Below are 128,542 nucleotides of genomic sequence, written 5' to 3'. Positions count from 1 at the left end.
TTATTTTTACATTCTTTTATTTGTTCATTTTTGTATATTTAGATGCCGATGTGCAGGACGTTGGGTTTGCATCTGACAACGGAAGAATATTCTTGATTTATTTTCTCTCATTAAATCTAGTTCCAGGTGCAACACGATACAACCTATGCTTTTATTGAAGATAGCATCATGGCAGCCGTCCAGACCTTTTACTCACTTTATAAATATTTCTAAGGATTGCGCTGTCAGTGGTATATAACCCTGTAATTTGTCACACACAACCCAGGACTGTAAAAAAACTTTTAGATCTAAGCGAACTCCTTCATTGTTACGTTTTGGCTGCACATCCAGATTTTTTTTCAAATTAGCTGCTTAACCAGATCTTCCCTGGGATTCGTCCTGGAATCAACCCAGTAAAACCCACGGAAATCCATGGAATTTTACAGTCTTCATTCTCATTGGAAATGTCTACGTGAGCTTAGAGGGGCTGTACAGATGACTCCTTCCTCCCTGTGCACCTGAATTTGATTATTATGTGCCCATCACACGTTTAAGCAGAACTATTCCTTCAAGAGTGGTTTGACATTTAATGTTGCTCTTCTTGCATTGCTTCATCAATTAACTCCAGTTAATCATTGTGAGCTAAAATATGTGTGCAAATCTGAGTGTGTGTTAGTTTGAAGCCCTCCACATGAGGCTTGCTGTTAATAAGTGCTTTGATGTTTAAATATTATTTTTTTTGTCTGGGAAGGAAGACATAGATGTTGTCTCTGACGAATAGTTTGGCACCAAGTGTCAAGAGTCTAAAGAGACTGCCGGGATTATTGTGATTTGTAAGAGCACAGTCTTTCCTCAAGGACAAAATTATGCCTGGCACCTCTGCTAAAAAAGTAATTATAATAATAACTACAGGAAACAGATTAAGAATACCTGTAATGTAGTTTTGGTCATGCCATATGAATCACCTTAATTTATTTATTTCTATTATTTCTATTATAACATAAGAACATGATAAAGGTGGACTGTGGATGACAAGTGGGATGAAGTTACAGCATCCATTTAAAAGCATTTTAAGGAGTTTCACCAGCACAACAGGAATCAAATATCTTAACATTCTGTGTATGCATGTCTGTGTGTGTGGGGGGGGGGGGGTATAGTTGTGTTTATGTGTGTGTATTTGCACTAAATATAACATTTAATAGCATACATTACCCAATATTATTTTTAGTCTCTGGTGTAACAGTTTAGGGGAATAACGTCATTGAGAATGAAATAATTGACCAAACATAGACAACACTTTGACGACTCATGGCTTCTGTTACAAATTACAGCAATGCAAGTCTGTTTTGTACTCTATTAATCACAGCCACTTTTTTCATTTGTTCGTCTTCCTAATGCCAAGTCATCAGTCATAATTTCTTTGCCAGTCAAATACTGTTAAATGTTGTAGATATTCATGTAAACATTAATATATAATGTAATACGACGGTTGGAAAGTCTTTACTAACAGGACAGATGAGACAGGCCACCGTTTGGTTACGTGTGGCTCATGATGCAGAGTTAATCATCCAGAGTGGGAGGATCTGACTGCGCAATGTTTTGCTCTGTGTCACTGAAATTACTCATCTACCATCACTGTGATTCAGTTTCTCGCACGAACACAAAAAGCTATTCTAATGCAGTAACAAGTACAATGAGAAGAACAATTACACAGTACACAGAGTACATAGCAAAATGCACTGGTCATGGACCAATGTTCTTAAAAATGAAGGCCTTGAAAGCTTTTGACGCACATAAATAGAAATGATGTAAATGTATATTTACACCAATCAGTGTCATAAATTAGCTCTCATGAAAGGATGAGTGTGATAATTAATCATCAACAATGTGCAGTCAGTGTTTCTGGTAGGTAAATCAGAGGTAATGCTAACCAGATGTTGCTTTTAAAGCACCAGGTGTCTGCTGGTACACAGAAGGATATGAAATATAAGGGTTTTATTCTTGCATGTTGGAGGAACGTCAAAGTAAAATGCACTGAAAGTAAAACAGAAAGTGTTGAGCAAAATATCCTGGTGCAACTTAAATAAAGTAAATAAATATATGCAAATAAAACAAGACCAGTCGTGAACATTTAAAGACAAAATCTTAACTGCAGGACAAAACATGTGTATAAGGCATTCGGAAAATCTGTGGTTTTTTCTCTGAAGCCAACGGCACCTGCATGATGTAAAAAAAAAACTTTAAAAAAACAGTGTATTTATAGACACTGTGACATGTGGTAAGATGTTATCCACATTCCAAATGCTCCACCTACTCACATATTTTTATGATCCTGCTTAATATCATTCCATCCCAGCAGTGAGCTCTAATAACACATAGTGCCTGACTGTCCCATTCACTTTAATAGCTACATTTTACTTTTGCTTTTTGACATGCATATGTCTTCATCCCACAACTGGACATTAAATCAAGGACACGGCAGTTCTGTTCCCTTCGTAATAGGAGTGACTGGAGGTCTCGGAGCATCCTGTGTCTCTGCAGCTTCACCTTGACATCAGATCCTCTGGTGGACTAGATGTCAGCTATTCACTTATGTTTGAACTCCTTGTCCCACTGAGACACTCCAATCCATGAATTACAATTAGCCTGACTCCCTTTTATCTCACTTCCTGTTAGAGTTAGTAGTAAATAACATCATCTGACCACCACATCTCAAAACAAAGGCTAATTAATAATTCTAAACTAATTCTAAAATCAAAAGTTCAGCTCTGTTGCTGTAGTCTACTGAGCCCAAGTAGTAGATGACCTGGCGAGGGTTAAAATGAGCAGCGCTGTGTTCCCTCCTCCTGACATTGACTGAACACACACGCACACACACACACACACACTGTCTTAGCTGAGGCCAACACACAGCCAGAGAGGAGGGACTGCTTGCAGTTCCAAGCCCTCGCTGTCGTTTGTGCAGAGCTGGATCTTTTCTCTCCCTGACTCTGCTTCCTCCACTGGCCCAAACGCTCCATGGGACTCCAGACCTGGAGGCCAAGCTCATCACGACTGTCCTCTATGGCCTGCCTCGATGTGGAAACCCCGGCCATCTGCATGGGTAAATTCAAATCAGGTGCTTTTTCTGTTTCATGTCTAATCTACATGAAATCCATTGTTTGGCTTGAATAGCTGTGTGAATTAAACACTATTTTACCTCTGTCAATATAAATGTTTCTGGCAGCAGTCAATAGCCTTCAGCAGGATATTGTAGTAACAGGAAACGGCAGCTGCAAAGACAATTGATATTCATCATTCTTATAGGAGAGGATATTGTATTCTTATGGCTGATTAATCAAACGCCTAGAAAAGGTCACAGAATCTGTGGATGATTTAGGACACAATACTCATCAACTCTAACCTCCTGTGTTTACATGGGCACTCTCACACTATTGTAGTTTGTGTGATATACAAATAAGTTGCTCGTCAAAACTGTAGTCACTGTTTGTATATTCAGATTTTGGTTGTTTGCGGTCCTCAGAAGCTGTGGGCTCCTTTCTTACATACATAGAGGTTTGCCGGTTTTTAAGACAATTGTATTAAGGTTATGCAATCATATATGGGTAACTTAGGGTCATGTTTGTGAAGTCAACTTTATGCAAATAATTTACACGCCACTTCACAGTTCATGAGGCAACAATGTTGCATGTCGAGATAAATATTTGCATTTGAAAAAAATGGTAGAAGTGATGCTTTTAAAATGCTACATAACTCATGAATAATACGTACCTTAAATACTTTAAATACCGTTAAATACCTATTTCATGAAACTTGGCAAACACATCAAACATACATGAGAGAGGTACTTCATGATTTCTAACATACACAGTATTCATCTAGAGCATATCTTTAAAACTATTTCAATTTTCAAATATACCGGTACAGTATATCAAAATGCTGGATGAGAACATTTTCCTATTAAAAACAGTTGTCGTTTTATTTGATTTCATGGCAACACCTGACTCCTATTCTTTGAAGCATACCTATACACATCACATTAATCTTTGGCTTTTCTTTCCCATGGCAACAGTTTGGTGTTGAACTTTGCTTAAAAGGAACTGGTTGTATTTGTCATCATGACACAGAAGAGTGCAAAGAGGAAGTGAAGTGAAGATCCTACCTTCTTCATAAAGTCCCTTCCTTTAAACAGAACTATGCTCCTTTAAATGCAGACAGTACTTTTGTACTTGTAAATTAAGTTTTCTTTCTATAATAATTTTTACATGTACTTTTAACTTTCTTCAACAAAATGTTGATCCTTTATTTATTTTATTATGTGTGTATCCATGCAGATATGCTCAGTCGGGTTTGCAGGGGCCGGTGAGGAATATGTCATCCACTGACAGCTCTTGTTTTTATAATTCAATGTATCGGTAATCTGAATATTTGTGGTTTAGTCTACCTCTGGATATAGATGGCTCGATTTTAAAGCTAGCAGAAAATGAGACTCTGTTTAGACTCTGAGGTATTTATAACCATAAAGACAACATGACCCAGCATGTCTGTTTCTGAATTGAATTCAACTTTGTCTGAACTAGAAGTATCTGAAGAAATACAAAACATTTTTTTGTAGGTTAAGGGAAAGTCATATAAAATGGGATACCTCCAGGGACGATTTGTTGAGAACAACAAGGGTCTGATTAGAGATGTCATAAGTAGGCAGGGATTTCAGCAAAGCCGTTCCTCTATGTCCCTAAAAACCTCTGTTTATGCTCTGTTGGCGAGCGAGCGAGTGGAGCCAGTTCACATCGCCAAGAGGTTATCCAGGGTTCAGGTTAAACACGAGATGACACAAAGTGAGGAGCACCCCAGGCATGAGCCGCTGACCCACACTGATGGTCAGATTAAACCCTGCATTCCCTTGTGGAACAGGACGACAACTTTTTGTGTTATTGATATGCAGTTTTAGTCATAAATCATTCTTGGCTGTGGCAATTCACAGCGGACATGATTATTGAGACAAATCACTGAGGCAATTTTTTTACAATCTCTTGGTATGATCTGTCTTGGAATTACCATTACACCCTTTGTCTGGGTTTGTAATAGGAAACAAAGCAGGCGAGGCAGGCGCACACTGTGTCCTCTGCTCCAGAGTTTATGGGCTGTTCTGAGAGTAGGATCAACCTCCCACCCTTTGCCTCGGTACTTGCCATTCTGCGTCCCTCTGCCTACCAACGGAAGCCCATGAGCATCCACTCTGCTCTGCATGCAAGTGGACATCCCACCCCCTTAACTACCCCGACATTTCTTGGTTCCCAGGCCTTGTTCTCACAGCTGCCCGGTTTATTTTTGCTACAGTGAGTCACAGAGGCCTGTACAGACGCAGCATGTCCCAGGAGAGTTGAACAGGTCTGTGTGTGTGTGTGTGTGTGTGTGTGTGTTTATATCTGAGTGGGAGTAGCTGTTTTCCCTATGTCACTGAGTAGTTCTAGCTAAACTAACTTCACTTCTCTACAGTGGTGCCAACAACAGCCTCATGCTCTTCACGCCGGCGCCTCGTTCGTCCTCATCACCTATTTACCTCCTCTTCAAACAGTTTTTTCTGCATGAGGCAGTGTTATTCTCCTGAAAAAGCATGACCATGCTCACATGTTTGTAAATGTTTAAACTGGGATCTTACTTCAGTTTACACTGATGTGATAGTAACACTAATGATCATTCAAGTACTGTATATGGGGCCTGCTTGCAGGACTCATTGATTTCTGCTTGAAGCTAGTCGTGTCTTTTAAATGCCACAGTGGCGTAATGGACGTCTGCTCATCTACCCAGTGCGACATTACATTTTAAAAACAATTCACCCAGTTGAAACGGCTCACTTGGCCTTCACTCATGGCATCAACCATCTCCAGTTTTGCGCAATATCAACGTTGCATCCCTCAATAAGCCCTCATTTATCTGTCATCTGCACAGCATTTGTTTGACTTTTATGCATTTGCATCCCACACAGCCATATTGAGTCTTCTTGGGAAGGCTCTTGGCCAATCGCATCGTCCTGTTGGAATATGATGTTGTAAAACTTGTGGTACTCGTAAAAAGCCATACAGGAAGCAAATAGGATGTCTGTGGTTGTAGAGCGGGTTTACTCTGAGTTTTTGGAGCTGCATATTGATTGGGAAATAATAAGTATGTACTTTATTTTATTTGAAATCTAACAGGTTTCACAATTAAAGCCGGAGTGAACTTGGCTCAACTCTGACCTCAGTGTCTGCTCTTTCACAGTCCTGCAGCTCCGTCTGCAGCAGAGGAGAACTCGGGAGCAGCTCATAGAGCAAGGCATCATGCCACGTGAGTATTCATTCCACCGTCCATTCTTGTAACCAATATATCCTGAGTTACATGTTTCTCTCTAACTTCTACTTTCTACCTTCTGTGGTTCTTAATCCTTATTGGATTTATTGCATTTATAAGTATAAGTTTCATGCACAAGACCGAGTACAGCAGTTCTTAATGATGTTGGGGATCATCAAAGTTAATGTTTTAAACTATATTAGTACATAAAGGCATAAATTACAATGTAAGCTTCCACATAAATCATTACTTTAGTCCAGAAAGTGTGAAGGATGTCATCCTATATATGGTTGCTGCCTTAAAGCAGCACACCAGAATTAACTTCTACTCTAGACCATTCCTCCTGCGATGGGACAAAAGCAGAGTGCCCCATAAAAGATGAGCTGAATCTGAAGCGAAGCCCTGCTGGTAGCTCAGATTGTTGAAAAAGAAAAAGACAGAGATCTACATCCTTGTAGTCAGCCTTGTAGTCAGGCTTCAGCTCCACACGGGAACATCAGTCAGCGGCTGAGCCCTAACTGGAGGCCAGTCATCCCTTGATCAGCAGACAAGCCTCTCCGCTTTAGCATTTCTGCTGCTCCTACACTTGCAGGCTTACGGTAGGTATGCAGTGAGTTTCTGGTGATGAGCAGGAATGTATTTCTTTGTTCTCTGACACACTCCTCGGACTGCCCCCTTAGCCGATGGGTCTTTAAATCAAACAGAGCTCGTCATAGCCCAGTCAGTGAAGCAGGACGATTTTATTCAATGAGATCAAAGAGTAATTCTCTGCATGGAACATTCTCTCTGCTTGGGTCAGTAAAGCCGGCAGTTCCTGTTTGACTCCCATGACACTCACCCTAATAATGTCAGACACCTGCACAACAACAAAAGTGTGAAAATATCTTTAACTCTGAGCACTTCTGTGTCTCTGAAGGATGTCATAAATGTCATAAATAAAGTCCATTACAGAGAGTGCACAGAGGAAACCTGATGTCTAGTTAAAAGTGTTCTACATTGCTCCTATTATTTTGGACATGCCTCTTATAATACATAATTTGCTAGTTAAATAAATGTTTATTCATCTTGAAATGTAAGGAATAGTTTACTTATGTGTGGAAATATGATATATTCACCAAGGAAAGTTATGAATTGTGTTTATTCACCTTTTGCCAGCTCTGAAAACACCTGTTGCGTTTCATGAGCAGATTCGCAACCTAGAGAGAGCCAGGGTAAGTCTTCATCTAATAACAACACCGTGCAGCTCATGATTTTAATCAGTCCTTAATCAATTGTGATTTTTTTTTTTTTAGACTGGGAACTTCTTAAAGCACAAACTCTGCAGCAGACCACATCGCTCTGAGCTTGTCCGTATGCACATATTAGAAGGTAATTATCTTCCTGTGTGTTCTTGCTGGGCAACGACATCTAGATAACAGAGATGAATAAGGTGCTTATTCGTTTAATCGCACTCTCTGCCTGTTTAAATTTGTTTTACAAAGTCATAGGGAGATAATACAACATGCCTTTGAGGTAGACACGAGTTTGTGAGGTTTGGCTTTGAAGTGAGTCACCAAACAAAATGATTAAGAGGCTGACTGATGCCGGCTGAGTTCACCTCTCATGAACCGCAGTGTATTTATCAGAGACGCAGGCTGAACAGTCCCTGCAGGCCACGCAGATGAAGCTGAAGCGAGCTCGACTGACCGATGACCTCAATGAGAAGATCGCCCAGCGGCCTGGACCCATGGAGCTGGTGGAGAAAAACATCCTGCCTGTTGATGAGGCCGTCCATGGTAGATACTTAAAATACTGTCATACCATTGCTGTCAGAAGACCTGAGTTAATCTTATTTTTGTTTTAACCCACCATCACCATCACCGTCACACACTTTGATAGCCAGAAAGTTAACCAACTTATCATTTAAAAATAAATGAATCCATATTTTTCTTATGTGTGTTGCCCCACAGGTGATAAGGTAATCTACTCTAAGCCACCAGATATGTACAGCTTTGAGGAGGACAGCAGCGATGCCTTATCACCAGAACAGCCTCCCAGCTCTACGTCTGTCTCACCGAGTGAGTCTGGAGGGACCGAGGCCGTCGTGACTTCCTCCAACTCAAACACTCCCATGCAGGTACACTAATAGTAATACATTACAATTCACAAAACATGAGCTGCCATTGTGAATCAGAAAGAGTTTCACAATTACAACATTATTTTACGAAAAATAATTTATGAACAAATGGACATCGAATTCCTCACAGCCAGAAGGTTCTGGTTTCAGATCCGTATCTGGCAGATTTCTGTCAGCATTTATGTGTATTCTGAATTCTAATATGTGAATAGCTGAGTATAAATTATCCATAAGCGTGACTGTGGGTCTGAATGTTTATCTCGTTGTGTGTCTGTTTTTAACTTTTTTACTTGCGTATTTGTAATTTTTTTAAATATGTAGTACTCGTGCTATTATTCTCTGACTCTTTATCAAACTGTTTTTGATTTTATTTTTCCATTTCCAAGGCCTTTTTTTCCCTGTGAGAAATGATGATTAACAGATGAAGCGACTTGAATGTTCTTACCAAAGCATCATGTGCTTTCTCTCTGTCTCTTCTTTTCTTAGCAGGCCCCGCCACCTAACTCTCAGTCCGCCCCTGATTCCATAAGCCTTAGCGTCACCAGTGAGCAACTAAGCAATCAACAAGCATCTCAACCTCAGGCAATCACTTACGTTGCTCCCAAAATTGCACCGATTCTTGTGAAGGTGAGCTTTATATATTTTTATCTGTTTTGCGTTTCATCAAACTGTTCTTAGACGCACCGTCATCGTTGTTGTTGTTTTTTTTTTTATCTCAGTCTTGACCTCTCTCACTCGCTCAGTGTCTGTGATTTATTAACTGTCCTTTCTACTTGTTGTTTCCTTTGGAAAAATGCTGCTGTGGTGATGTGATGTCAGAAGACATATAGGCTGTGTTTTGTCATAGTGAATGTCACATCAGTTTGGGGGGGTGAACTGAATGTCAGCATTCTGCCAAGTCAAACATAGTTCAAAGAACTACGGAGCTTAAAGTCGTTTCACCAATCCTCGATCTTAAATCTCTGCCAGCCACAGTTTGTCTTCAATTAGGGTCAAATGACAGGCCCTCCTCAGTCAAGCTGTGTAAAATGTAAGCCAAAAACCAAGGGATGGGAGTGAAGCAGTAACTTGTTGTCCAACAAACTCTCCCTCATTTGAGATATGATAAGGGAATGATCTTATCATATTGGAGGGTGAGTGCCTGCTTAGCCCATCTTTAATTTCTGGTTTCATAGCTACCCTGCTGCTCTTATGCCAAACCTTTCACGTTTTTATCCTGTAACTGTAGGTGGTAAAACAATGAGGTTTTCCCTTTCCTGCTGTTTTCATCGAGTGTCAGAACAATGTTCCACCTTAACACTTCCATCTATAAAAATACAGTCTCAGTTCAAAGTCTTGTGGTGTTGGTACTGGCAATGCGAACTGCATTCCCAGATAAACTGGACTGAGATCAGTCAGCGGGATCATTTATCCTCCAGATGGTCCACTCTGGTTGTACATGCTCCTTCTCTGTGTTGTGCTTTGCAGCAAAGCCTGCCCAAGCTGTCCAGCGATAAAAGCCGCAGCAAAAGGAGCAAAGAGCCCAAACCACGGGTGAAAAAGTTAAAGTACCATCAGTACATCCCCCCGGACCAGAAGCTGGAGCTCAATGAAGTGCAGATGGACTCGGCTTATGCTCGCCTCTTGCAGCAGCAGCAGCAATTCCTGCAGCTCCAAATCTTAAGTCAGCAGCAGTACAACTACCAGGCTGTGGTGCCTTCCACAATCAAGTATGACTGTATTTAGCAACACAAACGCTCCTTTTATTCAGTTAAATGTGATTTTGGTTGAGCCCACTTTTGCTCTCATGTGATCAGACTGATATTTTTGTGCTTTGTTCATTAGAACTTCAATCATCTAAAAGTTCAAGGCTGGATTTACGGATCATATTAGCCATTTAGCCACAGCTGTTGTTTGTCTCCAGTGCATCACATTTGCTGTCTACATCCTACACAGAAGCTGTTGATCATAGAAAATGAACAACAGTTTTAAATTCCCTCTATGTCTATCCTCCCTTTTATCTTCTCATCTTAATAAAACAGACCGACAACTGAGGTGCAAACCAGCTGTTCCAGTGCTGTGAAAAGTGAAAACTCTGCATCTAACCCTGTGCACCCCCGGCGCAGTCAGACAAACCGCAAGCCGGATCATCTACCAGCTAAACTGGATGAGATGAAGGTGACACATGGACATAATTTGATTCTATGCACCTCGTGCTATAGAGAAGGGAAAAGTTGAATTTTGAGTTTTAACAATACCTGTTGTCTTTACAGGTTGCTGAGCTAAAAATGGAACTAAAACTCAGATCTTTGCCAGTTTCTGGAACGAAGACAGACCTAATCGAGAGGCTAAAGTTGTATCTGGAGAGCTCTAATACCCTGACTTCCATTGGGACAACAGTTGTCACAGCAGCTCTGCAGTCAGAAAGCAAAAAAATAACCCCGCCTGCGTCCCCTATCGCGTCAAAGGTGTCTACTCTGGGCTTAGCGGACAGCATTATGGCAGACGGCACCGCCAAGCTTTCAAATACTGTGTTTCTGCCTGTGAACGCCACACAAAGAGTGGAGGATTGTTCAGAAACGAGGTCCAACGAGAAGAACTCTGAGAAGGACAAGCGCCTCCACGAGAAGGAGCGTCAGATTGAGGAGCTGATCAGGAAACTGGAGCAGGAGCAGAGGTTGGTGGAGGAGCTGAAGATCCAGCTGGAAGTTGAGAAGATGAGTCAGCAGGGCAATTCACCACCTCACCTCAGCCCTCTTCCTCCTGTCCAGGTCAAAGAAGAAAACAGAACCCCTTCAAACTGCTCAGCATCCTGTAGTTCTCCTGATGTTAGAGCGATGGTCAAACAGGAGAAGGTTGAGGATCAGTGCCACCTACTTCCTAACAATGAGTTCACCAAAAGCCTCCAGACTGTGAAGATGTCTGAAACTCTGCAGCCTGTCCAGGCTGGAGCTCAGATCCTCCTTCAAGCATCCCCTCCAGCTGCAGCAGCAACTATTCCACTCCCTGCCAGTGGCATTAAATTACACACTGCTGCTAGCAGCGCAGACGAAAGCCTCGTCCAGACTGCTGGACAGGTGCCACAGACAATAGAGTCCACCGCAGCACTGCAATGCAGCAGTCAGCCACTGACAAGGGTACAGTAAGAACGCATACTAATGGGTGCCTTAGTTAGTGTCATCAATCATCCTTATTATCTGTGACTGTGTTTTCTGTGCTGTAAATTTAGACTATGTTCCACACCACTCATCTGGTGGTGGGTTCAATGCCACTGCCACACATCAGATGTTTTTGGGGGGGGTTTCATAAAATGGGTAGTGTATCTTCCTTGTTGCCACAGTAATAGCAGGCCTCATCTGGATGCTGAAATGGTTCCCTACTCAGGCCTGTGGAAACTTGGGTTGCTGGAGCAGGTGCTGAGTGAGGGCTGACAGTGGTAACCCGACTGCCCTCTGTTGTCCCTCTGCTCCGAGCCAAACACCAATCCAGAATTAGCAGCTAAAAAAACAACTTGATACTACAGAGGAGAGCCCTCGCGCGATGTGCATAACAGGGCAAACGGCATCGTCATGTCTTCATTTAGGTTCTGCAATTCCCTCCATTATTATTTAATAAATGTGTTTATTGCTCTCATAAAGAGGGTAGAAACAACCAGGCTTGATAGCATTAAGGCTGTTCATTCATGCTTCTGCCCTGATTTCTCTGCAGATGTGGAGGATGGAGAGCACAGCGCAAAGTTTGCTCGGCACAGTTACAGCAGGTGAATGTCATGTGGGAGCCTCCTCTGACCAAGCCGGCCCTAAAACGCCTACAAATGAGGTAGAGGATGATGCTTTCCTCTATTAGGGTGTGCTTGCTGATTTACTAGATTTAAACCGTTTATCATTTTGTGTAAGGGAAATTTGTCTTCCTGTTCAATAGTCTCTCCATACCACCCAGCAAACGTTCTCGGAGCAGCCAAAATTTACAAGCCACGTGCCAAAGTGTAAAGACCCACCCCGCTATGAGGATGCAATCAAAGAGACACGCAGCATGCCAGTAGCTGTTCAGGTGACCATTAAATAAACTACAGTGCAGTATAACCTTTAAATCAGGGGTCCCCAAACTTTTTCCTGTGAGGGCCACATCACCTTTTCCTTCTCTGATGGAGGGCCGGGGTCAGTTTGTAGGAAAAGTGTGATGATGGCTGGGGTGCCTAAACATTTAGGGGCCGAATGCGGAGGCAGGCTGTAGTTTAGGCTTCATCTCACCATCACAACTACACACAGTGACATGAATCGAGTGTCACACACGCAATGCCTCTCGCACCCAAACTCAGTCTCTCTCCAGCATCATCACGAAGTGCAGCAGCGGTGAAGAACGACTGGATCAATCAGCTGATCCAATGCAGCTGCAGAGGAGCAAACAACAAACCTCAAATTCCACTCCATTCGCCTTACCTGGGCGAATGGAGTGGCCCACTGGTCCACTCCATTGCGCCCAGGTGTGCCCCGGGCCCGCCCTGTTGCCCCTGCTCCACCTCATTCCCGTAGTGGGATTCGATACCAGGGCCATTTCGCCCCCCCCTGCCAACTATGCCAGGAAACTTGCCCTTTTATCATAACAGTTGATTTTTCTTTAAACATACAAAGGGCGCCGGCATGATCTGTGCGCAAAATAAAGCAGGAGCAAAACCGAGTTTGGTACTCACATCTTTAATCGTCATACAAACGAGTGCGCGTTTTCAAAAACAGAGCCGGAGCAAACCAGTTTGGTGCACAGAATTTTTAATTGAACAGCTGCGCTAGATCTCCGTCAAACATGCCGGGCTCCCTTTCTTCATCGCCAGTCTCTTTCCGTGCGGCGGCGGCTTCTGCGAAGGCTCGTACAACAATGCTAGCAAACAGTTAGCCGAAGCAGCTACACTCCATTCACAAACGGTGACGCTGCGCTGCCTTCCACTCCGAGTGGAACTGTGTTCTCCCGTTATCCGGCGCTCCCACGCAGCCCGCAGTTTAACGTTGCGCGGTCTTTGGTTAATCCACCGGGGACGATGCTAGTCAGCCCGTTAGCGCGTTAGCTTGCTTCACTCCGGCTTAGACCGTATCGGTGAGACCAGCGCGCACGGCGTCGCCGATCGCAGGAGCCGAGTTGCCGTAGGTCTTCTCCTTGCTTCCTCCTCTTCCTCCATGGATTCATTAATGCTGGATCCTCTCTCCGCTGCTCTATTCCCGTGTTCTGCTGCGGGGCCGACAGCCTCCTCCGCTTCGTTAGCACGCCATGATACTATGGCGCCTGACTATAATACTATGCTGAAGGACAGCATCGGTACATATCACTCCGCGAGGCGCCTGACGGAGTCCGCCTTACAACAAAACATAGGACGCGCGGACGATAGGACGTTCGGCAAATTTAGAAGATAATTTAAGACATTTACGTGCATCTTACCGTGAAAATACGGTAAGTTGATATTACAGAACATCGGAACATTAACTTTCTGGCCGTATGTCATTAAAAATAAAAGGGGGGCTACTCATGTTGTATGGAAAGGAAAATAAGTAAATTTTATTTTGGGTCTCTGGTATTGTTCAGGGGGCCAGGCCAAATGTGGAAATGGGCCGGATCCGGCCCGCGGGCCGTAGTTTGGGGACCCCTGCTTTAAATAGTTAATACACATTTAAACCTTGTTTCTATTTATTTGCAGACTCCAACTGCAGCTAGCCAGCAGATGGACGACCTTTTTGACGTGTTAATCGAGAGCGGTGGTGGGAAATGCTGAAAATTAAAGAACAAAATATGAAGTTGAAATAATTATAGATTTCTAATTTTTATGTTCTGTTGATGCTTTCCAGAGATCTCCCCGTTGATCCGTCAGAATCCTCCCAGCCAGGACAAGGCTCTCTCAGTGACGGCCAGCGTAACCATCCTTCCCATCAGCATGGTCTTATCTCACCCTCCACCTTTGGTCCAAGTGGCCCAGCTGCCTCCCGCCCAAATCAACCCGTCTGCCAGCTTGGCAGCCCTGACCTCTGATACGCGACTTAAAACCCTCCTGGATGGCATCCTGAACACTCAGACTGAGCCACAGACGCTAAAGCTCATGGAAGAGCATTCGCCAATAGTTACCATGGAAGTGGACGCTGTTGAAAACACACCACCCTCATATTTGAACCTGCACAGTGCCAACATAGACAATATGGACTGGTTGGACCTCAACCTTTCTGTGCAAGCAGGGGGGGTCAATTCATTAGACATGTCAACGCCAGTGGGCGTCTTTTCTTCCGACTTCCTGGACTCCAGTGAACTACACTTGAACTGGGACTGAATGCTGTTCAGGTGAATGCCTACACCCATCAGACTATTTCAGATGAATTTGCTTTTCTATGCAAGAGAGTATACCTTATATTTCCTATGTGAAAATGTAGGACTTCCTGAGTTTTGGAGCAGCTCTGTTTTGCTCTCTGGGCCAATAAATCAGCTCGATTCTAAACCCATTTTGCAGTGTCAGTTTAGACATTGCTGCATTGCATCATTTATGGTCTTTGAACTCTTTGAGATTGTTTGGAGAGACTGATATAAACTGGAACTGGTACTGATTGATTGCAAAGACAATTAGCTTTTAACATTTCAATTTCAATTTATTCCACTTCATTCTGTATCTGTTTTTACACTTTCAACACAGTGTTGTTTTTGTTAATGTCGTAAAGAGTAGAAAAACTGTACAAACCCTGGTTAAAGAAGGTATGGATTAATACTGCATGTAGCTGGGGCCATGTGGGGTTACAATGATCACTATCAAAACAGATTATAAACACACAACTGAAACTGTTGCAGCTGTGTATGTCTAATTTCTGCTGCATTTACCAGATGTGCAACTGATTTGGGAGCATAAATATGACAAGAATATAGTGCTAACTATTTGTTTGATGAAACCATGGTCTCATCAAACAAATCTTAACTCCTGCATCCACAATATGCGTTTATCCACCGTCTAAATCTCTAAAACAATGTGTTTACTATTTGTAAACTCAGACAGGTTTAAAATGGAGAAATACTCTCTTCACCAAGCAAGACTGTGTTCAAATGGATAATGAAGATTTATGCTTGCAGCATCACTAACATTTCTAAAGAACGGCAGATCGATTCTTGAAGGAGTAAAAATTATTGAAAAGGGCTTTTTGGATTTTTTTGTAAGTACTTTATTGCACGGTAGAGGAAACCAAACCAACATCTCTGTGCACAGCATAGCAATGTTTCAACAGGCACGCAGAAACATGCAGTAATAACAATATTCATATGAACCACTGCTGATTTGTCTCATTCACTGCTTATTAAAAATAATATATGCTGATGCATTAAATTCAATTTGTATTGTAGTGACATCTGCTGGTCGCAATCTGAACCAAATCAGCTTTATCAAATCAAGTTTTTACTCATTTTATTTATAACAAGTTGCAAAGGCTGACTTTTGATATGAAGCAATAAAGATTTTGTGACAAGGAAATCATTATTGTCACATAATGTGTCACAGCAGAATAGTTTCTGGGGAATTAGGTGAGGTGTGAGCTAAAGATCACTGCACTGACTGTTGATCTGAGTTTAGGAACCGTTTCCAGTTCAACAGCCTTCAATATTTTAGATAAAAATCTACAAAACAGAATATAAACATAGCAGCAATTTTTCATTTCCTTGTAAACACAGTAGTGTCGTGTTTAGCAGTCGAAATGTCACCCTTTAAAATGGACTATGTGATAAAATGAGAAATATTTTGTCTTTTCTACAGCACGTATAACTCATCACCAAGATATGTTGTACTGTAAACTGGCTCTAAAGATCTCTGACCATTTATGGGACCCATGCTGAATACCACTGATTTATGACTGGCTCTGTCCTCACTGCATTTTAGATGCTTGTTGTTAAACCCCTGCTTAAGAAATCCTATACCTTGATCGAAAGCCAGCAGGTATAACAGCAATTTTTGTTGCCTTTTCTATGTGCTTTGTCTTTGTCCTCCATGAGCTACAACCTCTCATCTTGCCTCCCCATATGTGAATTTTTTCATTTGTCTCCCTCTCTCTGTGTTTGTCTATTTCTTGTTGCTCCTATCTGTGTGAATGATGTGTTTGAGCTTTGCCTCTGGAATATTTAGCTGTCATTTTCCATCCTGATTGTCCTTACTGTAGCTTTACTATATTGGCCTATTTCTTCTTTATCTGAGAAGAATCTTCCTCTTTTGCTCCCCCTCTGCTAATCTGAGTCAAGGGTCTCAGGATGACAGTCATACACTATACAGTCTGCAAGAAAACTGCCTCAATTTAGGTTGTTTTAAGCTTTATATAAACAAAGTTTGTAAATCTAGTTTGGATTTTCATAGCAGGTTTATGACCAATATGCCATTACAGTCCATCACTCCTCACTCAGCAAAAAATAGAAGAAAATACATCTATCCAGGTAGCATACTATAATAACCAGGATTACTCATAAATAGCAATAATAAATCATTATGCTTAATTGACAACTAATATGTTAACTTTTTCCTTTCATTTTATGGCCCAAATGTGTTTGTAACATGAGTTAACATCACAAAGTAATAGCAAAAAGATAATTTCATATATCTTTGGCAGGTAAAATTAAGGTTTTATGGTAATACTGGTATCGATTAACTGCTTGGTTTTTTAGCTGCCAAATGGACAATGTGTCAGAACTCAGCTGAGGGGCAAGCTCAATTAAAACACAACCACGTGATCACAATAAAATAATGTTGTTTATTTCAATGTTTCCAAACAATAAAACACACACACAAAATAGCAGTAAAATGTCGACTCATAGAGACGTACATTAGTTTGCCAAGTGAGTTTCTGCATAAATATTTTGAGCTTTATAAAGTGTATAAAGATATCCTGTCATGCAATCACTAAACAATTAAAATTATGCAAACAATGATCAAGCAGACAACATCAGTCACCATAGAACAAAACCATATCATCTGCCATGTTGGTGGTTATACTTCACTTTTTCCTGAGTCTCTTCATGAACGTGACTTCATCTCTGTTTCTGATGCCATAGCTAAACATAGAAAGGAATGCAGAGAGGAAAAAAATAGTGAACCAGTGCCGATAACAGCAGCGTTGAAAGAGGAGGTAAATATTTCTTACACTTACTCTTTAAGTCTCATCTTATCATCTTCAAGCCTTTCCCCTTGAAATACTAAATGATAAGTTCTCCAAACATACTTCCTGTAAATTATAGGAGATAAACAGTGTGTGTGAAAAAAGTTGAATGTAGTACTTCACATTAAATTTGTTTTTGAGAATGTGGCTTTGTGTTTACCAGCTGACATGTTTCACTCCACCTTCACGCTGTTGCTTCAGTTCCATGAATCTGCAAATGGCCTTTTTCAGGTCAAGGACAGTGGCATTTTGTACCACTACTATAGCTAAAGGATAAAAGAGTGTTCAAATAATGGATATTCAACATATTAAATTAACATCAGAATATAGAATGTACAGTATTATGTAATCAGAAAACATATACAGCACATTCATCTTTTTTCTTAGCTGCAAAACCAATATCTCAACACTTACGCATTACTTCTCCATCTGCCTTTAGAACTCTCACAGTCATTGCCTGGCCATACTCCAAAGCAATCTGAGAATTTACCTCCTCCAGAGTCACCTGCAGATAAACATTAAGATCAGGATTGAGGGAAATTTACAGGACTTCTTCAATCAATAGATATTTTATCAAACCCATTTTTAATAAACGCACATAACTAACTAGCAATTGTTAAAGTCTCAGAGGGGTCCATAAAACTATCTTAAGTTAGAGAAAGAGTAAAGTAAGCATGGTGGATTTAATGTAAAGAATCAAATAATTGTTACGGTGAGCACATACTGCTCACAATCAGAATATAGTGAATGTGTTAATTGCTATCTTATAACGTTACATATTCTTTTTCATTTCTTGGTTTATCATCTCATGACACTGCATTTGTTATATTAAGGGAAAATGAATCTAACCTGGATTGGTAGATCACAGAGCAAAGGGTCCTGGACAAGTCGAGCAAGTCCCTCTTCGAAAATGTCCAGGATCTCTGAGTGAGGAAGAGCCTCATCATCTTCCTCCTCTGCGTCTGGACCTGGTACCTCAGTTTTGTCTGTTTCGTTGTTGCTTTCAACCACTTCGACTTTTACAGATTGTCCTTCTCCCTCAATCCTATCCAGATTTTTCTCCTCCATTATCAGGTAATTAAGTCGTTCACAAATAATAATAAACAGCCACAGTTAGAAAATGTCAAAACTACTCGAATTATTTGTTATAGGATGTGAAAAACAGCATGTCAAAATGTTTGGATTACTTTATCTGACACATTTTAACGAGCATCGAATTGTGGAAAAATAAATGTCCCGTAGAAATATCTTCCGGAAGGAAACTGGAGCTGAGTATAAATGGTCCTGTAAGTGACCGCATATTTCTCGACATAAATTGACTCTAATTTTATATATGATCTAATATTTACTCATATATACAGCTAAAATGCTTGCTATTAATATAGTTGATTGACGTTTCTTGTATGTGTTGAATTTATAAATTAATTACGGCTTTTAGCTTTTGTTTGTCACCGACTGATAAACAAACGTCGGACCTGCTTACGTCATGTTCACTTCCGTTCTTCGCAGTAAACGAGCTGTTTAGCTAAAGCAGACAGTGTGACATTTGCTGTGTAAATTACTTCTCGGGATTTTTTTGTGTTAATTTGTAGCTGTTTGCTGTTTACCCGAGTAACATGCTTCTTTTTTGTCCAACCTGTGGGAATGTTCTAATCGTCGAAGAAGGACAAAAGTGCATGAGATTCGCCTGCAACACTTGCCCTTATGTTCACAACATCACAAGAAAAGTGAGTTATACTCCATCGAGATGAAAAACCACGGCATACTTTATGTTGCGTGAAGGTTTTTGGCTACAAAGATGCTAATTTTTTTCCATTCGTGACATTATTTCTTTTTCTACAGGTAAATAACAGAAAGTATCCGAAGATGAAGGAGGTCGATGATGTGCTTGGCGGTGCTGCTGCTTGGGAAAACGTGGACTCAACTCCCGGTAAGTGACTTGAGAATGTGGAAATGTGAAGAATTATTTTAAATTATTAAAATACTGTGATGGCAATTCATTGACATCTTTCAGTTAGTTGTAGTGGAAGTTTTTCAAAACTTAAAATATTTAATATGAAATAGTGTAATATTTCAAAACCCTGAATTCAAAACGGTGTATATTATTCTCCATGCACTATTTTAGTTTATAATAATTTATTTTAACACGTGCGCTTATTTTCAGTAGGATATAAGCTTTACCAAAACTCAAGGATGAACCTTAATTTTTCACAGCATTGTGAAAAGCCTTAACAGTGTAATAAAACTGCAAATTCCTTGAACTTCTTTTATAGTTGTCAAAGCTGCTCTGATTTGTGGAGTCTCACCCAGATATAGATTTGTAATCATAATTAACAGGGTATTAAAAGCATATTGTTGCATGCGTACCATCTTTTACATAGTATAATCCAGACATTGAAATTCCAGAATTTATAGTCCTTCCAAACTAACATATTGCATTTATGTCTGCAGAAACTTGCCCGAAGTGTGCGCACCTCCGGGCATATTTCATGCAGATTCAGACCAGATCAGCTGATGAACCAATGACAACTTTCTACAAATGCTGCAATGCCCAGTGTGGGCACAGATGGAAAGACTGAAAACTTTGCACAATTCAAAAATGTATTTAATGGTCATGAGGCATATATTAAATCATTCAGTCTATATTGAGTGATTTATTCTGTTTAAAGACTCAGCTGAATATTGTTTTCATTTCCTCGGTGTCTCTGCAGATTATTCCCTACTCAGGCATATTTCTTTCCAATAAAAAAGAAACATCTTGTTCTTATTTTTTATTGATAAAATAATACCTGTATACAACAGTCAAAAATGTGTTGACTTACATATTTAAACATATCACAGACATTTAGAGAGCAATGCAGCTCAGCATTATTCACAACACTGGCATACAGTACCTTGAATTAAAGTTCAAGCAATCCAATGCCAAATTCAGTTTTCCTTCACATATTAGCAAATCCCAAAGAGGGGAAAAAAATCACATTCACATAGCGTCAAGGATTGAGCAAGTGAGAAGTATTCATTTTGACGTTGCTGATGCAGACAAGCCACTTGGCAATTAGTGGCAGTTTGGGCATGCTTTGGTGGAACGATGGTTGTTTCACTGTCATTTTGCAAGATCTGTTACAATAATGTATTTGAAGCGTATTAAGAGGTCTTTATTGTACATTAGTCAAGATATCCTCGTAATCTAACATGCATTTGAGCAGTGCAGGTACTCTTCAAAGGCTCGTTGCAGTTGAAACTTAAATTGATGATGGTGTATCATGTCATATCTATTTTAAACTCGCTACTTGCTCATGGCATCAGTGAGAAGACCTGGTGCTGAGCCATTTACAGTCAGTCCGGCAGCTCCAGTTTGACTAATATAGTGTTACTATAATGTGCACGTATAATGAGTCACTGAGGAATAATCAAGATCAAATGCTGCTTTGGCTTGAGATTACAGTATAAATCACATTTTCCCATCAGAGCCATCCATCTGAGGAAAATGATAGCTAAGGTTCATAGTTTTCTTTGCATCAGATATGTGAATGTCAACTTAAAGTGCAAATCTTTATTAGCAAAATTTGGTGTTTCAGGGACAGGGCACTGGTGCCTTACGACTGAACCCCAAATAAAGCAAGTAACGTCAACCTTGAGCATTCTCAAACAAGCAAGCAAATGCATCAGTTTAGTTTATCAAGCTGAAAATTGTTCACATTAAAAAAGGAAAAAACATTGTGTTAAAACACAAGTATCAGACATGGACAAAAATACTCACAGTTATCAATAACTAAATGTATTTAAAATAAACAAACTTCAGTACAGTTTATTTCTCAAGCTTCGCAGATAACTTCAAAAGATCTTAACACGCTTCTCTACCTGGAACCTCCGTTTCCATTAACGTGCAACATCAACACTTCCTCCAGGTTTCCACAGGTGTTCTGATGTGCATGTGGTCTGTTCGTATCCCAACGGATGTTTTTAGTGACCTACATCTTCTGTAGCTCAGGCATTTCTACATTTAAATAGCTTGTGTATACGCATTGTTATGCCAAAAGGTGTGTGTGTGTGTGTGTGTGTGTGTGTGATAAATGTGATGTGATCGCATGAGGAAACTGCCCCTACAATTAAGAGGGCTGCACAACACTATGCGAAAAAGAGGGTGGAGGAAACCTCTTACTACCAGCACGAGATGTGAGTTGATGCATGGTGTAGTGTACATCTGTCGGTGGTTAGCATATACGCTTGTATGTGTAAATGTAGCCCTTACAGTAAGGGCAGGTGTGTGTCACATCCTTGAGGTCATCAATCAGACAGGGAATCAAGCAGCAGCCGAGATCACACCTGGAAACAGACAAAATGGCAACAATTCAATCACGTGCAGGAAAAGAAAAAAATTCCTATATGTGATTCTCACATCTTCAACCTGGCAGCATGAACACAATCACCTCAGTTCGAAGGTGGGCACCCTGGATTCGTGTCACCAATGCAGGATCTCACCAAATATGGTCACAATCTTCCCTTGCTTTCTTAAATTACGTTGCAAATACCATACATAGTGAACCTGATTAAAGTGGTATTTGACTACCAATTGCTTATCAGTGCATCCATAGTGAATGTAAATTTTCATTAAGATCAAGATCTCATGGAATATCCAAAAATAACAGGCCAGAAAAAGGATGCAAAAAATGAGGTAACGGGAGCCTCTTTTTCACAGGCATCGTACTGGAATGGGAGACCTGTGATCTACTTACCCTACAAAGAAGCAGAAGAGGCAGAAGAGGGTGTTCATGAGACCGACATCATGCGAGATGTGGGTGACGATTGCCTGTTGACAGTGCGGACACACAGTCTGAACCGGCGAGGTCTGGAACATTTCCCCCTGCAGTACAGTGACAGTGGTGGCTGCTCCTGGAGGAGCAAGGACAGTTGCTGTGTGACCCCCCATGTGGACAAAGTGCCCAGGGCCGGGGCCCATCTGTCCTGGAATCAGGTGAGGAAAGTGACCGGGATGAGGAGGGTAAGGGCCACCTGCAGAGGAGTCAATGACACATCATGTACTGTGGCATTCATGTTCAGAAAATCTTTTAACACCATTCTGTGGCAGTAGATTAAAAAGAAATGTGTGAAAGCGTGGAACTATATACTAATATATCAGCCTTGGCATGTTTATACAGTATGCTGTATCTTTGTGTGAAGTGTTGATGCTTTATAATGTTTTCAGTGCAGGAGTCTACAGGACCTGGAGGTGGTTGAGGCATGGCCATGGGCATGGGCCCTTCTCCAGGGACATGTGGGGGAAGGAAGCATGGTTGTGGAGCCTCATAAGGTGGAGGACCATATTCCGGTGGTAAGGGATGCCCTTGCGGCGGTGCAGTTCTTACTGTTGAACACAAACAAGATAAAATTATATTTAATGCAAGTGCAAACAGGTTCCATTTCTATCACACGGCACAGCAAAGCTCAAGACGACAGCAGACTTCACAGTGAATGCAAAATAGTCTGTGTATCCAGTGCAATGCTGCAAGTTATGGTTCAATACCAGGTTGTCCATTCTTCTCCACAAAAAGAGGTGCACTGGGACCTCCGGGGTACGGAGGTGGAGGGTCACTGGACATACTGGCCGGATATCTGTTTGGGGAAAGGAGATGGACACGGACCTCCCCTCTGGACTTTTGTTCTGTGAACTTAAAAAAAGAGTTTGTGTCATGCCCCATTGTTAATGAATTAATATAACACAAGAGAATAATTGAAATAACAAATAGCACAAGTGAGAGCTCCCCACTCCTGTCTCAGAGATTATGTTTCTGCAGGAAATGAGATTTCCTCGCTTGTTAAAAAATGTTCAGCAAATCCATCAAATACCATTGGAATATTCTGCATAAAATATAAAATCATGTTCATGGAAGCAAGTGATCCATGTAAATAAAGCGGTAGAAAAAACTCACACATTACCGTAATTAATCACTGTCCTAATTCTGGTTGATGTTACAAAAAAAATCAAAAACAGAACTCAGCGAACGCTTCTGCTTCTCATCTCTGCTAGCACGCTAGCTGGTGTGTTTTTAATTCCTTTCCCAGATAATCCAGCTCAAAGCTACTTGTACAACTAACCACAAATAACTCGGTTATGTAATGGAAGCTAGTTGAAACCGGCCCTGGCGTTATCTTCATCTATTAAATGCATCCCGTGCATCAATACATCTTACATAATCATTGACATGGTGGCTATCGGAGAGAACACGGGACTTTACGTCAATATTGTTGGCTAATTGGAATGTCGCAAAGATTTAGCATACCTGGCGCTTACATATATCGAGGAACGATTGTCAACGAATGTTGTTTTTGTTTTTAACCTCGGTTCAGTTCGGTAACTAAGGAGACAATGGTGTGTTTGTTAGCTAACGAAACAGAAAGCAGTTTTTAAGATTTCATATGCTACGTTTGCTAGCTAGCAAGCTAGCGTCGCCATTTATTGTATAAAAAAACAACAAAGTGGAGATAATGTTCTGAGTTGTAAATGAATGTTCTGAGTTGTAAATACATAGCGCTGTAAAATAATGCTCATCGCAGCTGTTAGTGTGTGAAAATCACCTGGTATTGAGAGAGACGCAGCCTGATCGCGGTGCAACAGAAGTTATTTGACGTTCGATCCGACCCTTCTGAGAGTCTACGTCCGCTGAGAGGGATTTACGCCTGACGTCAATATGTTTTATTTATTTATTTTTATAGTGACAAATGTTTAATCATTACAGCTCAAGGTTTGATCAAGTAGACAAATGATAATGAGTACGTATAGAAATACATACGCCTATTTAGTTTGTATTTACTCTTTACCGTTTCGTAGTATTGCTGATAATGAAAACAAAGTAATTCCAATAGAGTTGATGATTCGGTGTTACCACTATCTCCTTGACTTTTTTATATTACTTTGAAAGCACGTGCCGGAAACGTTGTGTATCTTGATTCACGTATATCAATCAATCAATCAATCAAAGTATAGTCGCAGTTCTTAATTATAACCACAAGAGGGCGTAATTCACATTGAGGTAAAGAGGCCTTCGGGAGATCCCATCTCAGTGCGCATGCGCAGGACTTCCGGAAACACTTGGAGACAGCCAATCAGGAGGTAGAATCTTCAATGTTAGCTCAGGTCTGACAAAACAGCATCAAATAAACTCCCTCTGCTGTATATGCAGTAACATTCACAGCCCAGCCGCGGATAATCCAGACTTTAAAATGTTACATTAATCGTTTATTTCTGGTTGTTGTAAATTTGTTCGGGCGTTAGCTTCCGCTAAAGGCAGGGCTAGTCGGAGCTTGCTAACGCGCTGTCAGCCTGTAAGCTAACGCTAGTTAACATCGGCCACCCGACAGAAGATGGGTTCCATCCTGAGTCGCAGAATCGCTGGAGTTGAAGATATCGACATCCAGGCTAACTCAGCATATCGATTTCCACCTAAATCCGGTAAGAATATCTGTTGACTGAATTCGGCTCTCCCATAAACATGGGACATGTATCATAATAAAGCAAGAGCAAACACGGAGACGCCTAGCATGCAGTGGCTATCCTCAATTTAACATAAAGTCTAGCTAATTTATTTTTGTTGATCATCATAATCTGACAAGAGATGCTGATACTAATCAATTTCAATTGTTTTTTGTTCTTGTCTTTCATGCCCAGGGAATTATTTTGCAAGCCACTTCTTCATGGGAGGAGAGAAATTTGACACACCACACCCTGAGGGATACCTTTTCGGGGAAAACATGGACCTGAATTTTCTAGGAAATAGGCCAGTGCAGGTGAGAATAGATTGCTTTAAACCCATTGTGATGCAGGACTACATTGTTATTCATACTGTTCCTCTTATTCGAGTAGTTTCCGTATGTGACGCCTGCTCCCCACGAGCCTGTGAAAACCCTGAGGAGTCTAGTTAACATCAGAAAGGACTCTCTGCGTTTGGTCAGGTAAAGCTAGCAAGGAAAGCTTCAAACAAAAACCCCCAGTTCAAGTAAAGAACTGCTTTGAGGAATAGACATTCCTCTGTTCATACTTCCTCCTTGTCGTAGGTATAAAGATGACTCTGACCCGCTGGAGGAGGACTGTGCAAAACCAAAGGTTCAGTACGGTGTGGAGTTCACCTTTGATGCTGATGCACGGGTGGCCATCACCCTCTACTGCCAAGCTTTTGAGGAGTTCTCCAATGGAATGGCAGTGTAAGAATTTGATTCTTTAAATTGAATAATAGTAATAACGAATATTGTAGTCAATATAACAAAAAGGTGATCTTGGTTTACGTATGTTTATGAATCAATCTTAAAATTGATCTGCATTACCCATGTTTTTAATCTACGCAAGTTTGAGGAATACAATTTAAATGAATCAAGCAACAGGTATGGGGAAAAAACAAAACAAAGGATTGTGGGGAAACAGGAGAGCAAGCCTCCTTTGTCTGCAAACACACTGACCCCCCCCCCCCCCCCCCCCCCATGTATAGGTACAGCCCAAAGAGTCCATCACTGGCCTCTGAAACTGTGCATTACAAGCGAGGGGTGAGCCAGCAGTTCTCCATGCCAGCTTTCAAAATAGATTTCAGCGAGTGGAAAGAGGAAGAAGTAAGTTTCTGCAGCAGTTGGCAACACATACTACAGTGAAAAATGAATATCCTGATTAATGCATCTTTGTCCTGAAAGCTCAACTTTGACCTTGACCGAGGAGTGTTTCCCATGGTGATCCAGGCTGTGGTTGATGAAGGGGATGGTAGGTTAACGGTCACTTACACTGGATGCACAAATATAACAGGCACATCAATAGTTATGAGGAATTGGAGAATATTTCAGTTTAGACTTGTCAACTTAAATTTACATTGACCAGCGTACTGTGTTTCCTTTTCAAGATTGCCTTGGACATGCGCATGTACTTTTGGCAGCCTTTGAGAGAGTATGTATACCTCAAAGTAAAATAAAATGATTTCAGCATGCAGAAACAGTTTTTTGTATATGCTAAATAACCTTTTCCTTTTCGTTCTTTCTTTCTTTTATCTCCAGCACGTCGATGGCAGTTTCTCCGTCAAGCCTCTGAAGCAGAAGCAGATTGTAAGTTCTTATTTCAAAATAGTTTTTGGAAAATTCATTTGTAGTGAATCACCCTAAATCAAAATCATACTGTGGTTGTTACAGAATCGTATGCATTCATTACAGGATGTTTTACACCTCATACCCATCTTCTGCTTTCGAAAAACGTAAAAAAATTTAACAAGGTTAATAATAATGAAAACAAAACAGTGGAGAGAAAATGCTGTACATTTATCTTGTCATCTCTCGTGGAACTTGCAGACTTTTATCTCTCAATCATGAAGATGAAATTCTTCTTACTGAATCTCTAGGTGGACCGTGTGAGCTACCTCTTACAGGAGATCTATGGGATTGAGAACAAAAACAACCAAGAAACCAAGGTTCCGTGGAAATATCACCGCATGCATGGATCACAATTCTGCAAAATCTTAAGGAATGTTTTGATTGTGTGACTTTTTCTTTTCTTTTTCCAGCCATCCGATGATGAAAACAGCGACAACAGCAACGAGTGTGTTGTGTGTCTGTCTGACCTGCGAGATACACTCATCCTGCCCTGCAGACATCTGTGTCTCTGTAACTCCTGCGCAGACACCCTGCGATACCAGGCCAACAACTGTCCAATCTGCAGGCTGCGTGAGTAGTGTGACAATATTTTAGTTTATGAACATCATCCATCATTTAACATAATGAATTATAATGTACTTGGCGTATCCCTTTGTTCCTCCCATCAGCCTTCAGAGCCTTGCTGCAGATCAGAGCTGTCAGGAAAAAGCCCGGTGCTCTTTCCCCGGTGTCCTTCAGCCCTGTTTTGGCTCAGACTATGGACCATGACGAACACTCGGTGCGTCTCATGCACATCTAGGTGTTACCAGTTAAAGTATGCTGAAATTGGGAAAAGATTTCACCACTAAAGAAAAGATGGGCATGGATTAAGTGAAGTTCTGCATTAATTCCTCTTTTACTATTTCAAAACAAAGCTAACTAATGTGATCTACATTTAAAGAAACATGTATTGAGCATCAAGCTGATATGTTGTTGCTTACTCTGCACATCTGTGTAATAATCAGAAACAAGACTTCTGGATGGCTTTGTTTAGCAGTGGCAGACAAGATGTGTACTTGACATATTTAAGCAGCAGCACAGCATTGTAGCGCGTAATCTCAGATTACGCAACCTGACAGAAAAGGGGAGACTCATAATTTCCAATGGCCATGCATGTGTCTGGGGAAATTGTTTCATAATGCAACGTGGTGAAAAAACAAGACATCACATTTTCAGTTTTTTTCTGTTCTGATAATATTACACTGCTCATTGGCTACCAAATAGTTACATCTTCCTTTAAAGATGCTTTAAAACATGTTGATGAGCTGTGCATTGATCCCACGGGTATTTGACTGTTTCTCTCGGTAGAGCGCAGACTCGGTTCCTCCTGGCTTTGAACCCATCTCGCTGTTAGAGGCGCTGAACGGTCTCCGCTCAGTCTCGCCTGCTATCCCAACAGCCCCGCTCTATGATGAAATTAACTTCTCTGGCGGTCTGGGAGGCGATGGCAGACAGCTGAGCTCCCCCGAGCATTTAAGTGATGGAGGTCTGCAGAAAGGCAAAGTCAGCAAATCCCCTGACAGGTAATCTCATGTGTACGAAACACATTCGTGTACACAAACATTGTCGTGTGTCATCAGGCTAGCACAGGAAACAAAATGAGACATTGATTTATGTTGTTTGCGTGTTGCATCTTTTTTGGCCATAGTAAAAATAATTGCAATAAAATAATTAGATGCTAATTATTGTAACACCGGTTTAACTTTCTTTCTTGTACCCGCTAGCACCCTCCGATCTCCATCCTCTCCGATCCAAGAGGAAGACGAGGAGAAGCTTTCTGAGATGTCTGATGCCCAGCCACACACGATGCTGTCCAGCAGCCCAGCGCCCACAGACGTAAGCTGCCATCTCACCGCTTAAAGTGTCACACTTGCAGCAAAGGCTTTAACGGGATCTTTCACCGTCTTTCAGGCCACAGCAACCGAGGATGTGGCCGAATCCCTGTCCCCGGATGACGGTGAGTTTGTCATTTGCTGCCCTGTTAATAATGTGACACTGATCAATATGCACTGTTGGTGAGAAATGGATTCATTGACTTTTATTCTCGTGGTTGATCCAGAGGACAGGATGCATTCTGGAGGAGACATTCTGCAAGACTGCAGCAGCGAACGCAGCAGCTTGACCAAAACAGAAAGTGACCCTCCAGGGGATTTGTCTCTGCCTGGTGAGTGTCTTCTGGCAACAAGAAATTGGAAATATCTGACTGTAAAACATTTAATAAATCCCTCCTAACAAGAAGGAAATCAATGTTTCTGTGCAGATGCTTTAAGTATAAAGACTATTAGCAATTTAAGTGACAGATTTCTGATTCGTACATACTGGTACCTTCTTTCTGGCTAATACATCTGTTCTCTTGACGTTTCTCTTCGTAAATCTGACACTCAAAGCTGTGATTTCCAGTTTATTGCATCTAACCACTGGGCTTTTGTAGTTCTCTGTTTCCTAACACTTCTATTTCCTACGGTTCTGTCCCTTCGTACCACCTCACTGGTCAGCACTAGGTCCTGATGCCTGCTCCATTGGTATGGAGGAATAACTGGTATGTAGGCTTTCCTCTGTGTTCTGCTTCTCTGTGCATGAGCTCTCCTTTCACAAATTACGTAGATCAATTTCCCATTTATCACAGGTAGAAAAAGAAAACAGTGCAATAAGTATTATGAAGTGGATTTCCTGCAATCAAGATTGATCAGCGTTTCCACAGTCTCACGGAAAGTTCCTTCCTCAACAGGTTCATCAGAGTCGACAGAAAGCCTGAAAAGTCAGAGCACAAACTGCTCCAGCCAGCCTCTCCTCTCTCCTTCAAGCAGCCTTCACCTGGAGGACGAACACCTCAACCCCTGACTCTGATCCAGCCGTTTCCCATCCCATTTATCGGAACACATTTTGTTTTTAAAGATCATCCGATCAATCTGCACCTTTTACAGCCGATTCCTCTACATTTGCAATCGGAGCCGACAGCAGCCCTGAAAGGGCGTCCACCAGGATCACGAAGGACTCACTTTATTCTGCCAGTATCCCCGACATTAAAAGAAAAGACAATTTATACCTTGCATTGAAAACATTTCATTAACTATTAAGATGCTTAGTCTTGGGTCTCTGTCAGAGTTTTGGTTTAGTAATGTGGATTCCAGAGATGTTTCCCTGCCTGTTATGGTGAAGCTTTTAAGCACACATATTTTAACTACCAACTGCTTGATGATGAATTCAGAAGAATTCATAAATTCATTGTATATTTAAATATAGTACAATATTCATCATCAGGAGTCGAGAACCTGTTTTTCCAGTGAGGTTAATTTCTTATGAGCTCATATTTGAAAATGTGTGTTCTTTTGAAGACTCAAATTTTTTTCATAATCCATTCCTTCTAACAAGATACTATTGTGAGATTAGTTTAAATTGTATGCAGTCTTAAACTCCTACAAGTCACTTTTTTAGTATTCCATACTATGTGATGTCTATGTATTATAAGTGTAATAGAATCCTGTGTGATTTCTTACAAAATTATTTTTTGCATATTACATATGAAAAAATAACAGCAAAAGTAATAGAACTCCTTTCAGTTAGTGTGCAAGTTATTGTATAGTTGATAAGAACAACAGCTGAACTCAAAAATATTTAAATCCTCCTACAAGCATATGCGCCGGATACACGTGTGCTGACTGTATTCCCAGTTATCGAGCTTGTCGTACAGTCTTTGTGGCTTCGCTAAAGTTCTGCGTACGTGATGCAACTACAAAATAGAAAAGTAGTTTTGCTTCTGTGGTCGCAACGCCTTTATTTATCTTTTTCATTTACGTTTCACGCCAAATGGATAAATGTGCCTTGAATTGATATGGCTGCTTGCTTGTTGCATTGGACATGCGTTTCTTTAGATGCTACAATATACTGTACAGGTATTCTGCGCTTACGCAGGACACCACGCCTTTTTTTTTTTTCTATCGCATACTATAACTACCGGAAAACATTTCTGCTCTTTGCAAAATGTAAATAAATATATATATTATCTTCATGTAATTTTTATTGGAAGGATTAGATCCAATGCAATAAATGCAAAACGTTGCTTTTTAATAATTGGGATTCATTTTGCATGTCAATTTGTAGAGGCTTAAACCTCTTGTTGCTTTAAACTATAGAAACATGGTTATTTTTGTCTTTCCCCTTCATCCTGTGCCATTTCAACTCGACTCTGTGCCTTCCTTTTGCTGTTCTGACCACTATTGACCTGGTATCCAGGATAAGTCCACAGAAGGGGGTTCGTGGCTCTGTAAAATCAATAACCTTTCCTCATGTGTAGCAGCATGTGTGTAATAATAAAGAGCACAAAGAATCAGTACTTTAGCCACCTGCGATTTTCTGGTCTGTCAAAAATACTTTTTTTCTCTGATTCATTCTTTTTCTTGAAGACGAGTCTATTGCAATAGTCTCGTCTTCACGAATATGAATGAAATGCAATGACAACTATGAAAATTATGTTTATTGTAATTATACTTTATTCAAATAGTAACAGAAGGTTGCTAATAATTTAATGCTGAATAATGTGCTAAATGTTGCCAATGTCACCTTCAAATTAAAGGAAAATATTTAGTACAAGGTAAATGAAGAAATATCTCAACACATTCTTCCCAGGACTCCACACACGACAGTTCAGGGTGAACAACAAATTCCATTTGGACATGGTTAATTTTGGCTTATATACCAATCAAGGAACACATTCAGCAAATCTTTTTAAGGATTAAATAAATCAACAGAACAGCTTGTTAACTGAGAAAAGCAAAACTAAACTGGAAATACAGATAGAAAATAAATTATAAAATGGGGTATATTTTTATATTTATTATCAAGGACTCAGGGCCGCATTAGCTGGGGCCTGGGAGTCAAAAATGTATAAAGATTAATGTATAATGTGTAAAATAAAATGTCCTTTGTATTGACAGTCAAAAAAGTCTGCGTAAACAGGGTTACCTCAAAGCTGTTAAAACAAGTACACTCATTTAATTAGTCTGTGCTAAACCTCTGAGACATGAAGTCATCCCCTCCCCCCCACCCTCATTCAGTAAAGATGCACGTGTCACACAATCTCGTCAAACCTGGTCTTGTTCATCTCCAGCCTCAAAAATAGCATAATCCCAAATGTACCAAAATACACCTAATCCTAATTTGTTTTTAATTTAGATAATCACAACATGAATATCTAAATAAATGTGTCTGCACACCTATGCCATCACCAGACTAAACTGAGGTTAATCGTACTTATTTTACTTTTAATGTGCATAATCAAAAGATCCACCCAGGGGATTGTCTGTTTCTCAACTGAGATGTTTAAAGACATGTATAAATGAAAAACTAACCCAAGAACAAACTGCTGTCCTTTGAAAGCAGGGGATTTAGTGGCAGGTGCTTAGACAGCTATCCTGCTTTAAGACAATCACCCTATGGTATGAGATCAGAGAGAAAGCAGCGGAGGAGGAGAGACCTGAAGGTCAATACCTTGGCGATTGGAGTTACGCAGCAGTCAGAAGCGTAGGACAACACAAGAATACAGAAAGTACCGCTGGCAGGATCGTGTTAGTACAAAAGTTATATTTCAAAAGAGCTGGCAGAAAAGATACATTTTCAGAGCTTTCCGTATCATCGAGGCAGCATGACACAGCAGGTCATCGGTTCACTGTTCCTCCCGTTCTTTCTGAAGACTCCCGTCAGTCACCTGCGACAGAGACGACACACGCTCCCCGCCAGCGAGTTCAGGAACCTCACACCACAGGATGCAATCAGTGTGTTTGAGATTGAGAGAGAAGGTAAGATGTGCTTCTTCTGCTCATAATTGGACCTTTTCTTATACGTTTAACCCTTATATGTTAGTGCTTTTCCATTTTGATTAAGAGATTGTGTAAGTGGAGTTTCCCCCCCCCCCCTTTTTCATTAACACAGCATTTGTCTCCGTGTCTGGAGTGTGTCCACTTACCCTGGATGAGGTGCTAAACTTCCTGGGTCAGTGTCCTGAGCTGTCGCTGGGTTGGTTTGAGGAAGGACAGCTGGTAGCTTTTATCATCGGCTCAGGCTGGGGCAAGGAGAGGCTTTCACAGGTGTGGAAACAGTGAAGAAATAAAACCAACATTGTTTTCCATGTCAATTGCAAATTTGTCAAACCTTCCTTATTTCTACAGGAGGCAATGACTCGGCACATCCCAGACACCCCGACTGTGCACATCCATGTGCTTTCAGTGCACCGCCATTGTCGCCAGCAAGGCAAGGGCTCCATCCTGTTGTGGCGCTACCTTCAGTACCTGCGCTGTGTTCCAGGACTCCGCCGAGCCCTGCTGATTTGCGAGGATTTCCTGGTGCCCTTCTATCTCAAGGCCGGTTTCAAGGGAAAAGGGCCGTCAGCCATCTCCATATCCAACATGTGCTTCCAGGAGATGGAGTACATGCTCGTCGGGCAGGCATACGCACGGCGAAACAGTGACTGTTGGTCCCTCCGCACCTATCCTAACCTGCTTCCTCAAAGTTAGCATGGACTCCATAAAGAAATGATTAATAAAAAAGATAGTTAACACACGGATAGATAAAGGCATGGAGCACGGATGTACCAGCAGTCTGGGTTAGGTATTGATCTCGACCTCCTACCGTCAGCACCTCACTGTATCCAACCGAAACAAGGAGTGAGGATTGCGTGAGAGTGGAGGGGACCACAAGGGGATCCATACAAGACTAGAACAGCATCGTTGCACTTAATTTGACTTATGACAAATCAAATTACATTTAAAAGTTCAGCTTAGAACCGAATTTTGTTTTTTGCATTCATATATTTCGATTAGTTTGTCACATCATTCAAAATACATTGTAGTGTAATAGAGACTATTTATTTATTTACAATATTTTAGATCTATCGATATAAACTATTTTAGATGTGTAATATTTAGAGCTCTACATACGTTGTAAATGCTGTTCTATTTTGGTGAACTGAAAGTGAATTTTGAGATATTACTGTAAATGTGAGTTCTCTAAGGTATGTGAATACCGATTGCGATAACAATAAACATGCTTCCATTGAACAACTGTTGCAGACATTTCTTCATTGCACAGTATGAATTAATTGAAATTCTTAACTCAGTATGAATACACCCAGGATGGTGATTGTCTTTTAATTGAGATGAAGTCACAGACTACTTTCAATTGTAGACTTTTTTTTTGCCGTGGTTTTCCATTACATGTGAGTAGACAGGTAGCTAAAACGCTACCATGTTCAAAACAATCATCACTTCTTGAGAAGCAATAAATAAATGAAGGAAAACATTGGAGTGCTCAGCATAATGTAACAAAAATATGGCAGTAGTTGGTACATCTATCAACAAGGCACCAAAGGTATCAATAATAGATATCTGTCCCTGCTTCTGTATGAGGTTGCCTGAATTATAATAATAAAAACTTTGTCCGGAGTGTGACTGTAAAAAAAAATAAAAACCTTCTCCATGTACAAGTGCTGGTTTCTCTAATTCTTGTAAAGGGTAGCTGGGAGATTTGATGAGGTTCAGAAGCGCCATGTCTTTGATTCACTGGACACTGAGGGAGTGACAATGACTGCAGGCAAACAGGGAGGTGATAAAATATGTCCTTATAATGAATGACATAGGTATTTGTACATACAGGGTAAAAAATACAACTATATTTTCATTGTTCACAGAGAAGGGGACAGTTCCCCAGTCACTCAAGTGGGCAGAGTGAAGACACAGAGTGGCTGACATCATCCTTTGACCCGATGCCTTCCTATTTCACTCACTCTGTCCGCTTTTCAGTGGAGGTGGGCGTTGAGGTCGTACTTCCCACAGAATTTGTCCGTGAAAGGGATGCAGGTGAGCAACTCACACCACTCACACTTGATCGGGTAGACATAGAAGAGCACCACAAGGCCTGAAAAGAGTCCGACAAACACCAGCAGGAAGACGATGATCTGACAGCGTTTGCGATACAGGTCCATGCGGCCGAAGCTGATGTAGGGTAAGAAGGCGAAGGACAAGAAGAAGCCGGAGATGAAGCCGCAAATGTGGGCAAAGTTGTCGATCCAGGGCAACAGCCCAAAGGCAAATAGGAAGAGCACCACACACAGCAACTTGGTGAATGCCCTCCATGGCTGGGCAAGGATCTGCCAGCTCTGAAACAACTCCACAAACAGGCAGGCCAGAATCCCAAACTGAGAGCCAGCTGGCCCAACCTAGGAAAAGAAAAATAGAGGAGATTGCAAGCCTATAGTATAATGCATTTTTTTAAATGTACAACATTATTTCAAGGTGTTCCTGATTGTATCAGGGCATATACTAATAAATGCACTTTGATATTTCTGCATCGTGTTGGACCGTTGATCACCTCTGCTCTGTAGGGCAAGAAGATGGCTGAAGCTAAGTTTCCAGTGATGCCACTGAGGATGTAAATGATTGAGATGCGCAGCCAACCAGCCAGCTTCTCCAGGTCCCTCAGGATTGTCATCTGGAACGCTACAGACACCAGGCAGTGAAGGATTCTGGGAAGGCAGAAACAGACAAGACGCTCACGTGCATGCAGTGTAAAAGCCGCACGTGTTGGGAAGATAATTCCTCTGTGCAAAAGAGGTAAATCCTCCAACAGGTCCTCTATCTCACCGAGGCTTAATGAGTCGTGTAGAAAGGGCACTTTGTTTAATTACCCTGTAGACGGTTAACAGACAGCAGGAAGATGAAGTCCTCTTAACAGTAGGGTCAGCTCTTTGTGCTGACTGACAGACTTCTCATTATAAGAGAAATTTGAAAGCACCTTTCCCAGTTCATTCTGATAGTCAGCGATGTGTATTTAGCCTTCCTACACAATATTATTTATCTACCCATACATTATTTACATCATGGTCTTAGTATAGGTCCCACATGTTCCTTGATTTACCCACTGTATTTGTTTTGATCTGTTGTTTGGCATATGTATAATTTCTCTGTCTGTCTTTTACGTATTTGCTTTACATCCATTTATTACATATTGTTTTATTTTGTTATGTTCTGTTGTGCCCATGAAGAAACCAGTAGCTGCCGACCACTAAATTGAATTTCCTTGCATCTACCAAACATATTTGGCCAATAAACGTATCTTATATTCTGCGGGAACAAACAGTCCTTGATTTAAAGCGGACTTTCAGCTCTTTTTAAATCCTTATCCTGACCTGAACTGCACAACCAGGAAGTTATAGCTTCACATGTTTATATTTATTTTCTTTTGCTGAAAAATACATTTGGCAAAACACTTTGACTATAACTGTCCACAACCGATACACCACCTCTTTCATTCACAAGGCAAATGTCAAAATAAAAACTACGTTCTGTGATCCTGATAGGTGCTGACTCACCCAGCATGTAGGAAAAGTGAAAGCCAGAGCCTGTAAAACTGATCTGGAATCTCAGGGTTGAGGAAAGGCAGCAGTCCACATACATCATCCATGCAGTGCACCTGGAGAAAAAGCAGGAAAAAAATATGTGCTACTACATATACAATAAAAAAGACTCAGAAATCTCCACTGACATGCGAAGTCATGATATATTTTAACACACATACTGTATATATTTGATGAGCTCTCACTACATCTGTTTTTCTGTTCAGGATTTATACAAAAAAAGTAAACCCCATAACAGATTCAAACACGGTAGCGACAGATGCAGCACAATGCTTTATTTTTATATAATAAGGAACAAGTTGCTTACTTGAGAGCAGAGAGTAGCCTCCTCATGAAAGTAGCCCTTCATGAAGTCACAATATTCACGGGATGTGATTTCACACCTTGACAAATATAAGTAACAATTACTAAATAAAGACATTTAGAAAAGCAAATTTGTATAGAGTGCGTGTTCGTCCATATGCTCGTCTCACCTTCCTTTTGTTCCGATGCAGCATGGTCGGCCTGTGATGGTACAGTCTATATGAGGCAGGTTGGTGTGGTTTCCTGTATTGTACCTGGTACAAATCTTAAAGCCAGAGCAGTTTTTTATATATATATACACCGGTACACCGGTATATCACATACATAACTTCTGAATTAATCAAAAAGAAAAGGAGTATCATTTTTAAGCATAAAACAAAATATTAGACTTTAACCTTCAATTTTCATAATTTGTAAAACCTATTATTACATTTTACATCGATGCTATTCTATGTCAGAGAGAAAGAGGACTAGCTTGACTGACAAAGACTGAAATATGCAGATGCTAACATTACAAAAAAAAGCAAATGATTACCATAGTTGTGCTTAAAATTCATTTTTGGTAACTGTATTACCTAATGTTTAATGACCTTTACTGTTCCTTTAGAGAAGAGAAGAGTTTTTCATTTTTCATCTAAAGAAACATGATGATTCATTCTTTCCAGTATTTCATAAAAGTAAGATCAAATGAGGATGGTCACCTGATGTTTATTTTTTTAGTCAACCCTCTGTTACACTGTACTCACTGGCCACTTGGTGATGTCATCAGGCCATTCATGAGGAGACACGGAGCCTGGTTCTAAACATATCCTGTGATCACAAAAGCATGCATACATAATACTTACCAATAAGTATCAGTCAATAAATGCTGTGTGTGTTTTGAAACATTAGGACACCGCTATTATATCTTACCCGGGATCCTGATGGCACACAGAGCCATACTGTCTGTCTTTACCGTTTAACTGAGGCGTGCTGGGGTGCCTCGGCCACTTCACCCACACAGCTAGAGTACTCTGGGAATAAGCATGTTTTAAATGTTGTTTAAAACAGATTGCAGCTTTGTTCTGTTATTGAATTATTAGAGTCAGGGAGCACAACTCAAATGTGGGTTTGTTTACATACCGAGCATTCCTCCTCCAAGGTTTGGACACAACCAGAGCGATCGTTCCGCACACAGCAGGCAGAGTTGCGTTCAATGGCTCTCTTTTCCCTGATAAGATCATGCACCTGCTTATCCTGCCGCATGCATGGAGAGTATTTGGCCCCCAAATGAATCAGATATTCCTAACATTGGGCAGAAAAAGGGAATAAATATTGAATTTAGTGTTTTTTTATTTATAATCGTGACTTTCTATTATTATTGTTTTTATTTTTATATAATCTCAAGAATATATATAACACTTACCGAACCTGGTCCAATCCAAAAGTTCTCCTGCTGTACAAATTTAACATTTTCATACACACCTTTGTTTCTTAAAACCTAAATCAGAAGACATCCAAATCACAAACAACATTAAGGGAAATTTTGTGAGTAAAATACTGTGAAAATTTGTATAGAGCGAAAAAAAAAAAAAGAAGCTCATCACGACTGAGCTGCTCAGACTCACAGAATCGACTGTCTCATGCTGGGAGAACCCGACTGGTGCAATGCCATAGATGCAAACAGCCAGGATGGTGATGAGCAAATGGACAAATGTGATCCAGTACGTAAAAAAAGGCCTAAAGAAGACAGAGAGTGAGAAGATTTTAAATCCTTCCATCCATCAGTGTTGTTCACTAAGGAAAGCACTGACAAATAACTCAGAATGAGTCATACCTATGATCGTCCATGTCCTCTATCTGCCTCTTGACGTAGCTGTCGATGCGCTTTCGGTAGGTGCGGTTCGTGAGCTTCCCTACCATGCCCAGTCCATAAGGCCTCTTCTCTCGAGCAAACAGCTTTTTGACAGGTACAACAATGCGCTGCCCACGCCGCTGTCCGGTGACACTCACCACCTCCTGCCGCAGCGGCACCTTTGGTGGTCCTGGAGCTCCTTCTTTGGCTTTACGCCACCCACGCTCCAAAGGCCTGGAGGAGTGCGATTCAGTTGTACTCATATTTTTTGCATTTCACTAAGACCTAACTATCGCTATGGCCACAGTATAGCAACTTACAGCATGAGGTGACTCCTCTCCAGCTCAGTCTTATCTAGGGCGCTGCCAGTCAGCTCCGTCTCATCCTTCTTACTGCTGGGCTCTGTGTCTTTCATGGCAGCCTCTGAGGGAGACTCAAACACCTCATCTGCATATGTGGATAACTCTTCCTGCATTAGAATATCCTAGAAAGATCATAACACTAATTAAATAGGGGGGAAGAGATATGCAAAATCTGAAAGTGAGAATATCAAAAGCGTTGGTTTTCAGCCTTACTCGGGCAAAGAATGATGTGTCCAGTTCATCAGGGAAGTCAATCATGTCCTCCTCGATGAAGCTGGCCGGAGTAAAGCTGCGTCTTTGGGCCCGTCGTAGAGTGCTTTCCCGTAATGAGCGACCCTGAAACACACACATGCCACTCAGACGCACTTACAGTTAACTACACAAATAACATCTAATACAAGCAGAGAAAGGAACGTGTACAAAACAAGCACTTTAGGGTTACTTCTCTCGATGTTTATTTGGGCAAACTAACTTTGACAAGTGCCGCTGCAGCCCTGAAGCTCATCTTCGCCACAGACTCCCTCTTACGTCGGCGAGGCAGCCGGTTGAGACCTGAGCGGGAGCTGGTGAACGAGCAAAGCGACGTGGCCCCGGGCGTGATAGGGGTCTGAGGCACGCTGTAGCCACCCACTTCCTCCACCATACGAAAGGCTCGCCCCCGTGCCAGTGGATCCACAATCTGGACAAGCATGAATTCAACAAGTGGGAGTTGGAAAGAAATGAATTTGTTTTACCTCAGATATTCAATCCATTATCTTGATGCAGACGCATTGTATTTTTGATGTCCCATTTTATTTATTCAAGAACATATGTTTGTAATTTAAAGCACATTTCATATAATTTAAATAAATAAATCAACCCCTTTACCTTTTGCATGCCATGCTGTGAGGAGGGGACATAGAGAGGAGGAGGGGTCTCAGTGCTGGTTAATGAGATGTTGTCCTGGCTGGGCAGATCCATCTCTCGCATCACCTGTGGCTTCAGCTTGCCGTAGCGCAGACTGCAGTGGCGCAGGCTTTTCCTCTGCCATTTCTGGGTGGTATCACCGTCCTTACTGACCCCAAACCAGTCCGCCGTTCCCCTAACATCACAAATGCTAACCGCTCAGCTCGAGGTCACGAAACATTCACGTCATTTCTCACAGAGATGCTAAAACGCTTTCGTGGTATGGCAAAACCTGCCAAAGAGAGACATAGACACATAAACTGAAGATTCTCTGAAGAGCACTGCATACGGAGGAGCGGGTCAGCAAACGTGTGTGGGATTAATAAGAACAACTTCCTGGGATTTATAGTGGAGAGTCATAGGCACAGTAGAGGGAACAAGCCTGGACATGTTTTTGTCCAGACACAGACAGAAAGTCAGGTGCACACTTTGAAGAAAGAGAGAGCAGTTCTCGCACTGCAAATAAAATCCGACATATTCAGATATTCGTCACGCAAATCCAACTCTATTTTTCCTGATGTTTCAATCACGCTCTACTCTGCTCTCCTTAACAAGCAAGCATACTTGCATTCACATTGTTGAAGTTGAAGCCTAATGAGTACCAGAGCAAACAACGTTACAGCACCCCAAGGGCAGGAAGTGGAAGTCGAAACATTCTTCAAAGGAAAGTTCAGGCAAGCTGACTTTCTGAATAAACTAATTACCAGCGCCGGAGCGAATGTTCAGTGAAGTTTTCTTTCTCACTAGCTCAGCTCAATCTTTCTTTCAGCGGCCGTGTTTCGCTGCTGCTCTGTTCTCAAAATATGTGTAACAATTACAGCAGTCTAGCAAACGTGCACCTTTCTTTGCAGCACTGGGCATTCCGTTGCCATGCCTGGTTTCTATGAGTATGTTTGAACAGAATTATTTAATCAGTGTCTGCTAAAGAAGCCAACACACCTGGGATGTCAAGCATAAAATGCTGGCTCACTAACAAGCAACACTCTGAAGCAACAACTTCTCGTAAAGAATGCTGACATACTGTATGTGTAGGGAAAAATGGGGCCTCTCCCACTGGCCGTCTGGGTCATTACTGAATTTAAAAAAAAGGATTTGTAACAGGTCTGGTTAGATTTTTTCTTCCAATTCATTTAAAAGTAAGTCACAAAAATCATGTCAGAATGAACATTGCACTAAAACTAACTGCAGAAAAACTCACTTATATCCTCATAGTAAATAAGAAAGTTTACGCATTTGCCTCCTGATCCCAACACACCATCATGTGAGGGACTTCCTGCAGTACCTGAGCAGGGTTCTGGAGAGTGAGTGGTGTTTCCTGGCGCTGCGCCGAGCAGCCCGTTGCCCCTTAATGGGCACCGTGTTAATCCGTTCAAAGTGCACCCTTCTGCTGCTGTGACCAGGCAGAGCAGGGCCGGAAGGTGGCAAGACGTAATGCAAGGAAGGAGGAAAGAGAAAAGACAAGACAAGGGGCAGTGAGAAGGAAAAGTGCAGCTGGACAGAGGTGTAGCTCTCATGCAGACAGAGCAAAGCAGACTGCATTTTTTTAATAAACATAAGGAACGTTATTACCAAGCAGATAACATCAGAATTTATTATTTAAAAACAACTATGCAGTTGTAAAAAGTAGGAAAACACAAGGCTGCCAGTATTCTCCATGAATCCTGCATAAGAATGTGCTGCTTATGTTACATAACAATTCTCTCCACAATCTGCACCATCAAGACAAATTGATAGGCGCCAGCCTATGAATGTAAAATATAATAATTTTATGCCCCAAAAAAATGTCACTGACACGGGATAAAACATACATGAACATCTCACTGTATAAATCCATTGCATTGTTAATGACCTTTACCTCTTTATGGTTTGAGTGATGGACGACTGGCGTTGTAGGACAGGCCGCCGGGTGTCAAAGAGGTCACGGGGCGGGGACTGGATGTGATAGGTCTCCACTGGCATGCTAATGCTGCGCAGGAATCCCTGCCTCTTCACAGGCTGCATTGACAATAGCACATAAAATGAGCAGTTTAAACAGAAATCGGGATAAAAAATGACAAAGGACAAGTGAATTCAGCAAGAATGAACACCTGAACAAAATTGGGAGGCTCGTCTAGTGACATCTGAGCTGTGGGAATATCCAGTCTCAGCCAGGGAGGTTTCTTCCTTTGCAGGCTGCTGGTGCTCTCCCGCCGTGGTTCAGCCATCTTCACTGTTCCACCCCAGGGCTGCCAGCTAACCAACACAGAAGGCAAAGATACAATTAAAACAAGTGACATTAGGTACACAAAATCTTAACTAGAAAACGCAAACATTGTTTGCAAAGTTGTTTCACAAGAGGGTGCTAAGGCCTTATTTTAATTTCACAGTGGGCGTTGATGTATTTTCACAAGGGAGTAAAAGTGAAACCAATGGGAATAATTTACAGCCGTTTGCCCCTTCTGAAAACAGTTCTCTAAACCATAAAAAAAGTCCAGGAAAGTCACAAGGTTTGTAGTCTTCAAAGGAATCCCTTAATTCTACAGTTAAAATGTGATCCCTACTTGTGGTTAAGAGTTGCTCTGCTTCCAGATGAAAGTCTAATGACTAGATGTATTCTTGTAATGACGCCTGTGGGCATGAGGAGGTGCACAATAAACCTCAGCAAAAGCATGCCAGTAGTTGCAGGATTGTTCTAAACAACACCTCTTTTTTTTATCCCACTGTCTAACCTCGCGGGCCTGGCGGTAAATTTCCATGCATTTTCTTTAATTATCATCATTCCCACAGAAAATTAAGCAAACCTTTACCCCTTTAATGCAAAGTATGTGATTTCTGCCACATGAAATCTCGTAATCAAAACACGGAAAACCGCATTTTTAGAAAATTTTATTCCAGTTTCAAATAGCTGATTCACTGACTTCCTCACTGGAAAGACAGACAACTGAATGAATTCTACAGAATAAAATACGCAATTCCACTGGAATTATTTGGCACGATGCAAGTCTGCAAAACAAGAAAAAAAAAGTCTAGTTAGATGTTATAATATTGAAATGCTCTTTTGTGTCTTTAAATCAGCTGTCATTTTTCACTTTCACTCTGCAGACAAGAGGGATACTAAAATAAAAAGCACAAGTATGTCAATAGTTATTTTTGTTTCAAAGTCACTTTTAGTTAAAATGCCTCTCAGAATGGCAGCATCCTGTTGAGTCCCACTGTGAGATCAGGGGCCCTGAGCTTCTGGCAGTCACAACAATTCTTGTTCTCACCACCATTCTTATGATTTCTGCTGCATAAAAACAGCCCAGTGGCCACATCTGCTTCTCATTGCCATTTTGTGGATCTCAGCAAAGATGGAATGAAAATCTCAGACTAAGGGCAGCGGTAGTCGCCACCAATGTGTTGATACGTAATTAATGTTTGGAGGAATCAGCACAGACATAATTTATCTCTCTTACTTTATCATTAACTGACATTTCTGCCACAATTACAATTCCATGCTTTCTTTATTGTCTCTTGTCAACTTTCTGGCCAGATTAAACACCCATGACCAGACTTCTGAAGCAGTCAAACTGCGTAAATGAAGTGAGAGTAGCTAAAATACCGGATGGCTTCAAAAAAACAGATACCAGAGGACAGACAACAAAGTCAGACACATTGAAAGTCTATGTCACTCTTTTTATTGCTTCTTCCTTTGTTCAAATTAAATGGTGTGGGTCAGATCAACTCTTCCTAAGGGAAGAGTTGATCTGACATAATCATTGTTCAGACGCAAGCATGGCGTTGAGTCAAAACAGCCACCATTTCATTTCTTATTTGAGGGAGAACTGCATGCATCAGTCATTTCTTCATAATGGAGGTAAGGCAACTTGATTGAATTTTGCATCTTGTAATCGTTCAGTGCTTTTTTCTGCCTGAAATATCATATAAAGCAACTATCCATCTTTTCCCACAGTGTTAACATTCCCAGAGCTTATTTGCGGCTGACATTTTTAGCTCGCTATGATCTATAATATAGTTTCTCAAAATGATTTGCTTTGACATCAAGATCCACATCTAAAAACCATAACTTTATGCTTCCCTGCTGTCATTTTGCCCTTGTTTGAATCTAACACTTCCTACTCAACCATGAAACCAATTAGAAGCCTTAATGGATTGTCTGAGGCTGACATCGCCGCTCCATGCAACGCCTTCCCTCCATTAAGCAGGGGAGACTGACAGGCAGAACAAAACACAGAGGACGAGCTGACTACTCTCCAGGTGCGAAGATGTCCAACGGACCATAATGACTGAGTTTAACAGGCGCAGCTAGCACTCTATCCATCTGGGAAGGTATAATTTATTGGAATACATTCTGCATACAAATTAATGAGTAATGGTCTCCAGTCACATAAAGAAGGCACTGACTTAAGATGAGAGAAGCCTAACTGTCACAGGTGAGGATTAAAGTCAAATAAAAGTCTGTCTCAAAGGATGGAGCCCTAGGGTCCACCTTGAATACACCAAAAGCAGACTAAAAAAAAGCCTAATGAGGGTTGGGGTTGGTTCATCTGTGCAGTTCATTGTGCACAACATAACATTTTTCTTACAATTCAGCCTTGTCATCTTTTCAACTTTGGATTCTTCATTTTTTAAGCCTAAGTCATCTGTTTGGCATTTCCTATTCCCTACAGTAAAGGAAGATAAATAAAGTGCATGTCTACCTTATCACTGTTTTAAAATAATTCATGAATTAAACACTTGAAACATGCCTAAATATTCTGTTGGGACTGTTTCTAATTGTTCTAATTCCGATATCTGAACATACCATGGTCACATTCCACATCATCTGTGGTTGAAACTGTACCGAGCTGAAATTACAGAGAGGGAAACCACATGAAGTTTAACAATTACGGACAGGAGAAGACTGGTTTCCGGGAACTCTGTTTACTCTGCTGCTATGTGCTTCTCCACAGGAGCCACGCTGAAGCCGGCTGATGGCGTCGTATCACTGACTATCACTTTGACCTACTGTTACCTGTAGATTTTTTCCATTTAATGGTAGATTTTTTTATGTCGGGTCTTGTTATTGCAATAAGCAAACGGTCTTTCTGAAAGCAGCATTTTCCTGTCAGAGGTCGCCACAGCAAATCATCCTTCTAGTAGTTGATTCCACGCTCAATTCTGGCAACGTTTTATACCGGATGCCATTCCTGCCGCAACCCTCTGCATTTATCCGGGCTTGGGACCGGCTCAAGGGAGACGCTACCCGTGCTACCTCTGAGGCTGCATTACAATACTTGACATGAAACAAAGGAGGGAAAGTGGGCCGTTCATGAAGTCACTCTCACTGGATCATTCTCTCACTGATATAACACAAAAGGATTTTCCCAATATAAGCAATTCCAGCACTTAAGCACTAGCATGCCATCTCAATCAGACACATGTGGTGCAGCCACTGTGAAACTAACCTCAATGTACAGTAGTTGTGGTTCTCCTAAATGAAAATGTCATAATGATGAACAGAAATTCATGGCCAGTTATTCTGGGAAATGAAGCATGTGGGAAGCAAGTTGCATCTGGGAATTCAGCCCGACAGACAATTGAAACATCAATCATTTGTACACACTGCAGGCGTGTGCTTTCAGTAGGCCCGACAAGCATACGAGGCGCATCTGCAGATTAATAGCAGAACAATGCTTTTGATCTTTTTTAAGCACATCTCACTTCCTTAAGATGACAAAGCTACAGATATTTAATTTTGGCAAGACAAAATGACACAAATGGCTTTGACAAAAACAATTGTTCCTAGTTGAATATGAACTAGATCTGTGTCCAGCTGTCCACAGACCAAGCTTATGATCTCTGTTTGAGGGCATCATGCAGGAACTAAACTACCCCCAGACCAGCTGCAGAACAGACAGTGAAATGCAGCTCAGCACTGCTACAGTCATCTCAGTTGACCTATAGCGACATGTGACAGGTTGTCACACCAAACGAGCCCTTACGACATTAAAAAACACACACAGCAGAAATATCCATCACAGCTGACCCTGGGATCAAGTGTCGCAGCCAGCTGAGGGATGAGCATGGTGGGAGAGCGGCAAGGTGGATGGCTGATCGTAGGCATGGTTGACAGACCCGGTTGAGAAGGGCGATGTAACTTGTGGCTTTTCCCATGTTTTTCACAGCTCAGGCTGGCCATGGGATTTTACAATGGAGACTTAGTTTCAGTCAGGAGGAATAGTTTTTGAATCAGGTCACTTGGCAGGGTCTCTCACTGTCATAACAGTGTTTACTAAATGACAAGATTGAATGCCAGCGATATGAATAGCACATGAAAGTATAAATGCCATCCTAAGTGCAGGGTACACGCATGTGGTCTATTTATAGAGCCCAAGTGCAAATGTGGGATCGGGATAAAACTGAAGCTCAAAATGAAAAGCACGCTTCCTCAGATCACACAGTGGGCTGTTTACTGTAAAAAGCAATCACGACTGCACCTCTCAAAAGCGGTAGCTTGATGAAACTGTGTCTATTTATCTCTACAAGATACATCCAGCAGAAGCAGAAGCAATATCTGTTTTTACCATCATGAGCCCAGCACTGTTTCCTGTCTTCCTCGACAAAACTTCCTAAGTGAAAGCAGGTCCCAGAAAATTGCACTTGGCTATTTTATCAGCACAACACCAGACTTTATATGTGCAGCAATATCCTGCAAAAGGAAATAAATACAGAGGCTAGATGAGACATGTTATCAGAGCACAAACACCACAATATCAGTTTTTTTTTATTTCATAATTTTAATCTCAGATTTACAGAAGAAAATCAACCAAATAAATAAACTCTGCTTAACACAAGGCTTCTTACGTTTTACTTTACAGGCCAAACTTTATTGCATGTGTGACTAATTCAACACTTGAATTATTTAGTGATTCTGCACAGGTGAATTATTTACTACATCTTTTCCTCTCAGGCTGCTGTTTACACGGTAGAGGCCCGCTGGCTTCTTTCTGCGGATTATTAACGGGATAAACAGATTGGAAAGACTTGTTTTCTCATCGTAAATCTGTCTTACGTCTCTGTCCAGAGACCATTTGTATCTCTAAACTTAAGGAAGAGGCTGACAGTAAAATTTCCTTGGCTTTGGCTATATATACTTCACAGGCCAACAAAACTACATATGGTTCCTCCCAACAAAGACAGATGTGTATGTGTATTAGATCAGGTAACGCCCTGCTGAATCAGCTCACAGCAACATGGCCTTCACTACATTGGGATAAAGCTGTTGATAAGCACCTAGTTTAGACTGGGACAGCTACCAGACCTGAAACCTCTTTGTTTACCAGAGAGCTTATCTTTAACTTACAGTTTCCAGTTGGACCCTAATGTGGAAGCTCACTGTCTACCGCAATCTGGGAGAGCCCAGCAGCTTCCAAGACCAACTGTACCACTCCACACTGAGGGCAAAGAGAATATGTACAAATAAACGATGGATTACAACCATTATGATATTCCAGACACCTCACATAATCTCAAAAGGTAAACAGAGAGCTGTGGTAGGTGTTTAAAACCAACATCCATAGAGGCAGAATTACCCCACAATATTACGTTTGATTATAATAACAGGAATAGAAGATAATTAGATTAAGATAGAATACTATCCACATATTAGTCTGCTAATAATAGTAGGTAATTTCAAACTATTTGCATTTTGCAGATAATGGTAAATTATATCATGAAAATACATATACTGCACGAGTAAATTAGATAAGTTAAAAAAAAAAAAGCTATATTTTTTTGCAGTGCCCAGTCCTCCCATCTGTGTCCTGCAACTAGTAACAAACACCTCATTGTCGACCAAAGGTTGGACATTTTCTCATTAAGTGAGTAAGAGAAGAATCTCAGACGCAGTGTGCCCTAGCCAACATGTGATCCCCATCTAAATAGTTTCCAGCATGATACCAGCCTAATTCCTGCTTACAAATGGCTCCATTGTATTCCCTGATGGGGACTGGGTTGAACAACAGTCATTGTGGAGCATGAGCGGAGGAAGAAAAAAAAAAGACCAGCCTAAAGTTTTCATTTGTCCATCATTGCATATGCCAAACTAGGCAAATTCCCAGTCTAGATAATAGCTGAGGGTGTGCTACCTCTTCACCTCTTGGTTAAAGAACAAAAGCTACATCCGCGCCTGATGGCTGAGAAAATGTACAGTTTCAAGTCGCTATGAAAACAGTTTCGATTTATATTTGCAAGCTGGTCAATTAGTAGGGTTTAAAAATACTCACGAAGGACAAACATCAGCTTTGTCTTCCCACATCCTCTGTGGGAGACCACCAGCATGCTGGAGAGAGGGAAGGAAGTGCAAATCAGAGGCTGGGAAGACGTGCAAGCTGAAGCAGGAAGCAGACTGCAAGGAGCAATATCCACATCCGGTTCATAAAACGACGGAAACAACACATAGTCGCTTGCATGCGCAGGAATGCATCCACACAGCACAAGTAAACATACGCATCCCAACCCTCGCCAGGACGAAGCGTACGTCCTTGTGTGCAGAAAATAATGGGCCCTCTTTGAGGCAGGCCTGCCGTCCCACTCTGGCACGGCGCAGAGCAGTCAGAGAGGAAGGTCTCAGTGTAGTGCGACACTGAAGAGGACATGTCTATAGAGGACAGCAGATTAGCACTGTAGCACTGGGACAATGGGAATGATTCATGTTAGGCTAAATTGAAAGGCTATCTCGTCTTTCATGTCACAGATCTCAAATTTGTCTTGGAAAGTGGTTTCCAAAGGCGAAAATTAATGATTGAATAAAGCGATGTCTTTCAACTTGTTAAAAGGAAAAGTAATCAGTAGCACAATGACAAAGTACGTTGGACCTAACAAAATAATTAAAAGGGATTTTTCAAAAGAGGCTCACTCATTACACGTTTGATTAAAGTCAAGACAACAGTTTGGGAAACGTATTAATTCACAATAAATGTTTTTCTTCCTCAGGATTTTGTCAAGAGGACTGAGCAAGTTGGAAAACCCCTTCTCAGTTCTTTTCTTGTTGGCAGCAGGAAATGGTTTTCCATGTTGCCAAATCTTTCAGAAAGTACACCAAAGTGAGCCTGTATCAGTGGGCGAGGAGGAACAGTCATATCAAGGATGCAAGTTAAAAGGTTGCGTGATTACAAGCACACAAACACCATTAGATGCAAGGAAAGATTACTGCATGGAAAAAAAATTATTAGCGCCAATTTAGACTAATTTCAAATACAGGATAGCGCTTATTAGTCATCAAATATAATGTTAGGATATTTGCTACCACATTATTTTCTACACAAATCATGACTCATCATCAATCACCCACAGCTGTTTAAGTATTTTGGACAAAAGCCTGTAGGATTTCATCATAGAGGAGGACAAGTGTAAAAACCTTAACTAGACCTTGTTATTAAATCTTTCAAACATTTAGTTGCTTGCTCTTGATGAAATTACTAACATACCCCTGATCATTGGAACCTTCACAAGCAGGTTCTTAAGATGCCTGAAAGATTTGCAAATCTACAAAAGTCCAGAGTAGACATTATTGACTTAATTAATTTTCACCAGTGCAGGCTGTGAATATACAGTATACACATTCACACACATGGGTGGGTGACCATTTGCACGCGTACCGGTATATATGTAGGTGTTGAAAGACTGAGTTAGCAAAGAGACAAGGAGTATCAACCGAGGCCAGCATCCTCCCTCTGTGCAAAAACACATTTGGATTAATGAGTTGCATGGAGCCAGACCTGATTCCCAGTTCGGGAAACTTGATTCTGTCACATGTAGGAGGATTTTATTTTATGTTTGCAGACAGCCTCAGGGACCTATTTAGTTTTACCTTATGAATTGGAGGAAGATGGAAGTGATGTGTTTTATACAGAATAACTAGATAACAAAAAATTAAAACAACTCCTGAATAGTTGAATATTGCTCCTTTATTACACAGATAAATGCATGTAAAGAAAGGGCAGAGAGTCATGAAGAAAATGAGTCTCCTGTGTATGGTGTTTATCAGGTTGGGCGTGATTTACAGAAGATAAAGTGGCTTGACCTACAGATTATTCACACCTAAAGTATGCGTTCTACTTCCCAGCACCGCATGTGGTGGGAAGAGCATACATCAATCCCAGAACTACAATTTAGCCTCATATACTATAGCTCATTGTTAAAGCCTCTGACATTTGGAGAGCTCTGTCGCAGCGGTGGGACACAATATATTTTAGCAGAGACTGTGCACATTAAGAATTACGAATTAAAAAGATGGCGTTACAATGACATGAAAATTAATTTCCATGACAACTCATAAAAAAAAAGCATTTAGAAAATAATTTCAAATAATCCCAAATGCCTTGGGATCAATACCAATATCCATCTATCCATCCATCCAGCTAATTGAAAGGCTAAATTTGGAACACTAAATCAAACAATCAACAGAATTGTTTTTTTTATATATCTGATTCTAATTATGATGATAATTTCCTAATAAATGAAAACTTGTTCATTTAAATGCAGGGTTTATCTCAAGATTCTCTGATCCCTTGTTTACGTCTTCTATCCACATCAAAGGAGACAACAGAAAATCATTGTATTCTGTCTACTACTGTCTAATGCTCACAGCAGATTAACCTCATTTACAAGACATTCATCTATATTATCCATGATATAATAACTTCATGCATACCAAATAATAATATAGACCACGACATAGGCATGGAGGAAGCAAGGGCACATTCAGGGAAATACCCAGAGGGGAAGCTGGGGTCTCTGAGCAGGGTGACACAGTTATCAAAGCAAGGATGAAGGGGAGGAAGGAGAAAGAATAAAGTCATGCAGCTGGGCTCAGAGATCTATGGAAAACTCCTGACAAAGGTGGGTCAGATCCTCTGGGACAGTCACAGCCCCAGCGAAGGGGAGGCCTCCCTCAGCCATGACTTAAGAAAACACACAGACTCTTTGTATATGGAAAAAAGTCAGATTTTCCCTCCGTGTCACAGAGATCACATGTAGGAACTCTTCCTTTCTCTGCTCATGGTTTGTCAACAAGCAGATTTAACATGCAAGCGACAAAAAAATGACTGGGAAAAGTAATTATTGAAGTGGAGACACAATGTCTAACTAAAAGTGTAACTAGTGGACGTAACACCCCCCCCCCCCCCCCCCCCAATAGCCTCCAGTAACAAATGATTTTTGAGTTGCATTACTGCTCATGTTTACGTTTGCCTAGTTCTAAGTTGGACACCACATATTAGGCTTCAGGAGCGATGCCTTCACTTCAGGCGTGACTGGGCAACATAAATGAGAGGCTTTACATCATTTTCCTTGGCATGCAGTATTACAAGCGCCACCAGCAAATGGGAAGGAAAGTTGGCACTGATGTGAAGAAATGTAGTGGCAATAGAAAATGAAAATTGAGAGCTTTAGGACCAGGTAGTTGTTCAAATATGCCTACAGGGCCTGGTTGGATGAGCTCTATACAGTCCTGCAGATTAAACAAAATCGAGCGGTATTTGTACAAAACAATATCAACTCGACCATAAACCGGGATTTCAGACAAACCGCAGGCATACTCCCAACACGGGGATTTTTATAAATGCCAAGTCAAGAGAAAACAGTATTCAAAGTGAGCGAGATTCATCTCTTCTGAAAAAAAAAACGGTAAAAGAGAAGTCACAGAGGAGTCCAACACACACCCTCATTTCTGGGAAGGCTGCTGGAGTGAGTTTGGTGCATGGTATGTGATGTTGGTGGGACTGTTGAAACTGTCCAGATATAACAGCAGCTCCATTCAGGGAACAGTCAACTTGAGTTTAACAGTCTACACAACTATGATTCACAGCCTCTGGGTATGACGATCAATTCTGCCATAGTGTTGGGGGGGGGGGGGGGGGGTTGCTGAAGGGACCTGGGGGAAAAGCCGTCTCATTTAAAACTGCTGTCCCATCACTAGTGTAAGGACAATCTGAGGAAAAAGTTAATAGACACAATGTAGTGCTGCCACTAATGCAGTCGAGACCTTGCACTGCAATCTACGACACAGATTAGCAACATGAAAAAAATGTAATGAATGCATCTTGAATACTAGAGAGCACACCTCTGCATACCTCAGCCATGCACAACAGTCTAGACACGTGCACCATTAAATGGTTTCCCTCATTTATGATCTGGCCTGAAACCTCTTCTTAATTTATCCACTTTGAAATTCAAAGGGATCTGCCTGGCGACATGCCCAACCGCCCTGCAAAGTTTCAGGAGAAGCCATTAAATAGTTTTTGTTTACTCCCAATATAAGAACAAGAAACACAAAATACATCACCCCATTAAAGATGGTTGTTAGGCCTGTCATAATAAGTTAAAATTTATAAAAGATAAATTACCTTTATAGGTAGATTTGTAATTGATCAGCAACAGGGCAACCCCTCTCCCACTGGTCAGGCAAATACAACAATGAAATAATAGATATTAAAAATAAACATCTGCAGTGATTATTATTAGGTCAAAAATCTAGTTTTGCTTCTCTTAGTGCAAATATGTGTAAGCTTTGAAACAAAATCCTCTGAGGTAAAAAATAAATATGCAATTTTATCTGGCATATACATTTCTGCTTTGAAGCACCTAGTAAAGAAATACATTGATCGGTTTATCTGCAGGCACTCCCTCTGAGATCTCTTCATACTCAAAGAAGAAGATCAAAGTTCAGGGAGTCATTGCACGTCTGTTAGCGCCAGCCTTGTGAAAAAAAAAAACACACTCATCATTCCCACAGGGCTGAAAATTAGGTTTGTCCTGTGGTTAACCAGTTCCAGACACCATATACCATTGATAACAAGCAACTTTGACAAAAACATCCTGAAACACCACTCATGAATTATTTATTAGTTTTGTTTAAATTAAATCAATGAGAATATAATTCACAGTAACCTGTATTTACAGTTTGGTTTTCTAGTGAATTCTAAGGATACCAGTTCATGATGGATGTGGCGCTGACTGAGCGAGGGACAGGGTCTGCCAGCACGGCATGCTGGCAGACAGACTCCTTGGAGGCTCAGAGGTAGACCTGAAATAGCCCTGCTTCTGCATTACATCACGACTGACTACACTGTCATGGCACCCGCTGCATCATCCACCACTGAGATGTCATGGGGCGTGAACAATTGAATGCTATGTCAGTGAGTCACACAAACTGAGCTGTGAAACGGGGAAACACTATGAGGTCCTGTAATACTTGGTGTGATTTATTGTCACACAGAAAAACCAGCCGCGATAGCACGGTCTGTACAAGGAGCAAACATCCAGCTAAAACCTTTTGATGCTGCGTCTTCTCCTCCCACGATGACACAAACTGAATCTGCTTACACTGCATGCATGGTCTGCATGAAAAACAACTTGGCTTCTGCTTTTCCCACAAATACCACATTGTTTGACACGTGGAAAAAAAATCCAGTTTCCTGACAACTTAGTTAAAAACCGTAGCCACATCAAAGTCGAACAGGTACGAGCTCAGCGAGCATTGGCGAGGTCTATATCAAACACTGCCTGTGGGCTCTCTCACCATCAACCCGCTGTAAATCATACCTGACATGTTTTTTGAGCCAAAGTCTGACAGAGTTCAGTAGTGGGAGCAGTTGTAAATAATATATTTAGCAGGAAGTCATGCTCATTGTTTCTAAAGTAGTAGAACAAGTCGGTTAACATGTTCAACCTCTGCAGATAATGCTGCCATGCCCCACATTCACCAATCAGCCCAGGGGATATTGTGACACAAAGGAGACACCTGCACATCACAGTCTAATGCAAATATGTAATATGTTTCCATTGTACACTGCTAATGAGTTAAAAAAAAAACTTTATCAATCATTACAGAAGTAGGATGAGCAGGTAAACACTTAACACCCACAATTTAGGACCCAAAATTTACAAAGAAAAGCAAATACCTCAAACAGACGTTTTGAAAAGAGAACATAAAATTGCACGAACCTCCTAGAATATTACCATGTGATAAGATAATTTGACACAGGAAATGCAGAATATGGAATTAAGTGGCATTATGCAGTAAAAACAAAGTTTATGGGAAAATCAGTATCTTGGTGAGTGTTTAGGGGCAATGTGAAATGACAAGCACACAGTTATCACATTATCCTAAAGGATATAAACTGATTTTGTGGTCTCTAAGAAAAATGAAATAGTATGACATTGTAAAAGTCCACTATTTGGAATTACGAGTCAGAACTAGTTAATCGATAACCAGTAACACGTGTGACCTTTAGATCACATGTTAAATATTCAACTCGTGACATAGATATGTTAGTGAGCGAAATTGCCTATATGCAGGCTTACGTCCTGCATATATGGTGATGTCCAGCCATAATTTAAACTTGAACTCTGAGAGCTCTATCTAAACATTAAAGAAAATCATGCTCAAAAAGAGCTCACCGATTTCACAGAAAAAGCTGATCACTTAAACTATTAGGCCACATATAAAAAGCATTGTGCTATTGGACAGTGATGCATAATCTGATGATGACTGCAGAAAAGGTATGCCATTTACATAATAATTGCATGTAGAACCATGCGCTGTGGTTCTTTTGAGGGCAACATCATGAAGCACTTGTACAGGACTGTGCACCAGTCAGACAGATACCGCGCCATGAGTCATGTGGGTATGGCTACAGCGTTGGCCCCTCAGCAGCCCCATGAAAAACTCACATACCAGCTAGTCAACACAGGCCAGCCTGGACAGTCCACCTGCCTCAGCGGAGCGAGTCCAGGCTGCACAGTATCACATACCCAAATACATTCGCAAACCCACACACATTGGGAATACTCGCTCAGGGGTAAAGGTGGAGACGATGTGGTGGATAAGCACAAATACCACTATCACACATTGGGGTCCTGCTTTTTCTTGGTGTCATTACATCACCCCCGACCATGATCTCTCCTCCCTCCGTGTGATAAGGTTTCAGGAACACTGGGCACACAAACCAGGCCATGTGCTCCTATGTCCTGTCTGCCAAAATAACTCCTCAGTGCCAAAATAACTCAGTAGTTTCTAATACTGTATGTGTGTAGTTTCACTTCAGGCTGCCCAGGTATTGTGGGACACTAAAGCATGTAGCATTTCTGATGTCAACATGTGTTGCAGTTCGCCGATATGTCAGCTATACCGCCCTGGAGCTTTTAACCTCTGACGAGTGAGATCTCGACATTTGGTGGCACTACCATGCATTTTGTGGAATTCCTTGTGTTGTTCTTTGTTTGACTGAAGGAAGAACAATGCATTCAGGTTTCATAGTGGTTCAGGGCAGGGAGATGATACCAGCAGGTTCAGAATGAGCTGCTTGGTTTGCCTACTTATGACACACGAAAGGTGCTGATGGTGAGTCACGGAAACGTGCAGAAACGTTCAAAGGCAGCTTTGAGGAAGATGATGTTGATGCCGGTGACCAGAGGGTGGGATGAGGAGGAACTAGAAGAATGACGACAAAGTGTCTGACAATAAATTTCACTGCTCAGTAATTCCAAGTTAACGTGTATTGAACGGTCGCATATTTCACTATTATGGATGCAACTAGGCGTAGAAGTAGGTTAGATTCAATTACACCACGTGACCTTTTAAAACAGTCTACTTTTAGTATCAAAACTCCTCTAAACGCAGTTCGAGGCCCAACAATCTGAACCTCAACTGATGCGCTGGGTCCTACGAGAAGGATTCCAATGTCGGACAGTCAACCCGGTCGCGTTCCAATCGCGAGTTCTCCCCGATCACGACGCGCCGGCGCGTCCTCCGCGTGCTACCTTCCGTGTGGGCGACCACGGGAGACAGTAAAGCAATAATGACAACTTACCCTTATAGCCAGCTCCAATGTCCCCCCCCCCCGGTGGTCAAATCTCACTGATTTCTCTCCCAGGCAGCGGATAAGTGATTCTTCTCACATCATCCTTAGGAGCAGCGCAGGAATGAACGCGCTTCTTCTCCCACCCGGCAGAGACGCACGGTGCCGTGCTATTAATTCTGCTCACTTTTAATCACACCGGCAGCTGAGGCCGACCGGAATGTTGTGGACGAAAATGCGGCTTCCCGTCCGGTTCTCCGCGTCCCAGCTACGGATGCAGCATTCCCGCACTGCTCCATGGATCAACCCGGGGTAAGTTTTCTTCCGCCGGTTGTAGCCTAATCCAGTTTGACGGAGAGTCAGCCCCGCCCTGGACCGGAGACGGTCTGCGAAGAAGGCAAGGCCGTCAAGATTGACAACCAATCGGTGCGCACGCAGGGAGGCGCTGCTGCGGCCCCCCGGTTCATAGCAGCGGCCGGTAGCCCGCGGTCCAACGGAGAGGATCAACTCTCTCCCTCCACCATATCAAAAGGATCGGTGTACTCTTAAATGTATTTAATATAATTGTAGTCTTGTAGTAGGTTCCGGAGCAGCAAGCTAGAGCAGGTTTGGCCCCTCTGATCCGGAAGCCCTGTTTACTGTCTCACAAGATCCAATAGTCTATTGGAGACGAGGGTCTGCAATCTCTGATTGTCGTTTTCTAGTTTTGTTTGTTTTTTAACAGCAGAAAACGCCTCGGCGGAACTTCCCCCGGAACTTTGATCTCTTCTTACCCACATTCTTTGAAGTCATGTCCTTTGAAATGGCATCTTATAAATTTGACTGAATTGTGCACAAGACAGTTTGGATTGCTCTATGGAGACAATAACTAATATACCTTTTAGTGATAAAAGCAAATTTTTTGCTTCTCAATTTTTAATCCATGCTTTCAAAATCTCTACGAGACTTATTATAAGGACTGCTGTGTTGACTTATTATACCTATGCATATCAACATGCTGAAGATAATATCAAGGAGAGAATTACCAGCATCTTTGCCACAATGATCACTTTTGAGCTCATGAAGACAATTTGTTCTGTTTGTTTTCCCTTAGAATGGTGAAGTTTGAGGTTCTGTTTTTAGTTTACACATTTTGCCATCCATTTTATTACCTCCATCCATGATGAGGAGAAATTTCATTTGTCTTCTCCTCAGAAGGTACCCCCCCCCCCCCCCCCCCACCCACCCAGATTAGAATCTCCTTGTGTCTTTGATGTGGTTAGCGATCAGCCTCGCTAAGCACTTCATGATCACAGGCGTATGTGCAACAGGCCTGTAATCATTCAGGCTGTCGATGGCCGACTTCTTGGGGACCGGGATGACGGTGGCAGATTTCAGGCAGGGGGGGACGATGGACTCTGACAGGGAGCGGTTGAAGATGGTGGTGAAGGCTTTTTGAGTACCTTCCCAGGTACTCCGTCCGGCCCTGCAGCTTTCCTGGGGTTTACCGTCCTCAGCACAGGTCTGTCAGCCTCAAAGCGGGCAAAGAAATGATTTAATTCCTCTGCCAGCGAGGCGTCCCCATTCACAGTCACCTGGTTGTTACCCTCGCCGAAGAGGAGGCGAGGGTATTGCAATTGGGTGCGTTTGTCTGTCTGTTTGTTTGTTTGTCTGTCCGAGTCCAGAAGGAGTCTTGTAGTACATTCCGGAGCAGCAAGCTAGAGCAGGTTTGGCCCCTCTGATCCGGAAGCCCTGTTTACTGTCTCACAAGATCCAATAGTGTATTGGAGGCGAGGGTCTGCAATCTCTGATTGTCGTTTTCTAGTTTTTTTTGTTCTTCCTGACAGGACAAAATAGCACCGGAGGTGAGAAGGTACATGTGTGTGTATTAGAGACTACAGACCTCAGGTTTAACTAATTGCTCATGCAATCGAGGCATTTTCTGCTGTTAACCGACAAGTAACACTCTTTAAAACACAAACAAAACATGGTTACAGAATAAAATTAGAATCACCTCAGCAGGTGTCATCTCTAAAATGTGTGAATATTCCTTTCAAAGTAAAATCACAAATATAAAAGCACTAATTAGACGGTGCAGATCCAAATTCTGGAGAAACAGTCACGGATTGAACGGCGCCCCCTTGTGGAGAACCTGCAGCCTGATTAGTTTCTCTCAGTCGTTTTTCTCAGATCAGAATGATCTATTCTCATAGCTTGTGGAGGTTGAATTCAACCTCCACAACATTTCGTCATTTGTACACATCATCTCTATCATCTCTTCTGGGATCCAACAAAATGCAATCTCCTGTTCCTGGTACATCCCCATGCACCCCCCCTCCCGGAGTTATTTATCTCAGCAGGTATATGTCTAAACTGTGCGAATATTCCTTTCAAATCACAAACGTAAAGGAAATGGACTCTGGAGACAGTCACAGACTTGAACGACGCCCCCTGGTGGAAAATCTGCGGCATGATTAAACACCATCCTAAAATATACACAACAAAGCAGCCCATTTTTTCAACAATCGATTTTATTTAAAAAAAATTAAAAAACAAAAGATGAAAAAACAAAAAACAAAACGGTATCATCAGGTTTGACGAGGAGAGACGCTTAAATAAGAGTTCTATGTTGTGAGGATAAGAGTAACAGCAGGTTGAAGGGGCGGTGGAGTCTTTGTTGGATGGGGCTACAGGCTGGATTCAAGACATCGTTTCTCACTGCAGGGACTGGCCTTTATTTGCTTCAATCTTTTTGGGGGGTTTAGATTTAATAAAGACACTTGAGAAACACTCTCAGTGATTTCACAGATGTCTGGAATGGTTTTTGTCTTTCCTCAAAGCAAGAACAGCCCGTCTGATGTTTGCAGTTATGCTGTCTTTCTTTTCCCACTTCTGGGATTCCGGAGGAGAGCTGGACATCTGGAAGGATAATTTCTCCATGTGCCCCGCTACGGTCAGAACAGATGATACTTTACTTCCACCCAAGCCCCCCAATAAATACGCAAGTGATTAAATGTATGCACAAAATAATTTAATATTGTAAACAAGCATTGGCTCATAAAGAGGAAAAGAAGTTGTGCACATTCATGCAAACAAGTTCATTTTAAAACAAGACTGTTAGATACAGCACTAAGCTGTGAGCACAGCAGCCTATTATATGCTCTCAAACTGGCATCTTCTCCACCTGTCAGCTGATCCAGTGTCTTTGCCACTACTCCGTGGGTGATTGAAAGATTGAAATGATAGGATCCTCGTGGTTGGTCACCACAAGAACACTGCGGAACTTGTCAAACAACGTCTTGAGATGCGAGCGCCTCATGTTCTCATTGTACATAATCTCTTCCAGATGGTGATGTCCCTGGAAATAATGAAGCAGCCTGGAAGCAGTCAACATGACAGGCATAAAAATGGGTTAAACATGAACAGTAAATATATTAGTAATGTACTGTCTTCAATATAAGCAGAACAAATAGCTGGAAAATTATAGAAACTCTCAAGACTAACTTTTGAATGAAATTTCCTATTTTCTTGCAATTAACAATTTAGAATGTGACCCTAACTTCCTGATACTGGCTATTTGGTCACCATAGCTCTAAATAGGCAATTAGTGTTTATATCTCACGACCTAGTAGTACCACTGTTTGAAATTGATGGCTGAAGATTTTAACACATGTCAACGTTTGTCAAAAACTGTGTGGCCTATAAATGCCTTTAAACTGACTCATTAAAGCGAGTAATAGAGAGCTGAGAAATATTTAATCCCCTAAATAGTGCACAGAATGTGCACCAGGCTCCTACTATGGGGAAGATTAATTACCTGGCAAACATCCGCAGATCCTCTTGATTTTGTGCAGAAGGGATGTTAAGAATAGCCCGTCTGTCATGCTCTGACAGGCTGGCAAGTAATGTCTCCGTCATCCTTTTGTTGAGCAGAGAGTCCCCACCAGGCAGCAATTCTGCACTGGAGTTATCCATACTGGGACTGGTGAGGGTCATGTCATCACTACTGGCTGTATAAAAAGAGGCAGATGATCAAACACTATTTATTACTGTGGCTATTTGTTACTGGAGAGAGGGGCAAGTGAGGATATTTACTTGGGGAACCGAAGCTGAGAGCACTAGGGGTGCTCAGACTACGGCCTCCGACTCGGGTAGCCAAAGGAGGGTCTTCATCCCTCACGCCAGGCTCCTCTTCACTGGGCGGTACCAACAAGCAGACATAAGTGTGCAACTGGATCAGCAGGCGGCGCTGGAGCATCCACACCACCATCTGGATCAGCTGGATCTGGTCAGGAGCAGAGCAACATACAATTGAGGCAGGCCCTCCTAGGTCATACGTGATGTAGATATACAAACAAAAGAGAGCCATGGCGCTAAACATTTTCTCCTGAAAGATTTAGCTGGTCCGTTTACCATTTACACTCTAGCATCTATGATGAAACAGTAATAGTTCTATATTTTAAAAATGTACTGGAAATGTACCTTATTTATAATTTGTACATAAATGTCTTAATGTAAAAGCTAGGTATTCCTACAAATATTCCTTTCATAATTACAGCTACTAAATATTTTGGAATATTTCCTGAGAACAGCGTTCTACATAAATCAGATTATTTCACCAACTTTAGAAATAACCAAGAAACCAGGGGAAGCATGTCGATTTGCACAGTCCTAACATAAGTTTGTACTCTTAGTATTCATATTTCAGGACTTTATTACCCCAGGGGCATATATATGTACCGGTAGTGTGTATGGTGGAGGAGTACCGTCATTTACCTCCTGTGCAGGAGCTTCCAGGGGGTTTCTGAACTCAGCCAGTGACACAGGCAGTGAGAACTTAGCCAGCATGGAGGGCAGATCATGACCAGGAAACTGTTGAGCAAACTGCTCAGCAAAAGGCGAGTAGCTATCCAAAATGACATGGGACACTTTGTTATGGAAAGGATATGGCAAGTGTTTCAGTGTTATTTAATTGTGAATTTAACAACAATAACAAAGATATTTTTTTTATTTATGATGCAAACTACAGAAGGCTGCTCTACCATTATTATGGTTCATTATTCTAAAGTAAGAAGTACGTAAAGCAAAGTAGTTTCCACCAAATGAGCACTCACAGACAGATGTTGGCATGCGGAGACAGCATATAGACGTTGTTCTCACACAGGGGGTAGATGATGATTGCTTTGCCCCAGTACACCAAGTGAGCAGCAATTTGAAATATCTAGTAATTATTTGCAAGAAATTTTTTTTTTAATGAAATTAAGATGAACAACAAAATGTTTTGAAATTAAAAATGTAATGGTAGGGAGGAAGACATTGTACTTCTTAGATTTGTGTCGTCTCTGATTTGTTTTCACATTGTTTTTACAGTTGTATGCAATTCTAAATTGATATTCAATATTCAATAAAAAGGAACTAAAATCTTTGGTAAGAACCTGAAGTAGGGCCAGGTCAGCATCTTGTGCAAGTTGCTGCAGGTTTTTCACTGCTGAGCAGGTTTTGATGAGGCGCACCATGGCAGGTGAGCAGTCCAGAGGTAGCTGGCTCAGCAGTGCCTTCTCACTTTCTAGCAGTAACAGAGCATGATAGGGTCTGGAGGATGAAACAACATATGACTGTGTGTGAATCAGTAGAACTTATAAAACCACATTCCTTTAATACTATTTGAACAGTCTGCACATTTCCATCGGAATTGTATATCCAACGGAAACAAATCACTGAGTAACTAAAAATAAAATGTTTTCCCTCTACAGCCTTTTCGATTTAAGCTCATTAAGCAGCTCATTCCCCTCATAATGGGATTTACACCATCCACATGGTGATCTGGACTATCATCAAAAGGTTCCGAATTGTTCTTGGTATCGTCATACACAACCCATGAAAAGTAAGTGAATCAGTCAATGTTAAAATTAAATATTTTTGTACCGACTCCATTCTGGATGAAATTAGGCAGTATGATAGAGGTCCCCCACCCTACATGACCGTGTCAAATTCCATAAACATCGGTCAATAATCAACAGAAATATTGAGGAACAAATCTTGAAGCTCCATTGACTGCAATGTTAGCGGAAATCCCGAAGCGATCCAGAATCCAGCATCTCTCCTGGATCTTCACCATCATCTGTCATAATCATCTGTTCCTGGTAACATTCCCAATATATCCTGAAAATGTCATCCAGATCCGTCCAGAGCTTTTTGAGTTATCTTGCTAACAGTCGGACAGACCAACAAACGCTGAGGATTACATCGGCGGAGGTAATTATTTATGACAACTCTGATGTATGTTTGCTGAGGTACCAGTAGGTGGCAGTGTGGTCCACAAAAAACGTCATGATTTCTCTCACGCTTTAAATACTGAAGCTCACTGAACGAGCAGGCCTGAATCAGATTAAAAAGACACAATTCTACTTTGTTTTAGCAAACTGAAGGGGATTAGACACCTTTTGAGATCTGAGATTTTAAAATGCTATATAGTCTTAACTGTGATACAATAATGCTATAATAATAATAATAATCTGTGCTTACTTACATAAGTGTGCATGTGTTCGGCTTATTAGTTCATCAGTTTACATTTTTGCTGACTTACAAAAATGTAAACTGATGAACTAATAAGCCGAACAAAGTTCACAATCCTACATTCAGTATAAATCAAAAATAAATGTTATATTATCTAGCTAGAAAACGTGTTGCATTTGTGTTCAGAAAAAGAAGATAATTATCGTGCTTCATTAACTTATATTTCAGGGATCCTGCCAATGAAAATAGATTTTTATGAAAACATACAAAAAAACAAAACAATAACCTTACTTAAAAACAAAATACACACCTTATAGCCTTGAGGCTGCGCTCTAATGCCTCAGGGGGGATATAGTTGCCACCAATCCTGTGGATCTTGTGTGGTAAACAGAAGCTCACCTCGAGCCAGTTGTTAATATGAAGTCGCACCACACCAGTTGTGCAAAGGCTGCAAGAACAACATCAGCTGAAGGAACATAATCAAGTGAGCATAGCAAAACACAAAGCGTTTGAAGATAATATATCCTCCATCTTTTCGTTAGCAGGCTGCACAGGGTACACAATTGGTTCCGAGGGTTTTGTTGTTTGCCGACACGGTCATAAGTCACCCCATGTTAAATTATCCTAAGTATATTATGCTACGACATTATACTGTAAATGAGGAGCAGAAAGAGACAATTTCATCTTGGTAGACATTGTGGGTGAGACCACACACTCGATTCGCTCGCTCGCTTTCCGGTATGTCATAAAAACACGTTGTAAACAGACAAATAAAACAACAGACCGGCGCGACCGTAAAGTCGAACTGTCGCGAGTCGCATAGGTCGCAAGTCGACGACCCCCTGTATAATGCTCAGTTTTATCCTATGGAGAACATGATAAACTCAAAAAACAAGGTTTGAAAGGTGCAACTACACGGTGCACATATATCATGCTTAATAAATGTGTAGGAACTGGTGAAACTCCGTGTGTACATCTTGTGAGATACATAAAACAGTTATGCACGGACAGATGAACACTATAAAGCCCATATTCCTGCTCATTTTTATGACAATGGTATAAAAATAAGGAAATAAGAAAACAAAAATAACTAAGTAATATGTGTTTCATCACATACCTGTCATACGCCTCCTTCAGGTCTCTGGCCAGCTTACATTTGGGAAGAATTTGTCTAAATGGGGACTGGGGGCTTCCATCAGCTTAGACAAGGAAAAACAGAAACATATAATATATACTGTATTTTAATATCTGGGCTACAGCTCAAATTAATAATGTTGTGTGCTCAAAATCTAGAGAATGGAACAGAGCTTTAAATTGCTAGTTTTTATCTCACTCTCAGTCATGGTAGTAATTTCCTCCTGGAAAGCCAGCATCAGTTTGGCCTCTCTAGTCAGGTACTGGCAGCGCTGCTCCTCGTGCTGCAGGGCTATTGCGATGCGGCGTGACAGGTTATGCATGCAGCTGATGACAGACGGGTCAGCATTTGCCTGTCGAGACCAAGTTAAACAGTGTCGTTTAACAATCATTGTTATGTGAGTTTTTATTCCATAAATGTAATTCTTTTAGAGATAAAGATTTTAGCCAGTAACAAACTTTAGACATATAATTTGAATTATACACCAAATATTTAAAATACATACTTAATACAGGATGCTTGTCGTTTTTATGTTTTAAAACATGATACGTGATTAGCCGGCGGAACGATGGCGGAGTGGTTAGTGCTGTCACCTTATACCAAGACGGTACCGGGTTCGAATCATATCTGCCCAGAGATTGTATGTTAAAAATAGTCACTCAATTTTGACTGTTACTGTTGAGGAAATTTCCAGGCTACAGATAACTCAGTTCCTTGGTAGACAAAAACAGAATATGAGTGAGCATTTTCTACCCCATCTCAACCATAGTGGGAAAGAAACTGGGTGTGACTCAGCATGGGTAGGAATAGCCTGCACAGCATGACTAAGCATTATAAATTTGCCCCTCCACCCTCAGAGTTTCCAGATATTTCAGATAGTGTATAGTGGAATATTATCATGAAGCAGATTAACACACATCACCCACAGTCATCTGACTTTGCTATCAAAATTAAACGTATTTGGATAATGTGTATATAGTCCACATAATTTAAATAAACATCTATAAATTAAATTAATTTAAATTCATAATTTCTTAAATTAGTAAAAAGCAAACAGTAAAGATGCCCAATTAAAATGTGACTGAGAAGTTTTTTTTTCATACCCTTAGAGCAAACACCACATTAAACAAGATCATCGTAGGCATTTCTCTCTTAGGTGAAGGATCAGTCTTTGAAACCTACAGAGAAAGAAGATTTGTTTTCAGTGATTTTTAATATGAGCAAGCTGGGATAGGCTCCAGCAACTCCCGTGACCCGCAGAACAGAAAAATGCAGTAGAAAATTAATAATATAAAATCTTTTTTGAAGGTCACATTGATTAAAAACTGGCCTTATACATTAAGTAGAGTCAGACAGAAAACCTAAAACATAATATAATGATAAAGAATTCAATAATTAATTTAATTTCTAACCAAGCATGACTTCAGCTGTTTTTAGTAGCAACCATTTTTTACGTGCCTGTATGACGGGAGGGTGCTGGAGCAGAGTCGGGTGACCCACAAATCGAACATTGTCTATCTTCATTTCAAACTTTTTTCCACACATATCAGATTTTGTGGCCAGGATGGTGGAGAGAATGATGTCAGAGAACCTTTAGAAGGAAGAACAGACTCAATAAGAAAAGTGCACTGGTTGGGATTAAAAGCGACAGAATTGACACCTGAGACAAGTAAAGAGTGTGTAAATTAGCTGAAATTTAAATTTTGACATTCCTGTCTTGAACAGTGGTTACATCAATCAGATACATCTGCCTGCAATATTATAAAATAATCACAGTACATCAAAAACCTGTGTGGCTACTAGAGGAAAAAGAAGAGGAAGAGACCTCCTTGCTGAACCAGTGATGTCTCCATTTGCATAAACGAGATGGTTTCATCCTTTCAAATAAATAAATAAATAAATAAAGAACGTGATAGACTGGTGGTGCTGGTTTTATTTCAGTGACTCAAAGCAATTGGATGAAGATGAAGCCATTATCTTCCCAAAAAATATTATAAAATAAACACACTATAGATTAATCCCACAAACACAAGTTGTTGCAGTAGTGATCAGCATTTTCTTCATGTTACAGGATATAATCAATGGCAATTAAAATTAATTATGGTTTGAATTCAAACTTTGCCATAAAAGGTGTACAGTAAAGAACTGAGCAAAATTGAAACCCATAATTAACCATAGCACTAACCGACTGGATCCATTCCTTATAATTAAACAGGACTTTACTGAGACTGGAGGTGGAGTTCCATATAGGACACGAAATAGGAAAGAAGGATATTGACAATGGACATGGGTGATCTAAGCAAAGGAAAGGTGGTTTAGAATGATTTGGTCTTACCCTGCTACCAACTGTTCGTCAGTTAGTGGAGAATGTTCTCTGAAATGGGAATTGGGCCATAAAAAGAATAAATAAAGCAAACAAAAGAAAAATACAACACACAATCTGAACAAACGGGTGACAGTGTGATGTGAAAATGTTGGTCTGCTTGTCGAACTGCACACCTGATCTAACTGAATAAGCCACCTATTTGGAATTAATGACAATATATGAATTTACATTTTAGTAAAGTCTTCCTTCGTCAAAAGATCTAAAAATCTATTTTATGGAGTAAGACAGTAATAGAGTAGATGATTTTTAAGATGACTTTCAAAAGCCAAGGCTTTCATACCAAGATTGTCAGGTCATATATATAACTTATATTATATTAACTAAGACCATGAATAAAGTACAGTTGATTAATCCCTATTTATGGTTAAAATCATGGTGACACAGTGGTTGGCACTGTTGCCTCACAACTAGGTGGTCACGGGTTCAAATCCCGGCATCCCTAACATGGCCTTTCTGTATAGAGTTTGCATGTTCTCTCCATGTATGAATGGATTTTTCACCAGATACTCTAGTTGCCCATCAAAAACAAAACAGGAACATTAGGCTTTGTCGGCCAGGTTGCAGCGGCTCAGGGCTAACTTTACACTCGTAACCTTGTTGTATACAGTAATGGCAAATAAAGCTACTGCTTCTTCTTCTTAAATATTATAAACTCCTGTCTGAAAAAAATTGCAAGAGTATAAATTATCACAACCCCGTTACCAAAGTAAATTTTTAAACTGATCGACATTAGCATCCTTAGAGTGTGGTAAAAGGAAACGTTTTTGGAAAACAAGAGATGAGAAATAATGGTTCTCGGCTTGTTATTGTGTGTTTTTTACAAACAGATATCAACATGGTTTAGTGTACGAACAGGGAAGAGTTAAAGCGGTTTGCACAGTTTCTTCATGCAACCTCAGCCATGGTTATTGCTGATTGTTCAATTGGTCATAATGCATAATTACAGTGCAGATCTCAAAATTTGCTGTTAATATCCCTGCAATAAGTTTCTAAGCCCAGAAATGAGGAACGAAAATACCTTGAATCACCATCCTGATCCTCAGGACCATCCCCGGTTGTATTCAGAGCATATGGACTCCGTTGTTTTGCTTGTAAACAGAAAGAATACTGGTAGTTCACATGATTATTGAAATCAATAAATCACGTCATTTTTAACCCAATTAAGGCATCCGCTAATTTGCAACTGGTTTGATCATTGATGTTTTCCAGTAACAAAGTAAATCTAGAAATCATCTGATATTTCGTGACTGAAGAGAAACGAAACTGTGACTCACTGGTCAAAAATAAAAAATAATGCTAACTATTGCCTTACCTGAAAGAGATGACGGGCATTCTGGCACTCTTTGGAAAGGGTATCTAAAAAGCAGTTTGTTTCCTCGACTCCCAGAACTAACCAGTATGACGCTGATTGGGCTTGTTTTATCGCCACTCTTAAACCCGCTACTTTGTGACTGACTGTACATGGATTGTCGGTCGTCAGGTAACCCGGCTAATGGGTTGAACATAATACTAGCATTCTCGCTAACTTTACGTTAGCTGCGACACAGAGAAGTCTGTCGCGAGCTATGTGTCCTGACAGATGAAGTTAGATCGTTCCATGTAAAGCTACGATATAAACAAAAAAACAAACAAAAAAGTCCCCCACAGGTTCTGAATTGAGGCCTACTCAGTCGTTGCTATACTGTAGCATAAATATCCATCCACGCGATTGTTTTGTGTCACTTTGAAAACGGTTCGGTTGGAAACGAGACTCGGGTATAAGATTCCCACTTCTTCAAGTACAGGCGGCAAGGCATCAAAGTGGATTTAATTTACGTTACCTGAGTACAAAAAAAGTTATTTCTCGACTTAGGTGTAATTCAATAATACACGACACGTTCAAAATTAATAAATATAGAATAAACAGAGGAACGGCCCATTGAAGCAGCAGAAAGGGCAGCTTCTCTGCTCCGTTTGCTTTTTAATCAGCCTGACTTTTTTTTGTGAGAGTTGGATGTAGAAAAAAAAAATCAATGGCAAATAATGCTTCTCTGTTGAATAAGTATTGTGGATTTGAAAAAAAAAACGAAACTAAAAATGTGTCAAATTATTCCTACCCACTTATGTATCATGTTTATTCTCAAGATATCTTATTTATCTGATCCTTGCAATAATCAGATCACACATGCACGTTTTAAAGAGCTCAGTGATCAGTATTGTCCCAAAATAAAACATTGCAATCTTAAAATGATTACATATATCCAGCACTTTGTAAACCTTTATCCTGCTATGACCTGCTGCAAACATGATACAGAGCCAGACACCATCTTCTGCAAGTATCCTGGAGAATCTTAACCGAATATCTGATCTTCCTGTCTCTCTGAGCTTGTCTAACAAAATATTAATCAGATCATCACAACAAATCCAATGATAGCAAAACATTCAAAAACTATCCTCCACGCTCTGGACTGTTATTTAGAATTCTATTCATCGCAAAATTGTAACTTTTGCCAAAAAGGCAACAGGAAAAGAAAAAACAACTTCTCATTTTTGCTTTTATGCATTTATTAATCATTCTGCATTGCAAGTGAATACTGCAGTTTCCATCATCTTCTGCTGCAGTTTATCTGTATTTCTCAGACAGGCACAGAGCCAGAGAAGCCAGGAACTTGTCCATGGCCACATGGACCTGAGGGGTGAAGTCGTTGGGGAACATGATGGCCATGACCACGAGCATGCAGTGAGAGAGGATCTGTGAAAGAAGACAAACAGATGTTACATTTAAAGGCTTTTAGCTCTCCATCCATCAGACAGTTCCTTTAATATTCATGCATGGCAATAACAACAATAAAGATTCTTCTTCTTCTTCTTCTTCTAAATGGCACCAATAGATGGAGCTCCGAGGAAGCATCATATGTATTAGCATTCTTCAGTCACACTGGTTCTGTACCTTGAAGTTAGCGGGGTCCACACGCAGAGTGAAGGCATGCAGCTCACTGAGGCTCTGGAGACCTGCTTTCATGTCATCGATTTGGGCCACAGCCTCTGCAACGCCACTCATCACAGTAACTCCGTGGTTCTTGGCAGAGGCAGAGTTTGGGCTTTTATCCTTCCAGTGGTCGAAGTAAGTCTTTGTTTGCGGGTACACAGTCAGCATCCTGCAATAACAACAATAACATAACAATACTAAAAACTCTAATAATAACAATAATAATTTCTACATGAATCATTGCTGGAACAGATTAGGCCAACATCAGTGGTATTTTCTCAGAATTACCTGCACACTGCATCGGCACCAATGTCTGCCGACTTTCCTGCCACCCTGCTCCAGAAAGCTCTGACGGCATCCTTGTCTTTTTTAGTGAGACTGGTCATCTTGTCTTTGTGTTTGTGACTGAATGCACAGCTGAGCAGGAACACATGGGGTTTTATGGTTTAAACAGATCACGGGCACGCCCTCTGCAGCCTACAAGATAGGCTGCAGAGGGCGTGCCCAAAGATCAGACACACTTAACTTTGCTCGGGTCCAGGAAAGTAACTTATTGACATTGGTGCAATTCGATAAATGACTGACACGGTCAATATTAATAAATGTAGAATAGTCAGGTTGGGGAGGGCTCTATCGAAACTGAAATGAAAATGTGACCAACTCTCTACTTTCGTCTTCTGCTTTTTCTTTTCTAACTTCATTATCGCAACCTAAAGGGTCACAATTTTGTTAATTAAAGTTGCAGGATGGTGCGCTGATCAATGTCTGACTTTACTCTCATTGAAATCAAATATTTTTGCATTTTTTCCACATTTGTTTGTTGTCAGCAATGTTTGTGTGTTTGGATACTAAGACCACCTGGGCAGGTGGAAAGCGGGGGAGACAAATATATTTTTTAGAAAGCAGTAGCGATGATACAGCATGAAAACAACATTTGTATGTGTGAATTAGATCTCCTAAATTTGTTTCAGCAGTTTTTTTATGGACTTATCTGTCATTTAGTACATATTTATTTTAATTTCCTGCAAATTTACAACAAAGGGAAATTTGAATCACAGATTGGGATGAAAAGATCGGCTCTTAACCTCTGAACTATAACAGTTAGGCGTTTTGATGTGAAATCGAGGCTGTGCAGTATTTTGATGTTGTTATCTTTCAGTTGAGGCAAATGTGAAGACTGGAGTCATATAAGGTGAAGTTTTCTATGATATTTATGTGCTTATCTGAGGGAAGGCCTGGTGCCTTCAGGGTGGATACGCTAAGAAGGAGATAAAGATATTTTTTAGAAAGTGATGATACAGCATAAAAATGTGTATGTGTATGTGTGAAGTAGACCTCCTAACTTTGATTCAGCCATTTGTTTCGACTGACCTGCCTTTTTTTTTTTTTTATTTATTGAATTAAAGTATTAACAGATCAGTACAGTGACATCACATTTATACGCAAGCTTCTGAACAATAGAATGCATTATGGGTGCAACAGTCTATATTCAGTCGTAAAATAGCAATGAAGGCCTTCACTGCATGTTTTCATTTATGAAGGAATTTTGCATTTAGACTATCGTTCACACTATTTCTGAAAAAAAAAAAAAAAGCTACAGATCCTCTATCTTTGATATGGTCCACCATTGCTGGCTAATGAGTACTGTTTAAATTTAAAGGCACATCAAGAAATATAATTGTTCATATTTCTGTTGATCATTTTAGCTGAGAGCTGTGTGAAATTTATAATATATTTACTCATAAAAATCAGTTTCAATTCATCTTTGGGTGACTTACGAGTTACGACTGGGGTCAACTATGGTGAATTTTTCTGCGATACTACTTGGCTTATCAGAGGGAAGGTCTGGTGCCTTCAGGGTGGATACGCTCAAAGGGGAACAAGATATGTTTTAGAAAGCAGCAGTGCTGATAGAGCACGGAAAATATTTGTATGTCTAATGTAAAGCCTTGTCACTTTCATTCAGATGTGTTAAAAAAAAATGGAATTATCTGTCCTAGAAAGTGACGTCACATTTATGAGCAAGCATCTGAACAACAGGAAACATTATAGGTGCAACAGTCTATACTCAATAGCAAAAAGTAGTGATGAGGCATTCAATGCATGTTTTCTTATATTAAGGAATTTTGTAGTTAGATTACAGTCTGCACTATTTTTTGATAAATTCTGCCTCCCAGCTGTCTTCAAGATGCTCCATTTCATTTAATTTAACCCTATTTAGAATAGTTACTGTAAGTTCCCTGATTTTGAGACAGAAACATGTGATGACACTCATTCTGTCACGCTACACAAAATTATTGTAGCTTATTGATGCGCAGCATTATTTAGGACAACCTCATTTCCTGTGTGCTGACGTTCGGGACAGAGATAGTTTTGTGGAAATTCACAATTCATCACAGTCTAATTTAATCTCTGTATAGAATACAATCAACTGCACTTGTAAGAAAAGCTTGAAGACTTTTTCCTGCACCCTAGAGGTTTCTTCAAATCAGATACACCAAAGTGTCTAGTCTTGTCTCCAACACACCAGGTTCAGTCAACGCCCAAACCTGTCACATGCTTCTGGGCGGAGAGCAGGACTGCTTTAAAAGTTGCATCTGGTACCAACGAACACATTTCCAGACTTGAACAGGAAAGTCTAAAGCCAGCAAAATGGTTGAATGGACAGACATTGAGCGTGCCACCATCCAGGAAATCTTCGCCAACATGAACTATGAAGAAGTGGGACCTGCGTGTCTCGCCAGGTGAGGCATGCATTCTTTGTTGCATTAATATCAACCACTGATTATCAGGATTATGGAGACTTAAAGTTACTTCATCTGACTTTGGAGCATGTATGTTTCCACATTTTCCTCAGGTGTCTGATTGTCTACCCGTGGACTCAGAGGTATTTTGGCAACTTTGGAAACCTCTACAATGCCACTGCCATCACAACAAATCCAAAGATTGCAAATCATGGAATTACTATTCTCCGCGGTCTGGACCGGGCAGTGAAGAACATGGACGACATCAAGAACACCTATGCTGAGCTGAGTGAGCTGCACTCTGACAAACTGCATGTGGATCCTGACAATTTCAGGGTAAATTGGATGAATTGTGTTATTAAACTATTCTATGATTGTTCTGGAAGCCCCTAAATGTTCAAATATTTGTGCTAATGTTTTCTGATTCTTGTGTTGCAGCTGCTGTCTGATTGTCTGACCATCGTGATTGCTTCAAAGATGGGTAAATCCTTCACCGGTGAAGTCCAGGCAACTTTCCAGAAGTTCATGGCTGTGGTGGTGTCCGCCCTGGGAAGACAGTACCATTAGAGCTGCAACAGAGAACCATCACGTTTCTCATTTCCTCAAAAGCTTGTTATCATGGTCTCTAAAACAAATAAACAATCAGCATATTAAACAGAGTGCTTGTCAGTAATTACCAAAAGAACATGAAATAATGCATTTGAGATGCAAAAGAATATTCTAGAGTGATGTTCAGACACATGATCTAAAAACGCTGCTGAAAAAATTACAAATATTCTCCAGGTGAAAAGCAGTAGACAATAAACCTTAAATAACATGAAAATTGATGGACCTGAGTATAAAAAATATGGGTTAACAAATACCCATAAATAATATTTAGATGCATGAGGAACAATAATGTTCAAATGTGGTAAAAGTGGATGCATTATCTTAAACAAGTTATTAAAGGTGAAAAATCTAAAGATCTGTCTGAATGTGATAGAAATAAATAAACATGATAAATTCCAACAATATTAAACAATGTCACCATTAGAGTCGCATTAACAGATTAACGTCTCTGCATTTTGTATGATTTTTCCTTTGAATGTTCATAACGTGACTATTTTTTATGGAAGACATGGAGAGAAACAAAATTAAAGAAATACATTATTCAGCTACAGGCTATATTTCTAAGTGTTTCACTCAAAGTATAGCATCCTGCTTGATGATCAACATTATTTATTCAGTAATAATAAGATGATAAAGAAGAAAATATAGCCTAATACAACGATGAGATTTATTAGTCATTAATTAATAAACAATGAATTAGTTGATATTTTAGATTTGTAAAAACAGACAGCATTTAATGTTTTCTAATGTATGTAGCTTATTTTTGTTTCAATGGAAAGTGCCGGTTTGCAACTATTGATAAATTTGTCTTTGGAATACTCTCATGATCATTTTGTAAATAAAACGATAAATTATTTCATTTCAAAAGTCTATCAAAAAATGAAAAAAAGCTTTGAAAATGTCGACAATTTGAGGCACTGGAGCAAAATATATGTTTTACCTGACATGCTGGCCTTCACTAAAATAAAATACTTTAAATGCTGTTCTAAATTTGCTAATAAAATCAATGCTGCAGGTGGAATGCTAAGTGTAAAATTTGACTGTTATTTGGAATTCTGTTTATCGCAAAATTGTAACTTTTGACAAAAAAGCAACAGGAAAAGAAAAAAACAACTTCTCATTTTTGCTTTCATGCATTTATTAATCATTCTGCATTGCAAGTGAATACTGCAGTTTCCATCATCTTCTGCTGCAGTTTATCTGTATTTCTCAGACAGGCACAGAGCCAGAGAAGCCAGGAACTTGTCCATGGCCACATGGACCTGAGGGGTGAAGTCATTGGGGAACATGATGGCCATGACCACGAGGATGCAGTGAGAGAGGATCTGTGAAAGAAGACAAACAGATGTTACATTTAAAGGCTTTTAGCTCTCCATCCATCAGACAGTTCCTTTAATATTCATGCATGGCAATAACAACAATAAAGATTCTTCTTCTTCTTCTTCTTCTAAATGGCACCAATAGATGGAGCTCCGAGAAAGCATCATATGTATTAGCATTCTTCAGTCACACTGGTTCTGTACCTTGAAGTTAGCGGGGTCCACACGCAGAGTGAAGGCATGCAGCTCACTGAGGCTCTGGAGACCTGCTTTCATGTCTTCGATTTGGACCACAGCCTCTGCAACGCCACTCATCACAGTAACTCCGTGCTTCTTGGCAGAGGCAGAGTTTGGGCTTTTATCCTTCCAGTGGTCAAAGTAAGTCTTTGTTTGCGGGTACACAGTCAGCATCCTGCAATAACAACAGTAACAATACTAAAAACTCTAATAATAACAGTAATAATCTCTACATGAATCATTGCTGGACCAGATTAGGCCAACATCAGTGGTATTTTCTCAGAATTACCTGCACACTGCATCGGCACCGATGTCTTCCGACTTTCCTGCCACCTTGCTCCAGAAAGCTCTGACGGCATCCTTGTCTTTTTTAGTGAGACTGGTCATCTTGTCTTTGAGTTTTTGCCTCAATGCACAGTTGAGCAGAAACCCATGGGGTTTTATGGTTTAAACAGATCACGGGCACGCCCTCTGCAGCCTACAAGATAGGCTGCAGAGGGCGTGCCCAAAGATCAGACACACTTAACTTTGCTCGGGTCCAGGAAAGTAACTTATTGATTGACATTGGTGCAATTTGATCAATGTGTGACACGTTCAATATTAATAAATCTAGAATAGTCAGGTTGGGGAGGGCTCTATCAAAACTGAAATTAAAATGTGACCAACTCTCTACTTTCGTCTTCTGCTTTGTATTCTCTAGCCTCATTATCGCAACCTAAAGGGTCACAATTTTGTTAATTAAAGTTGCAGGATGGTGCGCTGATCGATGTCTGACTTTACTCTCATTGAAATCAAATATTTCTGCATTTTTTCCACATTTGTTTGTTGTCAGCAATGTTTGTGTGTTTGGATACTAAGACCACCTGGGCAGGTGGGCTTAGCTGTGTGACAGGGCATAGTGCCCTGCAGGGTGGATACGCTCGGGAGAGACAAATATATTTTTTAGAAAGCACTCGCGATGATACAGCATGGAAAAAACATTGAAGTAGATCTCATAAATTTGTTTCAGCAGTTTTTTTTTATAGACTTATCTGTCATTTAGTACATATTTATTTCTTTGAATTTCTTCCAAATTTACAACAAAGGGAAATTTGAATCACAGATTGGGATGAAAAGATCGGCTCTTAACCTCTGAACTATAACAGTTAGGCGTTTCGATGTGAAATCGAGGCTGTGCAGTATTTTGATGTTGTTATCTTTCAGTTGAGGCAAATGTGAAGGCTGGAGTCATATAAGGTGAAGTTTTCTATGATATTTATGTGCTTATCTGAGGGAAGGCCTGGTGCCTTCAGGGTGGATATGCTAAGAAGGAGATAAAGATATTTTTTAGAAAGTAGCAGTGATGATACAGCATAAAAAATGTGTATGTGTATGTGTGAAGTAGACCTCCTAACTTTGATTCAGCCATTTGTTTCGACTGACCTGCCTTTTTTCTACATATTTATTGAATGAAAGTATTAACAGATCAGTACAGTGACATCACATTTATACGCAAGCTTCTGAACAACAGAATGCATTATGGGTGCAACAGTCTATATTCAGTCGTAAAATAGCAATGAAGGCCTTCACTGCATGTTTTCATTTATTAAGGAATTTTGCATTTAAAATTAAAAGCTACAGATTCTCTATCTTTGATATGGTCCACCATTGCTGGCTAATGAGTACTGGTTAAATTTAAAGGCACATCAAGAAATATAATTGTTCATATTTCTGTCACGTCAGCTGGAAACACATTTACATCTGACTTAAGATGAATGTTGATCATTTTAGCTGAGAGCTGTGTGAAATTTATAATATATTTACTCATAAAAATCAGTTTCAATTCATCTTTGGGTGACTTACGACTGGGGTCAACTATGGTGAATTTTTCTGCGATACTACTTGGCTTATCAGAGGGAAGGTCTGGTGCCTTCAGGGTGGATACGCTCAAAGGGAACAAGATATGTTTTAGAAAGCAGCAGTGCTGATGGAGCACAGAAAATATTTGTATGTCTAATGTAAAGCCTTGTCACTTTCATTCAGATGTGCTAAAAAAAAATGGAATTATCTGTCCTGGAAAGTGACGTCACATTTATGAGCAAGCATCTGAACAACAGGAAACATTATAGGTGCAACAGTCTATACTCAATAGCAAAAAGTAGTGATGAGGCATTCAATGCATGTTATCTTATAATAAGGAATTTTGTAGTTAGATTACAGTCTGCGCTATTTTTTGATAAATTCTGTCTCCGTCTTCAAGATGCTCCATATTTGAGTTGATCTACTATTGATGACAATTGTTGAGTATTGTTTATATTTAAGGCCACATCAACACTTATAATTGTTCATATATTCATCATCATACTTCTGTCACATCAGCAGAAATCAGATGCATATTGAATTTAGCATATGCATCCTAAATTTGAAATGAAAATTTCAAACAGAAATTCAAACAAAATTCACATAGCTCTGGGGCAGCTGGGGCTCAGTTGGTAGAGTGGGTCGTCCAGTGATCACTAAGTCAGTGGTTTGAATCCCAGCGCTGACTGTCTGCATGTCGAAGTGTCCTTTGGCAAGACACTGAATCCCAAATTGCTCCCACTGGGTCTAGCAGCGTCTTGCATGGTATGCTGCAAACATGATGCATAGCCAGACACAATCTTCTGCTTCTGGGGAATCTTAGCCTCAAATCTGATTTGCATCTCTCTGACAAAATGTCAGGAGATTAAATTTCAGTTATTTGTTCAAAGTCACCAACTATTTTGTATTGAGGGGTTTAACCTTATGTTGTATAATTACTGTAAGTTCCCTGATTTTGATACAGAAACTCATTCTGTCACGCTACACAAAATTATTGGAGCTTATTGATGCTCAGCATTATTTAGGATAATCTCATTTCCTGTGTGCTGACGTTCAGGACAGAGATAGTTTTGTGGAAATTCACAATTCATCACAGTCTAATTTAATCTCTGTATAGAATACAATCAACTGGACTTGTAAGAAAAGCTTGAAGACTTTTCCCTGCACCCTAGAGGTTTCTTCAAATCAGATACACCAAAGTGTCTAGTCTTGTCTCCAACACACCAGGTTCAGACACCGCCCAAGCCTGTCACATGCTTCTGGGTGGAGAGCAGGACTGCTTTAAAAGTTGCATCTGGTACCAACGAACACATTTCCAGACTTGAACAGGAAAGTCTAAAGCCAGCAAAATGGTTGAATGGACAGACATTGAGCGTGCCACCATCCAGGAAATCTTCACCAACATGAACTATGAAGAAGTGGGACCTGCGTGTCTCGCCAGGTGAGGCATGCATTCTTTGTTGCATTAATATCAACTAATGATCAGGATTATAGAGACTTAAAGTCACTTCATCTGACTTTGGATCATGTATGTTTCCACATTTTCCTCAGGTGTCTGATTGTCTACCCGTGGACTCAGAGATATTTTGGCAACTTTGGAAACCTCTACAATGCCACTGCCATCACAACAAATCCAATGATAGCAAAACATGGAATTACTATTCTCCACGGTCTGGACCGGGCTGTGAAGAACATGGACGACATCAAGAACACCTATGCTGAGCTGAGTGAGCTGCACTCCGACAAACTGCATGTGGATCCTGACAATTTCAGGGTAAATTGGATGAATTGTGTTATTAAACTATTCTATGATTGTTCTGGAAGCCCCTAAACGTTCAAATATTTGTGCTAATGTTTTCTGATTCTTGTGTTGCAGCTGCTGTCTGATTGTCTGACCATCGTGATTGCTTCAAAGATGGGTAAATCCTTCACCGGTGAAGTCCAGGCAACTTTCCAGAAGTTCATGGCTGTGGTGGTGTCCGCCCTGGGAAGACAGTACCACTAGAGCTGCAACAAAGAACCATCACATTTCTCATTTCCTCAAAAGCTTGTTATCATGGTCTCTAAAACAAATAAACAATCAGCATATTAAACAGAGTGCTTGTCAGTAATTACCAAAAGAACATGAAATAATGCATTTGAGATGCAAAATAATATTCTAGAGTGTTGTTCAGACACATGATCTAAAAACGCTGCTGAAAAAATTACAAATATTCTCCAGGTGAAAAGCAGTAAATAAATAAATCATGAATAACATGAAAATTGATGGACCTCAGTATAAAAAATATGGGTTAACAAATACCCATAAATAATATTTAGATGCATGAGGAACAATAATGTTCAAATGTGGTAAAAGTGGATGCATTATCTTAGAAATGTTATTAAAGATGAAAAATCGAAAGAAGTGTCTTAATGTGATAGAAATAAATCAACATATGATAAATTCCAACAATATTAAACAATGTCACCATTAGAGTCGCATTAACAGATTAACGTCTCTGCATTTTGTATGATTTTTCATTTAAATGTTCATAATGTGACTATTTTTCATGGAAGACATGGAGAGAAACAAAATTAATGAAATACATTATTCATCTATATGCTATTTATTATATGTTTCTCTCAAAGTATAGTGTCCTGCTTGATGACCAATACTATTAATCAAATGAAAAATACAACTACTATTACTACTAACAATAATAATAATAATAATAATTTCTCAGTCACAAAATCATTAAATATTTGGTAACAAAGGTTATACACTATTTTGTTTAGTTAATTCATAATTTGAATGCGGAAAAAATGTGACAGCACTCGAAATGATTGGAACCGTAATACGCCCCCTCGTCCAATCATGGTCTGGCGCGTCCTCTACTGGTGAACTGAGGTTACAACCGTCTCTGCATTTGACTACGGGCCACGTTAAATACAGGCAATTGTATTTCTCATATCAACAATCGTATTCATATAAATTTAAAATCAAAGATTTAGGACGTATGACCTTGTATGATGCTATTCAGGAAACAGAAGTTTTTTCCAGAACTTGTGTTTGTATGTGTCTCAAAACAGGTGTAGTCGAGTCGAGGTTCAGTCACCGCCCAGAAAGGGTCACATGCTGCTGAGAGGAGAACGGGACTGCTTTAAGTGCGTTCCATCTGGTCCAGTGAGCGCATTAAGTCGGCCACATGCTTGAATGGGACCTGCAACTCCGGCCAGGTGAGGCATGCATTATTTATTACCTCTGCCGGCGTTTGTCTCTGTCTGCCTCCGTCCGTTAGTAAGATAAATCAAAACGTTCTGGACGGATCTGGATTCATCAATTACTTATTTTATATATTCTAAGTAGGGGTGGGACATTAACGCGTTAATTACAATTAATTAATAAGAAGGACGTTAATTAATTCAAAATATAGCCCCTTCTCCAAAGGTTTGTCGGTGTTATTTATTTTTAGTTTTGGTAAGGATTGGGGGCATTTTTTTTGTTTTTTTTAACTTTTTTTAAATAGTTTTTAAACTATTTAAAATATAGATTTTTTAAATACTACTACATATATTTTTAAAAAACAGTTTTTTTTAAAAAATATATGTAGTTTTAGAACTGTAAATACTGTAAGGAAATGCACTGAGATCATCTAACCATAGACCGTGGTTCGCCTGGTTGGTTAGTTGTTGCGTCAAGAAAGAAACTGCCACCCTTCCAACGTGCCACCAGAGGACGCTGCTAACCGCGCTACCATGGCATGTTTGTGAACGTACAAAAAAAAGAGATTATAATTAGGTAAAATGAAAATGTAATAACACTGTTTTCATATTATTATGTTACAAATAATAGATGAAATTATTCTATGGGTTGGAATCTCATATGTAGATTGGGGGGAATCCCACTCACGTGTGACACCTTTAATGTTCAAGGTGGATACAGCAGTGATGCTTGGATATTCATCAGCCATGTAAATGGAATCAATGCTTTTCACCAAGAAAGTCAAAGCTGCAAAAATGCATGATGTGAAATTTTACAGCAACAAAGCAACGTAAAGACTTCTCAAATCTCGCTCAAATCTGTGAAAAAACCCGGACCTGCATCAACAGCAGAAGACAAAGAAAGAGTTTTGTGATTGTTAACACATTTAAGTAATGTCCTCATAGACCTCAGCATGTTTGAAGACAGGTGCGATCCTTTCAAGGAAAAGTTATCAGCGACCAGGGTATGGCAGGTGCCAGGGTAGACCTTGTAAGACTTTACATCGCCTTTTCACACTCTTGTATCGGTGCAGTTTGCTGTCACACATACGCTTCTCGCTATGTAAGAAAAAAATGGATGGTACATAGTAGGAATGAGTGAGATCAAATGTTGCTGTTCAATTCACTTCAGTACACATGTCAGAAAGTGAGCTATCAATAACATAAGTATTGGACATAAAATGACATTTCCTTATGTGCTCTGACCGCCAGAGCCAGAGGTTTAATTGACTACATAATTAACAGTGGGAAAATGGGGCAAGTCTACAATGTGGATCTCTGTTAGAGAAAAGGTTTGGATATATTATTATTGGTTAGAATTTCAACTGCTGACTTTGTCTATATTTGTCACAAGACCCTTTAATTATAATCAAACAATTGCTGTAGGTAATGTTAATTTTAAAATGTGACCCAGTTATTTGAAATGATCTTTATCGCTTAATTGTATCTTTTGACACAAATCATCAAAAAGCAACAAGAAAAGAAAAAAAAAACATATGCACATATTTGCATTCATGCATTTATTAATCATTCTGCATTGCAAGTGAATACTGCAGTTTCCATAATCTTCTGCTGCAGTTTATCTGTATTTCTCAGACAGGCACAGAGCCAGAAAAGCCAGGAACTTGTCCATGGCCACATGGACCTGAGGGGTGAAGTCGTTGGGGAACATGCTGGCCATGACCACGAGGATGCAGTGAGAGAGGATCTGTGAAAAAAGACAAACAGATGTTACATTTAAAGGCTTTTAGCTCTCCATCCGTCCATCCGTCAGACCTTGCCTTTAATTATCAGTGTCCTCTCCTCACTCTGATCTTTCAACTTACAGGTTTAACTAAATCTGGCTCTTTAAACTCTAAATGGCACCAATAGATGGAGCTCCGAGGAAGCATCATATGTATTAGCATTCTTCAGTCACACTGGTTCTGTACCTTGAAGTTAGCGGGATCCACACGCAGAGTGAAGGCATGCAGCTCACTGAGGCTCTGGAGACCTGCTTTCATGTCATCGATTTGGGCCACAGCCTCTGCAACGCCACTCATCACAGTAACTCCGTGCTTCTTGGCAGAGGCAGAGTTTGGGCTTTTATCCTTCCAGTGGTCGAAGTAAGTCTTTGTTTGCGGGTACACAGTCAGCATCCTGCAATAACAACAATAACAATACTAAAAACTCTAATAATAACAATAATAATTTCTTCATGAATCATTGCTGGACCAGATTAGGCCAACATCAGTGGTATTTTCTCAGAACTACCTGCACACTGCATCGGCGCCGATGTCTTCCGACTTTCCTGCTACCTTGCTCCAGAAAGCTCTGACAGCATCCTTGTCTTTTGGAGTGAGACTGGTCATCTTGTCTTTGAGTTTTTGCCTCAATGCACTGTTGAGCAGAAACCCATGGGGTTTTATGGTTTAAACGGATCATGACCACACCTGGACCAGCCTACAAGATAGGCTGCAGAGGGCGTGCCAAAAGATCAGACACAGTTAATATGAGATAAACAATAATGGAAGTAAAATGTAAATTAACACGGCAAGGACACATATCAACATTTTCAAGAAATTATTATGCTATGTAAAAATTCCTATATTTCAGATGAGGTTAAAAAATAGCAAACAATGAGCATGCTGAATTTACAACAATTAACTGGCAGCAGTTTTAAACATAATACTGTACTAATTCAATTTTCAGTTCAGTACATTATTAAAAATAAATATAAAGTTATTTATCATATTGCAAATTGACAATATAATACTGATGATAATGTTGTCAGTAAAGTACGATATAGTTAGAGCATGTAAAGTGCAAATGTCCTATTTTTATAATGCTACCAAGAAATGACAAAAGGACAATGTTTCTAATTCATTTAAAAATCATGATGATTAACATTAACACAAGAAAAGTAAACAGCACAGAAATGGACATTGCTTTTGTCATTAAAGAAGCCTGCTGATTCGAAATGAACTGACTCCAATTTTTCTGATCATTTGAAAGACAGAAGGAAAAGAAAAATGGATCTATTTCACTGTAATATTATTTTAAACAAACACTGTAATGAAGATAATCTCAAGTCACATCAGAAAGCTCAACAGTTGTAGCACAAACAACAAATGTAGAACGATTGTAAATGTCCATGTGGAAAACACAGAGCACTGGGATAGACTGAGCCCATGTTGCACTCATACAACAGTGACCATTTATGATTTAATTATCTTCTGCAAAGGCAGCAGTGTTGTTTTGATTTCAGTGTAAAATACAAGTTGTTCAGTTACTTTAGTTAAAATAGCAGAGCAGCCGAGAAAGCCTCACAATTCCTTTTTGACCAATTTGAGAAAGTGTGCCATTCCTGAACTTTTTTTTTGTTTCGTTTTTTAATTGAATAAAGTTTATTTCGAACATAAATGATTTCCACAGTTTGGGTGAGGTAAAATATGATTTAGATGACTCATAATCATTTACAAAACATCTGTCTCTCCTTTGTTCAATATGTGTATATTTAACATAAACATAAAATAAAAAAATGCTTCAACCAAGTAATATTATTAGATTTCACAGTTACATGATGTAATGTGATCACATAAGTCTTGGTTTCCTGCCAATTCATGTTAAGGTTTGTTCTTAACCCTTATCTAACCTCCTATGTCGCAGCATACAGCGGTGAGGGTGGATCCGCACAAAAGAACATATAGATAAGCTCTGTAGGCTGATATCTATAGAAAAGCTCCAAACTGCTGACTCATTTAACGTAAAATGACAATTCTGAGCAACTAAGTAGAGCAATGATGATGTAATGGCATCAGAGAACCATGCAAAACAACGTTCTCCCAGTAGTCATTGCAATCTTCATATTTGATTTGGTCCACTGATGATGGCAGCTGATGAGAATTGATTTCAAAAGACACATTAACAACCATCTGACTGTTCACACTTCTGTTCCATCAGCAGGAATCAGATGCAAATCTCATTTTGGCTGAAGGTATCTTCAATATTTTCCCCAAATAAAACACAAAATACTTATTTTACTGACTAAACGATTTAACCTGTAATGACCTACATATCTAACACTTTGGAGAGAACATTTTTGCTGCTATGACCTGGTACAAATGTGATGCACATCCAAGCACCAGTTTCTTTTACTGTAATACTCCGTAGCTATCATGTTTCAACCATCATCATCAAATCCCACCAAATATTTTCTAGGAAATTCAAGTCACGTAACTTTAGAATCTTCCAGGAATTCTTCTGAATCCAAGTCTCAGTTGACTCTTTTATAGGATGTCTGTCCCTTTGGAATGTCCAGTGATACACATCCTTCAATTTCCTCACAGATGGCAAGACATGTTCCTCAAGAATTTCCTGATGCTTTGAGGAATCCAACTTACCCTCCACATCCTGCAGGGGTCCAGTGCCTGAGGAAGCAAAGGAGGCATCATGCTTCAATGAAGGTATGGAGTTCTTTTCAAAATATGCCTTAGTCTTCCTCCTTCAGACAAACTGCTCATCCCTAGCCACAAGAAGTTCCAGTTTCATTACTCAACAGACCACTATCCTAGAAATATCTGCATCTTGGCTATATTTGGTCAGCAATTGTGTGTGTTTAAAAGTTCAGGCATGGAGCCTTTGTACGAAGCCTAAAGAGAGGGTACCGAAGGAAGTTCCTGCTAAAGTAATACTATGTAGGCGGGCATAGTATTTTCACATCTGTTTTACAAGGATATGCTTTTATATGAGGGACACTTCACAGGTGGTTAAATAATTTCGAGTGCAATCATTCGTTGTTGCATTTTATGTTGAGTCTGTCAAGCTTTTCAACATTTTCTTGTGGGATCTGTTTATGATATAAACAGCTGCTAAGTAAAATATTCAGACAATAAACCTAACATTTAATGAGGCTTGAATAATATTGCTTCCACTTGTATAACGAATTGTAGCAGATGTGCCAGTTTCCATCCTAACAATAGATGCTCCATCTTTACAGGCAGAGTTCTGCTCCTCGATTCCGTGATTATAAACTCCTGTACTTGACAATCATCTCTGCAATTGTCTGCAGCCCACATGGAAATAAAACTAGTTACATTTCTCATGCCAATAATCACATTCGTTAGTCATTCTAACAGCAAGTTTTTTTTAGGCCAATCTTTTTAGGCAAAAACATCCGTTTGCTAACATTCAGCAAACAGATGTTTTTGCTAAACTTCACAATTAAACAAGTGTCTAGGTGTGTCTCAAAAACAATCTTGATGCTGCAGATGGGCTTCAGACACCGCCCAAACCTGTCACATGCTTCTGGGAGGAGAGCAGGACTGCTTTAAAAGTTGCATCTGGTACCAACGAACACATTTCCAGACTTGAACAGGAAAATCTAAAGCCAGCAAAATGGTTCAATGGACAGAGTTTGAGCGTGCTACCATCCAGGAAATCTTTGCCAACATAAACTATGAAGAAGTGGGACCTGCGTCTCTGGCCAGGTGAGGCATGCATGCTTTGTTGCATTAATATCAACTAATGATCAGGATTATGGGGACTTAAATTTACTTCATCTGACTTTGGAGCATGTATGTTTCCACATTTTCCTCAGGTGTCTGATCGTCTACCCGTGGACTCAGAGATATTTTGGCAACTTTGGAAACCTCTACAATGCCACTGCCATCACAACAAATCCAATGATAGCAAAACATGGAATTACTATTCTCCACGGTCTGGACCGGGCTGTGAAGAACATGGACGACATCAAGAACACCTATGCTGAGCTGAGTGTGCTGCACTCCGACAAACTGCATGTGGATCCTGACAATTTCAGGGTAAATTGGATGAATTGTGTCATTAAACTATTCTATGATTGTTCTGGAAGCCCCTAAACGTTCAAATATTTGTGCTAATGTTTCCTGATTCTTGTGTTGCAGCTGCTGTCTGATTGTCTGACCATCGTGATTGCTTCAAAGATGGGTAAATCCTTCACCGGTGAAGTCCAGGCAGCATTCCAGAAGTTCATGGCTGTGGTGGTGTCCGCCCTGGGAAGACAGTACCATTAGAGCTGCAACAGAGAACCATTATATGTCGATCATCTCAGTAAAGGCTTTTTGTCATGGTCTATAAAGCAAATAAAACAATCAGTATATTAAACAAGGTGCTTGTCAGTAATTACCAAAAGAACTTGAAATAATGCCTTTGAGATTAAAAAGAATATTCTAGAGTGATGTTCAGACACATGATCTGAAATATGTACAAATATTTTCCAGGTGAAAAACAGTAGACGATAAACCGTAAACAACATGAAAATTTAAAGAACTGGGTATAAAAATATGGGTCAACAAATACCCTGACCTGTACCTAAATACCAACGATATTAAACAATGTCACCATTACAGTCAAATTAATAGATTAACATCTCTGCATCATCTATATTTTTTTCTATTTGAATGTTCATAATGTGACTATTTTTATGGAAGACATGGAGAGAAACAGAATTAAAGAAATACATACATTATTCTTTATATATTATAAGCTACCGGTATCTATTCTCTCAAGGCATGGCGTCCCGATCGGTGGCAAACATTAATCATCAATTGAAAAATAATTAGCCATGTATTGTTATTTATTCATCTGCTTGAAGATGATCTTATCTGCCTTGGGGTTACGGGCCTTGCCGGAGCCTATCTGAGCCGACTCCGGCTAAGTGGGGTACACCCTGGAGAATGGGCAGTTCATCGCAGGGCTACACAGAAAGAAAGACCCCCGCTCACTGTTACAAATCATTGTGGACTAACCGAAGTTGCATATTTTTTGGTGGTGGGAGGAAGCCAGAGAAAGCAGAAACATTATTATTAATATTAACTGAAAGAACCATATTTTATATGTTACTGGCAATTTACATGCAACATTGGATAAATGCAATGGAAACAGTGTGGTCAACATTTATTAATCAATTAAGAAACACAATCTAAAACCTTAATAAACCATTAACTAAAGAGCTGCGTGATTACATAGGTGAGAGCTTAACATTTTAAATGTATACAAAGATAGTCACTTAAATTAAAACTTTCAAATCTTATAAAAATTGCTAAAAGTGAATATGAAAATTGTGAAAAAATCTTGTGAAAGTAATAAAGGTTTTGACATCAATAGCCTACACAGTTTTTTGTCAAGTAATTTGACTATAGGAATAATAACCAGCACTTTATATTGACATATATTATTCTGATATTCACATCTTACATGCCACATCCTTAATAGACTCCAATCAGTCACTTACTGGTTCCCTGACAAATCCTACTCACATGACTGCGGCGCAGGCGGCTACACCAGTGCTTTAAGTCATTTCATTTCAGTCATTCAACTAAATCCTGTTAAATCTTAAAAGTACAGAGTATTACACAGATACACCCCAATGTTTCTGTACAACCATACAAAATACCTCCATGTATAAAAAGACAAAGATCATAGCAACATAGCCTTCATTGTAGACATCTTTCTCCCTCACACTGATGATAGTCATGTGTTAATATTGTCACCATAGCATACAGTGTCACAGCCGATAGGAGAAATATATCTGAGATTATTCTGGGAGGTGTGGTTGACTACTTATTTGCCTCTTGCAGTTAAAATGGTGCAATATTTTAAACATTGCATGGGAAATAAAAAATCTTGATCAGCAGAGGTGCTGAATTGAGTTGGAATAAAAAAGAAAATATCAAAAATATTCTAAGTAAAAAATGTTTTTGTATAAATATCGATATACTGTTTAAATGGGAATGTCTGTCTTACATTTTTGTAGCACCAATGAGCCAGTTGATGGAAGGCCACATATATGAGAAAGGCGGCTTTTGTTATTCCAAATTGATGTGATGGTCACACACACATTGCGGTGATATGTAAAAACTATTTTACACATTACAATGATAACAATACTCTAATTACACATTAATTTAAAGATTTGCATATTAATCAACCGCATAATGGGAATTTATCAAACATGTTTGACTTAACATTTTTAATAAAAAACAGGTATGACTACAGTACTTAATCCTAACAAGACTGGACCGATCTTTACACAGTCCAGTAGATATTCAGTTTGTCAAATGGTACCACAAAAAAAGAGATCGGTGTTTTCTACCACGACTGTAATAAAATTAGAGCATTGTCGAAGAAAAAGTGATGAACAATGTGTGAGCTGTCATATAACCATCTGTAAATTATAAGGAACTGTGGTGGGTGAAAATCACACTCAAACTCATGCTTTGCATTAAAACAAAATCACTGTAACATGAACATTTTCTGCGGCTTGGCTGTCGGGTTGCCGTCATCCGCTTCAGGATTAGGTTTTATCTTGTTTCATTGGTAGGAGGAGACGACCCCAATAGTGGAGACTTTGGTGAGACCTACACAAGTTAAAAAATGTATTAGTTTATCAACTACAGGCAAAATCTTGCAGACTCGGTTTAAAAGGGGAATAAACATACTTTGCATAGTTCTACTCTCGGCTGTCACAAAAGAATGTCAGCTGATGTGTTAAGGAGAAAATCCCAAGTTCAGAAACATAAACAACCGTTTCATAAAGGCTATACGAAACGCTTGTGATGTTTCAACATTAGATTGCACTTTTTATTGTGTTGATATTCTTTTTTTTAACCTTCGGTTTGCTTGAACTGCCTCTATGTTAGTTAACAATGTCTGTTGCGGATTTCTCCCAGTATGAATGTTGGTAAATTATTACTCTAAAAACAAGGCCCTTATGAGAACAATCAATGTGTGTTTGTAGTGTGTCCGTTTTCTCACAGGGGAAGGAGGCTTTGCAAAGTTCAGGTGAGCGTAAAGCAGCACAGCAATGTCATTCTGACTGGCATCCAGCGCAATGGACAGAGCAGTGCTGCCATCCTGTAAGAAAAGAGAGGACAACGGTTGGATCGTCGGGTTTATAAGAAAGAGGACAGAGAAACATATACTGTACTCACATTATCAGTGAGAGTGGCATCACATCCGGGCACAGACAGTAGCTGACGCACGATGTCCACGTGGCCGTGTTCGCAGGCACACATAAGCGCTGTGGAGCCGTCGTCATCACGGATGTTGACCTGTGCTCCGCATGACAGCAGCGCCCGCACCATGTCCCCTCGCCCGTGGCTGACAGCCAACATCAGCGCCGTTTGGCCAGCCTACAATTGTCAACGTTAAAAAAAAAGAAAAGAAAAATCTAAAATCACACAGATCCAATTTCAAATCTAAATTGCTGCCAGGCAGACTACAAGCTGCAGCGTGCATCTTTACGAGTCTCATGACTGAGCAGTAGAGGGCGCACCTGGCTGGCCTTGGCATTAACATCTCCAGTGCGCAGCAGCTGCAGGACGGTTTGAAGGTCGCTGTCTGAGTGGAAGGCAGCCAGAGCCGTCAGCATAATGGCTGTGTAGCCCGCCTTGTTCTGCTTGTCAGCATTGCACAGGCCTGTCAGGTATATGGGGCAGTTTGACAGGTGATGTAGCAGCATCATAGACAAAGACACAGGCTGACACATGACATGAAGGATGTGAATTGTTAGACCATGTGACAAATGGCTGTATACTGGGCAAAGACGTGACTAGTTTAATTTTTACATAAAGGATTTTCAATGCTGCAGTCACCATCCTATAAACGTATCATTCACTCGTGCAAAATGGTGCGTATGAACTAAAAGCTGACCCGTGTCCAGCAGCAGTTTCACCACAGGGAAGTTGGAGTGGGAGACGGTGTAGTGAAGCGCCGTGTTGCCGTTGCCATCTGCCATGTTGATCACAAACTCCAGCAGCTGAGGGGAGATGGAGGCGAAGGCACTCATATAGGCCTCGACGACAGCCGTGTCCGCCGCTTTGTGGCAGGACACGCGCAGCCACTCCTGCAGCACTGTGGTGTAAGCCGCTCTCTGAGATCAGACACGAAAGAAGAATCATTCGAGACACGGAAATGTTCCAGGGTGTTAGAGAAATAAAACTGCTAAACTCCTAGGCAATACATATATTTCTTTAAATCAAAAATGAGAATGCCGTGCGTTGGAAACTAAATCTGGCAGAAATACAAGGAACTACGCTGTCTGCTAAAATCGTGACATAAATGTAAGGAGAATTGTGTCTAAAACCTAGCACAAAAAGCGCTTCTTTTTTTTTGTTCCAAAATCTTAAATACAATTTTTTTTTAATATTCAGAAAATGTTTCAGTGTGATACATTTTTGAGAATCGGCCTTTTTTTTCTTGATCATGCTTCTGCTTGTTGTCGCCAGTGTGAATTCTCTTAGTTTCCTGCATTAAATAAAGTGAACTAAATGAACACCTACTGCTCCTTGCTGACTGAAGGCATTGGGTTCCCCCAGGGCTTTCTGCAAAGCATGAAGTGCTGACATCAGGCTGTCACTCAGCTCCAGTCTGAGACAGACAGTGAGTCAACATCAGTCACCGATGCTCATGCGCAGGTGTTATAAAGTGTTACTACATATGTTATTATCAAACCAACATCAGTCCTGTTCACCTGAATTGTTTGGTAGATGCTGTGGCGTTTTCATTTGCGGCTGGCTTTAACTCTGACTGGCTGGAGAGGGCAGTTGTTTCTGACTGGACGGCAGGTTGCTGCTCGGCAACCTCTGAGGTTTCAGTGTCACACAGTGATGCAGCGACACGGGACTTAATGAAGCTTTGATCAGGAGTGGAATCGGTGCTTGACGATATGCTAATGATCTCATGGGTAACTGTGTGTTTTTCTGATGGCAGATTTGCAGGTCCTTTAGAGGCAGAGTCGTTCGCTGGACGTAGAGGAGAGGCTGGTGGCTGAGAAGCACAATTTCGCACAACAGTATCCATCTCTGGCGACTGGAGGGCTTCGTCTGGAAGTCTTGCGTCCGCAGTACCAGAAGAGTTTCGACTCTGCTGCAACTCCGGGATGATGGCTGGTAGTTTGACAACATTCTGTTGAGGCATACTGTTGTTATCTGGAGGCTGAGAAGCCTCGCTGTGGGATATCTGCTGGTGCCGGGCGGCTGACTCTGGGAGCTTTTCCCTGGCTTCATGATATTCACTGGAGTCACTGCCCTCGTCGGAGCTCTCGCTGCTGCTGTCGTCTGATTCAGACTCATAGCTGAAAGACAAGAACGCGTGTCACCGTCTCACAACTCCTAGTCTTTGCAGCTCAGCATTCGACTGATTGGCGGACAGTAATGACTGGAACCTACCCCCCATTGATTCCAACGAACTGAAGGTTTTTCTTTGTGGAGGGAGATCCTGGCTCTCCATCTGCTTTCCGCTTCATAATGGATCGCAGGGAAGACTGTGGAGACGAGGCTGGAAAACACACCACAATCACGCATACAGCAAAATCCTGACGTGGTTCGATGGATGGTCAAGATGCATTTTTTTTTTGAGTCCACTTACCTTTCTTAAGGCCTTCTTGTAATTGGACAGCCCCTGTAGATGTAGGGAGGTGCGACTCTCCATCTTTGCAATGCAGCAAACCGACCCGATTCCCAGATGTGCCGACAGTGACAATAGGCGTAGTCACAGGCTCTGAGGTGGACAACTCGCTCTTCAGGACATCACGTACTTGCTTGGAGCTAACTGCGATCGGTAATCCAACAGGGGTGTCTGTGAGACCGAAAATAGCATTTTCAGCATCACCAAATAAAATATCTTGTTGAGAAATAAAAGGTAAAATTTACAAAGTACATTTGCACAATAGAAAGGAAACGCAATGAATCCTGGGATGCAAGTAAGATTCTAGTTTCAGAGAGGAGCCGTTTCAGCTTCGAAACAGACCTTCAGTTTGTCCTCTGTGGTCGTCCTCCACCGATCCACCAGTGGGTCGAAGGGAGCTGCAAGTCTTCGCATGGAGCAGAGTGCCCACCTCTACGACGGTAGGTTGCTCTAGTGTGTATACCTGGACTCCCACAGTTCTCTGTTCTCTCTGGTGGGACAGCTGTGTGAAGCTGACCAGACTGTGCAGGCTGCAGCCTTGTGGCTCTTTCCAACCCATGCTGGTAGCCATGACCGGATGCTCTGCCTGAGGGGTGCTTTGGACTGCAGTAACCTGGTGCTGTGCAGCCCGCAGCTCCTGCATCGTCCTCTTTAGCTGGCCCTCAAGCTGACCCACTTGATTCTTAAGAGCCTCTGTTTGAGGAAGTAGGCCCAGATCCTCCTCCCGAACCCCGACTCCCACGTGACGACTGCCCCTCGCCTCCTCTGGTCCCACTCCCACAGTGCGGACTTCCAGCTTTACATCTGGCCGTGCTCCACCCACAATCACCGTGTCCTCAATCTCACACCCCGAATCTTGCTTTAAGCCCTCAGGTGCTGTGGGAGATAATGGCCCGGCCGGCTTCTTGCTGCTCTTTCCTCCATTGCTTCCTTCTTCTTCAGGGATATCGATGTAGAGCTCTCCTCTGGGACGACCTCGGCTGAAACCCAGCGTGTGGCCCAGAAACTTCTGGCTCTTCAGCTGGACGCTGAGTTGCCGTTTCTCCTCCTGTAGCACAGAGATCTTTACCTGCAGCACAGGGATGGTCTTCACCTGGTCCTCGAGCTCCTTTATTTTCCTGAGGGCCGCAGCCATCTGCTCTCTGACATGCTGCAGGTGGGCTGGCGTCGGGGTCACTGGCGTGGACAGGCCAGAATTAACTGGAGTGAAGGATCCACTTCCACCCTGGGCTCTGTTGAAGCTGTGGGCACTGCTGAGAGAGGTGTTAGACCCCGCTACACTGCTGTGCATGCTTCCCAGGGTGGAAAATCTCCGCCCCTCTTTTTCCTCCTCCAGCTTCCTCCGCGCATCCAACAGGGTCTTCTCCACCCGGGCGGTGCTGAAGCTGGGCCTCTGCATCGTGTGGTAGCCTGGGGCGCAGTAGGAGAAGGAAGAGTGCCGGCTGTCCATGCTCGCATTGGAACAGAGGGACTCTGTGGAAGTCCACCAGGAGCCAGCGTAGCCATAACCCCGGGGAAGGGAGCCATAGCGCGGCCGGCGCTGGATAGGCACCTTCTTAATAGTGTTTCCCTTCTCTATGTCGTTGACATATTTGAGGAAGTCTAAGTCCAGATGGTAGCCATAGGGGGTCTCAACAGAGTAAGGTGCCTCCTTTTCTTTGCCGTGGAGTGAAGGGGGGACAGGCACGTTGAGTTTCCCTGAGGGGGAGGGAAATCAGAGTTAAACAAATGGAAATTCGCATCCAATCCTGGAATCAGACTTTAGAAAAAAGTATAAACTTTGAGCTCAAACATATTTCTCAAACAAATACCAAATTAGGTACGAAAAGGAAACGGTACCGTTGCTCGAAAGTGTGTGAATAACACAACTATTAAATGACTAGAAGATTAGAAGTTGTGCGATGACTTAAATCCTACTAAAAATAGTGACCTTAAAACAACTTCATTATCATGAAGAGCAATATTAGGAAGACGAGGAAGTTGCACCTGGGAAGCTGGGGTCCATATGCAGCACCTGAGCCATGATGATCCCGTGGCGGCTCAGTCGCCCCCTTTCTCGGACCTGTGTAGACAGAGATGTGTTGAAATGATAAATAAACATACACATAAGACAGTCTAAAGAACCCCGACAACATCATATGGACGTCTCATAAGCCGACAACATAATGCAAATGAGAACACACCACTTTATATTTGGCACTCTAAGAATAAATGACTGATTGCGGCTGCATTGTTTCTTTTGAATGTCCAGAAATAGTTTATTTTTCTTTCACACTCCTGCACCCCCTCCTAATTTTAGCCGTTCATTCTTCGGAGCGCGGAGGGTCACAGTGGATTGTGTGTTTGTTTCTGTTCCAAGCATTCAGCGGAGTTACAGGGGAAAGTTTTCCTGGCAGCTGATTCTAGGACAGAGGATTGAGACTGCCAGTTACAACCTTATTAGGAATCAGATGTGCACACTGGCGTTCCCTCTCGATTTGGGGTTTGGAGGCACTCTCCTTTTTCTCTCCCTCACTTTCTCCACACCTTCCCCTCCTGCTCCAGCTGATAATCCCGAGAATTCAGCCATTCACCGTCCCTTTCATTTCCCCCCCCATTGTCTTGTCATTGCATCGCCACAGAAGCGATTTAGTGCATTTTGACAACTCGCAAACAAAAGACGAGGCGTTTTACTCCACGCGAGAGCGGTGCGTTGAACTGACAGCGCCACGGCCGCCCGGGTTGGCGTCTGCTTGCAAAAGATTAACTTTCTAGGTCATCACGTTGTGGGAACGGGAATGTAACGGCATTAGTCATTGATACATTGTTAAATTGGATGAAAGAAGATGAAATCTGCCCTTTGTTTTTTTTCCGTGGGCACACTCTAAGGCCGTTTGCTGTTACTGCAGAAAGCACGGTGCCTCTTCTTTAAGTCCAGCTCTTGCTCTCTGTCCCGTGACTCTGCACAGTGCTCGCTCATTTGTAAAAAGTAGGGCACTTGGGGAAAAAAAATAAAATACCAAGTCAAGTTAGTCACTGTTTCTAAGTCCTGTAGATAGTTTAATGTCCTGGAGCAAGGCCCCTTATCTGTGCCCCTTCATCACCCTCTCGTACCCACATTTCACACGTAGGGAAGGAAACAATGCACGTAGATTTGAACGCTGCCAAACTGAAAGCACTAAAACATGAAAAACATATAAGCCACAGACACCAAGACAACTTTATTTCAGCATAAAATATTTATTATTACTATTTATATAGCGGCATATATATCCAGTTGAGGAATCTGTCAGATGTCTTAGTGGAGTAAATTTTAAGACATCCTTACATTAAAGTTCTTTACTTGATACAGAGTAATGGCATCACATTACCCTGTTCCTGAACTGTCTCTTTCTCTGTTACTGGTACCATTCCTCCCAACACAACCTCCTCCAGATGCTCCACATCTGCCTCTCCAGCAGCGGCTCATTGGGCATGAATATACTCTTCTTGAGTGTGTATAATCTGTGCGGCTGGGGCGGAGCGGTTGACCTTCCTCCCTCTCGCCCAGCTCTCAAACAGAGTTCCTTTGAGATGACAGCTGAACAGACACCAGCGCGCAGCCTCCCTCAGCGCCACACTGCCATTCTTCCGATAATGTCCCCTGGCTGGCTTCATCCGGCACAAATGCCTTGCCCCCCATTACAACCCCCCACCCTCCGTACACAGCTGCATGCCATGCTAACGGAAGTCAACATAGACTGGTTTACTCCCTCCATTCCCTTCCATTAAGATTAAGACAACCCCTCTGGGGATAAGACGCAGGTCATCCAGCACAAATTACATGTCTGTGGTATGTCCTGTAAGATGTCACGAGAAAAATGCATCCTAGCATAGGTCCTTTGGCTTCTAAGGGCAACTGGAGAAACATTGAAGGCATGCAAGGCAGCATAAGGTTTATTCATTTCTATGACAGCATCTGGAGGATTAGAATCTGAATTCACAGCACGCACACAGATTTCCCTCTTTGATGCCTTTGATGGATCGAGACCACCCTGAGAAGTCTTTTAAAATCCCGAGCTTCATTTGGAGGTCAGCGCTCCCAAGTTTATCAAATTGGTTACTTCCATCTATCGAGTAGCATCTCATATTATTGCCATTACAAAGGATCAGATCTCAGTATCGCTCATTCAGAACCGTCCCACCTCCCAGAGAAGACCCTCGTGGATTTTTCCACTGCTTCACAGTCTCTGAAAGTTCATGATTACTATTCTGTTCAGGTTTGGGTATGGTTTGTGAATTAGGAAAAGGGGGATTTATTTTCCGCCTCATACCAGCTGCTTGCGCTGCACGGATGGGACCGCTGCTCCCCGGGCTCCTTGCGCTCCCCTTCTCTTTCTTGCACTTTTACACACAGTACCTGTGGGACATTAGAAACAAAGTAAACTTCACAAGTCCCAGCTTTTGTTCGTAGCCCAGAAAAACTGCATTACAAACAAAAGGAAACTTCCAGACAAGTCGTCATCAGGCGACGTCAGTAAACATTACAAGGCGTGTGACTCCGCTGACGGAGACAAACAGACTTCTGACAGGTTACAGAAGAGTGGTCTCCTGTGGCAGACCGCTCTTTTGTAAACACGGGTAAAACAGGCACTTAAAAAAACATTTCAAAACATCCAGCGGTTTGGACCGACCTGCCGGCTGTGAACAATATACCGACATTAAAGGCAATCATGGCCCGGCCTCCTTGAGAAACAGCCTGAATGCAGTCTCAGCCATGCATAGCCGCTCGCCCAGATGTCTAGGAAGACTCCCCTCCCCCCCCCCCTCCCCCCCAACCCATTCCTCCCTCAAATTTAGAGCATTAATCAATCGGAGCCTCCCTGCCATGTGATTGGGCAATGTTTTCTGTTTTCTTGCTTCTGTGACTAACACTCCCAAATCCACTGGTAGACACACACACACACACACACACACACCCTCCAGCCTCTGTGGGAACAGCCGTCATCTGCACAGATCGGCTTTGAAGACCTGAACCAAGGCTGATTTCATGAGCCTTATAAAGTGCTCCTTTCATGGACAACACAGATTCGAATGGTGCGCTGCAGCTCCCGCACACCCGTCCACCAGATAAGCAGCGTGGCTTGTGCTGAATATCTTGGCTCAGGCTGCCCAAAGTGTCGTCGACATTTTGTCAGAAGGGTCTCACGGCCCAGAGAACACCGGTGGTTGACCTATGCAGTATTTCACGATAAGAATTTCAGTTCTGTCTATTGTCTCATGTTGTTGTCAATTGTCGTTCCCCCCCCCCCATACCCTCTCCTTGTCACGGGAGGGGTAGGAGGAGAATCCAACCTTTTAGACTGGAATGACAGCCAAATCACAAAGAGCCATTCATTCGGTCCTCCAGTTCCACAGCTGGTTCTAATATAAAGCAAGGAGGGGCATCTGGGAGAGGGAGAGGGAGACGAGCGGGTGCAGCGAGGAACTTTACCTCCAAACAAACAAACAGATGATGAGATGCTGTTATGGACTCTGGGATTACAAAGGGCTAGCCCACATAATTAATATCTAAACAGAGACGTGTCCATGACTCCAAAAATGGTTGCGATTCTATCCGTGTAAGCAAACACAATATCGTGAATATATATCAACGCCAAAGAACTACTGTTAATGATAGGATTTAAGACAGTGAGCGATGTGGACATTGTACTTATAACCCTGCCTTGGTGCTGATGGAAAATACTTGTCTAAGAGTAATGCCAAACTTTACGAGAGACAACTTCAACTCCCATCGACTCCCACACGATAGAGATGAAAACACACATCTCCCAACACATCACAACCGGCTGAGGCCTGAAACTCCCACAGCTCCACAGACACAGCCATAGCCTTTGCATTGATTTAGTTACTCGAGGGCACCCATAAGAGGAAAGCTAAGTGATTTAAGGCTTTTTAATTTGTTTGTGTTCCTGATGATTAATCTGACAGCACAAGGATACATTTCTGATTTACTATACCCTAAATAAGTAGATAGATTTTAGCGGTACATGTGCCACAAGATAATTGATGTGACGAAGAACACACATAACTGGTGTACTAATCTGCGGTCTGATGAAGAAAGGGTTACAGGAAAGGGAGCTCCATCTTTCTATCCCCCAAAGGATACAGCCACTTCCTCTAAGCCCGGGAGAAAGAGTAACAAGCAGAGGGAGAGACTAACTTAAAAAAAAAAGTGAGACTGTCGTATGTGATGGAGGGTGGGAGAGAAAGAAAGGCAGAAGTGCAAGAGGAGCAGGGAAGAAAACTTAAATGGTTTTAGATGGAAACTTCACGAATGAGAAAAGCGCATGACTGCCTTCATATTTGGACTCCGCTAGCATGAATCACAGCAAACGCTTATGCTGACACCACAGTGCGGTTTGCTGCCGTCGCAGCAGAAAGAAGAATCACGCGACGGCTTCAGAAAGTCTCAAAAAGACTTTTCCTCTCGATCTTAAATGCCTCCACCTCAAAGACGACCGTGATCTGTGCATTCCGTGCCGAAATTAGACAATACTTACGAGAAGATGCACTCGGTCTGACTAAAACCAGCTAAACCCCCCCCCCCGCCCCGAGTATACGTGAATATATACATATAGATGAGTCTTAAATGTTACAGAAAGACACTGGAGACCGTTCTTGGTCCGTCTGTGAAGACTTCTTGTCCTCTTCCTCTGCAGGACAGATGGCTTCATTCAGCCAAACGGTTCTCGATGAATAAAAACTGTATCAGACGTCTATTCAGAACAGCTAAATGATGCTCAGTGCAGAAGCAGCAACAGTCATCTGTTGCACATCACCGCCTGGCAGACAGGACGCTTGTCATACAGTTTGCTCTTGCTGCTGGTGCTTTCCAGCGAAATCATAACCCAGAGGCGCGTCCCTCCTAGAGCTCTGCCCTGCTTTTTACATTATGAGGTGGCGGTGTGGAGGAACAGACTTTGCTGGACTTAGTGGTATGGTGCAGGCAAGAGTATGGCCAAGGGGAGGGACCGGCCATCTCCCATTACTCCTGGAGCAGGAGCAGAGTAAACACCCGCCAGCCTGCTATTGGTCATTGTGCTAACCTCCAACAGGAAACTGAGCAAGGGTGGGGCTGAGCTGCAAGGAGCAGCACCGGAAAAAAAAAAAAGAACAAAAAAAAGGCATTTGGGAGAAAATTCCTGAGCTGTTGCGGAGGTGGGGATTAAAAATGATGCCGAGCAGAGAGGCCACGGCGCTTTGAGGAGGCCGGGGGCTGGAGAGGAAGAAGACGAGGTCCAGACGGCAGTAGGGCGTTCCCAGCAGGGCTGGGGTTAAAAGCTCAGGTCAGCGCGTGTTGAGGTACCAACGGGACAGCATGGCAGAGCAAAGGAAGTAATCTCACTGCTGCAACAGTAGAGCTAAAGTAGGCCCCTCTCGGGAATCTGATTAAATACTTCCTGATTCAGCGACTGTTGCTAATCAAAGGACGGGACGGGGAACGCATCCATAACGCCGACCACAGCGACATGTCAGTCTGCTTTACTAGACTGCAAAGACAATTGTGCTTATCTGGGTATCAATGCATTAAAAGAGATCAAGTGAGATTATTCAATCACATAATGAATGAGCTGCAAAGCCAGATTAACCATATGTTCACTGAAAACATTCTTTTACTGGCAGATGCTACTTCTACAATGCTGCCTCTGATCTTTATCTTAAGAACTAAATAACCTCTAATACTAAAGAATTGTTGGTAGCAAAGAAAGGCTGAGATGGTCTGAAGAAGATAGATTCATAGGTGACGGAAAAGGGGAAACGTCCCCAAGTGGCAGAAATGATCATTTTCTGTATCGGTTTTAATAGAACGGCTAATTGATCATGAGGTCGAAGCAGAGAATCAGTGGACAGGGCCTAGACAGTCTCATACAGTCAGTAATTTCATTAGCCCCGCTAAACCTTCTAAATGCCCGGCGTGTGTCCCAGAGTGCAAATGGGGTTTATAGCCCTGCATTCCAGCGAAGCACCCCTCGGTTCAAACACGGGAGCGAGACAATCGCATTCCAGCTCGCGTGAAAATGGCTGAAGGGAACTCCAGCTGCTGACAAACCTGTCGAGAAATTCCCAAGCTACGGATTGAGGGACTCCCAGGAGTCTCCGACTGAACTCTTAAGGGAGGGGGGGGGGGGGGGGGGGTCCCCAACAATGAAGTATTGAGTCGTGTCTATAAGTAAAGTCCAGCTAAGACTTCTGCAATAAACCCCGAGGATTCTACAGTTGCTGTTTGTTGTTTAAACGGCCATGTTGTCCTCCCTTGTCACATCTTATGTGTTAGACTAACAGACAACCATCCTGCATATGCAGCTACACCAATGACCGGACAGACACCATCTGCAGCAGTCTTTGACTATTCATTGGTGATTTATACAGTCGGCAGCCCACGGACACATTAGCAGGACAGCGGTGTATTGTATGATACAGTCCACCAGACCGATGCTGAAATCAAAACAACAACTGATGTGTTTACTGATGAAGCAGGACAGCGTACCTCACCGACTCACTCGCGCCGCCAACACAACTCTCTTCTTCGAAGCAGAAAACCCATCAGGACTTAGATTTGAATGATGATAAAGTGACATTTAAAGAGTTTATCATTAGTTCCGATCATATACACGTCTGGAAAACCTTTTTAGAGTCTCACGCTCTCCTGCTGCTCCTCCATCAGCTCTCATCCCTCTTCGCTGGGACAGGCCAGAAGATGACTAGTGTCCAGAGGTCACGCCCTTCGCTGACCAGCGACGAGTTCAGGCGGCGAGACGAGCAAATTTTAGGACAAGAAGCGGCAACGAAAAGCCGATGAACATCTGGAAGTAGTGAAAACCTGCAGCGTGCACGGGCCCACCCTCTCCCACGAGCCTTCGCTGAGTTTTTCCTTTTTTGTGTGTGAAATTCTAAAGTGGCTCGACCCAGAGTGTTGCACATGATCACGCATGAGGCATGAGGGGAAAGTTTAATGATGAAAGGCAAACAGATAAACACACCGAAATGTGGCGTTAGTTTAGGAATGCCGTGGAGAAGTAAAGCATGCAGAAAGATCAAACAGAACTGGATTGAGCTTTAATAACAAATTGCCACAAAAGTTGAGGCCTTGTGGCAAAAAATAAAATCCTTCCCGATGAACCCTCAGTAAAAATCACAATACAGTACACTGATGAATTTAACAGGGATAAAAAAAGAGGCAAGGGAATGTTCCTTTAAAATACCTTCTATACTTCTATACATTAATATTTGGCTCATATTTTGTCTCAAAAAACCTGTTTCCGGTTAATACAGGAAAGTGAGTTTTATTCTAATAGAGATAACGGCGTGTTTTCGGCAGCTGCGCTTCTCACCGTCGTGCTGCGTGAATCGATGATGCTCTGAACAAAAAGAGGCGCGACTGGAGACTGGAGTCCTCCTAAAATGAAGCGACGCTGAGCAGGAAATGCAGGAACCTAATTTACAGGCTGTAATATATATCAGACTACCGATGGAGGGATTGCGGTGAATAAAGAAGCGGCTGCTTCAAAGAGAGAGAAGGAAGCGGGTGGAATGGGGAGGACCGACGCGTCAGAAAAGAAGTGACACACACACAAAAAAAAAGCGCCACGGAAAAAGCGATTTAAAATGCAGGTGGATAAAGACAAAAGAAAAAGAAAAAGAAGGAAACTTATTCGCGGTTCCTACCTGTCCTCTGGAAATCCTTTCATCCGCCGCCTGGGCCCAGGAGCGCTCACTGACAGAGACAAAAACACTGCAGCCAAGATGCTCCGCGGCCCCGCCCACTCCTCTTAAAGGGCCAGCGTCTGAAAAGCCTTCATGTACCCTCCGTGGGTCCTCCGACAAAGAGACACATTGTTTCCATCAATATCTTTTCCGACGTCAACCATATATTTTTTTCAAGCCCAGGCAATGCATCTCAATTCAAGCCTTACATCTGTTAATTGTGTCTGTTTTTTTTACTTTGAAGAAAATAAAACAATAGGATTTAAAAATATTCATGTTCATGTTCATCTTGGAAAACTTGTGGGTTATGCTGCTGATGGTGTGCATTATAAATAAATGGGATCTTTCAGGAAAAGCTTGAGGCTAATTACACATTTGTCAACTATGTGTAAAATGTCCTTTCCTGCCTTTCCTGGTATATGGTGTCCCTCTGAATTCGTCAGTCCTAACCTCTTGTTTTTAAGAAATGATTCCCATTGGAAAGGTCATCATTAGCTTTGGTTGTCAATCCTGACAATGCTAGTATACAGACAGTCAGCAATTTAGATCCGTAGAAAATAATTACAGCAACTGATGCTCTTAACATGTTAAGCCATGATAACAATCAAACTTCAATTCTGACAAATATCTAAAGGATATGATATATTTACCAAAACAAGCATTGTTACAAATACCACCAGTATGCGGTATTTGAGAAGTGTACAAACCTTCAGGCCCCTCAAGGACAAAAGAGAAGGGAAAACACTTTAATACAGGCATGTGCAAACACAGAAGTCAATGCAGCATCAGAGGTAGATTTGCTGTGACGACCCCTGACGGGACAAGCCAAAAGAGGAATGTAATTAAAACATACACTTTTTTTTTCTCCCAAAAAGATTTGTGCTGTAAGATAGAGATATTTATTTTCTTTTTAACCATGACACAAACTTTAGTGAAGAGCGTAGCTCAGTATGGATGTAGAAAACATCCATACCGTAATCAGATGATTACTGGACAAAAACTTACAAACACAAGTAAAATATTTTTTTTCACTATATAAATATTCAAATATAATTCGATATATTTTTTGATACAAGTATTTTACCTAATGAGGAACGGATAGTGTTTACTTAATCTGATTTAAAAAAAAAATTGTCCTGAACTTAATTTAAATCTGATCGCACTTTAATCTTCCACATCCTTTATTTTTTTTCTGTTCTGTGTCAATATGTAAAAAGCCAATCCACAAACTACTGTTAGATTATTTTTAATTCAAAATAAGTGCCTTTACATGTATTGTCATGACATTCCAGACTCTAAACAGGCCAATTATGATGCAGTATAAAAACACTGGGAAAATTATATATTTTCCCTTGTTGCCACGACAAACTACACTTAATGTGATAATCACAATGCATGCCAATAAAAATTCAACCACTCGACTAGTGTTTATTCTATAAATAAAAACTTGCTGAAAGAAGGAAGAGGAATGTAATAGAAAGCAGTACAAAACAGTGTAAATAAATACAAAAAAGTATCTAATTGGTAAAAAAAAAAAAAAGATTCTGCAGTTTTGCAAATTAACAAAAGATCACGATATCTCAATAGTTACAATATTTGTGTTGTAGTTTGTTTACAATAGTGCAATATCTTAGATACAGTAGTTGGAAATAGCTACAATGACTATATAAACACAGTGTTGACATAATACAAGGCATTTGGAGTGCTTTTTGACATTAGTTTAAAAACAGGACTTGCCTTACACGACAGCAAACATGTAATCAGTTACTGTACGGTAATAATGTCACAGTTGGAACAGATTTGCGTGGGTCAGGAACATAGCTTGGCTTAAGGCAGTGCTTCTGATAATTACATGTGATGTGACTACAGTGCATTACAAGACAATTTCACAGTTAGAAAATAAACAAAAATAAAACATTTAAATATACAATCCAGCCTTCCCCTCCCGACAATATTCCCTTTAATTCTTAAACCGCCACTACAGGCCTAACATTGGACAGATTGGTCCCACCTCTACTCTGCAGTAAATTCTCATAAGTCATAGGCAGCCCTATTGTGACAACATAAAAAAGAAGGAATGCCAGTTATTTGGTCAGTTGATAACAAATGAGAAAACTCCCCGGGACTATCTACAAACCAACTGGCAGTGACTACTCCCAGACACAGTAAAAAAAAATAAAAAATCTCACAATTTAAATAAGGCTGAGACACAAAACAGACAATTTAATGCCTCTCCAAAATCCAACGCTTGCAGCAAGTAGGCAAACAGATGCACCAGCAAAAAACCACAAAAATTATTTGGATAAAAAAAAATGTTTGTCGGCTCCAGACATATAAAAAGATAAAACTAGATCAAGCTTTGAGAGATTACTAAGAGGATTCTTCTTCTTCTGGTTTACCTTTGGTTTAAGACTCTGACACGTCTGAGTCTCGCTCCAAATGAAGATGTTTACAGTTCAGATAACCTTCCAGTATAAACAGCTGAAGTTTTCTCCTACAGAGGTGTGAGAGTGGTGTTGATGGGGGGAGAGATGCTTCAGCAGGGTGGCAAGTGTGTGTGTGTGTATTTACATGTATGTGGTGGAAATGTTGGGGGATTATGGCATGACTGGGTGGTCAGGAGGAGGCAGGAGGGTAAAATGGAGCAGGAAGAAGACGAGGATGTTTGCTTGCGACAGTTGGTGTGCGATACGCTGGGGGAGGGGTAACGGACGGGATGAAGCAAACTTCTAAAGCTCTCATTCTGAGTTGTTATCCAGTTTATTCCTCAGGAGTCCACTTAGCGGAGACTAGATCTACTGAAGGAGTTCCTGTGAGAGAAAAGCAAGACGATAAAGACTGAGTGTTTGGCTTACTTGGGTAAATCTGCAAAAATAAGTGAGGAGTGCCAACACAGAATTATGGTAAAATGCTGATGCACTAAATTTTTTTATATACATTTGCATTTAGTTTAAGTATTGAAGACAGATCTTCTTAAAAATGCATATGCATTTCAGTATCAAAGCATAGTTCTGGCAGGTGCTGTAAGTCTGTGTTTGATTATGAACCAGCTGCCTTCAGCCCTCATACCATAAGCATATCTCATACCCTCATACCAAACAGAAAGAAAAAAAAACTTACAATGATAGTCTTTATGGTCTAACAAGCCACGACTTCTGGAGCTCCATTTCACTTTTGTAAATGAATATAAAAACGTGAGCAAGAACACGAGATTTTGAGTCTTCTTCCTCTCATTGTGACTAACGAGATGTTTAAGCCTCGGGCCTGGAGTGTCATAAAGTTTGGTTTTATGTTGCTTTGACGGTACGAGCATGAGATCATTTTGAGCGTTTCTATGCGTAGGCGTGTGTGTGTGTGTATGTAATGTCTCATGTTACCGTTGTGTTTGCGTAGTCGGAGCTGCCAGGGTTCTGTACAGCTGAGGGATCTTGCGGTTGATGAGAGGACCCAGAGCTTCTTTTAATTTATTATAGTTCCTCTCCAGCTCTCTGTGGTACTCTTTCTGATCCGGTCCAATCAGGGCTTTGTTTTTCCTCAGGGCGTCCTCACACCTGCATGAAGACACAGGGAGATGGGATTTTGTTTTATTTACTCACACAGCAGTCTGCGTCTGTGTCATCACCTCTTGGTGAAGTCTTTAAAACAGAGGCGTAGTTTGTTGTGATGGCGAAACAGCTTTGGATCATCAGGAATGTCTGAGAGAAAGACCTGTGCCACTTCAAGGGGGCCCTATGAGGGGGGGCAGACACTGTTAAGTTATACGGCAAGGAATGTCTGTCACAACTTAAAACACTGACACAGATGTTTCACCCCCTTAGGATAAGATTCCTATTCCACAGGCGCTTGAGGCTTCTGATGATGCATCATCAGAGGCATGTAGAACAACAAGCACCTGGTTGACAGTGGTTCCCACACAGCCCTGCAGCACCATCTGCAGCATCTTGGAATCCGCAGGATCTTGACTGGTAGCAAAGGCGAGCTCCTGAGTCTTCTTCTGCATGTCCTCAATGGCTACCTCTATCGGAACAAGAATTATCTGGAGAACCAAAGACATTCAAAGTAGCTGTTAGCTCTCTACATGCCCTAGTCATACAGGAACTGTTTGAACCCCACTCCGCAACAGACGCCCACCTCTTCCTTGTGGATAACATTGATGCGCGTCTTTATGTAAGGGAAGGCATGAGATGTTGTAAGGATGGTTTTGCGTTTGTACTGCTCAATCAAGTCGCCGTGGGCTCGTCCATCCAGAGTGAACGGAGTGCAATACATGAAGGTACGCAGGTTGTAGTTCTTGTCGAAATAGGTGACTCTTTCCTTCAGCTCATACGTGTCGAAGAAAGGCTCGGCGTAAGTGATCTGGAGGTAGGCCTGAAACAACAACCAGCTCAGCAACACAATCCTATCTAAGCTTAGATATGATCAGTCACATACAGCATGTATACTTCACGCCACCTTGTTGGGATCTAGTTTATTTTTGTCCACTGGGTTGGAGTCCTTGATAATTTCAATTGCACCATCTCCAAACTTCAATGAGTAGAACTCCTGAGGAGCGAAGAGATTCATCTTCAGAAATGTGTTGCTCATAAACCACTACCGACACCTTTATTGGTGCTATGACCAGCCAGCATGCCTCAAGTCTATGGGAGATCTCGGCCAGCTTGGTGATTGATGGTTCCTTGTAGACAAACTCCTGTTCATCCAGGTCCCCGAACCGGCAGCCGTAGAAGCCCACCCGAAAGTAGGTCCCAAACATTCGCTGAACACTGAGGAAGAATGAACAGATCAGATGACAGAAGAGTGTAGAAATTCAGATAATTAATTTCTGCAACCATGCAGGTTATGTGACTTATTTTACATTGATAAAAGAAAAATAAGACGGTTTTGACTCGAGAAATTGCCTAGATTTCTAGAAATAAGATTCATGCAGAGCATGGTTTCATTGTTCAAACATATTTTAAAATGTTCTGCTTTTCTCCAATATTTTATGTGACGACTAGGTAAGCATGAAGGATCGCTATGCTAAAACAAAGAGTATCTTATTAATATATACAGATAGGATATTTTGTAGTACAAGAGCAAATAGTGTAGTAGTAATACTCACCAGAAATATTAAGACCAGAGGGAAGAGGAGAATGAGAATATATTATTACAATATAAAAGAGTTGCTGAATTAGATTAACATTAATGTACTATGAGAAATAAAATTGTTACCTCCCATCCTGAACTCTGGAAAAGTAAAAAAAAAAAGAAAAAAAAGATGCATGAGGAGGAATCCAGGATAATTGATTTAGAACACTATCAGTGCAGTTATTAGCTGGTTACTCGTGCAAACTCACTTGGTTGTAGACTTTGTTGAAGGCATCTTGCAGCTTCCCGTGGACAGCAGCAAGTTTTTTGAAATCTCTGTTGGCTTCATGGATGGGCAGCAGAATCTTATACACTTCATTTATGGCTTCATACATAGCAGCCTGGAGTCAGAGCACCAGAGAGCCAGTTTTATACAAACCACCAGATCACATGACCGCTGCAACCTTCTGCTGCGTTAGCAGACCACCATGTGGTCGGAGAAAGTGCGTCCTACCATGTTAAAAGAGGCAGCTGCTTGCTCCAGGAGGCCCACAAGGCCAGACTCGCTGAAGTACTTCCCAGCACAAATCCCTTCCTCCTCTGGAGACAAGACGTCATCGGAAACAGCAGACTCCTCCAATGCATTGGATGAAATATTCTGAGGGATAAACAGATGAGTCGGAGCAAAGTTAGAATTTTCAGTCCAACATCCAGCTTTCGTTCTGCCTCCCATATAATGAGTCACCAAATGATACAGTGGCCCTGACCTGGAACGTGACACAACCAATTGGCAGGTAGCGGCAATCCTCCAGCATGTTCAGGTATTCTGCCACCAGTGCTGCACCGTGGACCAGACACTGGGCAGCTTCAGCATGGTTTCCTCTCTCGCAGTGCTTTCCTGCCATGTTCTGGAGCCATGTCAGTCGCAGATCAGGCGAGTTCTGGTAGCCCTTTGCAATCCTGGAGAAAGGAGAGCATTCTTGCAACCTTTTTTGGTTTTACGTGAGGATTATTAATATGCATCACAGTACCTGTACATCAGGTCAATGAGCATCTCTGGATCGTGCTGATGCTCTTTCATTTTAACAGTGTCAGTGAGAATCATGTGCAAGTTGAACACCAGATCTTGGACCTGATTGTTCAAAAGAGCGACACAGCGCGTTAGTCAGGTTTTATGCATTCCAGCAGGTTGTGATGAGACAGAGGTTGGTTTCTACCTGCTCTGGGAAGGGAGTGTCACGCAGGTCAACATCCTCTTCAGCATACGTCAGGATCGTCTTGAGTGAGTGTCGCAGGTGCTCTTCATTGAAGTTTTGTGACATTCCCACCAAGGATGACAGGGACATGGTAACCTGCATTTTCACTCGAGCAAAGTTCTGGTCCAAGGAAATAATTAAGACGGGCTTCACTCGCAATAGTGTGAATTTCTCAGACATCTCATATGCATATACATCCACGTTTTTTTTTTTTGTCCCTGCTCATAATGTGAATAAAATATTTAAATGAACATAAAGACATTGGTAAGACTTACATTGCCAATCTCAAAGTTCTGTCTCATGAGCAGGTAAAGAGAAGCTGAGGCGTGGCTTCTCACAGAACCAACACAACTGCTGCAGTGACGCAGGAGACGCAGGCACAGGTCAGCACAAAGCTCCGTGTCCTCTTCAAAAAGCATCTCTGGGAACTACATTCACAGACACTCTTGTTTTGTATACTCCATACACAAATATCTAACGATTGACTACTTGTTTCTTTAAAAGTCAAGGCCTTCATAGGAATATCCACTACATGTGGTGTAAAGACCGACTAAATATAAATTTAAAAATTTTTTGGTTGCTAGTTTTTCCTGAAAAGCACAAAAATAATTCAGGAGGTTTCATTCGTAATAGTGATAAATAAGAAGAAAAATGACATGTTGAGTTTCTATGAGAATTTCAAGCTGCACAAATAAACTAACAGCTCCTCATGGACCAGCAAATGACATCACATACCTTGAAAACCAGAGCCCTTTGTGTAGTGAAGCAGTGCTGCAGGAAGAGGGCGCTCTGGTTTCCAGCCATGCTGTGGAGGAGGACTCGCAGGACTCCACCCAGAACACTCTCCTTCAGCTCAGATGCCACCACAGTCTGGCGAAGGACACACATGTCAAAAAAAAAAAAGTAATCATCAATAATCATTGAAAAAGTGTGCGATACTGTGTGTGAACAGTGTTTGTTTAACTCATTGTTTTACCTTGACTATAATTTCCAGTGTGTCCAGTACAATCAGAGAAGCCTCAGTAGCCAAGTTTCCATCCACCACAGACTCCTGCTCCATCTCAGCTTTAGTCCTGTGATGTTTTCACAAGAGCCGGTTTTAGTTCATAATTTAAACACAAATGAGGCGATAGCTTATTACAACATATTAATGGATTCAATTCAAGTTACTATGTTGTATGCATGATGCAAACTTGACAATTCAAGATCTAAAAAATGCAAAAACAAACAAACACACTTGTCAACTCTGTCTGCATTTTGTCTCCAGTGAGTGACATTCTTTCTCCATCTAACATTCTCCTGGCTGCCATAGGGACTCCTTTCTGGAAAAGCAAGCAAATTACAAATTCCATGAGTCCAAATGAATGATCACCTCAAACAAACACACACACACACACACACACACACACACACACACACACTGCTCTCATTCTATGTACCCCTGCAGCGACGGACCATCTCCTGGCGAGCCCCAATGGTCCCCAGAATAGCCTCCTCCAGTCGCGCCTTCATGTCCTGTGACTTTTTGAATGTTAGGCTGTTGATCCTCTCCAGAGCCTTTTTTCCCTACAACCATCAAAAGACAGAGAACTAAAGTTATTTATTAAACAAAAATGCACACAAGCACTTAAGAAAAATACAACTACAAAGAAATGGTATAGTATGCTGAACTACTGCGGAAAAGCAAAAGTACAGTATGCTGAAGGATTGATAAGAGGACATGTTTCTCACAAAGATACCATTGCCTTGTCATGTCTAAATTAAACAACTGCATTTTGTTTTTGATCCTATCAGAGTGATAAAGGACTGTCATAGCAGAGTGTGGTTTTAGTGCCTTGTATTCAAAGCAGGAGACACAGAGATGCAGCAAATCCAGCAGGCGGTTGATTTGCAGAACAGACAAATCAGACACCCAGCGCTCCAGGAGAGTGGCGTCTGCATTCTTCAGCACCCACAGGAAACAAACCAGTAGAGTCCTACTGCACTCGGCAGACAGAGAGCTGGACTGGCGCCCGGGCTGCAGAAGAAAAACATACACACTCAGTGGCAGTCTTAATCTGCTTCATCACAAAACGGTTGTTTACGCATTGATGCGAAGGAAAGGGACACAGAGCCATCTACAGTCATGAAGGAGCACTTCAGAGAAGAACGGCAGCAACATGGGAAGGAATGCAAATGCTAGTTAAATGAGTGTTTGTAAGGAGTTACAGAAAGGGCAGAGTGATCGTCCCTCAAACGGAGGGAGCCTCCTCCCATACTGAGGCCGATTTATGTCTGGTCAGTCTTTGGAGGCTGGGGGAACACCCCCGACCCCAGCTGCTATCACTCACCACTGTGGGCAGCGGAAATGGGCTGGCTTTGGTATGGGGCAAAGGGGAGCCGGCGATTGCCATGGCAACAGACTGACTTATATGGTTGCCACTGTCTGGGTCAGCATCGTCAACGTGGGCTGACGCATGGCGGACTCGAGTGGGTGAGGAGTCTGCAAAGAAAAAGTTTCTGAGGTGCAAGAACATTGGAAATAAAATGTTGTGCAAAAGAAATAGCCGTCTGTGGGAAGTGAACAGCTGCAACAATATTAGTAGCCATGGGCTGACCAGAGAAATCGTGGAGCTGATGCAGCGTCTCCATGACGATGGTGATAAGGGGCAGGTAGAGCTGAGCTACGTGGGCTCTGACTTGAGCATCAGTGTAGCGAGGGTCTGCATCATGGCTGCATAGCAGGGAGTGAATGGCACTAATGGCCTTTTTATGGAGAAAGAAAAGCCTGTAGGCAAAAAAAATACAAGTACAGTATCATATATATATATATACATACCAGTACATTGTTTGTTTCTGTCCTCATTCAATTAAAAACATACTGCTTTTCCTTTAATTGCTAAATTTGTTGTACTATGGGGACACCAAATGACAAGTCGGCTTCTCATATATGAAATATTGAGAGCCTACCCTTCCCCATCAGGATCAAGAATGAGAGACAGCTCGCTAAGCAACAAGCCAGACAGGAAATGCTGCTGACGAAAAGGGACAGAGAGCTCAAACATGGTCGCCACACCCTGGTCTTGCACGATGCTGGAAAACACTGAACTCTGTGGACAACAGGTTGGACAGTGAAGATGAGTCAAAGGACAGGAGTAATATGAAAACGACACTATAGCAATGTAAATCAGCCGTATACAATTCTAAGCCTGCTCCAGTACCTGCGAGGTGGTGGAGGAGGTGGAGGGGGAGGGCGAGGATGGAGGGCTGAGAGTGGAACACGGCAAGTTGAGGATGACATAGTGCTCATGACTGCAGACGATACGAGTGAAGTCCATCCTCAGGGCATTCAGAGAGCTGGGGTTCTGTGCCGTGTGAAGCTTGTTGGCAATCTGTTAAACACGTTTGTTTGAGCCATTGAAGGCAGTTTTGAAACATGCATGAGAGCATGGGGCTTTAAATAGTTAGATATGAATGGAATACAGAGGAGAGACAGGAGTTACCTGTTTGTAGTAAGAGCGGATGAGGTTGAACACAAAACCCCTGTCCATGAGAGACAGCAGGTCATTGAGGAAGAACGCGAGACTGCTATTCAACCTCTCCACAAGCTCCACGTCCTTGAAAGGATAGTTATACGGAAAAAAGAGAGGAACGAAATGAGCAAAATCAACATTTTTATATCATTACAAAACAGCAAGCCAGAAATTAAAAGAAGAAACCCAGATGATGTTCTGGTGATTGTACATTTTGTACTCAAATCAGTGATTTAAAAAATAGCAAGCGATGATTGGGCAAATTTCGAATTGAACAACTACCTTCATCACTAATTACAGATTAGTTTATTCATAAAAATAACAAATAAACTTCCAGCGGCTAGCATCCTGAATTACTAGCAGTGTAGCTTTGTTGTTTGTGTACCTTGTGGTATCGACTGGCTATGTCTGCACTGATGGCACACAAAAGCGCAGCGATGTCGTCCACAAAGCGGTCCGGGAAACGCTGGCGGCGAGGAGTGTCCAGTTTTGATGTCAGGAACAAGTGGTGGGCCATGCTCTTTGTCTGGTCAGGTGGCACATAATAAAAAGTAGTCCGTTATAGAAAAGCATTTTGATGCCTAATTTTGTTTTGGAAATGGGTTTGAAAAGCATACAAACCATTAGCTGGAAGAAAAACCAGGCCTGCTGCAGCGCCGCTTCCCTCACAACGCTGGTGCTAACCACCCACTGCAACGCCAGCTCCTCGTGGAGCAGCTGCACGGAAAACGGAGCAAAGCTAAGCTTAGAAGAGGAAACAGCTCAGATTGCACAAATGCTGGGAAGATGTTTAACTGCGGTTTCGTGAGGTGCTTCTGCACCAATGTAGTGATATACTCTGAACAATGATATGTTAAAATGATAATACTTTGCTCCATGCTTGCTTGTGAATGTGGACACATTTTGAAGAGGCCCTTTTTCAAAAACGGTGTTAATTTATGTGGAATGATTCAAACAGGTTTACTCTGAGCCCCCTCAACGGTCACACTCTTTCCTATCCCTCCTACCTAACTTGTTTGTTGCAACCATCAGGGAGCAACACTTGTTTCTTATTTTACATATTTCTGAATTTGACGTTGTAAAATAACAAATTTGTTACATGTGTTTGTTCAAACGAGTGCAAGTGCTTATATATAATATAATTGTGTAAGACAATATAAAAGCAAATTTAAATAAATTTATTGTGGAGCAGTCAACACAAAAGATTCATGAATTCATTGACGAACCCAATTAATAGAGTACCGAGTCTGTTAGCTGTTAAAATGGCATGACTTGTGAAGAATGTTCATGACATTCGAAGTTTAAAAGGGGTTAGTTTACCATGAAGAATGTCACTTTTACATGTTACAGTAAGTGTCAGTTTTACCTTCTTTGCAATCTGCCTTGTGGGAACTGAAAACAAGGCCACGCTGTCCAGGTAGGCAGACATGCGATTGCAGGTGCGGTCGTTTGCCTGACATGGAGTGACGGTGAGGTGAACACACAGAGATGAGAGCAAATGAATGAGAAAATGGGTGAATGGAAGTGGACGGATGATGCCCAGAGAAGTCTCTATGATGAGCACATGGCAGGAACAGAGCTGAGGAGCGCCAGGCAGAGATTACGTCTCTTGAAAGAGACGGTCAGTTACTTGTCAATGAGAGGATGAATGGCAAAAGACAGAAAAGGTGTTTTTTTGTGGCTAAAAAGGTATGACAGGTCGAAAGTGTGAGATTGAGGTGATTAGAGACGGTTCAGGATGGAAGTGGTGAGAGTGTGCAGCTGATTAGGAGGAGGGATTTGGCACCTGCTTGAGCTCACAGCTGGAGTTTGGGTTCCGGCGGAACACAGATCTGGAACCCCCGGGGGCATAAGCAGAGTTTACCCAGGAATGGGAGCGATCAATGCCCTACCATAAGCCACCAGAGACAAAACACACAAACAAAGAATGGCAAGAGGCAAGGGCACAGTGAGTAGGGAGGCTACCTGTAATTAAATCACAAGATTATCTGAAAGTCAAATGTGGGTTGAACCAAAAATCAGCTATTGGAGTTGTAGAACAAAGAAAGGCAGAGAAGGGAGACCAAAGGAGGGAGGTCGAGGTGACATAGGAAAGAAAAAAGGCTAAAAAAAAAAAAAACACACACACAGCAAAATGCTTAACTGTTGGTAGAGCTCTCAGTCAACCTTGGTTTACAGTTGGCTGAGAAAGCTATCAAAAGCCTGATACTAGAGAAACAGAAAGTATAGGAGCATGACACAAGAGGGCTGAAAAACAAACAAAACTTAACAACTTATTTTATTCTGGTCTTTCTTTTCTACTCACTGCAAATTAAAATGGAGCAGAAGATGTTTGGGAATCATTGCGGGAATGTTCCCCGAGTAATTAACAAAGTTCGCTCTATCGCTGTCTCTATTACAGAGCGGAATCTATAATCACTTTCAAATTCCCCGAACTACAAGAATATTAGTTGTACAGCTCTCTCAAGAGAAGACTCCACTCACCTTGCTCCCCATGATCCTCTGCACCTCCTCATCAGGAGAAACCGGTGTGGTTGCCAGGTCTGGGTTGGAGTTGCTTATGCTCTTGGATCGGGATAAGAGCAGGCTGCTTGGGCGGGCTGTTGCTCTCGATAAGGTGGCATATTGTAAAGGCATCTCGTAGGAGTGTGCACCAGCTTCAAATGGAGAGGTCACATTAGTGATGTTAACTCATCAACAGTCACTCGCTCAATCGAAGGACGGCCAACAGCCCAATGGAAGGCTCGGCCTCTCAGGTAGAGGCTGGTGGACTCTCACCTGTCTGCGGCACCACGGGCTCGGCAGTTGGCAGACGGAAGCAGTAGTGGATGTAGGACGCCAAAAGAGTGTTGCGGCCATGTTGATCATGGTTTCCTTCCAAATTCTTGTGGATTTGGTTGATCAATAAAGACATAGCTTCAAAGGCAGTCCGACCAAGGTTCACTGAGGGCAGGAAGACACGAGGCATAATGAGTTCAGCTGGATTAGTTGCCCTAATGATCAACAACTGTAAATGCTAATCAACATCTATTGATATAGTTTTGATCCTTCAGAATTCACTTACCGATTTGTCCAGCAATCACCGGTGGATAAACAATGAGCTGAATGAGCTTGTTGAGCAGCTGGTGCAGAAACCGGACACAGGTATCCAGCAGAGCCCCCCTCAACGCAGCGACGCTGGCCTTCAGCTCGCCCTCCATGTTTGCCTCGGTGATGATGACGTCCTTCAGGCGGAAGGGGAAGGAATACTCCTCCAGAACATACACTAGAGTGAAGAACCTGTCCAAGTGGGGATCCTGGAGTTTCAGAATAAATATGAAGTATTATTTGAGCACCAATATCTCTTGCAGGTAATATGCCTACCTTTACTTCAGCGCTTGATTGTTGTGTGGAAGCATAATTGAAATCAACACCCATTAACTTGAGATTACCTTGTAACCATGGAAACTAAAAAATCCCTAATTGCAAAAGGCACTATTTTGGTGCTTAGTTGTGTGAAAAAAACCCTGCTTTTTAGTTATGCCACAGGGCTTTTGAAAGTAGGAGGAGTAGATTTGTGTACCTGCGTGTGAACCGAGGAGACCGCTGTCACTTCAACATTGAACACCGCTTTGTGATTATCCACCCACTTCATGCCTGGGAGCTGAACCTGCGACGGAGTGAAATCAGTCATTTGACACTCAACCACATCGTAAAGGAGCAGGTAATTTGCTGAGCAAACGGACACACTAAAAACACACTCACGTCAGGAGTGAGCACGGAGTAGCTCGGCGGAAGTTTTTCCACGGAGACGGGCAAGCTGAAAGAACCGGTGCGTAGTCTGCCGTGCTGCATCAGGGGGATCCACTGAAGGCAGAAAGAAAGACACACAACCCTCGCACCCATGGCGAGACAACAGAAGAAACTATCAAACAAGTGAGTGTGTGGGAGTATTGACTCACGGTGTAGCCCACGGGGCTCTCCAGAGGAGTGTTCTGCTTGGGCTGGCAGCTGATGTGGTAGAAGGTGAACAGCAGGTGGTGGTTGTCTGTCAGATTAGCTGGAATCTTCATCTTCATCTCCTCATAGAACTCAGGAGACCTTAAGGGCGAGGGTTAAACACAACATTTAAGGAAAGGTAATGCTCAAAGGATAACAGTTGGAGCGACTCCATGAGATGGTCAATAGCGAGGATTCGTAGGAAACGGAGCCTTACTTGTTGTGGTAGATAACGGGACTGTAGGCCTCATTCACGAACTCAGCGCAACTCGACTTCCCAAAGATGACCTGGTCAAGCAGAGCAAAAAAATATTGTTGTTCCATCACTTTCAGAATTTCACCTTGGATGGAAAAACGTTTAATCACTTTGCAAATGAAACGCATACTTTCACCGTTTGTGAAAGACAATACAAATATTTTAAAAGCAAAACACTTTACGCTGAGCCTACTTTAAATGAATTTCAACATCGTGAATGACGATAACACGGGCGAAGACTTGGAAAGTAGCTGTAAAAAGCTTGCAGTACTCAAACAGTGTATTTAATGGCATTACAGCAGATGTGTTTTTGCCTTTTGAATACATCAAGCATGAGAACAGCAAATGAGAAAAGGTAAAGTGGTTTGAGAGGTTTCTCCAGATGTTTTGAAAACCTTTATGCCCCAACTATCTGAAGAAAACTGTATTAAGCAACTATACTTTTCTTTCTACTCTGTTTAAAATAAAGCATTCACTCTTCCAAGAATAGATTGTGGTTGCAGTATTTCACTGCCTTGGGCTGTTTTCTGTGGCTGTAATTTAATTTTCTGAAGAGCATTGCGATCGTGTCGCTCATTATCATCATTACCTGTTGCTGTGACTCACCGGCAAAGCCTGGCTGGCGTCCTCTCCTGCCATGAACTGAACCTTCACAGCAATGTTCCTCACCGAGCCCTGACGACTGCTGAAGTTCAGGCTTTGTGGGTAAACATAGAGCAAGTTTCTAAAGGCAAAATGGCAAAGGAAGAGAATTAGAAAAAGAGAAACATGACAGAGGAGAGAATTTATTCCAAAACACAGTTTCAGCTTGTTTTGTTGTCAACAACATCACACTTCTAACCTACCAACAAAAGTCGATACTCAGAAAAGTAAAGCTCTGAACGAGTTTAACCCCCTTTTGGCTTCGCCTAGAAAAAGTCACCTTAACTCAAAGGCAAATACTAGAGGTAAAGGTTGTCCATATTTTGGGACAGCTGATTTTAGCCACTTAGCCACAGGAAAATATCTTTGACAAACATTTACAATGTTGACTGCCGCGCTCGCATCCATTTTCTGAAACAAACAAGAGGGCTACCGATGTTGCATGTCAAACATGTTCGTGACCTAAATTACAAATTTAGAATCTCAAGGCAAGGTCAATGAGACGAAGGCCGCAGACAGGAGCCGTCATCGAACCACAGCCAAGCTAATATTTTACCACGGTATTGCATGTAAACTTCGAATATAAAGCGCCCTGCCCCCTTTCCAAATTCATTATCTATCAGATAGTTGGGAAATGCTGTCTTCGCAGGTTTTATCGATGATTCTGCGCATTCAACAGGACTGCTTTTTTGTAAAAAATGATCCGGGGGCTCTGTCTGCTTTTTTTGGCCGGAGGATTGAGAGCGGTCCACGCAGGTCCGGTCTGGAAGCCGCTCAAGATAGAAGACAAGTTTTCAACACAGGAAGAAATAAACCTGCTCATATTTGGGGTCTTACAGTTCAGCGAATCCCTGAACCATATTTATGAAACCACAGAGGCTAAGTTAGCTAAAATCAGACAGGCTGTGAAGAATCACGAGGCAACTCTGCAAAATCTGGAGCGGGAGACGGAGCAGGCTGCAGAAGTGGAGAAACAGATGAAAGAAGTTATACAGCTGCTGCAGGTAAGGAAACTCAAAATGCGAACCAACAAGCCTCATATGCTGCCGAATGGTGGTACAATTACACGAGAGATAACCGACATTACAATCAAAGGACAGATCTAGCAGACACAACATCAACAGCACGCACAGTTTGTTAAGAATCTAAAGTCCCTATCAGATTTACGGTCAGTGATTCTCGGTTCTCGAGAGAAAATAACGGAAAACAGACGAAATAAAGCAGGTCTTTGGCGATTTGCAAAAATGTGCAACACCATAACAATTCAAAATCTCTACATTTATGTAACCGTTCCTGGGGAATTCATTTATTTTTGTGTGACACATAATCACCATCTGATTTTTCTTTTATTGATTTTGCTGAGCGCATTAAACTACAGGTCATAAAAATGCCACAGGAAGCGTATAATATGGACCAATGCTCTTCACAGGAACACTTGACTGAGCAATGGGCTCAAACAAAGACAATGAAAGACCAGATGGCTATTCTGGAACAGGAGGATGAGGAGCTGAAGATGAAAATGGAGAGGTTGGAAATGTATCTCAACAACTCCGTACCCACTAGCGTAAAAGAGCTGCAGGTGAGAGGAAGATAAAAACTTCTCTAGAGTTACAACTGGAAGACAGAAGAAACAGCGAAGGCATCGTGCAGCTTTACGTTTGTCTTTATTCCTGCTTTTAGGAGCGAGCCCAGGAGCACTCGGATGTCCTGAAGGGTTTGCAGCATTTGGTCCAGTTCCATAAAGAAAATATTGAAACTCAGAGCAATCAACTCACCAAACTGCAGAATATGGTAAATCACTTGTTCAAAACATGTTTGAAACTTGTGATGTTTTTAGACAATAACATTAACACCCTTATTTCCTGCTTGGCAGAGTGAAGGTGTGGCATAGGCATCTTTACGGTTCACCGCTGAAGTCTCCTTTCAACAGAGGTCTGAATGAGATAAAGATCCATACTCTGTAGCTCCATCGCACTCCCTTCTGAGCCTGCTCTGTATGCCGCAGATCATTGGTTCCAAAACCATTCCACGTCAGGACCCAAACCTGCCCATGGACTACAATTCTAATCACATATTAGTAATAATATTTTTTCAGTTTCTCAAGGAACAGTTTTGTGTCTCTACTTTGTTCAACTGTAATGTACTGTGTATACATGTACATATGATTTAAATTCTTGTTTTTTTGTTCAAAAACAAGATAATACTTTTTTGTACAATATTTTATACAATAATATGAATTAAAATATGACTAAATTTGCAATTCAGTGGCCTACTTTCATATTTGCTCAAAATGTCAGTTTTAAGTTGAAGCAGAAAGAAAATCAATAGTCAAACAAACATATCACGCATGCAATGAATGGCTCAATGTAGATTTGTTCAATAGGTCATATTTCAGATTCAGTGCATCACCTTGTCAACCTGGAGAGGTTGCTGCTCATTACAGTTGGTGTCCCACAACTGGACCACTCCAATTTGCCTATAAGGTTAAGTGGGACTTTGCACAGTCTGGCCTGCCTGCTGCACTTTCTTCTCCAGCACAGAAACTCCCCAGGCACCTTTGCTACGATCCAAATTGTGACCTTCAGCTCTGCGTTTAGGGCCTCTAATGAGCCAGACACTTTAGAGTCTTGATACCACCACTTAATTCGATCCCCTGATCCACACAAAAAATTGAGCCACCAAAGCAGGTCGTTCAACTGCAAACTCAGAGAACTCCAGATTGCTCCCCACCTTCTCCTGAATAAAAGTATTAACAAGCCCACACTTCTGTACTGTTCCCAACACTGCTACCAAGATCAAGGATCTTCCCATATCAAAACATAGGTCTAAACACTAGTGTGTGTGTGACAGGTGAGCACTCACCCATAGCTGGTATATGGTGTGTATACGTAGCGAGCAGGGAATTCCATGACCTCTTTGGTTGGACGAACGCGTGGGTCCGGGTAAGGCTTCACATGAAGAAGCTCTGGTGACAGACAGTAATGAGGCAAGTCTGGAGCTGGAGAGACGTCAATCTTCAGTTGAGCTGCGTGGGAAAATAAGTCAAAAACAGAAACTACATTTACCAACTTGATATTATAAGACGCAATCAATAGCCACAGTTTATGTAATTTAAGTCCAAACTTATGTAATAAATGTAGTTGTCATCGAGGAAATCAAACAAAAAACGTACAACATGTATTTTTGAATATACCGGCATACTCGTAAATATCTAGAGCAAGCTGATCCAACCATTAACGTCTGGATGCCATCTCATAATTAGCATATTAATTCTTGAGTATATGGCCAGGAACAAATCCAAATGGACATTTGTGCCAGAATCAAATTACATTCAGCCGTTCCTGAGGAAATAAGATGGCTGATGGAAAAACCCGAGAACAAAATGTCTTTGAATAAAAGTGACACAAGTACGCGAGTATCATGTTTACCTGTGACAGGCCTCAGACGTCGCAGAACAGAAGATGGTCTGCGCATATCTGCCAAAAACTTGTAGAGGTCTTCATCACTTAGTCTGTCCCCCTCCTGCATGAACACAAACAGAAAAACTTTATATGGATATTACAAAAAACACGTACAGGTACAAATACATATTTGTGTTGTTTCCTTTGTTTCATCAGTGACATGCAATTAAAATGATTTATTTGATTCAGTAAAGTCATTTGTACCCTGGCCACAACAAATACCATACAATGATTTATTTACAATAACAGTAACAACACCGATTACGAAATGAGTGATTAGCATTAACCGCTAGACAGTCCGACCTGTTTGAAGAAGTTGGTGACGGTCAGCGTCGCTGGGCGGAAAGTGGCAAAGTTACAGATGTCATCCCCCACGCTCATCCGTTCATAGGCCTTTTTCTTTCTCTCATTCCATGTCCCATGACTTTTTCGCTCTGTCATGAAGAAAAATAGAATACGATAATATAATGTTAGAGAGGTATGTACATGACTATAAATTGCTGATCGACTAATGTTACTTTTGAAGACCGCAGTACCAGAGTCTGAGTCAGAGTCCAACCGGTCCAGACCCCCCACAGTGCTGACGATGTTGAGGAGGTGAATGGCTGTCCAGGCAAAAGGCATGCGGAAACAGCCGAGGCGGCTGCATGCTTGCTCCGCCTGCAGACGCAGCTTATCCAGCTTCTCCTTGTGCTGACCCCACAGAGTGGATGGGATGAGATAAGAGAAAAGGATGTAAGAGAAATATCTGCTGTAGCCAACAGATGTGCAACAGACGGTAAATATTGAAGATGGCTGTACAGTATTGAGTCATGCTTTTGGATTTGAGATTAAAGGAGCATGCTGGCTGCCAGCCGTGAGCATTGCAACATCTTAAAACACATTTTTGGCCCCATTACCTTGGAGGAATCGGACTCTTTCATGACCATATAGGGCTCACAGCATTCTCCAATGTCTCCCTGCTGAAGCACTTTCTCAAGCTGGATTAAAAGCACACAGTTTTAACACATTAAAGTATTTTCTGAATCACGCACACAAGTTTGATCTTTATTTACATTCAAATCAAAGGAAAACAACAACAACAGTACCTTAATGACCAAGAAGATATCAGAGGACGGGTATGTGATGGAGAAAATGGCAGATCGGGCCAGTGTAGAAATGGCTATGTGAGGTGTGTGGGGTTTCAGCAGTCCTTTCATCTGATCCGAGTTCAAGTCAAAGTAGAAATTCTCTGAGATCTAGTGGTGGAAGATTGAGAAAAAAGGGCAAACAGCAGAGGGAGGGAAAGGAAATGATTTTAATTTAGTTTGACTCAGTGATCTCAGCCACCAGACCACTTAGACATTTTTGAAAACGGGAAATTCAATTATCCATGAGCTCAGCATTTCAGAGCGAAAGTCTGGAACAAAGATTACCTTTTTCTTTTCCTTGACGTCATACAGAGCAATTGTTCCAAATATTGGCTCGATTTCTATTTCAAACCTGAAAAACAGAAAGTTTCGAAGTAGCTGTCAAAAATCGACTGTGTCGGGATTATTGCTAACAATGAATCAGGGCTGGAACATAGAAATGTCAGCTGTTATATTCCAAATGTTACTCACTTCAGAGACAGACACTTGACCATGATCCTCTGACCACAGTGTTCTTTAGGCACTTCGATGGCAGAGCATCTCTCTACTGCTTCATCCTACCGAAAGACAAAAGGAACACGTACAACTCACGACATTTACACAGACGCCATGGCAACATCCGAGCAGAGAAAGTGATGCCGTGAACACAGACAAGGAAGAAGGATCAAGTGAGAAAAGGAGAACAGCGAGGGAAGAAAAGCAAATGGTTCTCTCGAAGCTGCTGGTTTTGCAGACGTTACCGACATGCTTTGTGGGAATCTCTGGACGGAACGGAGGGCAAACACAATCATCAGCACTTCCTGTTAAAAGGTACCGTTGAGCAAATTTTGCTCTCTATAGATGGAGTCTTAATGGCGTTAAGCGTCGATGTGTGTGTGTGTGTGGGGGGGGGGGATCAATCAGTACATTAGATAATGCATCAAATTTAAAATGCCCTTTAGTGTAGCCCTCTGAAGATGAAAGCATCGCCGTCACAGAGATCAGCGTTTATCCTGATCATGCTCATTTCAGTGTTGCGCTCTGTTGCTCAGCCAAGCTGTAACATTCAGGTCCGTTTAAAACTAGCTCTATCTTTAATTTGACATGGTCTGTTCTGTGCTTTAAGACAAACCTCATCTGGGGGAGGGTACAGGCCCAGCAGGTCACTGTGGCGCCCCTGCTGGCGTGCCTCTGTATTGCGGCGGTCCATGTCCTCTGGAGCTGTTCGCTCCAACACAGACGGCAGGAGAACATCCGGGGAAGAGTTCTTCAGGTCAAAGATACTGGAGGCCCAGCTACCCCGAGGAGTCTCATCAAGGCCGACCGACTGCCGCTTTGCCTCTTCCTGTGACAACAGCGAGATGGATAGCTGAGATGATTCAATTATCTTATTACCGTTCAATGATTGAAACGGAATAATGACAAATAGGCACGGTATGTCCATTTATCCATGACTAATTCTCCAACATTCAACTGGCTCTTACTGCCTTCCCCATCACAACTAGACACAAGCTTTGTTTGCTGGCTATTCTCGGCGCGCCTTCATCCAGGTCACTCTTCATCAGCTACCTGGTCATCCTGGCGCTCGGCAGCGACGTCGTCAAGTTCAAAGGTCTGTTTGACAAGGCCTCGCTGCCTCTCCCTCTGTCGCTCAGAGTTTTGCGGGGTAGATGTGGTACTGTAGCGCTGATATCTACATGGAAAAATAAATGCTCCTTTTAAAATGTATAACTGTTAAACAATAGATAAAACACGAACTGACAACACTTACCTCCTTTGAATGACAAGCCAGTCATCTGTGTAGACTGCCAAGGCGTCTCTCACTCTGGGATCCAGTGAGCTACAAAGACAAATGCATTAATAAGTGAACAAAGCAAGCTTTTAATAATGCGTTACAAGTCTCTGTGACACACCGCAGGGAGAAAGCTTTTATCGACAGTGGTGTTTGACCTGCATTAGGGTGCATTAATCCATCTGTGCGGAGTGACAAGATGACAGATGCGTGTTAAAGTATAATGGCTATGATGGGACTCACTCCTCCTCCTCAGGCAGTGCGGGCTCCAGTGTAATACATTCTTTGTCCACGTGGAGGAGCTCCAGGTCATCCTGGGGAAACTCCATCAGCTGTCTGAGGGGGCCTGGCTCCACCCCAGGAGCGTGACTAGTCACATACTCCTCAAAGTCCACCGGGTCAACCACCTCTGTCAGTGGGATCTGTCAATCAACATCGGATCATTATGTGCCAGCGTACAAGGCTTTAATGGGAGATCCTAATCTGATCAGAAGGACATCGAAGCGGCAGCGGAGAGGACACGGGACGCCGTTAGGATAGAGTCATGGAGGATATTTAACATCACAATGGAAAACGAACTAATTTAAGACACAAGTAATCATTTCTCGTGAACAAGAAATTGTATTTGGGTGATTCTGACCAGTTTAGTTACTACCCTCCGCCGAGGTGAGGCGAGGACAAATTCTCCTGTATTTGAATCAGAAACATGCATCTGATCCATGAAGTCATGATTCAAATGCACCAGCAGCAGAATATAATGATTGCTTCACTCACTCTGCATGAAAGCATCGTTTGTCTGATGAATAAAATCGTTTGCAGGCTACTTCAACGCAGACCTACTGGCATTGTCCAGGAAATATTACCAGGTCCTACTGGTCTGGTAATTCAGCTTAAAGACTAATACCTAACTCCATCCAAACATAACCCTATGCCGGTACAGGCAGAGGGTTTCTGGGATCTCTGGTTCATAGCTGAAACCATACAAATGAGAACAAGTATATCATATTTCACCTCCCCTCATTCCTGCTGCAAACACTAATGGCGCTCATCTGGTTCCCACGTGTTGAATGTCACCTTAAGTATAATTCACGAAGCAACGCCCATCGCGTTCTGGAGACACGGACTGAAGTGCATGCTTTCGACCTGCCATCTTCAAACTCTGGCAAGTTAAACACAGGGTGACTCACAGGGTGGTGTGCACCTCCTCGTTTCTTTGTCAGCTGAGGCGAGCCATAGTCTCTGGACACTTGCTTTCTGACCTCTGAAGCTACCGTCCTGAGAAAGAGAAATAAAAGCAAAGATAAATCAGTCCTCTAGTCAAAGCGAGACGGGCACAATTTTAAAGGCATGCTGCAAAAACAACAATAAATCCAGAAGAGGAGTTGTTCCAGATAAATAGAATAGTGATTAATAGGACTGGCACACGGCACGTTATCATGTTATGAATACTACACACTAAGCAAACAAGAATTCAAACACGCTGCCAAAGATTACAGGCCTAAATTATTTGTTCTGCAGCGCTTGAGAATACGGCATTTAAAAAAAAAAAACTTTCTAAATTAAAATCTCACATTGATGCCAATTATTATTATTTTTGATTCTGTGTTTAATCACTAATGAGCCCCCCCCCCCCCCCCCCCCCCCCTCTCCTCACTGACTCTGTGCATTTGCTTGGCTTCCCATCACAGAGCTTTTGGTTTCTGGTTGTTAATGCTGAAACCCAGCAGCTGTCGTGGGTCGGGACTCAAGCAGGTTCTCAGAGAGGTGGCAAGGCTGCGACGGGGAATAGGCATGGAGCCAGAGCTCCGTCGCTGGCCTTCATGAACGAACAGCAAATGGGATGCTCAAAGAGAAACAAAGCCATGAGAGGAAAAAAAAAAAAAAATCCTCTCTGAGAGACGGCCGGCAGCTGCTGCTCTACGATGTCAGTGCCCGTTTCTCTCAGATGCACAGATGCTTCAACGTCTCACAATCCATGATGATTACATAGCTGTTTGTTAAAATAAGGCCTGTATCCTCAAAAGACGTGGAAAACGTTCCTGCTGAAATTTAAAACAGGAAGGAAAGGAAACCTATCGACAGCGAGGGTAACGACGAGAACGTCCCTTTCCACCCTTTCCTGCATCCGGCACCGAACAATGGGGAGGGTCCAGCCAAGGAGAGGAAAGACCACACTCTTGGAACGCGGTGGCTGCCGACAGCGTTATACGATGCTGATCAGCACAACCAAAGACGATATTCATGATCAAGGGATAGAGACGGAGCTTTGTCCGATGTTCACATTAACCACAAAACGGACTTTAACATGATTCTCACTAGATCGAAACTAATATTTACTTTCAGGATAAGACTAACTTCCTGTTTACTTTCTCACATGACTGGAGCTGCAGTCCGTTTCCTTGGAAATGGAACAGAGAACACATTTCATCTTGGAGAATGTGCAAGACTCTCTATCGTAGCAAATAGCGTTACTCATCGAGTCGATAGATAGGAGAGGGATTTAGGATTTGTCAAGGGATCTGATCAATACTCAATTGGTATAATACGAGCTACTGTATCCGCGGTCTGCGAGGAGGGAAAGCAGTTCACGACGTGTGGGGACAGGCTGCAACCATAACGCTGCGAGGCGTTTGATCCAAACGCAAACAAAACTTCCGAATGCCATTTGGCCCACTTGGGGTTATTTTCTACATTTTAATATTCAAAGTCGAGCCGTCAACACGCGATTCCTCAGCTTGACGGCTTTAGTAGCTCGATCGTGAGACGTACGACAACGCATTTAGAACGAGCCGCCAACTCTTCAAAGCGCCAGAGGTCATTTATTGAGCGCGCAACGCTGCGGTGTTTGCATGTTTAGTTCAAACGAGCACGCAGATGTGTCCATAGAGCCATGTTTACTGTGGGTAATGCCTCCTAGCATACAGGCTACCTCCGTCCACTAGCGCGGCACGAACTCCGTCTGTCAAACGAGAACTTCTGTCGCTCTCTCACCGATTGATCTTGTGAGCGAACGCCCTCCTTTCACTCGACGTAGTTGTCATTTCTTGTCCCCATTTAAAGAAGCTCTCCCGAGTGAAACTGGAAGGAATCTCCTCGTCCGACAGCGGGGATGCGGCGCGTCAGAGCGCTTCCTTGTCCACCACGCTTGGCACTGGGCATGGATCCCTCCTTGTTCCTCCGGGCGCCTGGGAGCGGAAACGCGCTATCAAGGTAGCCTTTATGACTGAAGCACATCCGGTAAACTTTCAAAAATAAAGTCCGACTTGCTTTTATGATAACTTCGTTATGGATTCAAACGCAGTGGAATTACGTGAACATTGTTGTATCCTTTTCTGTTTAAATGAAGTTAAAACGCACTAGAAAACAAAGCTTCAAGCTTCAATTTTTAATTGGACCATTGTGTCTGCAATAAAGATTTGATTGATTGATTGAAATATCAAGCCTGATTTACCGCGAGAGCACCAGTAGGTGGGGCTGTTCACCACGAAAAGAAAGATCGCATTGCCTTCGTTATTGCTTAGTCCTTATATTTGACCTCTACAAGAACAGGAGGAATGGGCAGCACGGGTGTCGCTTAGAATCAAATTCCTCAAACAAGTTTCCATAAATTGACGATGTGGATTATTTAACGTGGGTGAAACTAATACTTTATACTTTTCCATTCCTCCTGACTGAAATAGAAATGACACTGTCAGTGTCTCTTCCCATGAGTAGAGACTTGACTGTTCATTGTAATGGCAGGTCTGCATCTCCCTCCTCCCACCCTGTAATCACTCAGACCCACATGACTACTGCTCACTCCTTCTACCCTGCAGACATCCCATTCAGCACCACGGAGAGCTGCTGCAGGTACATGGACTGTCCTCTGTGAGATGGCTGATGAATGAATTGCATGAATTGTATAGGAGGGATGTGAAAATTGGGCAGAGGGGAGACAGACATCTCAGGGATATGTTTGTGCATGGGGCAGCAGTCAGCGCAGCATAAGAGCTTGTAGCATGCGTGAGTCCTACCCATACATGGTTCTAATGACAATACATGAAGCTCACATCTCTCCTTCACACAGGCACCCTTACATCACAATGCCAAAGCACATCTTTCTATCTCTGCAGCGTTAAATCTCAGTGAATTCCAATTGATTGTGCAATGGTGCTTTCCAATATTGATTTGTTTGTCAATTAAAAATACTCCCATTCTTCTCTCAATATGTAGATAAATCTAAAAAGATCTCAAATTAAACTAAACTGAAAAACCATATGTCTCCACATCTACCGTTGGGTAGGTATATTGTGTGTCTGTTTGACTTTGCTGCGTCCTTGTATCGTGGACAACCCACCAATTATAAGAGGGCTGACCCTATGCCTGCTTTATCCTTCTGTCTGCACCTTCCCTGCCTGCTTCCCTGCCTTTCTGTCCATCGAAGGCTTTCAATTCCTAGATCGGCACTATTGTCTGAGAGCCCAGCCCCCAAGGCAGTGAGAGCCCCCTCCGCCACCAGCATCACTGCTGCGTTACCGAAGAACAAAAGAGAGAGTGTCAGACACCACCCACTAGATCTCTTTCACACCAGAGCCCCCACCGCCGTTCCAGATGGGGTTGCCTTTTTTCAGGGTTTCTCCCAACCCCAAGAGTCCTCCAAAAAAAAGGACCCCCCCCCCCTCATCCAGAGCCCACTACTCAGCTGCCCGTCATCCACCTGCTCCACTGCCACGCGCCTGTGGCCAGGGCACACCCCCTATCTATCCCGACCCACCAGGGAGTCCCATTAAAATTATTAACCACTTTTTTTTTAACAGGAGTCTGCTAGCAGGACATGGTAGCAGTAAAAATGTAAACACATTAACTACTAAAAAGGAAACACAAACTAACGGTAACTGTTTTTAAATTAAATAGAGATGCAAACATAAAACATTTTTAAAGAGAAAATGCATTTTTTTTTAATTACCTTCATTATACATCTTTCTGGTTCAGTTTCTCTTTAAGCAGGGGAATTACAACCGACTGAATTATTGCAACACATATTTTTTAATTATAATCTCCTGTTGGTGTCTCTCATGCAAGGAGCAGGCAGATGCTTTTTTTTTTCTTTTACTCGTAGCTTCAACATGTAGCATCCTCAAAATGAATCTCTACTCCAACCTCCACCCCTGTCTTGACCTTTCTCCTCCAGGGAGAGAGAGAGAAGCATGGAAACAGAAAACATCTGCTACAAGACAGCTGTTACGTCCTCTAATGTTGATTCCTTTGTCATGGATGGTGGGGGTTGCTGGAAAATGACCATTTCTCAATCACTTTAAAATTGCTTCATTGACACCAAACACACAAACCTACATAGCTTGGTATTCACTCCTCCTCCTGCTTTCTCTGGCAAAAAAAGAAAAACACACAAAAGGAAACAAGCTTACTTTCTATATACATTCATATGCCAATGTTACATACATGCATTCCCATTAAGATGTCACTAAATAACCATAATGTGTGGAAATATTAGCTTCTAGCTCTACACATTGACGTGCATAAAGAACTCTGCTAATAGTGTGCTTCATCTTTGAATAAATGCATATATGGATAAAGTGTTTATGAGTTCTTTACAGTAGAAATTCAAAAGCAAGTCATCATCCACCAGTCCCCAAGGGTTCAAGCACCCAAATCAATTGAAAAAAAGAAGAGTGCACCTTGTTCCTCCCCTACATCTGTCAGGGAGGGGAAGCAGGAGGGGCTGCACTCACGGGCTGTACAGGGGAACAATATCACTCCATCTGTCACAAACCGTTTCATCTCTGACGAGATGAAATATAGCTCACAAATATGTCTAGCTCTATATCATCTATGTGTGTTATCTTACCGGTGCCTGAGCCTTGATCAATTCCCTGAAGCACACTGAGAAAATCACGCTTTTAAGCCAATTCTTTTAAAAGAAATGATTCCACTTTACATGCCAAACTGGTTCTTGAAAACAAAATGCTACAGAAGAGTGAAATTTGCATGTAAAAAGTTCCAGAATGAATGTGCAGAGTGGCGAAACCTGAAACTTAATGAAAGGGAAAGCTAGTATTGCATGTGAAGGAAATGACAAAAAAAAGGGTTAGATACAGTCTGCTAATAACCAAAGAGCTCTTTCATATTCAAATGCTGCTGCTGCTCTGCATGGAGGTTGGGTGTGGCCCGTCAGTTCTTCAGCCTCCTGTGCTGTCGCGGCTTTGTGACGATCCACGATCCCATTTGCTCTATCAGAAAATGCGTCTGACCCGTCACTGCTCTGCACTGAGGACCCAAACAAATACCTATTAAAGTGCACATTGCTGCACGCTGATCTCTGACATAACAGGGCAGTTCGGTGAACTGAAAGCCTAAGCCTGTAAGAACAGCAGAAAATGGCCTGACTTTGGGGGAGGGGGGGGGGGTAAAGAAAAACAAAAAAAACATATTCCCAGGAGCCATCATGCATCTCTCTCAGCAGCAGGTACAGCTGCAATCTCAGTCATTCATATTTAATTCTGGAAGAGTTTCCGGCAAGGCTAATGTGCTATTGATCTCACGTCTCCTATTACTGAAATGGGGAGGGCCATTTGGGGGGGGGGGGGGGGTGCTGGACTTACAGGGAATGAGAGCAAGAGATTCATAGAAGAGAGGAGGGAGGATGAAGATGGAGGGGGAGAGAATTGAATGCAGTGGTTAAACCAGCCAGTTTGTCTAAGAGGCGTTATCATATTCCATCCCATGTTATCCATCCAATAATCTATTCTTCTTCTGTCGAGTAAAGATGAAACAAATCCTACATAAAAGCTAAATGTGAGCTCATTTCAGGTTGAGGCTGGAAATGTGTTTTATATTATTTAGCGTTCGTTTAAAAGCCAGGGCATATACATGATTAATGACGCTCAGTTTAACAGAAGCAGCAATACTCGTTCGTCTTCTTATTTGTTATATATCGGTCACATGTGTGTGTTTTCTTTCTGTCAGATAGAAAAAAAAGCAGTAAGAAAAGGAACAAGAGAAAAACAAAGAGAATGTCTAAGAGCTTTGTGTATTTAAGGTCTCTCCCTAGATACCGACTCAGACAGGACAAAATTAAACATTAATAAGAGCGGCCTTATATCTGAAAAGGTTTTGAGTGAAACGCTCTCTCAGAAGGAGAGTTTCACCCAAAAACAAAGCCGCATGAACATTCAAATATACATGCATGATTATTTAATCCAATAATAAGAATGTAGCACAGTAGTGTTACCTGAAAAGGTAAAAAAAAAAATAAGAATACAATTTCATAGTGTAAACAAAACTGCTCACTGAGAATTAAACTGGCACATGGAAAGCAGAATATAATCCATAAATAAAAAGATGACAAGAGCATCTCCTTCAGAGACTTACTCCCACCAGCCTGTCTACTCTAATAATAGCCCAGAGACAACGCATCCAGACAGACAGAGGGAGCGAAAGACATGGAGAGAAGGAGGAGAGAGACAGGGAGAAAGTGCAAGAATGAAGCCATGAGGGGAACTACAGGAAAATGTGAAATAATACATAATGGGTTGAATTAGGCCAGTTGCCATTATCAACAAATGTCCTTTTAAAAGGGCTAATTTAATTTTGGAACCCTTCCTGAAAGCAAGAGCTGCTGCCACAAAACCCTACATTTGCCAAGAGCCGGGCCCAGTGGAGAGATCGCTGAACTAACCAGGCCCGAGGCTGGATCATCCCATCCGACCCCCGATACGCTGTCATCGTGTCACTCTTAACTCTCCCCCTTTCTCCATAGCGCGCTCTCTCTCTCTCACACACACACACACACAAACACAGAAGGCCACTACCTGACTGCAGATAATGGCAACAAACATTCATTTTTTTACATATTACTCCAAGAATACTACAGAATAAAAACCAAATCAGATCAAATGCTTCGCATGCTCCCTCAGTCAAAGTCAGGGAACTGATTTTCCTCATGCTTACAGTTCTTCCCT

The 128,542-nt window shown here is 41.6% G+C and overlaps 16 protein-coding genes across 17 annotated transcripts; 7 read left to right on the top strand and 9 right to left on the bottom strand.

The window, feature by feature from the left end:
• Positions 1-2,997: 2,997 nt before the first annotated feature.
• LOC137914068 (myocardin-related transcription factor B-like) lies at positions 2,998-15,123 on the top strand. Its single transcript, XM_068757686.1, has 14 exons — positions 2,998-3,097; positions 6,241-6,306; positions 7,465-7,520; positions 7,602-7,677; positions 7,935-8,084; positions 8,250-8,425; positions 8,912-9,052; positions 9,893-10,134; positions 10,447-10,582; positions 10,678-11,541; positions 12,113-12,223; positions 12,326-12,454; positions 14,088-14,148; positions 14,236-15,123. The coding sequence occupies exons 1-14, from the start codon at positions 2,998-3,000 to the stop codon at positions 14,706-14,708; spliced, it is 2,781 nt and encodes a 926-aa protein (XP_068613787.1). The 3' UTR covers positions 14,709-15,123.
• Positions 15,124-17,166: 2,043 nt separating this feature from the next.
• LOC137914082 (U11/U12 small nuclear ribonucleoprotein 25 kDa protein-like) lies at positions 17,167-18,757 on the bottom strand. The gene is made up of 5 exons (XM_068757702.1): positions 18,403-18,757; positions 17,968-18,058; positions 17,714-17,819; positions 17,545-17,619; positions 17,167-17,449 (listed from the first exon to the last, which is right to left on the bottom strand). The coding sequence occupies exons 1-5, from the start codon at positions 18,619-18,621 to the stop codon at positions 17,392-17,394; spliced, it is 549 nt and encodes a 182-aa protein (XP_068613803.1). The 5' UTR covers positions 18,622-18,757; the 3' UTR covers positions 17,167-17,391.
• Positions 18,758-20,317: 1,560 nt separating this feature from the next.
• LOC137914069 (cell death-inducing p53-target protein 1-like) lies at positions 20,318-24,187 on the bottom strand. Its single transcript, XM_068757687.1, has 5 exons — positions 24,130-24,187; positions 23,078-23,222; positions 22,778-22,918; positions 22,290-22,566; positions 20,318-21,879 (listed from the first exon to the last, which is right to left on the bottom strand). The coding sequence occupies exons 2-5, from the start codon at positions 23,151-23,153 to the stop codon at positions 21,768-21,770; spliced, it is 606 nt and encodes a 201-aa protein (XP_068613788.1). The 5' UTR covers positions 23,154-23,222; positions 24,130-24,187; the 3' UTR covers positions 20,318-21,767.
• A 728-nt stretch (positions 24,188-24,915) lies between these two features.
• Positions 24,916-29,553, top strand: LOC137914072 (probable E3 ubiquitin-protein ligase MGRN1). Of its 2 annotated transcripts, none has more exons than XM_068757692.1 (16): positions 24,916-25,003; positions 25,220-25,338; positions 25,415-25,503; positions 25,606-25,752; positions 26,034-26,151; positions 26,230-26,296; positions 26,433-26,476; positions 26,584-26,631; positions 26,922-26,990; positions 27,084-27,243; positions 27,342-27,451; positions 28,021-28,235; positions 28,437-28,548; positions 28,624-28,667; positions 28,764-28,876; positions 29,441-29,553. In XM_068757692.1, the coding sequence occupies exons 1-16, from the start codon at positions 24,916-24,918 to the stop codon at positions 29,551-29,553; spliced, it is 1,656 nt and encodes a 551-aa protein (XP_068613793.1). The 2 variants fall into 2 exon arrangements, with proteins under 2 accessions (XP_068613793.1, XP_068613792.1); XM_068757691.1 differs by having other exon boundaries at positions 28,624-28,669; positions 28,772-28,876.
• Positions 29,554-32,353: 2,800 nt separating this feature from the next.
• On the top strand, positions 32,354-33,221 carry LOC137914060 (serotonin N-acetyltransferase-like). Its single transcript, XM_068757679.1, has 3 exons — positions 32,354-32,507; positions 32,641-32,795; positions 32,877-33,221. Exons 1-3 carry the CDS (start codon positions 32,354-32,356, stop codon positions 33,219-33,221), a joined length of 654 nt encoding a protein of 217 aa, XP_068613780.1.
• A 622-nt stretch (positions 33,222-33,843) lies between these two features.
• Positions 33,844-41,787, bottom strand: LOC137914064 (inactive rhomboid protein 1-like). The gene is made up of 18 exons (XM_068757683.1): positions 41,650-41,787; positions 41,418-41,557; positions 40,845-40,952; positions 39,485-39,698; positions 39,090-39,296; positions 38,831-38,953; positions 38,576-38,739; positions 38,238-38,489; positions 38,029-38,140; positions 37,827-37,901; positions 37,544-37,705; positions 37,334-37,434; positions 37,168-37,231; positions 36,592-36,686; positions 36,426-36,501; positions 36,074-36,174; positions 35,074-35,227; positions 33,844-34,921 (listed from the first exon to the last, which is right to left on the bottom strand). The coding sequence occupies exons 1-18, from the start codon at positions 41,764-41,766 to the stop codon at positions 34,502-34,504; spliced, it is 2,685 nt and encodes an 894-aa protein (XP_068613784.1). The 5' UTR covers positions 41,767-41,787; the 3' UTR covers positions 33,844-34,501.
• Positions 41,788-57,953: 16,166 nt separating this feature from the next.
• Positions 57,954-66,907, bottom strand: LOC137914077 (GATOR1 complex protein NPRL3-like). The gene is made up of 13 exons (XM_068757696.1): positions 66,715-66,907; positions 66,421-66,490; positions 64,475-64,607; positions 64,120-64,194; positions 63,215-63,368; positions 62,999-63,080; positions 62,192-62,329; positions 60,801-60,957; positions 60,480-60,586; positions 60,142-60,271; positions 59,461-59,650; positions 59,183-59,375; positions 57,954-58,742 (listed from the first exon to the last, which is right to left on the bottom strand). The coding sequence occupies exons 1-13, from the start codon at positions 66,905-66,907 to the stop codon at positions 58,577-58,579; spliced, it is 1,788 nt and encodes a 595-aa protein (XP_068613797.1). The 3' UTR covers positions 57,954-58,576.
• A 1,021-nt stretch (positions 66,908-67,928) lies between these two features.
• Positions 67,929-68,774, bottom strand: LOC137914079 (hemoglobin embryonic subunit alpha-like). The gene is made up of 3 exons (XM_068757698.1): positions 68,659-68,774; positions 68,332-68,539; positions 67,929-68,133 (listed from the first exon to the last, which is right to left on the bottom strand). Exons 1-3 carry the CDS (start codon positions 68,754-68,756, stop codon positions 68,005-68,007), a joined length of 435 nt encoding a protein of 144 aa, XP_068613799.1. The 5' UTR covers positions 68,757-68,774; the 3' UTR covers positions 67,929-68,004.
• A 2,207-nt stretch (positions 68,775-70,981) lies between these two features.
• LOC137914071 (hemoglobin subunit beta-like) lies at positions 70,982-71,790 on the top strand. The gene is made up of 3 exons (XM_068757690.1): positions 70,982-71,114; positions 71,228-71,450; positions 71,553-71,790. Exons 1-3 carry the CDS (start codon positions 71,023-71,025, stop codon positions 71,679-71,681), a joined length of 444 nt encoding a protein of 147 aa, XP_068613791.1. The 5' UTR covers positions 70,982-71,022; the 3' UTR covers positions 71,682-71,790.
• A 1,053-nt stretch (positions 71,791-72,843) lies between these two features.
• On the bottom strand, positions 72,844-73,682 carry LOC137914078 (hemoglobin embryonic subunit alpha-like). Its single transcript, XM_068757697.1, has 3 exons — positions 73,569-73,682; positions 73,247-73,454; positions 72,844-73,048 (listed from the first exon to the last, which is right to left on the bottom strand). Exons 1-3 carry the CDS (start codon positions 73,664-73,666, stop codon positions 72,920-72,922), a joined length of 435 nt encoding a protein of 144 aa, XP_068613798.1. The 5' UTR covers positions 73,667-73,682; the 3' UTR covers positions 72,844-72,919.
• Positions 73,683-76,447: 2,765 nt separating this feature from the next.
• On the top strand, positions 76,448-77,205 carry LOC137914073 (hemoglobin subunit beta-like). The gene is made up of 3 exons (XM_068757693.1): positions 76,448-76,559; positions 76,670-76,892; positions 76,995-77,205. The coding sequence occupies exons 1-3, from the start codon at positions 76,468-76,470 to the stop codon at positions 77,121-77,123; spliced, it is 444 nt and encodes a 147-aa protein (XP_068613794.1). The 5' UTR covers positions 76,448-76,467; the 3' UTR covers positions 77,124-77,205.
• Positions 77,206-79,937: 2,732 nt separating this feature from the next.
• On the bottom strand, positions 79,938-84,356 carry LOC137914062 (hemoglobin embryonic subunit alpha-like). Its single transcript, XM_068757681.1, has 5 exons — positions 84,282-84,356; positions 82,741-82,767; positions 80,612-80,737; positions 80,290-80,497; positions 79,938-80,066 (listed from the first exon to the last, which is right to left on the bottom strand). The coding sequence occupies exons 3-5, from the start codon at positions 80,707-80,709 to the stop codon at positions 79,938-79,940; spliced, it is 435 nt and encodes a 144-aa protein (XP_068613782.1). The 5' UTR covers positions 80,710-80,737; positions 82,741-82,767; positions 84,282-84,356.
• On the top strand, positions 83,726-84,390 carry LOC137914063 (hemoglobin subunit beta). The gene is made up of 3 exons (XM_068757682.1): positions 83,726-83,826; positions 83,937-84,159; positions 84,262-84,390. Exons 1-3 carry the CDS (start codon positions 83,735-83,737, stop codon positions 84,388-84,390), a joined length of 444 nt encoding a protein of 147 aa, XP_068613783.1. The 5' UTR covers positions 83,726-83,734.
• A 2,289-nt stretch (positions 84,391-86,679) lies between these two features.
• LOC137914070 (KN motif and ankyrin repeat domain-containing protein 2-like) lies at positions 86,680-91,808 on the bottom strand. Its single transcript, XM_068757689.1, is given in 11 exon segments — positions 86,680-86,736; positions 87,134-87,232; positions 87,310-87,510; positions 87,654-87,796; positions 88,031-88,250; positions 88,660-88,747; positions 88,851-89,453; positions 89,548-89,656; positions 89,747-89,956; positions 90,107-91,483; positions 91,772-91,808. Coding segments are annotated over 11 exon segments (3,144 nt in total).
• A 10,456-nt stretch (positions 91,809-102,264) lies between these two features.
• Positions 102,265-123,716, bottom strand: LOC137914074 (dedicator of cytokinesis protein 7-like). Its single transcript, XM_068757694.1, has 50 exons — positions 123,576-123,716; positions 121,772-121,859; positions 120,828-121,006; positions 120,564-120,632; positions 120,362-120,485; positions 119,925-120,137; positions 119,285-119,370; positions 119,099-119,165; positions 118,772-118,921; positions 118,583-118,663; positions 118,220-118,376; positions 117,987-118,117; positions 117,651-117,744; positions 117,085-117,247; positions 114,187-114,304; positions 113,542-113,612; positions 113,288-113,426; positions 113,091-113,192; positions 112,909-112,995; positions 112,411-112,642; positions 112,125-112,289; positions 111,831-112,003; positions 111,133-111,234; positions 110,713-110,799; positions 109,968-110,063; positions 109,732-109,872; positions 109,317-109,430; positions 109,035-109,205; positions 108,784-108,923; positions 108,432-108,601; positions 108,165-108,316; positions 107,669-107,851; positions 107,274-107,400; positions 107,072-107,156; positions 106,811-106,907; positions 106,570-106,704; positions 106,110-106,262; positions 105,796-105,954; positions 105,610-105,710; positions 105,346-105,538; positions 105,093-105,236; positions 104,848-104,979; positions 104,723-104,737; positions 104,142-104,267; positions 103,964-104,053; positions 103,643-103,879; positions 103,404-103,547; positions 103,134-103,240; positions 102,889-103,062; positions 102,265-102,321 (listed from the first exon to the last, which is right to left on the bottom strand). The coding sequence occupies exons 1-50, from the start codon at positions 123,623-123,625 to the stop codon at positions 102,291-102,293; spliced, it is 6,345 nt and encodes a 2,114-aa protein (XP_068613795.1). The 5' UTR covers positions 123,626-123,716; the 3' UTR covers positions 102,265-102,290.
• Positions 114,921-116,113, top strand: LOC137914083 (angiopoietin-like protein 8). Its single transcript, XM_068757703.1, has 4 exons — positions 114,921-115,226; positions 115,652-115,801; positions 115,903-116,013; positions 116,096-116,113. Exons 1-4 carry the CDS (start codon positions 114,921-114,923, stop codon positions 116,111-116,113), a joined length of 585 nt encoding a protein of 194 aa, XP_068613804.1.
• Positions 123,717-128,542: the final 4,826 nt, after the last annotated feature.

This window comes from Brachionichthys hirsutus, unplaced genomic scaffold (assembly GCF_040956055.1).
Source record: "Brachionichthys hirsutus isolate HB-005 unplaced genomic scaffold, CSIRO-AGI_Bhir_v1 contig_847, whole genome shotgun sequence".
In the NCBI taxonomy this organism is placed as follows: Eukaryota; Metazoa; Chordata; class Actinopteri; order Lophiiformes; family Brachionichthyidae; genus Brachionichthys; species Brachionichthys hirsutus.
This window is presented reverse-complemented; position numbering and strand designations above follow the sequence as displayed.

Bases quoted from the DNA above. Each gene is read 5' to 3' on its own strand.
- LOC137914082 (XM_068757702.1), bottom strand. From the start codon at position 18,621: ATGGAGGAGAAAAATCTGGATAGGATTGAGGGAGAAGGACAATCTGTA. The intron at 18,059-18,402 runs GTTAGATTCATT...GTTTATCTGCAG, and splicing joins TCTGTGATCTACCAATCCAG to GTGACTCTGGAGGAGGTAAA. The intron at 17,450-17,544 runs GTAAGTGTAAGA...TTCTATGTTTAG, and splicing joins GATAAGATGAGACTTAAAGA to CTATGGCATCAGAAACAGAG.
- LOC137914071 (XM_068757690.1), top strand. From the start codon at position 71,023: ATGGTTGAATGGACAGACATTGAGCGTGCCACCATCCAGGAAATCTTC. The intron at 71,115-71,227 runs GTGAGGCATGCA...CATTTTCCTCAG, and splicing joins GGACCTGCGTGTCTCGCCAG to GTGTCTGATTGTCTACCCGT. The intron at 71,451-71,552 runs GTAAATTGGATG...CTTGTGTTGCAG, and splicing joins TGGATCCTGACAATTTCAGG to CTGCTGTCTGATTGTCTGAC.
- LOC137914069 (XM_068757687.1), bottom strand. From the start codon at position 23,153: ATGTCCAGTGACCCTCCACCTCCGTACCCCGGAGGTCCCAGTGCACCT. The intron at 22,919-23,077 runs GTATTGAACCAT...TGTGTTCAACAG, and splicing joins GGAGAAGAATGGACAACCTG to TAAGAACTGCACCGCCGCAA. The intron at 21,880-22,289 runs GTAAGTAGATCA...GTCTGTTTCCAG, and splicing joins CTCTTCTGCTTCTTTGTAGG to GTGTGATCTCGGCTGCTGCT.
- LOC137914060 (XM_068757679.1), top strand. From the start codon at position 32,354: ATGACACAGCAGGTCATCGGTTCACTGTTCCTCCCGTTCTTTCTGAAG. The intron at 32,508-32,640 runs GTAAGATGTGCT...TCATTAACACAG, and splicing joins GTTTGAGATTGAGAGAGAAG to CATTTGTCTCCGTGTCTGGA. The intron at 32,796-32,876 runs GTGTGGAAACAG...TTATTTCTACAG, and splicing joins GCAAGGAGAGGCTTTCACAG to GAGGCAATGACTCGGCACAT.
- LOC137914063 (XM_068757682.1), top strand. From the start codon at position 83,735: ATGGTTCAATGGACAGAGTTTGAGCGTGCTACCATCCAGGAAATCTTT. The intron at 83,827-83,936 runs GTGAGGCATGCA...CATTTTCCTCAG, and splicing joins GGACCTGCGTCTCTGGCCAG to GTGTCTGATCGTCTACCCGT. The intron at 84,160-84,261 runs GTAAATTGGATG...CTTGTGTTGCAG, and splicing joins TGGATCCTGACAATTTCAGG to CTGCTGTCTGATTGTCTGAC.
- LOC137914064 (XM_068757683.1), bottom strand. From the start codon at position 41,766: ATGGCTGAACCACGGCGGGAGAGCACCAGCAGCCTGCAAAGGAAGAAA. The intron at 38,141-38,237 runs GTATGACTCATT...TGTCTTCTTTAG, and splicing joins GAGGACATGGACGATCATAG to GCCTTTTTTTACGTACTGGA. The intron at 37,435-37,543 runs GTATGTAAACAA...GCTTATTCCCAG, and splicing joins CCTTGGAGGAGGAATGCTCG to AGTACTCTAGCTGTGTGGGT.
- LOC137914083 (XM_068757703.1), top strand. From the start codon at position 114,921: ATGATCCGGGGGCTCTGTCTGCTTTTTTTGGCCGGAGGATTGAGAGCG. The intron at 115,227-115,651 runs GTAAGGAAACTC...TGCTCTTCACAG, and splicing joins AAGTTATACAGCTGCTGCAG to GAACACTTGACTGAGCAATG. The intron at 115,802-115,902 runs GTGAGAGGAAGA...TCCTGCTTTTAG, and splicing joins CTAGCGTAAAAGAGCTGCAG to GAGCGAGCCCAGGAGCACTC.
- LOC137914072 (XM_068757692.1), top strand. From the start codon at position 24,916: ATGGGTTCCATCCTGAGTCGCAGAATCGCTGGAGTTGAAGATATCGAC. The intron at 25,339-25,414 runs GTGAGAATAGAT...TTATTCGAGTAG, and splicing joins TAGGAAATAGGCCAGTGCAG to TTTCCGTATGTGACGCCTGC. The intron at 26,632-26,921 runs GTAAGTTCTTAT...CTGAATCTCTAG, and splicing joins CTCTGAAGCAGAAGCAGATT to GTGGACCGTGTGAGCTACCT.
- LOC137914079 (XM_068757698.1), bottom strand. From the start codon at position 68,756: ATGACCAGTCTCACTAAAAAAGACAAGGATGCCGTCAGAGCTTTCTGG. The intron at 68,540-68,658 runs GTAATTCTGAGA...TTGTTATTGCAG, and splicing joins GGTGCCGATGCAGTGTGCAG to GATGCTGACTGTGTACCCGC. The intron at 68,134-68,331 runs GTACAGAACCAG...CTTCTTTCACAG, and splicing joins TGGACCCCGCTAACTTCAAG to ATCCTCTCTCACTGCATGCT.
- LOC137914077 (XM_068757696.1), bottom strand. From the start codon at position 66,907: ATGTTCAACCCATTAGCCGGGTTACCTGACGACCGACAATCCATGTAC. The intron at 66,491-66,714 runs GTAAGGCAATAG...TCTGTTTACAAG, and splicing joins ATGCCCGTCATCTCTTTCAG to CAAAACAACGGAGTCCATAT. The intron at 60,272-60,479 runs GTGAGTGCTCAT...CATTTTGGATAG, and splicing joins CCGCATGCCAACATCTGTCT to CTACTCGCCTTTTGCTGAGC.
- LOC137914068 (XM_068757686.1), top strand. From the start codon at position 2,998: ATGGGACTCCAGACCTGGAGGCCAAGCTCATCACGACTGTCCTCTATG. The intron at 8,426-8,911 runs GTACACTAATAG...TTCTTTTCTTAG, and splicing joins ACTCAAACACTCCCATGCAG to CAGGCCCCGCCACCTAACTC. The intron at 12,224-12,325 runs GTAGAGGATGAT...CCTGTTCAATAG, and splicing joins CTAAAACGCCTACAAATGAG to TCTCTCCATACCACCCAGCA.
- LOC137914078 (XM_068757697.1), bottom strand. From the start codon at position 73,666: ATGACCAGTCTCACTAAAAAAGACAAGGATGCCGTCAGAGCTTTCTGG. The intron at 73,455-73,568 runs GTAATTCTGAGA...TTGTTATTGCAG, and splicing joins GGTGCCGATGCAGTGTGCAG to GATGCTGACTGTGTACCCGC. The intron at 73,049-73,246 runs GTACAGAACCAG...CTTCTTTCACAG, and splicing joins TGGACCCCGCTAACTTCAAG to ATCCTCTCTCACTGCATCCT.
- LOC137914062 (XM_068757681.1), bottom strand. From the start codon at position 80,709: ATGACCAGTCTCACTCCAAAAGACAAGGATGCTGTCAGAGCTTTCTGG. The intron at 80,498-80,611 runs GTAGTTCTGAGA...TTGTTATTGCAG, and splicing joins GGCGCCGATGCAGTGTGCAG to GATGCTGACTGTGTACCCGC. The intron at 80,067-80,289 runs GTACAGAACCAG...CTTTTTTCACAG, and splicing joins TGGATCCCGCTAACTTCAAG to ATCCTCTCTCACTGCATCCT.
- LOC137914074 (XM_068757694.1), bottom strand. From the start codon at position 123,625: ATGACAACTACGTCGAGTGAAAGGAGGGCGTTCGCTCACAAGATCAAT. The intron at 121,007-121,771 runs GTGAGTCACCCT...GTTGATTGACAG, and splicing joins GAGGAGGTGCACACCACCCT to ATCCCACTGACAGAGGTGGT. The intron at 102,322-102,888 runs GTAACATGAGAC...TTTCTCTCACAG, and splicing joins CCGACTACGCAAACACAACG to GAACTCCTTCAGTAGATCTA.
- LOC137914073 (XM_068757693.1), top strand. From the start codon at position 76,468: ATGGTTGAATGGACAGACATTGAGCGTGCCACCATCCAGGAAATCTTC. The intron at 76,560-76,669 runs GTGAGGCATGCA...CATTTTCCTCAG, and splicing joins GGACCTGCGTGTCTCGCCAG to GTGTCTGATTGTCTACCCGT. The intron at 76,893-76,994 runs GTAAATTGGATG...CTTGTGTTGCAG, and splicing joins TGGATCCTGACAATTTCAGG to CTGCTGTCTGATTGTCTGAC.